Below are 122081 nucleotides of genomic sequence, written 5' to 3' on the forward strand. Positions count from 1 at the left end.
GTGGAACTTTTGGTAGCATTAAAAAAAAAAAAAAAAATCATTGTTATCTTGCAAAAAAAAAAAATAGTGCATATTTTTTGTAACTACATTAAAAATTAACTTTGGTGCTAAGGATATGCATAGATAGCATGTGATAGTTTTACAAAATTCTAAATGAAGAATGTATGCTACATTGGTAGTAAACTTTATAAATCTGTATTTAGCTAACACAGATGATTTATTGTTCTGGCAGTTGGGTAGCCATATTAATTGATCTTATGTGTTTTGTTTTGTTTTGTTTTTTAATCAATAGCATGTAACTGATATTCTCTGAGGACAAGCAGGCAGTTTGTTCTCACAATTGGGTCGTCGTCCACGGTGGCCCAGGAACCGGCAAAGGAATTTTGCAAACAAAAATAAAGTCTTTCGGAAAAGTTCTGTCACGCGAGCACCACGCATGCACGAACATCTTCCCGCCCACCGCACGAGTGTGTCTCCTTAGTCTTTTTTTTCTCCGTGGTTAGGTGCGGCAGTGTTTTTCGCTACTGCTCCATCAAGCCCAGGAACAAGACCTTTCTCGTCTTCCTTTTTTTGCCTTTTTTCTTTTCTTTTCTTTTCTTTTATAACCTGAATCTAAAAAATATATATATATAAAGACTTAACCTTAGGTTTCTTAATTTTCCCAAATCGCCGTTAATTTCTCCTTTGGAGATGGTTAAAAAATATTTGATGGACATCCTGGGAATAGACAAGGACTCACTCCCTCCCATCACACGGGCTTATTACATCGGGAGTACTGGAGTGGTGGTGGGAAACCCCCCCGTAATAGGGGAGGGAATGAATATACCTCATTCCTAGAAAGGTCATTAGAAATAGTTACTCAGAGGTTAGCTCTGCTTGCCACTTTCGCTTTGGAGCCTGATAGGAATGCCGTACTACGGCTTTCGTTGAGACACTTAGAAAATCTGTTTTTGGGCTCAAAGGTCCGTATCTTTCCCACGGCCTACACAGATGAGACGAAGGGCCTTTTTGGAACTTCACCCAGGGTGGTGGCATTGGGAGCAAATTTTGTTTTGCGATTTCCTTGTTTTTGTAATGTGATGCTTGAGGGTAAACATTTTCAGTTTGTAGATCCAAAGCAGTTGAAAGAGTTTATTGATGCAAGAGTTGATGTGAATATAGTAAACCTTCCCTAATTTAGCAGGCTGGGGTCTGAACCAGAGGAAGCATCTATTGATTATTAATTTTTGTATTTTTTTTCTTCTTTAATTTCCTTAATCTTGGAATCAAATTTCTTTAACTTGTGGACAAATGGGCTGTAAAGATATATACTTATCATTTTTGTTTCCTAATGTTAAATAATGCCGATTGCATATTCACTTTATGTGGTGATATATTGGAAAATTTAAATAAATAAATAAATTATATATATATATATCTACTATAATAAAACTCACCCTCAACGTTCTGAAGACAACGTTCTGAAGTCACTCAGTCACTCCCTGAAGGGTTCATGGATTCATGGTAGTGAAGCCACAACACTGACCATGTCTCTCTGCCCCGCCCTCGCATGACGGACCAATCAGAAAAAACACCCTCAACATTCTGAAACACAAAGGACCATCACAACACTGTTCCCAGGCAACACTAGGCAACGTAAGACGGACCAATCAGAGGAAACTACGTAACAATAAGGGAGCAGCGTTCCCCAGCAGAATGGCTCATTATCTGTGCAGCACGGAGAGCACAGAACCACCGCTGGAACGAGAGAAGAATATTCCTGCTGTGGGTATGTGCAAAAATAGACCGGGGGGGATTTTTAAATGCCTAATGCCAGTACTGAAGAGTGCCAGAGAGCCTATAGCACAGAATATATTTGGGATCGCTTGACATGGAGTCAGAGGAGCCGGAAAACAACGTGCCCGTCACCATCTGGGACGTGGGCGAACAGGACAAGCTGCGGCCCAGCTGGAAGGATTACCCGCGACCCAGCCAGCAGCAAACAGCGACCAAGGACAGCACAGCACATCCCCCAAGCTAAAAACAAAACAAAAAAAAAAGACACACATCAACAACCTGCACACACACCGCACCCTCACACACACACACACACACACAAAATAACTCTGTGACACATACACACACACACACAAAAAAAAGCCACATGCTAGCGCCTGTTTCAATGATTTCGGAAAAGGGCCTTTTTTACTAGTATATATCTACTATAATAAAACTCACCCTCAACGTTCTGAAGACAACGTTCTGAAGTCACTCAGTCACTCCCTGAAGGGTTCATGGATTCATGGTGGTGAAGCCACAACACTGACTATGTCTCTCTGCCCCGCCCTCGCATGACGGACCAATCAGAAAAAAACCCCTCAACATTCTGAACCACAAAGGACCATCACAACACCGTTCCCAGGCAACACTAGGCAACATAAGACGGACCAATCAGAGGAAACTACGTGACAATAAGGGAGGAGCATTCCCCAGCAGAATGGCTCATTATCTGTGCAGCACGGAGAGCACAGAACCACCGCTGGAAAAAACAAAACAAGACAAAAAAAGACACACATCAACAACCTGCACACACCGCACCCTCACACACTCACACACACAAAATAACTCTGTGACACATACACACATACACAAAAAAAGCCACATGCTAGCGCCCGTTTCATTGGTTTCGGAAACGGGCCTTTTTTACTAGTATGTGTGTATATGTATATATATATATATATATGTGTGTGTATGTAGATTCCTTATTTTTTGTCCATTTTAAAGTTTCCTTGTTTTTTGACCTGGCCGGCCTCTTCCCTTTTTGTGCCTTTTCCATTTTGGCACAATCGCGTCGTTTGATTTCACTGAGGCCATGTTTTCTTCCATGTAATCGAAGACACCCAGCGGCTTCAAACGTTGTACTCTGTGCAACCGGACCATCTCAGGTACCGATACCCACACTTGGTGTATTCAGTGCCTTGGGCCCCACCATAGCCCAGCCGCTTGTAGTCTGTGTCTTCGTAAGAAGAAACAGACCCAAGTGTCTCAAGAAGCCCAACGAGAAAAGCTTTTTGGGGCTCAGTCCGGACCATCGACATCGGTACCGAAGTCGGCGACAACATCAACAGGAGCATCGACGTCAGGGAGGAAGGTAATGGCTGCTGAGAGACCAACTTGCGCTGGGAGCAGTGAGGCGTCAAGTGGGTCTCCACCTGTCTCGAGGCCTCCTTCTATGCAGGCCCCCTGGGACCGACCTTTGTCCGTCCCGGCCCCGAGGAGACATGAGGATTCCATGTCTTCCTGTTCGGTACCGAGGAGTCTCGATGACGGACGTTAAGCGAAGGCTAAGAAGCATCGTCATCGTTCTCCTTCGACGCACGCTACCGGGAACTCTGGGGCGTCGAGAGATTCGGCACATGAGAAGCGTCGGCACCGAGAGGATCGCTCCCCCTCGATAACAGGAGGTGCTGATGCGTCGCTCTCCCAGCAGTCCGGTACCTGCTCCTGAGCCTCCACGGATTCTGACGCCGCCTGTTCCACAGACCCCGCAGCCTTCTCCGATGGCAGCTCTCGACGAGCGCATCTGGTCTTTGTTTCCAGAACTTCTGGAAGGCTTACTGCGCCAATCAGCTTCGATGTCGGAGGTGCTTGCGCCCTCAGTGCCATCTGCTGTAGCGGTGCCTGGCCCTGTGGTGAGGTCTCCGACTGTGGTGCTGCCTGCAGCATCTGCGTCAGCTGCCACCCAGGTCGACTCCCCTTCGACGTCGGTGGAGAGAGCTTCACCGCAGTCGGATCGGACATGCTGGAAGCCCTGGATTATTCTTCTCCACCTAAACAAGCTGTGACAGTCCCTCTCCATAAGGTACTGAAGGAAGTCCTTATGAGAAACTGGTCCGCCCCTCTGTCTGGCCCGGAGGTTCCCAAAAAAGCAGAGTCCCAATACCAGATCCACGGTGAACCTGGGTTGATGAGGTCCCAGTTACCCCACAATTCCATGGTGGTGGATTCCGCTCTCAAGAGAGCTAGGAGTACTAGAGACTATGCTTCGGCGCCCCCAGGCAGAGAAGCTAGGACTTGACTCTTGTCGGAGAAAGATGTATCAGGCCGCTATGCTCGCTGCCAAGATCCAGTCATACCAGCTCTTCACGAGCGTACACTTGCGGGACTCGATAAGTCAACTGCCCAGCTTGGTTGATGCACTCCCTGCGGAGTTGGCCAAGCCTTTTCACCAGGTGGTCAGGCAACAGAAGGCATGTCGCAAGTTCCTGGCCAGGGGTACATACGACACTTTTGACATGGCATCCAGGATCGCTGCCCAAGGTATAGTGATGTGCAGAGTCAGACTCTCATGGCTGCGTGTCTCTGACCTGGATCATTCGGTCCAGCAGCAGATGGCAGATGTTCCTTGCCGGGGGGACAATCTTTTTGGAGAAAAAGTAGAAGATCTTGTTAATCAGATTAAAAAGCATAATGATGCTATGGATTCTCTCTCCCACCAGGCGCCTTCTGCTACAGCCTCCTCATCTAGGAGGTTTTTTGGAGGGAAGAGAAGTGTTCCCTATTCCTACTTCTCGGCAGTCTGCCCAGGCTCAGCCCCAGCGTGCTCGTTCTCATCAACGGCGTGCATCTAAGGCCCATTCTGCTCCCCAGCAAAAGCAAGGGGCGGGCTTTTGACTGGCTCCAGTTCAGCATTGCCTCAGTAAAAGTGTCTGTACCGGATGACTTGCCGGTAGGGTGGAGGTTGATACTTTTCACCAAAGGTAGCCTTTCATAACCTTCGACTGGTGGGTTCTTCAAATAGTCCAGTTAGGATTATACCCTCAATCTGGAATCCAAACCTCCAAATTGCCCACCAGGAGCTCATTCTTACAGCTCCCAGCACAGGCAGGTACTTGCAGAGGAACTCTCTGCCCTTCTAAAGGCCAATGCGGTCGAACCCGTTCCACCAGGGGTGAAGGGCTGGGATTCTATTCCAGGTATTTTCTTGTGCAAAAGAAAATGAGGGGGGGATGCGTCCCATCCTAGACCTAAGGGCCCTGAACAAATTTCTAGTCCGAGAGAAGTTCAGGATGGTTTCCCTGGGCACCCTTCCCATGATTCAGGAAAACGATTGGCTATGCTCTCTGGACTTAAAGGATGCTTACACCCATATCTCGATACTCCCAGCTCACAGGAAGTATCTTCGGTTTCGGCTAGGAACACAGCACTTTCAGTACTGTGTGCTGCCCTTTGGTCTGGCGTCTGCACCCAGGGTGTTCACAAAGTGCCTTGCTGTAGTTGCAGCGTCGCTACGCAGACTGGGAGTGCATGTCTTCCCTTATCTCGACGATTGACTGGTGAAGAGCACGTCGGAAGCGGGTGCTCTACAGTCCATGCGAATGACTATTCAGGTGCTAGAGCTACTGGGGTTTGTGATCAATTATACCAAGTCCCATCTCACCCCAGTTCAAAAATTGGAGTTCATTGGAGCACTGTTGGACACAAAGACAGCTCGAGCTTTTCTCCCCGAAATGAGGGCAGATAACTTTCGGTCCCTAGTGTCTGTGGTTCGAGCATCTCAACAGGTTACGGCTCAGGAGATGTTGAGACTTCTGGGGCACATGTCCTCCACGGTTCACGTGACTCCCATGGCACGTCTCCGCATGAGATCAGCTCAATGGACCCTAGCTTCCCGGTGGTATCAAGCTGCGGGAAGTCTGGAAGATGTGATCCAACTGTCCACCGACTTTCGGAATTCCTTGCAGTGGTGGACAATTCGATCAAATTTGACTTTGGAACGTCCATTCCAAATCCCTCAGCCGCAAAAAGTGCTGACGACGGATGCATCCCTCCTGGGGTGGGGAGCTCATATAGATGGACTTCACACTCAAGGAGCTTGGTCCTTTCAGGAAAAAGGTCTTCAGATCAACCTGCTGGAATTACGAGCGATCTGGAACGCTCTAAAGGCTTTCAGAGACCGGCTGTCAAACCAAATCATATTGATTCAGACAGACAATCAGGTTGCCATGTATTGCAACTCAAGCAGGGGGGCACCGGATCTCGCCCCCTGTGTCAGGAAGCCGTCCAGATGTGTTGGGCTCGCCGTCATGGCATGTTTCTTCAAGCCACTTATCTGGCAGGCGTAAACAACAGTCTGGCCGACAGATTGAGCAGGATAATGCAACCTCACGAGTGGTCACTGAACATGGGCGTAGTCCGCGAGATCTTCCGAGCATGGGGCACTCCCTTGGTAGATCTTTTTGCCACTCAGATCAATCACAAGGTCCCTCAGTTCTGTTCCAGGCTTCAGGCCTACGACAGACTAGTGTCAGATGCCTTTCTCTTACATTGGGGAACAGTCCTTCTGTATGCGTATCCTCCCATACCTCTAGTAGGGAAGACTTTGCTGAAACTCAGGCAAGACGGCGGAACCATGATCCTGATTGCACCCTTCAGATTTGGTTCCCTCTTCTTCTAGAGTTGTCCTCTGAGGAACCGTGGAGATTGGAATGTTTTCCAACCCTCATCACTCAGAACAAGGGGTCGCTTCTACTTCCCAACCTCCAGTCTCTGGCTCTCACAGCCTGGATGTTGAGGGCTTAGAATTCGCCTCCTTTGGTCTTTCAGAGGGTGTCTCTCGAGTCTTGCTTGCTTCCAGGAAAGATTCCACCAAGAGGTGTTACTCTTTCAAATGGAGGAGGTTTGCCGTCTAGTGTAACAGCAAGGCCCTAGATCCTCTTTCTTGTCCTACACAGACCCTGCTTGAATACCTTCTACACTTATCAGAGTCTGGTCTTAAGACCAACTCCGTAAGAGTTCATCTTAGTGCGATTAGTGCTTATCATCGCCGTGTAGAGGGTAAGCGTATCTCTGGACAGCCTTTAGTTGTTCGATTCATGAGAGATTTGCTTTTGTCAAAGCCCCCTGTCAAACCTCCACCAGTGTCATGGGATCTCAATGTCGTTCTCACTCAGCTGATGAAGGTTCCTTTTGAGCCACTGAATTCCTGCCATATGAAGTACTTAATCTGGAAGGTCGTTTTCTTGGTAGCTGTTACTTCAGCTCATAGGGTCAGTGAGCTTCAGGCCTTGGTAGTGCATGCACCTTATATCAAGTTCCATCACAACAAAGTAGTCCTCCGCACACACACCCTAAGTTCCTGCCGCAGGTGGTGTCTGAGTTCCATCTGAACCAATCAATTGTCTTGCCAACATTCTTTCCCCGTCCTCATAACCCGCCCTGGTGAAAGCAGTTTGCATACCTTGGATTGCAAGAGAGCATTGGCCTTTTACGTGGAGCGGGCAAAGCCCTTCAGACAGTCTGCCCAGTTGTTTGTTTCTTTCAACCCCCAACAGGAGGGGAGTCGCCATTGGAAAACGCACAATCTCCAATTGCCTAGCAGATTGCATTTCCTCCACTTATGCCCAGGCTGGGCTGACTCTAGAGGGCCATGTCACGGCTCATAATGTTAGAGCCATGGCTGCGTCAGTGGCTCACTTGAAGTCAGCCTCCATTGAAGAGATTTGCAAGGCTGCAACGTGGTCATCAGTCCACACATTCATATCTCATTACTGCCTCCAGCAGGATACCCGGCGTGACAGTTGGTTCGGGCAGGTGGTGCTGCAGAATCTGTTCAAGGTTTAGAATCCAACTCCACCCCACTAGGCCCATTTTGATTCTGTTCCAGGCTGCACTCTCAGTTAGTTGATTTTGGTTTTTAGGTCAATCTATGTTATGTCCTCGCCGTTGCGAGGCCCAATTGACCAATGTTCATTGTTTTGGGTGAGCCTGGATGCTAGGGATACCCCAGTTGTGAGAACAAGCAGCCTGCTTGTCCTCGGAGAAAGCAAAGATACTTGCCTGTACCAGGTATTCTCCGAGGACAGCAGGCTGATTATCACACACCCGCCCTCCTCCCCTTTGGAGTTATTATTGTTGTTTCTTGTTTATATGCTTTTTGATTAAACTAAGGAGACACGCTCGTGCAGCGGACAGGAAGACGTATGCGCAGTGCGTGCTGCTCATGCAACGGAACTTTCCCGAAAGACTTTTTTTGCTTGTAAAATTCCTTTGCCGGTTCCTGGGCTGCTGTGGACGACAACCCAATTGTGAGAGCAATCAGCCTGCTGTCCTCGGAGAATACCTGCTACAGGTAAGTATCTTCGCTCTTCCTTAGTGTCTCACAGATCAGTCCAAAACTTGTAGGTTGTGTCCATCACCTAGCAGATAGAGATTGGAAAAATAAAATAGTTCTTCATGATTCACCCCTGAAGTGTACTACTAATAATAATCATTTCTATAGCAGCACTGTACATGTTATATGCAGGTACTTTCTCTGTCCCTAGAGGGCTTACAGTCTAAGTTTTTGTACCTGGGGCAATGGAGGGTTAAGTGACTCACAAGGAGCTGCAGTGAGAATCAAACCCAGGTTGTCAGGCTCAAAGCCCACTGCACTAACCATTAGGCTGCTCCTAATGGTTAGTGCAGCCATAGAATACTCAGTATTTCTCTTTTTCAAGCAAATAGATGACAGATTCACTATGTAACTTCTGAACTGGTTGAATACCCAGGCTTCAGTTGAGCTATATGTGCCTTTGTTGGCTTACTTTCCTCACTTGTGGTCAACTGGGGGGGGGGGGGGGTGCCTTCCTAGGTTTGTTGGTTTAATAACTGCACTTTAGTTGTATTTTGGGGGTGCCTTGCTTGGGTTAAGCTCCTTAAGGGAAGAATTTGGGAGCTGGAGTATATCTCCCCAAGTTCCCTACTTCTCCTCACCCCCGATACTACTTGCAGAAAACAGCCTACAAGTGGTGAGTCTGTTATAATTTTTATTCCCTTTCTTTTGAGATATTTATTACACAGGGCAGTAATTCAAAACCTGGTCCCGTAGGCACCCCAGCCTGTCAGGTTTTCAGGATATCCACAATAAATATTCATGAGATAGATTTACATGCAGTGGAGGCAGTGCATGCAAATCTGATGAACATTCATTGTGGGTATCCTGAAAACCTGACTGGCTGGAATGCCTCCAGGACCAGGTTTGGGAACCACTGACATAGGATATATGGATTTTAATTAATTTGTCACTGCTGCTGTCTATGCCTCAAATTATTTCTGTGCACATGAGTTAATTGCTTGAGTGCTGCAGGGGACACCCTATCTCTCAATTATCAACAGACCAAGTTCCAGGAGAGAAACAGGCCACACCAGCTCCTCAAGCAGCTGATATTTTCTCTGATGCCTGCTACTTCTATTTTCTATTTATGTCAAAGACTACACTGTTCTACACAGTGGCTGTCGCTCAGCTTCTTTGCTTTCTCTACTCATACTAGAGAGTTTCTCATTATTTCACAGTGGTGCTGTTCTCTTTCTCACCAGAATCTTGTGTGAGACTCCGCCATTTTATGTTTCATTGGTGACTCTTTTTTTTTTTTCTGGGTTTGGTCAGAGCATACATGCCTTAAGGATTTATATTATTTTCCACTGTTGACTATCTTGGGTAGTCTTTCAGCACCTGCTTCTAGAAGTTGCCTTTCAAACTTCTGTGTTTTTCTTCTATTTTCATAAATTCTAAAGAGAAACATGATTCAAACTCTACTTCTTTGATTCTGTGTCTTACTAAAGTCCATTGTCTTTTGCTGAGTCGCTTCTGGGTGTTTATTATTCCATACTTATTTGCTGCCCTCATCTTTGTCTACAGGAAGTACTCTTGTATTGTTTGGGGGTCAGTCTTGCATTTCGCATTTCCTTGTCAGTTTGTATGCTCTCCCAAGTTCTATTGTCTTTGTGAGTCAGATATCTAGACTTGCAATCCTTGCAGCCTGTTAGTTTTTTTCCTGTCAGCATCAACAGTATTGACAGAGTTCCTTTTTTCTTTTCAACTGGAGTTCTTTTGCATTAGCTGTATTTTGCTTTCTCTGCTTTGTCCTCAGCAGGGCTCGATTTTGGTCATCAGCAGCTGAATGCTTTCTTGTACTTTCAGCAGCATTCCTTTATCATTATTAGAAGTTTTCTTGTTTACAACATGATGTGTCTCAGTTGATTGCATTGTGCTGCAGTTCTGGTCACTAAGGTTCCTTTTGAAATTGTTCTAATGCTTTATATTTAATCCCTGCTTGAGTCTTGTTTCCTTGGAGCTTCTGCTGTTGTTGTTTCTATTTTAACTCTCCTCTGTGTATATCCACATAGAAGTAACTCTACAGAGTTAAATTTAAAGTGTTCTCGCAGATTTATCTATGCTTACTTTCACAGATTCAGACATTTTTCTATTTAGCCTCTTGAATTCAGCTGGACATCTTCTTTTAGAACCACCTGTGTTTGCTTTCATAGGATTCCTTGCACTTAATATTTCCTGCTCAGCTGTGCTTCCATCCACCTGTAATTATCCTCACAGGATCAATGAGGTTTGCCTCACAGATGCAACTGTGCCTGTTCTTTTAGAGTCAACTGAGATTTCCTCACACAGTGAGTTTAGATTAACCTTGCCAGTACCAAGTTATTCCCTCTCAGGTTTAGCCTGGCTCCGACTCGCAAAATCATACACTTTCCCTCAGAGGTGTAGGTGAGGTGCAAGGGGAGTGGCCACTTCCCCCAAACAGATTTTGTATAAATGGTGCCTATGCAGATCAGCCCTTCAGCTACACACTGACACCTATTTTACAAAAGGTCTGCTCTCCCTGACATCAAAACCTGGCTATGCTTCTTCTTACCCTCTCAGAATCACCTGCACTTAACTTTACAGTATTAGCTTAATCTTGCAGAATAAGCTGCACCTATCCTCTCACAGTTGCCTAGGAATTTTGGTTATGTTCAATTTCCCAGCATCAGTGGGTTTTGTCCTTATTGAATTAGAAACATGAAGGCAGATAAAGGCCAAATGGTCCATGCAGTCTGCCCATCCTCTGTAACCCCTAACTCTTCCTTTTCCTAAGCGATCCCACGGACGTGTTTATCCCATGCCTTTTTAAATTCTGACGCAGTCCTTGACTCCACAACCTCCACTAGGAGGCCATTCCACGCTTCCACCACCCTTTTCATGAAATAATACTTTCTTAGATTACTCCTAAGCCTATTCACTCTTAACTTCATCATATGGCCCCTCATTCCAGAGTTTTCATTCTGTTGAAAAAGGCTCACTTCCTATGCATTAATGCCCTTGAGATAGTTAAACATCTCTATCATATCTCCTCTCTTCCAGTGTATACATGTTGAGGTTCATAAGACTGTCCCTTTATTTTTTGTGTTCCAGACCACTTACTAATTTTGTAGGCACCCTCTGGACTGACTCCTTCCTGTTTTATATCTTTTCATAGGTGCGGTCTCCAGAACTGTGCACATTACTCCAAATGGGGCCTCACAAGAGACTTATACAATGGCACTATCACCTCCTTTTTCCTGCTGGTCATCTCTCTTTTTATCACCCAAGCACCCTTCTGGCTTTGACCATCGTTTTCTACCTGTTTGGAAGCTTTAAGGCCATCAGACACAATCGCCCCCAAGTCCCCCTCTTCCTTCGTACACTGAAGCACTTCACCCCCTGTACTGTACCATTCCCTCGGATTCTTGCGACCCAAGTGCATGATCCTGCATTTTTTTAGCATTAAATCTTAGTTGCCAAATATCGGTCCATTCAGGGATGGTGATCCCTTGGACTGCAGCAGACAAGTCCTCTGGGATGGCACAGGGCACAAAGCAGAGGCGAGCCAGATGCTGAATCCAGACAATACATTGCAGACCAAGAACTGGATCCAGCCACGAAAAAGAGCAACACAAGACAAGGCACAAGACACGGCAAACAAGCAGTGTAAACTAAAGACAAGGTAGGAACAGAGCCTGGCTGTAGCAGGAACCAGGAACGGAGCTTGACTATAGCAGGAACAAAAGGCAAAACACTCATACGAACCGCAAGGCTGAACTGGAACCCACACATAAGAGTCCAAGCGCCCGGGCTGCAAGGCTGAACTGGAACCCAAACAAACAGGAAGAAAGGGAGAAGGAACAAAACGAGATTTGCTAAGAAAATACTAACCAGGCAGCGCACATTGCGCCAAACACAGACTCAACAAAAGGTCAAAAGACCCTACACACAGGTACTAACATTAACAGAAGGATAAAAGGCAAACCCACACAAAGACACAATACACATTGTGCCCAGCACACAGTTAAACAAAAACAAACAGCACATGCACAAACTCAAACAACCATACAGAGAGATATCTCAGGGCTGTCCTACAAAGGGCAGATGTGGTCCTTTTGCGCAAGAGTGGTAGTAAGGAGGAGGTCAGGAATTACAGATCTGTTAGTCTGGCCTCGGTGGTGAGTAAGCTAATGGAAAAGTTTCTAAAGCAGAGAATTGTGAGGTTTCTAGAATCAAAAGGACTGCAAGACCCAAAACAGAGTGGTTTCACTAGAGGCAGGCCTTGTCAGACAAATCTGATTGATTTCTTTGACTGAGTGACCATAAAGTTGGATATAGGAGGGTTGCTAGATGTGGTGTACTTGGATTTTAGCAAAGCCTTTGGTACTGTTCTGCACAGGTGACTGATAAACTGAGTGCCCTCGGTATGGGACCAAAAGTGAATGACTGGGTTAAAAACTGGTTAAGTGGAAGGAGACAAAGGGTAGTGGTTAATGGAGTTTTCTCCGAGGAAAAGGGTGTTATTAGTGGTGTATCGCAGGGATTGGTCCTTGGGCCGACTCTTTAACATCTTTGTGAGTGATACTGTGGAAGGATTGTCTGGCAAGGTTTGTCTCTTTGTGGACAATACCAAACTTTGTAATAGGGTAGACACCCTGGAGGGCGTGGTTAGAATATTGAGGGATCTGGCGAAGCTTGAAGAATGGTCCAGCAATTGGCAACTCAGATTTAATGCTAATAAATGCAGAGTCATACAGTTAGGTTGCAAAACTCCAATGGAAAGGTATAGTATAGGGAGTGCGAAGAAGAGCAAGACTTGGGGGTGATTGTGTCTGATGATCTCAAGGTGGCCAAACAGATAGAAAAGGCAACTGTCAAAGCCAGAAGGATGCTCTGATGCATAGGGAGAGGAATGGCCAGCAGGAAAAAAAAAGCGGTGATAGTGCCCTTGTATAAGTCTGTGGTGAGGCCCCATTTACAATACTGTGCAATTCTGGAGATCGCACTTACAAAAAGATATAAACAGGATAAAGTTTGTCCAGAGGGCGGCTACAAAATTGGTCAGTGTTCTCTTTCATAAAGCATATGGGGACAGACTTAAGGCTGGAAGAAAGGCGGGCGTGAGGGGATATGATAGAGACATTTAAATACTTCTTTGGCATTAATGTAGAGGATGTGAGCCTCTTTCAAATGAAAGAAAACTCTGGAATGAGAGGGCATAGGATGAAGTTAAGTGGTTATAGGCTTAGGGCTAAGGCAGTAAATGCTTTTTCACAAAAAGGGTGGTGGACGCATAGAATCACCTTCTGGTGGAGGTGGTGGAGGCAAGGACTGTGTCTGAATTTAAGAAAGTGTGGAACATGCATGTAGGATCTCTTCGGGAAAGGAGGAGATAGTGGTTGCTGTGGATAAGCAGACTGATTGAGACATTTGGCTCTTATCTGCTGTCATGTTTCTGTTTCTAACTTTTCCAGCTAAAATGTGAAGTGTTTATATTGTATTTAATTTTAGTACTATATTTCCTGTGAATCACTGTGGCCCAATGTAGGTACAGCAATCCACAAATGTAAATATGAAATACATGTAGTTAATTTATAATGCTGAAACTTCTGGGTAAGAGGTGAACTTAAGTTTGATTAGAACAACTAACCACTGAAGTTTGAATTTAAGTCAGGAACTCTGGTTTGAGATCCCAAAGTATCATGTGACCTGTTCAGCTGAGGTCACATGATACTTTTCTATGTAATAAATATAACTGAACTGGCATCATTTTAAACCAGAGATCCTCTGACATTTAACTCCTGAGGTTAGAGGTATAAATTAAACTTAACTTCATTTGTAACTCTTAAGTTAAAAATTCAGCATCATGTTTTTTCATAGGTAGTAGCAGTGATGATTTTCTTCCAGGTAACTAAGCTGAAACCTATTTTGAACTTGCCTCCTTTCACCCATAGCAGCCGGAATGAGGCTACGTCTGGTTCTAACCTGATACTTTATTTTATTTTGTTAGAAAATTCTTGCTCTTTGTGTGTTATGTTTACCATGCTCATTTGGATATTAGCATACTATTTTAGTGCACTTATTGTGATCAGGGAATAATGAATTTATGTACTGATACTGGATATTCCAAACACAAGTTATTTTGGCACACCTAAACAGTGCATCAAAGCAGTGATAAAAGGTATCCTTTTGCTAGCAGACTGTGTAGAGGTTATCACTAATCCTGAATGATCTTTTCAACCTATTATTCATATAGTAATTCACTGAAGTTTGAAAATCAGGGAGAATTCTCATCCTTCCTACACTAATAGCATCTGCAGTCCTGATGTGTTTGCATTCTTAGACCTCACATTGCATCATTGTTACTCTCAGAAAGAAAGCCAGGGGAAGTAGCATTCTGAGTAAACTGCTGGCATTAGAGACAAAACTAAGTGCTCCAGACCTAACATCCTTAGAGAAAAACACTGCACCACAAAGAATGCCCAAACCCACATCTTAGAAAAACACCAGAGTCTTTAAGACTATTTCCAGAACATTGGATATGTATTAATAAATCCTTACGCCTAGTAAAATCTTTAGATAAGTCTAGTCTATGGAGATGTAATACTTTCACAGTTTTAAACAATAGTGACAGAGCAATCTGTATTCTCTACCATAATACCAATTTTCTTTATTAGACAGCTGTGCAAATAATGCCATTCTGTACTGAGTATTTCGACACACTAGAGGCCGACTGATTTTGGTTTCGGTTTCGACCCAAAATCCTTTCTGCCTGGTTTCAGTTTCGACTGAAAGGCCATTTTAATTTTTGGCCATGTTTTGGACAAAAATGATCATGTGTTTTTGGTGGAAGCCGAAAATTTATGCTTTGTTCCAATGTCTCCCTCCCTCCCCCCCCCTTCCTGAGCAAGAGTTGCCTCTGCTCTCTCCCGAACCCCCCCCCCCCCCCCCCCCGTCGTGTGCCTCCCCTCTTCCACCTGTAGGACCCCTTGGCCTTACAATCCCTGGTGGGCTAGGGATTTGGTTGGAATAGGAGTGGTGCCCAGTTACTCCTGCCCATTCAGGCTTTGCTCTCAAAATGGCTACTGCAGCTGGGGCATCACTCCTACCCTGACTACACCAGTAGACCACTAGGGATTGTAAGGTAGTCCTAGGGGGGAGGGGGATATTCTTTGTATGGGGATTTTTGTTTTTTGGTACTGCAGTTATCTATTCCACAGTAGTTTTTATATTTATTTATTTATTTATTTATTTATTTGTTACATTTGTATCCCACATTTTCCCACCTATTTGCAGGCTCAATGTGGCTTACATAATACCGTAAAGGCGATCGGCAAGTCCGGTATGGAAACAAATACAATTTGATATTAGGGTCGGGTAAGGTTAGTATATTCAGGTACTTAGGGATCGAAGATAGGAAGGAATATATAATGTCCAATACAATCTAAGGTTTTGCTGTGTTGCAGAGTTGAGGCATCTAGGTTAGGTCGGTGGGGAATACTTTTCTGAATAAGTAGGTCTTTAATGATCTCCTGAAGTTTAGATGGTCGTAGATTGATTTCACAGTCTTTGGCAGTGCATTCCACAATTGTGTGCCTATGTAGGAGAAGTTGGATGCATAGGTTAATTTGTATCTGAGTCCTTTGCAGCTTGGGTAATGGAGATTCAAGTAGGTACGTGATGCTCTGGTTCTGTTTCTGGTTGGGAGATCAATCAGGTCAACCATATATCCTGGGACTTCACCATAGATAATCTTGTGGACCAAGGTGCAGATTTTGAAGGTGATACGTTCCTTGATTGGGAGCCAGTGCAGTTTTTCTCAAAGGGGTTTGGCACTTTCAAAACGTGTTTTACCGAATATCAGCCTGGCTGCTATGTTTTGGGCGGTCTGGAGTTTCTTTATGAGTTGTTCTTTACATCTCGCATATATTCCATTGTAGTAATCTGCGTTGTCATTACCAGGTATCAGGTTGCGGAAAATTTCCCTCGGGGGAAAAAAGGTTTTATACATTTAAGTTTCCACATTGAATGAAACATTTTCTTTATAGTGTACTTCGCTCTGAAGTGTAAGGTTGCGATCAATTGTAACGCCTAGTATTTTGAGGCTATCTGAGATAGGGAGGGTGTGATCTGGGGTGTTTAAGGTTGTGGGTTTATAATTATTGTGTTGGGATGAGAGGACGAGGCAGTGTGTTTTTTCAGTGTTTAGTTTCAATTGAAATGAATTTGCCCATGATATCCAAACCGCGCTTGATTTCATCGGTGATTTCTGTTAGATCGTGTTTGAAAGGGATGTAAATTGTGACATCTTCTGCATATATGAACGGGTGAAGGTTTTGGTTGGATAGGGATTTGGCCAGGGGGATCATCATTATATTGAAAGAGTATTGGTGAGAGTGGTGATCCTTGAGGTACTCCGCAATCTACATTCCACGGTGGTGATATGTTAGTTTGTTTTTTATTTAACTTGGTATGTTCTGGTGATTAGGAAACCCTTGATCCAATTAAGTATATTTCCTCTAATCCCGAAATGGTCTAGGAGGCGTAGAAGTATGTTGTGGTTTACCATGTCGAATGCACTTTACATGTCGAATTGGAGGAGGAGTATGCTTTTACCTGTGGCAATTTCATGCTTGAATTTGGCCAGGAGAGTGACTAGTACAGTTTCTGCTCTATGAGAGAGGCGGAATCCTGATTATGATTCATGCAATAATGAGAACTTGTCCATATATTTCAAAAGCTGTTTTGTTACCATACTCTCCATCAATTTGACTACTAGTGGATGGATGTGACTGGGTGGTAATTGGTAAGGTTATTCGTTTTTTTCTTTGTGTCTTTCGGTAGTGGGGTGAGTAGTATGTTGCCATGTTCCTTGGGGAAGAGACCTTGTTGGAGCATGCAGTTTAGGTAGGATGTAAGGTCTTCAATGAAGCGATTAAATAGAGTGCTCCAAATATATGCTAGCAGGAATTTAAGCCTTTCTGTGGAGTCACTCATAGGGCCTGTCAAGGCATGGACCAGGTGAGGCACTGGTTCACTACTACTACTACTACTTAGCATTTCTATAGCGCTGCCAGGGTTACGCAGCGCTGTACAAGTTTAAACATGGGGAAGGACAGTCCCTGCTCAAGAGAGCTTACAATCAGGGCACCAAACCTCAAAGGTGCCAAAGGACTGCCTTACCTGCTTCCCTTCAGCAGCCAAAAACTCCGTCACTGGGTCTGGCAACCACCCCCCCAAGATCCTCTAACATGCCTCGTGCCTCACCCCACTTTCCCGTAACTTCCGCAGTGTATGACAGAGGGAAGACACTGGAGCTGGTGTGGGTAGCTTTAGGGGAAATGCTGCCGGTGCTCAGGAGGGGACAACCGCATTTAAAGAGGGGATGTGCATTGATGGGGTGTGTGTGGGGGCACTGAACCAAAAGTTGTGCCAAGGTGCCAGTCCCTTGAGCCGGTCCTGGTCACTCAAGTCAGTCAGTTAGTCCATTGTTTCCCAACTTCTTCAAGCTAAGTACTCCCTAAGTCAAACACGTTTCAACCAAGTATTCTTGAGTCTCGATCAGCTCTAGCAAGTGTACATTCCAGAAATAGACATAATTCTAATCAGAAAATAAAATTACTTTTTCTACATTTGTTGTTTACTCATTTTATTTTTTAAATCATGTTGGTCTCAGTATCTGGTTTGTGCTTTCCTCTGTCTTCTCTTAACTCTCTTGCCAGGGTATCTTGTCCATTTGACATCTCTTCTGTCTCCATGTCCATCATCTAGTTACCTTTTCTGTGTCCCTATCATTCCCCATGTCAACATCATCCTGCCCTTCTTTTACAGTATATCTCCTCTGTGTGTGTCTCTCTCTCCCCAGCTGTGCAGCATTTCTTTTGTGTGTGTGTCTCTCTCTCTTTCCCCAACCATGCAGCATCTCCTCTGTGTGTATATGTGTGTCTCTCTCAGCCCAGTTGTGCAGCATCTCTTCTATATGTGTGTATGTGTGTGTCGCTTTTCAGCCATGAGCATCTCCCTTGTGTGTGTGTCTCTGTCTCCCAAGCCGTACAGCATCTCCTCTGTGCATGTATATGTCTCTCTCTCTCCCCAGCCGTACAGTATCTCCTCTGTGCGTGTATGTGTGTCTCTTTCCCCAGTCGTACAGCATCTCCTCTGTGCGTGTATGTGTGTCTCTCTCCCCAGTCGTACAGCATCTCCTCTGTGCGTGTATGTGTCTTTCTCCCCACAATCGTACAGCATCTCCTCTGTGCGTGTATGTGTGTCTCTCTCTCCCCAATTGTACAGCACCTCCTCCCCAATCGTACAGCATCTCCTCTGTGCGTGTATGTGTTTCTCTGTCCCCAATCGTACAGCATCTCCTCTGTGCTTGTATGTGTGTCTCTCTCTCCCCAATCGTACAGCATCTCCTCTGTGCGTATATGTGTGTGTCTCTCTCTCTCCCCAATCGTACAGCATCTCCTCTGTGCGTATATGTGTGTCTCTCTCTCCCCAATCGTACAGCATCTCCTCTGTGCGTATATGTGTGTCTCTCTCTCCCCAATCGTACAGCATCTCCTCTGTGCGTATATGTGTGTCTCTCTCTCCCCAATCGTACAGCATCTCCTCTGTGCGTATATGTGTGTCTCTCTCTCCCCAATCGTACAGCATCTCCCTCTGTGCGTATATGTGTGTCTCTCTCTCCCCAATCGTACAGCATCTCCTCTGTGCGTATATGTGTGTCTCTCTCTCCCCAATCGTACAGCATCTCCTCTGTGCGTATATGTGTGTCTCTCTCTCCCCAATCGTACAGCATCTCCTCTGTGCGTATATGTGTGTCTCTCTCTCCCCAATCGTACAGCATCTCCTCTGTGCGTGTATATGTCTCTCTCTCTTCCCAGTCGTTCAGCATCTCCTCTGTGCGTGTATGTCTCTCTCTCTCTTCCCAGTCGTTCAGCATCTCCTCTGTGCGTGTATGTCTCTCTCTCTTCCCAGTCGTTCAGCATCTCCTCTGTGCGTGTATGTCTCTCTCTCTCTTCCCAGTCGTTCAGCATCTCTTCTGTGCGTGTATGTCTCTCTCCCCAGTCGTTCAGCATCTCCTCTGTGCGTGTATGTGTCTCTCTCTCCCCAGCCGTTCAGCATCTCCTCTGTGCGTGTATGTGTCTCTCTCTCCCCAGTCGTTCAGCATCTCCTGTGCGTGTATGTGTCTCTCTCTCCCCTCCCCCAGCCATGCAACATCTCCCTGCGTGCATGTCTTTGTGTGTCTCTCTCTTCTCTCCTACCCACCCAGCCATCCAGGATGTCATTTTTCTCTTTCCACCCCCTGCCATGCAGCACCTCCTCTCTCCCTGTCTGTCCATCTCCCCCCCCCCCTACACACACACCTTCCAACATCAGTCCTTTCTAACTCTCCCTGCCTTGGTCATCCAGGATCTCCCTCCACTCAGCATTTCTCCTTTTCTGAGAAGTTCTGAGAGAAGAGGGCATTTCTCTGGTAAATGAAATTTTCTCTAGAAGTAGACACCTTTTCCATAGTTTTAAACTGAAACTTTTTCTAGAGGTAGACACTTAACTGCCAAAGAACTTTAAAAGGATAGTAGGAAGGCTCAAATCTTGTTCTAAAAGACAGTTATTTTCTGTTCTTTGGTTGCTGGAGAGGTAGCACTGCTACTAACCTGACATAGGTGTTAATTAAGGTGTGAGGAAGTAGAATATTTGCAGAGGTTATTAAGGGCAATCTGTTTACTGAGTTCGCTTGAAAGGGTCTATTTGGAGTAGTCCCCTTAGATTCAAAACTATATAAAGAGGAAAGGTTAGTGATAGGAGCTTAAAGATTGGGGTTTAAAGGAGGAATTGTAGGTTAGCGATAGGCAGAATAAAAATATAAAAAAGCAAACTTTAAAATTAATCTCCATACTCTTTTCCCCCTAGTTTTAAAACTTGAACTTTGAACCACAGCATTAACAGCCTCTAGCAGGCATTGCAGGACCTAGTTTAGTCCACCCTCTCCAATATCCGTCCACCCTAGCACAGCTCTTCATTTGTAGTCAGTTATTGTAATTAGGATAACAAGCGAGGAGTGCTCTTACAGAGTTTTAATTACATTTCATTACTTCTAAGTAGAAAACACTAAATAAATCACACAATGTACCATATAAACTAAAGACATTTTTATATTAGGCTAGTATCCTTAATACCTTAACAAGTGTTAAATTATTGAAAAACTCAAAAATGCTAAATTGGAGTCAGTCCAGCAATGAGAGTTGTGCTATCAGTCTTATGAAAACCACTTGTCCCTGAAACATACTCAAAACAGAATAATCTATTTGTACAAAAGAGATGAGGGGAAGATATGATTCCATGTGCCCCAATGAAAGGAGAGTTTAATTTTACTTCTAATCTTTATAACACTAGGCAGATTACAACAAGAGTTAAGATGAACCCATCAGTAAACAGGATATCCTCACTAAAATTTGGCCATGTAGTAGTACAGTATTGTATAGAACAGTGTAGAAAAATTAGCACAAAATATAGCCTTTATTAGTTCTGTTTCCACCAGCTACAATAATTTTTGAAGCTTTTATTGATATTCAGTTTTTATTTCATGATTACATATGGGAATTACATATGGGGAGCCTTTCAAAAAAAAAAAAAACCTGTCAAATAAGTAAAAATAATAATAATCTTTTGTCTTCCACCTTTTAAGGCACTGCCTATCCAAGAGGAACAGCTTTTGACTTTTTACAGATGGACCACGCATAGGCAGTCCATTATTTCTAATAATCTTTTACTATTGTTTTCAATAGCATTTGCTATTGTTTTGGGTGTACTTGTGACTTTGCCTACTGCTACAACCTATGCCTACTGCTTTCAACCCATATAATGGGCTAGAGAGCCTCGTACCATCTCCTGTTTTCAATGTAACCTCCTTGGCACAGGCTGCCAGTTGGCTCTGCCCCGGAACAGGAACTGACAGCAGCAGGGTGGGACTGGCAGCCGTGCCAAGCTGCCAATGCAAAGAGCAAGGAGGTTGGATGAAAACAGGAGATGGGATGACATCAAAAAGTTGAAGCTTTTCCCTCCCCTGCACAGCCGTCATCCCCGTATATCAAAACAAAGCAAACAAGCATATGAGCGGAGCTGCTGCATCCATGTCTTTATTGCCAATAGCATTTTTATTTGATCCCACTTATATTTTCAAACTTGCTGGCTTGTGCAGCATATGGAGGTACACAGAGGAAGTTATAAATTGTAATCAGTGTGTCATTTGGAAGGGCTGGTTATAGAGGCACTCTAGCATGTGTTATATTTGTCTGGAATTTTCTTTTCTCCTGGTTATCAATAGAAATCAAACAAAATAAAACATGGAAAAGAAAATAAGATGATACCTTTTTTATTGGACATAACTTAATACATTTCTTGATAAAACAGATATCATGTTAATGAGAATCAGGTGCTTAACATTTAGAGTATTTATTTATTTATTTATTTATTCACTCACTTATTAATGACATTTATACCCCACATCAAACATAAATTAGGTTGAAACCTGGGAGCATTTAAAATCTTTTTCCCTGTGCCTAGATCAAAGGAGAAAGACGGTTTGTGGGAACTTGTTCCTTTTGTTTTTGTGGAATGCAATGGTATATTATAAAAATGTGCTTAATATTGTTACTACTATTTATGAGAGATATTGAATAATGTATATCGATGTGGAATAATGATGGCTAAGGGAAAGCAGCAGTAGAAGAGCTAGAGCCGAATGGCATTTGTGTTTTCCAAATGGTGATGCATAGCTTGATGGGATGTCCTTGTTGTAAGACCAGAGTAAATAATTTCTTAGCTTCTTGTTTTAAATCAAGGATAAACAAATCTGGTGGAGGGGAAATGAGTCTGCTTTGGGTCCTACTGATCTGTACACCTGTTGTGTTATTTCAGTGGGTGGAAACAGTCAGGTGGGCTTATAAGGAGGGAGGGGGAGTACGGGAGGGGAAGGGTTCTTGGGTTATATTCTCTGTAAAGGTTTTGGTTCTTGGTCTCCTCTGGCAATATGTTAGCTTTAGGATCAATGTTTTATAAAAAAACATATATTTGAATTTTATATCATGTTCTATTTATTCATGAAGGGCCCTTTTTTGTAGTTGTGGAGTGGTAGACATTTTAGAGAGGCTGATGCAGTTTAACCTGTCATCACAAATGCTTTCTTGAATGTTTGAAATGTTCAGTTGCTGCTACCTGTTTGTATTATTCTGTCTGTTATAATATTAGCATAGGTCTGAGACTGAGGGTCCCTATATTTCAGTTAAGCTGAATTAAATTGAAAAACCAGTTCATATGAGTGAATTGAATCGAAAAATGTTTGTGATTGGACAGCACTAGTCTAAACAACATGTGGAGAAGACTGCATCTGAGCAAGCAGTTCTACAAAGCCTATTTAGCTAATGGTCAATTTCTCCCATTTTAAATTTGGGGTTCTCTCTTTAAAACCTTAAATTAAATTGCATAACTCCACAGCTATGGCGTTCCCCATTAGTATGGCTGATTGATCCTTGTTGATGGAGAAAGCAAACATTTTTACCTGTATTGGGGATTTATTACCTTCCCACCTTTCTGAGAAGTTGACCCCTAAGATCTCTAATAGACTGAGAGAACAAAAAGAGGAGTAGCAGCTGAACAGGGGTGTCACTGCAGTCTTGGAAGGTCACAAGCCAGTCAAGTTTTCAGGATATCCCTAATAAATGCCTTAACAATCTCATGAATATTCATTTCATTTATTTCCCACATCCCAAGCAAGCTATGTGGCTTACATCCATTAATACAACAATATAATGATGAATAGGAATGGTCATTCATTGTGGTTTGCCAAAAACTCAGACTGGTGTTTGTGGTCCTCCAGGATTGCAGTTTGACACCGCTGTCCTAGAAGACTTTTCTCAGCTCTAGGAAAGCTAGACAAGTCAGCCATCAGATGATATCACTTGCCAGTATGGCTGACTTGTCTTGCTGTCTACAGAGAATCCTCATTACAAGTACAGCTTTGCTTTCTCTATAGATGACAGAATAAATTAGAAAAACCGAATCCTCCCATCCTCTTGGAAATTGACATATAAGCTCTATAAATGAACTGAGAGGTCTAACAAGGTGGTGTCTCTGCAGGAACTTTCATGCATGCTTAGGAAAAACTTTCTTGGCTTTTTAAGCTGTAAGAGAGCTGGTCTGTGCCAGTGCTGTAAATTGATATCACCTCTAGTGTTTTTATTTATTTTGTTAAATTTGTACCCCACGCTTTCCCACTCATGGCAGGCTCAATGCGGCTTACATATTGTATACAGGTAGTTATTTGTACCTGGTGCAATGGAGGGTTAAGTGACTTGCCCAGAGTCACAAGGAGCTGCCTGTGCCTGAAGTGAGAATCGAACTCAGTTCCCCAGGACCAAAGTCCACCACCTAACCACTAGGCCACTCCTCCACATATATTTGATTTATCTTTCTATGGACAATTCCCATTACAGATCAGCAACTGCACTTTACCTTGGTTCTACAGCAATTATTGTATTTGTGGAATAATAAACCGTGTCTTGCCTATAAATTTGCTATTAATTGCAGATGTTTCCCCCTCCATTTTAGGTGAGATGTTTACAAGACTATGGTGAATTTGAGATTGATGATGGTACCACAGTCCTTCTGAAGAAGAACAGTCAGGTAACCACAGCTGATAATAACATGGGAAAAGGTGTTATTTTAAGAGTGGAACACATAAGAAAAATTGTTATTTTCTTTCCACTGATCTTTGTAATTCGCAGCTTCAGTCTTCATAGTGTCATACCAGGCAATAGTAAATTTTATTATTTAAAATGAATGTATTAAATACAATTGTAAGGGCTTATACAAGTTATTTTATATAAAATTAAGGTAGACGGACCAACTCAGGGCCAATAGAAGAAGCATATTGGGTGCCCAGGTGAACCTTTAACTTTACGTCCCCCAATTAAATTCAGGTCCCTAATCTGTGCCCCCACCAAATACATCCCGGCTGATATTCAGCACTATTTAACCAGCCAGAAACTTTTGTCTCTGCTTGTTCTTAGTCTTCTCTTAAGTTTCTCTCAGCCTTTATTTCCTTCTATGTAATTTTTAAATCATTTTTCCATTTCATCAAGCAGATCAATCCATAGACTGGTGGGTTGTGTCCATCTACCAGCAGGTGGAGATAGAGAACAATCTTTTGCCTCCCTATATGTGGTCATGTGCTGCCGGAAACCCCCCCAATATGTTCTCTATCTCAGCAGGTGTGTGGTCGCACAGCAGCAACTCTGGCTAGGTCTCCAAGCTTAATTGTTTAGGTTTTGTTGAGTACCTGGGGTTGAGGGCTTTTCGTGAGCAAGTGCAAACCTGGTTGCTGCCAGGTCCCTCCTTTTCTCCCCCCCTCCCGCTGGCTCCGTAATTTTAAAAAAAAATGGCCTTGGATGGCAAGGGCGCGAAAAGACGCTCCCCGGAACGCGTTCACGCACCTAGCGGGGAAGTGGGGGGCTCGAAGGTAGAGTCACCTTTTTTGGGCGCCCTTTCGGAGCCGGGAGAGTTCACCGGTTTTTCCTCTGGCGCGGCAGCCTTTCCCGCCTTAGGCGCCCATCCCCTGCTGGCCGTCCTCCCGGTCGTGCCCAGCCACGCAGCTCGATCGGCTTCTTCTTGGGCCGCCCTCGAGATGGGAGACGTCAACAGCTTGGTCGCCCTTGAATCGGGCGACAGTAAGAAGTCGGCAAAATTAAAACGCCCTTCTTCCCGCGCGGCTCCTTCTCGGAGTTTCACGCCGGACGCCATTTGGACGCGCCTCTCCTCCAATCTTGGGATCACAGGTTGAGAGCGCCTCTAGGGCCGCTGCGCAAGCTGCAGAAATGCACAGGCTAGGGGGTTTCTCCCCTGAGTTCATTTTGCTGCTGCATCAGGCCTTTCTTATGCAGAACGCTGCCCCCGCTCCCTTGTCTGATAAGAGTGAGGAGGCCTCTGTGCTCAAACGCCGTCGGGTGGATTTTCAGCCACTAGGGGACTCGGTCTCCTCGGATGTGGATGACGGCAGCGTGTCTGAGTTCTCCCAGAGATCCTTTGCGGACTCTATGGAGGAGACTGACCCTCGCTCGGATGGAGCGGATGACCCCTCTGCAGCGCGCCTTTTTCGCTCGGAGGATTTGCCTAACCTGCTAGGGCAGGCTTTGAGCATTTTGAAGATTGCCTCTCCGGAGGAAGGCCCGCTCTCAGCCTCGGCTGGCTCCGCCATTATGCTGGGAACGAAATGCCCGCCTAGAACCTTCCACGTGCATGAAGCCATGCAGGCCTTAATTTCGGCGCAATGGGATGCCCCGGAAGCAAGCCTGAAAGTAGCCAGGGCTATATCCCGTCTGTACCCCCTGCCAGAGGGGGAACGGGAAGCCTTTATCTGGCCCACGGTAGATTCCTTAATCACTGCAGTGACTAAGAAAACGGCACTGCCGGTGGAAGGTGGCACTGCCCTGAAAGACGCTCAGGACAGGAGAATGGAGGCGGCCTTAAAGTCGTCCTTTGAGGCGGCCGCCCTGAGTCTGCAAGCCTCGGTTTGCGGCTCCTATGTGGCCAGGGCGTGCCTGACTGTTTTGCAGCGGGCTTCCCCCTCGGATCCTTCCTGGAGGGCGGAATGGCCGACCCTGGAGTCGGGCTTGGCCTCCTTGGCAGACTTTACTGTATGATGTTTTGAGAGCCTCGGTCAGAGGTATGGCCCAGACGGTCTCTGCGCAGCGGTGGCTCTGGCTTAAGCATTGGTCGGCTGACCATGCCTCTAAATCTCGCCTAGCCAAGTTGCCTTTTAAAGGCAAGCTGCTCTTTGGGGACAAGCTGGACAAGATCGTGACGGAGCTCGGCACGTCCAAGGGCAAGAGGTTGCCGGAGGTCAGGACTCGGGCCAGGAGTGCTCGCCCTGGTTCCTCCAAGGGTCGGTTCCAGGAAGCCCGTCGGTACCGCCCGGGCATGTCGGGCTCCTCTGCCTCCGTTTCCTTCAAACGGAACTTCTCCCCCAAGCAGCATTCCTTTCGCAGGGACCGCTGATCCGGAGGTTCGTCCTCCGGCCCTCCCCCAGGGTCGCGTACCCAATGACGGGGACCTGGTCCATGGCCCAGTGCAGATAGGAGGAAGGTTGTCCTCATTCCTGGGCGAGTGGACCAGGGTAACTTCAGACGCTTGGGTTCTGGAAGTCATCAGAGACGGCTACAAGCTGGAGTTCTGCCGGCCCTTGAGAGACGGGTTTGTAAACTCTCCCTGCAAGTCCCAGGTCAAAGCAGCTGCCGTACAGCAGACCTTGAACAACCTGGATCTGCCTGGGTGCGGTTGTCCCGGTGCCAGTAGATCAACTTGGCAAGGGGCGTTACTCCATTTACTTTGTGGTGCCAAAGAAAGAAGGCTCTGTTCGACCTATTCTCGACCTCAAGGGAGTCAATTGGCCCTTGAAGGTCCGGCACTTCCGAATGGAGACTATCCGCTCCGTAATAGCTGCGGTGAAGAAAGAGGAATTCCTGGCATCCTTGGACATCAAGGAAGTTTACTTACATATTCCCATCTGGCCTCCTCATCAGCGCTTCCTGCGCTTTGCAGTCCTGGGCCGACACTTCCAGTTCAGAGCCCTCCCTTTCGGGTTGGCCACTGCCCCGCGGACCTTCTCCAAAGTGATGGTGGTCATCGCGGCTTACCTCCGCAAGGAAGGAGTACAAGTCCATCCCTGTCTGGACGACTGGTTGATCCGGGCCCCCTCTTATGCAGAGTGTGGGAAGGCTACGGACAGGGTGATTGCCCTTCTGAGCTCCCTGGGATGGGTCATCAACTGGGAGAAAAGTCAGCTGCGCCCGACTCAGTCCCTGGAGTACTTGGGAGCCCGATTCAACACCCTAGCGGGCAGAGTGTTCCTGCCAGACAACCGGAGCGCCAAGCTTCGGGCCCAGGTGGACCAGTTCCTATCAGCCTCCACTCTTCGAGCGTGGGACTATGTGTAGCTCCTGGGCTCCATGACAGCCACGATGGAAGTAGTGCCCTGGGCCAGGGCCCATATGAGACCCCTACAGCACTCCCTGCTGCGGCGGTGGACTCCAGTCTCGGAGGATTACGCTGTACGCCTTCCTTTGGATCCAACGGTGCGCAAGGCGCTGGATTGGTGGCTGAGGCCAGACAAACTGTCCGCAGGAATGCCCCTCACAATCCCGGAATACGGACGCCTGCTTGACGGGCTGGGGAGCCCACTGCTGGGGGAGGACAGCGCAGGGCCTCTGGTCGCCTGCAGAGGCAAAACAGACTATCAACCTCCTGGAACTCCGAGCCATTCGGTTGTTGCTTCGGGAGTTTCTTCCGGTCCTGGTGCTGAGGCCAGTACGGGTCCTATCCGACAATGCCACGGCAGTGGCATATGTCAATCGCCAGGGAGGTACCAGGAGCGCTCCTCTAGCCAAGGAGGCCATGAAGCTATGCCTGTGGGCGGAAGCGAATCTGGAACAGCTGTCGGTGGCCCACATTGCGGGAGTCATGAATGTCAAGGCGGACTTTCTGAGTCGCCATACTCTGGATCCAGGAGAGTGGCAGCTGTCGGCTCGGGCGTTCTTGGACATCACGAGGCGCTGGGGCCTGCCGATCCTGGATCTGATGGCGTCCTCGGCCAACTGTCAAGTGCCGCGGTTCTTCAGCAGAGGACGGGACCCTCGATCTCTGGGAGTCAATGCTGTTCTCCAGCAGTGGCCAACACAGGAGCTCCTCTACGTGTTCCCACCGGGTGGCAAAGCATCCGGGCCGGGTAATCCTGGTGGGTCCGGATTGGCCCAGACGTCCCTGGTATGCGGACTTAATCAGGCTCGCAGTGGACAGCCCTCTGAGGCTGCCAGTGGAGCGGGCCTTCTTACGTCAGGGTCCCGTGGTGATGGAGGATCCCTCCCCCTTTGGTCTTACGGCCTGGCTCTTGAGCGGAAGCAGCTGAGGAAGAAGGGCTTCTCAGACAAGGTCATCGCCACTATGCTGAGAGCGAGGAAGCGCTCTACTTCTACTACTTATGCCAGGATTTGGCGTACCTTTACATCGTGGTGCAAGGCAGGCTCTCTATCGCCCTCAACTGCTCCAATATCGGCAGTGTTGGCATTCCTGCAAGAGGGACTGGAGAACGGCCTGTCACTCAGTTCCCTGAAAGTCCAAGTGGCGGCTTTAGCTTGCTTCAGGAGCCGCCTGAAGGGCGCTTCCCTGGCGTCACAGCCAGATGTGGTGCGCTTTCTCAAAGGAGTTAATCACCTGCGCCCCCTCTGCAGTCGATAGTGCCTATGTGGAATCTCAGTCTGGTGCTTCGGGCCTTGCAGAAGCCGCCCTTTGAGCCCTTGTCGAGGGCATCGCTGAAGGACCTGACGTTGAAAGCGTTTTTTTTTGTAGCCATCGCGTCAGCCAGAAGAGTCTCTGAGATCCAGGCACTCTCGTGTCGAGAGCCATTCCTGCGGTTCACTGAGGCAGGAGTGTTGATTCGCCCAGTGCCTTCCTTTCTGCCCAAGATTGTTTCTCGCTTCCATGTGAATCAGCAGCTCTGTCTACCCTCCTTTCGCAGGGAGGATTACCCAGAGGAGTACCCTGCTCTCAAATGTCTGGATGTGAGACGAGTCATCATCAGATACTTGGAAGTGACCAATGACTTCCGGAAGTCGGATCACCTGTTTGTGCTGTCTGCAGGCGTCTAAACCTACCGTGGCACGGTGGGTCAAGGAGATGATTGCAGCAGCTTATGTGACTGCGGGGAAGAGTCCGCCTATTCAGCTGAAGGCCCACTCTACTAGAGCACAAACGGCATCGATGGCGGAGACCAGATCCGTCTCCTTGGAAGAGATTTGTAAAGCGGCAACTTGGGCGTCGGCTCATACCTTCTCGCGGCATTACCGCTTGGATGTGGCTGCTCGAGCCGAGGCCTGGTTTGGAGCTTCCGTGTTGCGTTCAGGGATTTCCATGTCCCACCCTGGGTGAGTACTGCTTCGGTACATCCCACCAGTCTATGGATTGATCTGCTTGATGAAATGGAAGATAAATTATGTATCATACCTGATAATTTTCTTTCCATTAATCATAGCAGATCAATCCATAGTCCCCCCCCCCCCCCCCCCCCCCCCCCCAGATATCTATATTGTTTGTTGTTCTGGTTATATTTCAGGTTCCAGTGTATTCTTCAGTTCCTGTTCAGGAGAACTTTGTGTTCAAGTTCTTCCAATTGGATTTTCCTCGAGTTGAAACGATTCTGTGTTACAGTGAGCTGCTGCATTCCTCTCCCCCCGTTTTGGCGGTGGCTGCATTGGTAACTAAATTATGCTGGCGCTCCCTCCCGCTTCGTGCAGCAGTAGGGTAGCTTTGTATCCCTCCCGCTTCGGCGGTGTTTGGGGTAAGCCAGCTCCTCCCGCGGTTGCGGTAGCAGGATGAGCCAGATCCCCCGCATCAGCGGGTGTGGTGTCCCTCCCCCGCTCCGCGGGGATGAGCTGGACGGATTCCCCTCCCCCGCGGGGGTGAGCTGGGTAGAGTGTCCCTTTGTGAGTGTAATTCTCTAAGTGCTGAGTCCTGCGGATGGAGCTTTGATATCGACATACTGAGGAGTTTCCAGCAGCACATGACCACATATAGGGAGGCAAAAGATTGCTCTCTATCTCCACCTGCTGGTAGATGGACACAACCCACCAGTCTATGGATTGATCTGCTATGATTAATGGAAAGAAAATTATCAGGTATGATACATAATTTTACCTTATTGACAATCAACAGAGTACGAAACAGAATGAAACAAGATCAAACTAACATAACCACTAATTATGGATGGAAAACCTCCTGCTCCCCCCTCCCCCACCTAACCCTCCTCCCACCATACAGAACTAGCAATAAGTAACCAGAAGAGCATTCACATTTAATGTGAGCAAGTGCAAGGGGATGCATGTGGGAAAAAATAACCCGAATTATAGCTACGTCATGCAAGGTTCCACGTTAGAAGTTAAGGACCAAGAAAGGGATCTGGGTGTCGTCATCGATAATACACTGAAACCTTCTGCTCAGTGTGCTGCTGCGGCTAGGAAAGTGAATAGAATGTTGGGTATTATTAGGAAAGGTATGGAAAACAGGTGTGAGGATATTATAATGGAGTGGAGGAGTGGCCTAGTGGTTAGGGTGGTGGACTTTGGTCCTGAGGAACTGAGTTCAATTCCCACTTCAGGCACAGGCAGCTCCTTGTGACTCTGGGCAAGTCACTTAACCCTCCATTGCCCCATGTAAGCCGCATTGAGCCTGCCATGAGTGGGAAAGCGCGGGGTACAAATGTAACAAAAATAAATAATGCCATTGTATCGCTCCATGGTGCGACCGCATCTTTGTATTGTGTTCAATTCTGGTCGCCGCATCTCAAGAAAGATATAGTAGAATTGGAAAAGGTGCAGCGAAGGGCGACTAAAATGATAGCAGGGATGGGACGACTTCCCTATGAAGAAAGACTAAGGAGGCTAGGGCTTTTCAGCTTGGAGAAGAGACGGCTGAGGGGAGACATGATAGAGGTATATAAAATAATGAGTGGAGTGGAACAGGTGGATGTGAAGCGTCTGTTCACGCTTTCCAAAAATACTAGGACTAGGGGGCATGCGATGAAACTACAGTGTAGTAAATTTAAAACAAATCAGAGAAAATTTTTCTTCACCCAACGCATAATTAAACTCTGGAATTTGTTGCTGGAGAACGTGGTGAAGGCGGTTAGCTTAGCAGAGTTTAAAAAGGGGTTAGACGGTTTCCTAAAGGACAAGTCCATAAACCACTACTAAATGGACTTGGGAAAAACCCACAATTCTGGGAATAACATGTATAGAATGTTTGTACGTTTGGGAAGCTTGCCAGGTGCCCTTGGCCTGGATTGGCCGCTGTCGTGGACAGGATGCTGGTCTCGATGGACCCTTGGTCTTTTCCCAGTGTGGCATTATTTATGTACTTATAATAAAATATTTAGGAGGGTTTTTATGTTCAGCTGTGAATTTTAGTGTTCAGTGTGTCGCATATATAAATATTGTCTGTTAGTTGTGTCACAACAGAAGAAGGTTGAGAAACCACTGACTTAGATAAATCTCTACCCCCCACCCACACACACCCACCCTTACTGGTGCTTTTTCAATACCATAATGTTGGCAGAGGAAGTACCAGCAAGTAAGAGCACTGCTGTCTTATAACTTCTGCCAGTTCGAGGGGAAAACATTGCACTGTGAATGAACTCAACAGTTGTAGAATGGATATTTCTTACAGGGGGTAGTCTCCTCAATTTACAACCCCCCCCAAGAATGGCTCTGCATCTGAATATCATCTTTTTCTAGAGAAAAAAAGCACTGTATGTGAGTATTATCCCCACAATACTTAAAACTATTTAACCGACCAGGAGCCATTCATGGCTGGTTAAATAGCATTTAACTGCCTAACTGTGGGTATTTAGCAGGAAATAACCTGTTATCTCCTGCTGAATATCCCAGTTAGTGGCTAGCCACTAACTGGCTAGGGGCAGATATTTAACACCAAACCGGCTATGCTGAGGGGTCAAAATAGGCCACTTAAATAGCAGGCCTATCTTTGACTACTAAATTTTTTGCCTGTGTCAGTGATTGATGATGATGTAATATCTTGATTGCAATTGATTTTTGAAGCAGTGTTGGGTTGATTGAATAAAAACCGGATGCAAATGAATGTAACTAAGACCAAAATAACATGAATTGTTTCGGATCAGTCATTAATGCCAACACAATTGGTATTAATGGGTGTGCCTATTAGAATTGTCAAGCAAATCAGGAATTTGGGGATTGTGTTAGATTCAGCTTTTATATTTAGAACAGATGTCCAGGCTTTGATTAATTCTTTGTATTTTAAATTCAGGATGTTACTGCGATTAAAGTCCACCTTGTCTTGGTGTGATTTTAAAATTGTGACACAGTTTATGATATTTAGTTGCCTAGATTACTGTAACATTGTATATCTTGGGCTGCAAAGTATTCCCTTCAAGCGCTTCAAATAGTGATGAAATCAGCCATTCAATTGTTAATGGGATTTTCCCACTCAGAACATATCTCTCCTTGTTGAAGAGCTTGAAATGGTTGCCGATGCAATGAAGGATATTGTACAAGTTGTTGCTTATGGTTCATCAGGCTATTTATCATGACTCAGCTCAGTATTTGAAAACTGCATTACAGTGGTATATGCCATCTTGATCATTGTGGTCAGAACAAAACCACAATTGCTGGTGGTTCCTGCCTTACAACACATACATTTGTAGCTCACAAGGATGGGAACTTTTTCCATCCATGGACCAACTGAATGGAACAGTAATTTTTTATTTTGTCATTTTTTTTTTTGGCAGCTATCTGCTGTTCCCATTGTCTGTTGCTCCAGAGATGGGCTATAGATATTTGTTGGATAAACACTGGAAAATGCCACTTTGCTAGTACTCACTCCCTTCCCTGCATTGTCTTGTAGTGTCCACTCAGTTGTTGTACCTTTTCTGTTCTGACTCCTAAGAGAAACAAATGTACATATTTGATTCCTCCAGAAAAAGTACCCAACACTAGTACCTATAGCTTTGAAAGACTGAAACCCCCAATTTTTTGTATCCTTAAAAATTCCCTATTTAGATGGAAAATGAGCACCTAAGTGGTTGACATTCAGTGTCTTCTTAAATCACGCTGAGTTGTCTGGGAACCAATGTTTAGCGGCACTTAACCAGACAGTGCCACTGAATATTGGCTCTGACAAGAGCACTCCAGGTGGAATTGGGAAGGAGCCAAGAATTATGTGAGCACCAGCAATATTCAGTGGCCGGTGCCCACTTAGCTAACTGGTAGTCCTAACTTAGCCCATTTAGCTATGTGGCTATGGCACCGTATCTCTGCTGTACCCACATAACGTTCGGGCCTTGCCAATGACCTGGATGTTTAATGCCAGTGCCTGGATGTGGTCAAGCACTGAATTTCCTAGTCTAATTTAGCAGGCTGGCCCAGGAGTTCTCTTTTAGTTGGCACTGAGTGTTCTCGGTGAGTTTGAGCTATAATACAGAAACTCCCAAGCTGATCTCAAATCTTGTCTCTGGTCTCCTACAGAGTATCACAGAAGAGAAGCCAAGTTAATACATGTATCACTCAAAGGGCCCATCACAGTCTGAGATGGAAGGAAGATCCCACTGCATGCCGCTTCCCAAATACAAAGCCATATCACTTTGGTTTTGCAGACCCACAGAGAAATATTTCAGCATAGTTGAATATAAGGTGAAGGGTAAGAGTAGAGGATAACTGTAGTAGGCTACTTTGGGGGTTAGCTCTGGGAGTGGATGGAGAAAGTGTCGGAGTTGACTGAGAGATTGGGTGAGATCGTGGTCAGGGGAACTGAAAAAGAGAGAGACTGGTTATGAACAGGGTGTAGGACTTAGGAAAAGAAAAACTGATGTAAACTCAGATCACAGTGATAGCTGTGCTTGAGAAAACTACCCTCTTGCTTTCTTTTCTTACAGATACAAAATGGGAAAATATCCTTAGTAAGTCAGACCCTCAAAAAGCTAAGGCAGACCTTAATGGGAATTCTTTGACTCTGCTTTTCCACTTTGTGGGTACAGTAGTGAATGGAGGATTGAAAGGTCTCGGCCACTGTCTCCTAGATTTAAAGAAACTTTGTCAAGACTTGATTTTTTTATTTATGCTATAATATTGTTCCTTTATTCAATATTTTTGTTTTATTTTACAAGCTTATAACACTTCTTCTTTGTTTTTCAGCATTTCTTACCCAGGTGGAAATGTGAACAATTGATCAGACAAGGAGTTTTGGAGCATGTGATGTCGTGAAGCCCTGATATATATAAATCAGTAAACCTTTTGGATTCCTTCTTTAAGGGTGGACTTAAATGAAAACACTTATAATTACTGTGATTTTAAAAGTCACAATCTGTTTAGGGGTTTTTTTTTTTTCAATCATTGAATATATAAATATCTTCTGAGACCAGCTGTTTTGTAAGATTTTATTCTATGCAAAACGGACTTTCACATCTGCTCAATAAAAACCTTTCTTTTGCAATTATGACTGTGGTATAATATTTTGTTTTCCTTCCTAATGCAGCTATGTTTTTAGTTTCAGAGTAAAATTGCTAATAATACTGTAATGTACTTTATGTAACCAATGTTGCCATTCATTTTAGTTCATGATGAGAGGTGAGCAAGCTGGGAAGCTTGATAGGCATGCCAAATGAAAGGTCAAAATAAAAGCTGAGCTAGTTTAATTAAACAGAAAAAAAATATACAATTATAAAATATAAACTCTCTTCAAAACCTTTTTAAACTCCTGGCTGGATTTTGTTTTTTTCCATTTATTCCTTTTTTCTTGGTCTTTTCCATCTCAGCTCTGCCTTTGTTTCCTTATTCCTTCTCTTTTCAAAATTTTCTTATTTTCCTGGAGTAGTAATGTAGTGGTTTGGGGAAAGAGCTAATACTCCTTGGGGCTCATTTTCAAAGCACTTAGACTTACAAAATTCCATAGGTTACTATGGGGCTCCTTTTTGAAACAAAAACATTCAAAGAAATGGCACAAAAGGCAGATGAACGTTTTTCTCGTAGATAAACGGCCAAAGCTTATAACCAAAAGAAAGAAAGTGATCTAAAACACCAGTACGTATAGAACTAAACATTCAAGGGGGGGTGTTTCGGAGGCATGATGTGGGCGTGGCATGGGCAGTCTTTCACAATTAATATCTCCAGCCCATAACGGATAGCAAAAAGATTTCCTACTGGCGTGAACAAAAATGGATGGAATTAGACCTGCTTTAAAAGCGTTTAGGGTAAGAGCCAGCTTGTCTTTTGATCAATTTGCAATTTTGTGGAGTTGGAGAGTGGAGAGCTAGAAGCTGAATGCTGTGTTACATTTGTCTGTTTGCCCTAGTCACAACCTTGTTCCCTTTACATTTCCTGCTTTGCCTCCTCTGTCTCACCTCCCAGGTCCCTTCCCATATCTGCTAACCCCCCCAGCCATACACATCCCTTCCCCTGTATGATTCCCCCCCCCCCCCCCCCCCCCCAATTATACTCCCTCTGTTTGTCCTCTTTCTCTCATGCCCAGATGATGGAAAGCCCCGCACTGTTCCAAACAGTGCTCTAAAAATAGTGCTGGAACAGCACGGGGTTTTACAGCTCCTATGATCATAGATAATAGTATTCAAATTTATGCTCACTATTATCTATGATCATATAATCCTCCTGCACTTTTTTGACAGGTCTGCGCGGTCAAAAGCCCAAACCTGCCAAACATAGGACTCCAAACAGCATGGCCCTGGTTGCCTAGTGCCCCCACTGAACCCCCCACGCCAAGCCAACTACTGGTGGGCTGGAGGTCTGGCAGATCTCCAGTCCCCCCCCCCCCCCCCCCCCGATCCACCCGATAAAGGTTTACAGGGGGTTGGAGATCTGGTGGGTCTCCAGCCCCCCTTAACCTCCCGTAGCATCTCCCCCCTCCCCAAGAAAAGCCCTGGTGGCCCAGTGGGCTGCAAATCAACCCCCATCCCCCAACCTGGTGGTCTAGCGGCCCTCTTCCCTGCCCCTCCATACCTTTGTTTGAGGAAGAAGGTACACTCCCTGCTCTTCCAGCAGCGCCACCTTGAAAATGGCACCCAGCCCTGCCCAGTGCATCCCGGGATGCACTGGGCGGGGCTTCACACCCAGCCCAGGATGCACTGGGCAGGGGTGGGCATTGCTGGAAGAGGAGGGAGTGTACCTTCCTCCTCCAACAAAAGTACAGGGGGGTGGGGAAGAGGGCCGCTAGACCACCAGGTTGTGGGGGTTGATTTGAAGCCCACTGGGCCACCAGGGCTTTTTGAGGGGGGATGCTAGAGGGGCTGGAGACCCACCAGATCTCCAGCCCTCCCTGAACTTGTGTTAGGGGAGGGGTCGGGCGACTGGAGGTCCACGGACCTCCAGCCCCCCTGAACTTGTGTTGGGACTGGAGCCCCCGTGTCATTGGCTGGGGGTTGAGGTTCCTGAGAGGGGGGCTTCTGCGGGAGAGTTTGTGTTGGGGGGGGGATGGGAGGCCTGCTAGCATGCAAATGCATGCATTCCGCCCAAATGGTCTGCAAACCCTAATGCCAGTTCCGAGCTGGCATAGGGTTTGACACATTGCTCGCTGATCGTTGGGGAGGAATATGTTTAGCATGCATTTGCATGCTACTTGCACTAAGAGACCTGTTTAGCATGCATTTGCATGTTAGTTGCATTCAGAGCCTGCAAGCATGTTTCACTCGCACAGGGGCTCTGATCATAGGGCGGTAGCTAGTATGGTGCCTCTAGCACCTGCATTTGCTTCTGATCATCGGCCCATCAGTGTTCATCTGTTTATCCAGTCCGAGTTTGTTTCTGTACTGCTACTGTGTGTGAGAGGATTGTTTGTTGGTGGAAGGAGAGAGAGTGATTTTTGTTGCAGCTGTGTGTGTCAGGATGGAGTTCTGATGTTGGGAGAGTGAGTGATTGCTGCTCTGTCTATGGGTGGGGACTGTTTGCTGGTGGTGGGAGAATGGGTGATTGCTGCTGTATCTGTGTGTGAGGACCATTTGCTGGTGGTGGGAGAGCGAGTGTTGGGCGTTGTCTGTTGATAGAGGGACTCACTAGGTTCAGTAGATAGAGGTATTCACAGTCCTTATTTTGGGGTAAGTCGGTTACACCCATGGCTCATAGTTTCCTGGAGATGGAGATACCCCCATCCCCAAGTATTCAGGCCCCGCACCTGTTTCTTTTACCTCACTATTGCCCAATGCCTATAAGAACATAAGAGTAGCCATACTGGGTCAAACCAATGGTTCATTGAGCCCAGCCAGGTCACAAGTACCTGGCAGAAACTCAAATCATGGCAACATTCCATGCTACAAATCCCAGGGCAAGCAGCTGCTTCTCCATGTCTGTCTCAATAGCAGACTATGAACGTTTCCTCCAGGAACTTGTCCAAACTTTTTAAAAACCCAGATACGCTAACTGCTGTTACCACATCCTCTGGCAAAGAGTTCCAGAGCTTAACTATTTGTTGAATGAAAAAATATTACTTCCTATTTGTTTTAAAAGTATTTCCATTTAACTTCCTTGAGTGTCCCCTAGTCTTTGTACTTTGGAACAAGTAAAAAAATGCCTACTCGCTCCACAATACTCAGGATTTTGTAGACCTCAATCATATCTCCTCTCATCTATCTCTTTTCCAAACAGAAGAGCCCTAACCTCATTAGCTTTCTTTATATGAGAGGAGTTCCATCCCCTTTATTGGTCGCTCTTCTTTGAACCTTTTCTAATTCCGCTATATCTTTTTTTGAGATAGTGACCGGAACTGAACGCAATACTCAGGGTGCAATCGCACCATGGAGCAATGCAAAGGCATTATAGTATTTTCGGTCTTATTCACCATCCCTTTCCTAATAATTCCTAGCATCTTGTTTGCGTTTTTGGTCAACACCGCTGCACACTGAGCAGAAGATGTCAGTGTATTATCTACAATGACACCTAGATCTTTTTCTTGAGTTCTGACCTCCAAAATGGACCCTAGCATCAGGTAACTATGATTTGGATTGCCTTTGTGCGCTGGTAAAACCGGGGCTACAGCTTGGTGGAAAATGTGCTTATGGGGAAGGGTACAATGATGAGTTTTGAGGCTTTCATCAACAGATGGAAGTGCAGTTTGGGGACCAATTTGATTTTATCAACTCAAACACTACATTAAATCACTAGACCCCATTATTTTAAAATTGAAATTGGGAGACAAATTAAGGAGATTTTTTGAATTGGTGGTTACTGAAAGGCTCTCTATTTTGGGGCTTTTTAAATTAGTCCAGCCCCTGGCAGAAGGAAAAGATTTCAGAGTGATAAAAACTATATGGAAATCTGACCTAGGGAGATCACTGTTGGAGTGGAAAATGGTCAGTACTATTCACAGAATACACCATTTGATCCGAGGTCCTGATTTGAAAGTGTGTGTGTTCCTGGTGCTCCATCGGGCATATTTCACCCAGGTGCAGATATAGAGCAAGAAGATTGTCTTCTCCAACGTGTGTCAGGTGCAATGGAGGTGAAAATACCTTTTATCATTCCATATGGGACTGTACCCTCATACAATATTTTTGGTCTGAAATAGCTCTTTGAGTACCTTATTACACAATTTTATCCATTTTACAGCGGACCTGGTCTTATTTGATTTATCAGGGGATTGGGTACATTGGGCAAGACACAGAAGGCACTACTTAGAAAGTTTATAATAGTGGGGGAAATGCATCTTGTGTTTCTGGGTGAATCAAGAGCCTTCATCCTTTTGGACATGGCGTTCCAGTGTCCACAGTCTGACATTGTGGGAAGCAAGAGACACAAAATTATTTGCAAAAAGAGAAACGAATTACCTTTCTGTTTGTGATACTGAATCGCTTGCATTCTCCTAGTAGCTGTTAGGAGGTTTTTGTGTTGTTTTATTGTTTCCACTTAATCAGAATGTTACAGTGTTTGGGTATGGGGTGGGGAGGGGGTTAGTTGGGGGAATGGTTCTATTTTGTTTGTATTACTGGTAGAGGGCTATAAGAAACCAAGCTCTCTGTGATTTTTGTTTCTTTACTATTTGGTCACTTACTGTTGCTGTTTCGGTGTACCATGTTTCTCAATAAACAAATGTGAATATAAATACCTACATAGCATAAATGCATAGAAGGTGAGTCTCTTTCAATTGAAAGGAAGCTCTGGAATGAGGGGGCCTAGGATTACGTTGAAAGGTGACAGACTCATGAGTAACCCAAGGAAATACTTCACAGAAAGAATAGTGAATTCGTGGAATGGCCTCCTAGTGGAGGTGATGGAGACAAAAATTGTTTCTTAATTCAAGAAAGCTTGGGACAAGAACATAGGATCTCTAAAGGAGAGGAAGGGATAGTAGATGGCATGGATGGGTAGACTGGATAGGCCACATGGCCTTTATCTGCCTTCAATTCTCTGTTTCTGTAAGTGGTTTACAAGTATTTCAGTATGTATCAAAGGTATGGATAGGAGGAACACAAAAGGGGATGAGGGATAGATTAATTCTGAAAAGCACAAAAGGAGCGGGGAGATGAACAGTGAACAAGGAAAACTTTTGATAATACTCGGGGCCAGTCCTAGGCATAATCTCGATTTATGGGCCAAGTTTTACTTTATTTAGAGAAAAGCCGTAGTAAAAAAAAAAATGAGTTTTAAGAATTGCTTTGAATTTCTTGAATGAGGTTTCTGAACAAAAATCCAAAGGGAGTGAGTTCCATAGTGTCGGCGCTTCAGTACTAAAACATGAAAAACAAGCATAGAGTGAACAAATCTATAGAAAAGTGGGTATGACTAATCGGTGCTTATTAGCTTAATGGAGAGTGCGGGAAGGAACATAAGAGATTAAGGAACTATATAAAAAAAAAAGATGGAATGACAGAATGGAATATCAGGTAGGCCAGGATGAGAATTTTAAATATACTACGGTAAAAGCTTAGAAGCCTGTGTTCAGTAATGAGAGAAGTAGATGCATTATGGTATTTTTTAGCTCCATAAATCAGTTTAACTGGTATTTTGAACAACCTGCAATCTTCAAAGTTGATATTGAGGTAGGCCTTGGAGAAAGGAATTACAATAATCGAGATAAGATATAATAAGGAAATTAACTAGTAATCGGAGAGAATCAATGCAAACAATGATCAAGCAGCGCAAATCTGTCTTAATACATAAAAGGATTTTATCACAATAACTGATATACATGCAGAGAAGGCGATTATCCAAAATGACTCTCAAAATTTTAACCAAGTCTTTTAATGGGATCCAAACTTCATGTATCAAGGGCCACAGAAAGGAAGCAAGACAGCTGCTGTCTTTGAAGTATTCAGTTTCAGATTATTATCAGAGAGCCAATCAGCAATCAGGTTAAGCTTATTTGAAATTTTATTCATGGTACCAATTGATCATGAATGCAGTGTGAAAAGCAGCTTTATGTCATCAGCATAAATATAAAAAGTAATCCCAAATGATTGGATGAGCAGGACCAAAGGAGCAAGGAATATATTGAAGAGAACTGGCCTAAGCCCTGAAGAATGTCACGTTAGCCTATAGGGCTCATTTTCAAAAGAGAAAAACATCGAAAAACTGGCAGATGGATATTTTTCTCACAAAACCATCCAAATTGTTATTTTCAAAACCTCTTTTTTAGACATTTATTTGTGTTCATCTGCAGTGTGTCTAAATCTCACAAGGGGGTGTGTTAGGGGCAGAATTTAGGTGTTCTTAACACTTGGACATTTTTCTGCCATAATAGAACAAAACAAAAACATCCAGGGCTAAAAGTTGGACGTTTTGGTCTAGACCTGTTTTAATAACGACTAAGCCACAAAAACATTGCCCTAAATTATCACTGGAGGAATAAAGGAATAACATTCCCTTACTCTGACCGCCTCCCCCCCCCTCCCCCCCCCCAAAAGATGTAAATGAAACAGTACATACCAGCTTCTGTGACAGCTTCAGATGATATGGCCTGTCCTATTAGCGATACTTATCTTTCCAGCGTATCAGTCTATAAACTCCATGCACGGCCCAACTTCGGCCCGAGTTTCGATCTCTGCATCAGGGTCCATGGCACCATTCGACTGTTTATCTGCAAAAAAGAAGTCATATTACACCACTAAATTCTCCAAAGTAGACCTCCCTCATCATCCAGAATTCTCCCTCACATTCATTGCTGGTTCTTATTCATCAGTGTGAGTTGTGGAAAATGGCGGTGGTTTATATAGCTTGACATCAGACGCTATAGGCTAAGCCCCACCCCTTCCGACTATGTGATCGTCAATTTCAACGTCTCTACAAGATAGATAGATATGCTGGAAACATAAGTACACCCCACTACACTAACAGATAATTGATTCGTGTTTTTGTGGGGACTTTATCATCAAGGAGGTTTTTGAGCCTATGATGAATTGATGGTGCTCCTTTAAGTTGAATAAATGCTCAACAAAGGAGTACCCGATCGTCAATTGAGGCTTTTCCTCCATAGAGTGGAAGGAGATAAAGAGTACACAGCCGAGTAGAGTTACTGCAATCAAGAATTTCTCCAACATTATTCTTTACTAACTATAAATTCTGATAACTTCCCAGGTTCAAGGAAAATATATATAGAAGAATTTAAAGAAAAAATGCATCTACAAGGATATTTAAGGAGGAAAGTCCCTCCTAAACTAAGCAATCATGGTTTTAATGCCAAGAATTCTTTTCTTCTTTTTTTAATGTACCTCGATAAGTCCGGGAAAATCTGAATCTTAGATCTTAGGAATACATCATTAATGTGGCGGAAATATAATCTAAACACATTATTCCAATCTGGCTACAGTGCGAACGCTACTAGCATTGTTGTTCTTTCTGATATAACTTCCATTGAACTTTCTAGGAATTCTGTTAAGTTCAAATCATGTTGTGGATTTTGATTCATTTTCTTTATCCCAGTAATATACTGAGCCTTAATAATTGGCGGGAAACAATCAGAAGACATTCCCAAAATCTCTCTAAAGTATTTCTTCAGCGTTTCTACCAGTGGTATTAAAGAAGATACACTGAGCAGAAGGCTTCAACGTATCATCAACGACGACACCTAGATCCCTTTCTTGGTCCATGACTCCTAACATGGAACCTTGCATGACGTAGCTATAATTCGGGTTCCTCTTTCCAACATGCATCACTTTGTACTTGCTCACATTAAACGTCATCTGCCATTTAGACACCCAGTCTCCCAGTCTCGTAAGGTCCTCTTGTAATATTTCACAATCCTCTTGCGATTTAATTACTTTGAATAACTTTGTGTCATCAGCAAATTTAATTACCTCACTAGTTGCTCCCATCTCTAGGTCATTTATAAATATGTTAAAAAGCAGCGGTCCCAGCACAGACCCCTGGGGAACCCCACTAACTACCCTTCTCCATTGAGAATACTGACCATTTAACCCTACTCTCTTGTTTTCTATCTTTTAACCAGTTTTTAATCCACAATAGAACACTACCTCCTATCCCATGACTCTCCAATTTCCTCTGGAGTCTTTCATGAGGTACTTTGTCAAACGCCTTCTGAAAATCCAGATACACAATATCAACCGGCTCACCTTTATCCACATGTTTGTTCAGCCCTTCAAAGAAATGTAGTAGATTAGTGAGGCAAGATTTCCCTTCACTAAATCCATGTTGACTTTGTCTCAATCCATGCTTTTGAATAAATTGAATCTTAAATAAACTGAAAGATCAAATTCCTGATTCAAACCATGTGGATGAACTGTATTGTTGAAAAATATGTCATTTTTCTGACGTTAACAATATCTGATCCAGATTTCCTCCTTTCCAAGAACATCTATGTTATAGCAAAACACAAAATCTATAATTTTCAAAGGAGTGACTCATTTGGAGCAAATGTTCCAGCTATGTTTTACCTTGTGCCGTACTTTTCAGGACACTCATATTCAATAATTCTGTTATTAAAATGATGAGCAGTTTTCCCAATATATATTAATCTGAAGGGACATACAGCTGCATATACCATATCTAAACTCTTACAATTGCTGAACTGTCTGAACTTGAGACTATGGTCTGTCCTAGAGTCCTTGAAAGTTTGCGTCCTTGAAAGTTTGCATATTAACTGTACATATCAAACAGTTACATCTGTTATATATATTAACTGTACATATCGAACAATTACATCTGTAGTATCTCAGCGGACGCTTATCTTCTCTTTTAAGTTCTAGCAACAGGTCTTGAAGGTTCTTTCCTCTTTTATGTGCTATCATTAATTCTTTATTGGAAAGACAGGCAAGATTTTAGATGATATACCAATGTTTTTTAAAATGTTTGACAATCTCTTTAGATAGGGATTTGAATGTCAGTTTCTCTCTTGATGAGTGCTGCATATCTACAGTATATATCTCATTGATACACTTTTCTGGGTAATTTTTCTCTTTGAATCTTTCTTTCATTTCTACCAATCTTCTTCTGAAGGTCATAGGATAAGAACACAACCTTCTTATCCTCTAAAAATGGCTATAGGGTAAGTTACTTTTGAGTGATTGGCACCCTCTGGGTCTCATTTTCAAAGCACTTAGACTTACAAATTTCCATAGGTTACTATGGAACTTTGTAAGTCTAAGGGGTCTGTTTTTCCTGTGTGCCCGGGCCCTTTTTACTGCAGCGGGTAAAAAGCTGATGTGGCAGTAAGGGCTCCTGCGGTAACCTGGCAGTAACTCGGCAGCACATGGTGATGCCCGATTATTGCTGGGTTAGTGCTGTGCTATAAAAAAAAATTTTCTCCAGAGCGACGGAAATAGTGCACTGAAGCTGGAACTATTGCCTGTGGCTGTGTTGGGCCAGCGGTCGTTCCGGGATAGCATGAGAGAAGCCCACGTTGGGCTTTCCAATGCTTTGTAAAAGGGCTCCTAAGTGCTTTGAAAATATGCCTCTCTGATGTTTTAGATTTTGAAGAGAAATTCTTTCTTGATCATCCATACAAGGACTATATTTTCCTCTGGAAATGTTACATAGATGATGGATGCATGATTTGGCATGGTACAGTTGAAGATTTGAACAAGTTCCATCATGGTTAAATAGTTTAGGTCCTAATCTAAAAATTCAAATACAAGCAAACAATAGAAGTATCCCATTCCTGGACATTTTAATTACATATGATGATAGTAAATTCAGCACTGATTTGTATAGGAGACCAACAGGTGTCAACAAACTTTTAGATTACAGATGTCACAATAAATCATTCAAAGATAATGTACCATATAGTAAGTTTTTGAGGATAAGAAGGTTGTGTTCTGATCCTGTGACCTTCAAAAGAAGATCAGTAGAAATGAAAGATTCAAAGAAAGGGTACCCAGAACAGTGTGTATCAATGAGGGATATAGGCGCATGGCACTCATCAAAAGAGAAACTGCCCTCAATCCCACAAAAAAACAACAACTAAGAGAGAGAAAATCATATTTGCATTGACATTCAATGCCTTATCTAAAGAGATTGGCACATTATCCAAAATCTGGCCTGTCTTTTCAGTAATAATTAACAATGGTACATAAAAGGGAAAAGAACTTTTGAGACCATTATCTTTGCCAGAACTTAAAAGGGAGGATAAGTGCTCTTTGGAACATTACAGATGTGGTAATTGTTTGATATGTACAGTTAATATGCAGAAAAAATTTTTAAAGAACTCTAGGACAGGTCAGATTCTCAAGTTGAGACAGTTCAGCAATTGTAAGACTATAGGTCTGGTATATACAGCTGTGTGACCATGTAGATTAATATATATTGGGAAAACTGCACATCATTTTAATAAGAGAATTATTGAATATGAGTGCCCTGAAATGTAAGGCACAAGATAAACCATTGGTGGAAAATTTGCTCCAGATGAGTCACTCCTTTGAATATTATAGATCTTGGGCCTGATATTCAGACTGTGGGAGTTAGCCTGACTCTCTCCCACGGTCGGTGCTGAGTCTGGATATTCAATACTGGGCCATTTCCAATGACTTATTGAATATGTTTTATTTTTGGCCTGTTCAAACTTAATCAGTCAAGCCAATATTCAGCGCTGGCCGGTTAACTTTGAACCGGCCAAAAATAGGCCTGATATTCAGGTGACCAATTATGGCCGCCAAACTTGTGCTGAAAATCAGCAAATAGCTGGTTATATTGCACAATATAACCAGCTATCCACTAACCACAAATTTTCCTCGGGTCATGGCTGGCCATGTCTTGCTGAAAATTTGCAGATAGCCGGTTATGGGGCATTTAACCAGCCAGGTGCCAATCCTGGCTAGTTAAGTGCTTTTGAATCTCAGGAGGTTTGTGTTATACTACAACCTAGATGATCTTAGAGAGGAGGAAATCTGGATCAGATATTTGTTAAGGTCAGAACAAAACTTATTTTTCAGTTTAATACAGTTCATCCTCATGGTTTAAATCAGGAATGTGATCTTTCAGTTTATGTATGATTCATAAATTCATCTTAATATTTTAGTACATATATTTAATGGGGTTTTTTGTTACATTTGTACCCCGCGCTTTCCCACTCATGGCAGGCTCAATGTGGCTTACATGGGGCAATGGAGGGTTATGTATTTTGAGACCATTAGCTCCCCAGATTTTTATGTATTGTATTGTTTTTACCACTGCAGACATTTATTACTGTACCTCTAATGTTTTTATCGCTGGATCTCTTATGTTTATCCATTTTCTGTAGATGTCTGAAAGACAATTTCAATGTTTATATACTATTTATTGATTGATTTAGATTTACCATCATGTATCCTTTTACTATGCATATATTATTTATTTAAGGGTCCTTTTACTAAGGTGTGCTAATGGATTAGCACACCCTAACAATTAGCCTGAAACCATTCTTCTTCAATAAGGCCTACAATGAAAGCCTACTACCTCACTAAGTCACCTCACCAAGCCACTCAATTATGAACGCCCACCTTCTATAACTACCCCAGTCACTCTCTTCCTTCTCTCTTCCCTTCCTTGATCGCTACACATTACTAACTGTATCTGATATCCTTAAATGACAATATTAACACATCTATGTAAGCCACATTGAGCCTGCAAATAGGTGGGGGAATGTGGGATACAAATGCAATAAATAATAAATGCTAATAAGCCCATTTTATACCTATGGATTTCTTAGCATTTGGCACATGCTAATCCGTTAACACACCTTAGTAAAAGGACCCCTTATTTAATTTGATTTCCAATTAAGGTTAATTTTTGGTAACATATATGAATAAATACAAAGGCACCATGAATGTATTGTTCTTTACCCAAAATTATTATTTTTTAGTCTTGAATTTATGTTTTCATGAAGCCCTTCAGTTTCTGATGCTTATACATTGATTAAAATGGCATAGACCTGTCATACACTTCATTGCAATGTATAAACATCACTGCAATGCAGAGCAGGAGTACATGGCTTTTTGTTTCTGTTTTCCAGTGTTAGGAAGGTGAGAAAATTGTAAAAAAAAAAATAATAATAATAATAATGCGGTTCAGCTCCCCTGATGGTCCTCTGTCAATTGATATGACTTTTGTGTGGTTTAGTTAGGGTGGCCTAGTGGTTAGGGTGGTGGACTTTGGTCCTGAGGAACTGAGTTCAATTCCCACTTCAGGCACAGGCAGCTCCTTGTGATTCTGGGCAAGTCACTTAACCCTCCATTTCCCCATGTAAGCTGCATTGAGCCTGCCATGAGTGGGAAAACACAAGGTACAAATGTAACAAAAAAAAATTTTTTAGCATTTGAATAGTTCAAGATATTAGAACGGGATCAGGGATGTTCCTCTGTATAAATCTTATGTATTTTTGAATATTCATCATGCTTTTTGCTATAAATTTTCATACATACTCGTTTTCACTCTAAAGGAGTTTTGATGTTTTGGAATTGGGTCATGTGACACTGCTAGTGGTTAAAAACATGGCAGCATACTGAACTCTGTTTCAATTATAGCAGGACGGTGGACCTATATCTCTGAGGGAGAGAGATAGTAAGCACCCTTTACAGTCATATATTAGTTTTTCTTTGAGATAATTGGCTGTGGCAGAACTGCCATTCTCATGCCATGTTTTAAGACTAAAATTGACTTCTTTCTGTGTTTGCCTTTTGAGTTTTAATCAAGCTTAGTGTTTGCAGTTACCATAAATGAATTAGGGGTCCTTTTACTAAGGTGCACCGAAAAATGGCCTGTGCTGGTGTAGACACGTGTATTGGACACGCACGGATCCATTTTTCAGTGCATCTGCAAAAAAGGCCCTTTTTTGGGGCTGAAAATGGACGTGCAGCAAATTGAAAATTGGCACGTGTTCATTTTGGGCTTGAGACCTTACCGCCATCCATTGACTTAGCAGTAAGGTCTCATGCGTTAACCGGGCAGTAATCGTCAGCACACGTACAATGCCAATTACTGCCTAGTTAGCGCCGTGTGCTGGAAAATTTCCAGTGCACGTAGCAGGTGCATGTAAAAAATTCAATTACCACCTGGGCCACGTGGTGGCCGGGCGGTAGTTCAAAACTTACTCACATAGGACATAAGTACACGCCTACATGGCTTAGTAAAAGGGCCCCTAGATTACGTAAAGTATACTCTTGGTGCCATATATTCAGAGCTAGGGCAATGATGTTTAGTTTCTTGATGGATTCTTATTCAGCTTTTTTGTTCTTAAATACTCCTTAGAAAATTCCTTATGAGAGTACAACAACCTGCTCAGATAAAGTGTCTTAGAAAGTCAAAATGCTGTCTTACTGGTTTTTAAATGTTGCCCTTTCTAAATTCATATTTTGTCCATTTAATTTTAATTTTTCTTAGGACCTGACCTGTTTGCGTAGACAGCAGAGGGACAATGATGTCAGATGATGGCACATATTCCTTTAGAGGAAGAGTAGGTGAATGAGCCCTGTATGTCATAGTCCATGTTATTGCATTCTGCTATAGGGTTGCCCTAATACGTATGAGGACAGAATTTGTGGGTTTGTGGCAGCACCTGGGTCATGAGTGATGCCATTATAGTGAGGTTTGTATTTGCTGGTGGATATCCATTTGAGATTAGGGTCTGTCAGTGAGCCAGGACTGTGAGTGGGTAGTATTGTTGTCCATGATAGATGGTAGATTCTTGATCATATATTTTAGTGATTATAGTTGTGAGTGCTAGAAGGAACTACAACATACATTTCAGAAATAGTATCCACCTACTGAAAAGTGAAAGAAAATCAACAGAGCCAAATCCCCAGGAACAATCTACTACAGGACTATCCTTAAAAAAAGAGAGCAACAGCACACTTCTGGTTGTCACCCAGAGCTCCCAGCTAAAATTGCTAAACCATAATGGGTCCTTTAGTGTTATGAATGGATTTAGGACAGAGGAATAGCAAACAAGATAATCCAGGAATGGAGAACTCCCACTGTAGATCAGTCTGCTTCTCCTCTAGATACTTCTCTGTTCGAGGATAGCGATTTGCTACAAATTGGCTTTAAGGTGATTTCTACCTAGATTGGATAGAGGGTCTTCTATGTGTGTATGATCTAATCCTTCTAGTGACAATGACTGTGCTAAAACTCTGAAGAGACAGGGAGGAGTATGATCCTCTCAAAATATGTTGATCATAGATGTCCATATGGTTGACCATCTTTGTGCTCAAACATGGCATCCTTAACAGCATGCTTTGATTTTCTCATCAGAAAAGGCAGTATATCAATAAACAAAAACTGAGGGGTCCTTTTACAAAGGCACACTGAAAAATGGCCTGTGGGTAGTGTAGGTGCGGGTTTTGGGTGCACACAGAATAAAGGCCTTTATTTGGCCAAATATGGACATGTGGCAAAATCAAAATTGCTGTGCTCCCATTTTGGGTCTGAGACCTTATCGCCAGCCATAGACCTAGTGGTAAAGAATTTGGGTGGTAATGACCTATGTGCATCAGATGCCACTTGGTGTGCGTCTGCTACGTGCACCAGAAAATAAAAAATATTTTTCAGATTCGTGTATCGGACACGCGCCAAAATGAAATTACCGCAAGAGCCATGTGGTAGTCAGGCAGTAACTCCATTTTAGCGCATGTTGGGCGCACGTAGGCACCTATGTGGCTTAATGAAAGGGATCCTGAGAACATAAAAATCCTGAAATTTCAAAATGATGTTCTGCTTTGGTTGGTGTTGATATTGAGGTGCATAATCAAAAGGGACACCCAAGTTTTGCTGAGGACGTCCTCGCAAAACGTCCTGGTGGAGGGGCAGGGAAACCCATATTATCAAAACAAGATAGACATCCGTCTTTAGTTTCGATAATACGGTCGAGGATGCCCAAATCCTGAAATTTAGGTCGACTTTAGAAATGGTCGTCCCTAGACTTGGTCATTTCTGATTTTCGGCAACAATGGAAACCAAGGATGCCCATCTCAGAAACGAGCAAATGCAAGCCCTTTGGTCATGGGAGGAGCCAGCATTCGTAGTGCACTGGTCCCCCTGACATGCCAGGACACCAACCGGGCACCCTAGGGGGCACTGCAGTAGACTTCAGAAATTGCTCCCAGGTACATAGCTCCCTTACCTTGTGTGCTGAGCCCCCCCAAAACCCACTACCCACAACTGTACACCACTACCATAGCCCTTACGGGTGAAGGGGAGCACCTATATGTGGGTACAGTGGGTTTGTGGTGGGTTTTGGAGGGCTCACATTTACCACCACAAGTGTAGCATGTGTGTGGGGGGGGGTTGGTGGGCCTGGGTCTGCCTGCCTGCCTGCCTGCCTGCCTGAAGTGCACTGCACCCACTAAAACTGCTCCAGGGACCTGCATACTGCTGTGATGGACCTGAGTATGACATTTGAGGCTGGCAAAAAATATTTTTTAAAATGTTTTTTTTTAGGGTGGGAGGGGGTTAGTGACCACTGGGGGAGTAAGGGGAGGTCATCCCTGATTCTCTCCAGTGGTCATCTGGTCAGTTCGGGTACCTTTTTGTGCCTTGGTCGTAAAAAAAAACATCACCAGGTAAAGTCGTCCAAGTGCTCATCACGGATGCCCTTTTTTTTCCATTATGGGTCGAGGACGTCCATGTGTTAGGCACGCCCAAGTCCCGCCTTCACTAAGCCTGTGATATGCCCCCGTGAACCTTGGTCTTCCCCGTGACAGAAAGCAGTTGGGGATGCCCAAAATCGGCTTTCGATTATACCGATTTGGGCAACCCTGTGAGAAGGACGCCCATCTTCCAATTTGTGTCAAAAGATGGGTGTTCTTCTCTTTTGAAAATAAGCCTGATTGTATCATATGTGGTTGGTATTGATTCTGTTATATGGCTGGATGATGAAAAGTGTCTTCACATTATTTTGTGCTATAATCGTCATTTTTGTTCTTTTTCTTGTGTGTATAACAGATAAAAATGTTTTACTTTTTCAATAAAACAAAACATTTTGTCACATACTAAAGTATTCCTAATCAGTATGGCTTAAATCCAAGTTGTAAATATAGAGGTTCACTGTATCTTACAACAATATATTCATATCACTGGAATGTCTTTTATTTCATTGCCACACTGTATAAATATATACGTTCTAGATAACATTGTATAAAAACTGTACATTTGTATACATATTTTACAAAAAAAAACAGCCAAAAAGAAGAGAATTGCTTCTTGATTAGAATAAACTATCCTGCCCTTACAAATAAATACTGTACGGTCCTGAGAGAGAACACAATACTGTGGTACAATGTGCTTTTGCAGGCTGATCTGTTTTTTCCACACACTGAAGTCGTGCAGTCTCAAAAACCCAACAAAGCAAAAATAAGCTCTCTTTTATATATCACATTCTATATTTTCTTCTTTATTAATCCCCCACCTCATACAGGATGTGTAAGCCCTTCACTGGTCTCTTTAAAGCCAGGAGGGAACTGTGCCCCAACCCAAAGACTAGCCTTCACTGCTGCCTCTTGACCAGCAAGGTTCACCACAATTGTCTTCCCTCTCTCTTTTCTATAGCACGGGCACATCAGACCCATAACACACCCAATTTCTGCTGGTGCCGCTATGCCAGAGGCAGAAACTTGAATCTCCAGCGGTATGACTAGAGCCACAGAGCCAAATCTTTTTAAAGTTCATTGCCATTTTCTCCTACCCCATCCCCAAGCAAATTTACAAAGAAGGCATTGAAAAGCATAGAACCAGCGATAATGTCTCCAATGACCAGGTCTAAGCCAGCAGTTCAATTATCACTGGACAGGTCCAAACCATAGCATAAAAGCATATGCATGGTTGTTAATGATGGGTCTTAGCTGTTGATAAAGTGCTGCTCTTCTTCAGTGGATAGATGGTATCTGCATCCAAATGTTTCGCCATCCTGTAGCATTATGCTGTGAGAGATGCTGGAGCTATTTTTTGGATCAATTTATTAAGGGCTGCAATCTTCTCCTCCAAAATAAAGTTTTTTCTCTCAGCATTTTTCTGCTTCTGCTCTGTAACCTGCAGAGCTTTCATTAGCTGTGCATTTTCCACATATAAGTCTTTCAGCAACAGGTCTGATTTTGCATTCTTCTCCAACTAAAAAGAAAAAAAGCATTATTATAGCTACTTAGCTTATTATTCACCTCATTCTAAAAGACCTCTCGACCATGCCTAGCTATCCGCATGAATGATGAAGACAATCAAGAGAGAATTCAATAGCAAGGGAATTTAATCATGTTTGTATATTGGGTGTTGAGTTAACAAAACTTACACTCAAAATAAAAGACAGGCAACAGAAATAAGCAAAATGCATCTCTATAAAACAGTGGTTCTCAATTTTTTCTGTCTGGACACACCTGATGAATGATGCAGTATAACAATTCAGAGTCAAAAGTAAACATGTATTTTGCGTAAACAAAAACTCTCCCTCTCCCTATCAATAGGTGCAGAGCTGAACTAGGATATTTCCCTATAGAACTCATCATACAAAATAATCTCATTAACAGCAACATATCTCTCCACTATCAAACACGTTGGGGACTTTTTCAGGTTTTGTATAATTTCACAATTAGTACCCGTAACAACCCTGTCATACCATAGCAGCACTTATTTCCAAGACTGCACAACAAGAAACCTATGCATAACTAGGTAGCACTATAATATAACACATAAAATTTCTGCAGATCCATACTTACTAATGAAATGCTTCACTTAAGTCACTCACATGAAACACAACTGGACTTTCACAAAACACAGAATAGTTGACCACAAATTAGAAATTTGGAAACAAAAAAATTAAATGGAAACCCAATACTTTCTGTCTGCGTGAGAAACTACATTGGCTACCAGTTAAAGACCGGATCACTTTTAAAGTTTGTACCCTGGTGCATCAATAGAAATCAAACAAAATAAAACATGGAAAAGAAAATAAGATGATACCTTTTTTATTGGACATAACTTAATACATTTCTTGATTAGCTTTCGAAGGTTGCCCTTCTTCGTCAGATCGGAAATAAGCAAATGTGATAGCTGACAGTGTATATAAGTGAAAACATTCAAGCATTGACAGTCTGACAGGGTGGGAGGATGGGGGTGGGTAGGAGGTATGCATGGGGACATCAAAGCATATCATTGATATTCTAACAGGATGGGTGTGGATAGGTGAGGGGTGGGGTGATCAACAGAGACATACAGCTTTATGGTTTATAATGGGCTAGGAACCCCAGATTCTTGTTAAGTCCTTTCTGTTGGGTGTTAAAATATTCGAATCATTCTGACTTCAAAGGTCTTACGTTCTTGTATGGTTTTAAAGTTACCTTTCAGTATTCTTACTGTGAAATCACTGGTACAGTGTCCTGGTTCTGTGAAGTGCTGTCCCACCGGGGTGGGGGCCCTACTGGCTGTATTGTTCATGTGATGTCTATGTAAATTGAATCTTGTCTTAAGCATCTGGCCTGTTTCTCCAATATAGCATCCTTCGTTACATTTTTTACACTGAATGATATATACCACATTGGAAGTTAAGCAAGTGAAAGATCCCTTTATGTTGAATATCTTTCCTTTGTGGATAACTGTGGGGTCCTGTGAAATATTTTGGCATAGTTTGCAACTGGATAAATTACAGGGATGTGTGCCCTTCTGTTCCTTTTCAGTCTGTGATGGAAGTTTACTTCTGATTAGCTTGTGTTTTAAGTTGGGTGGCTGTCGGAAGGCCAGTACTGGTGGGGATGGGAATATCTCTTTCAGTAATTCATCCTCCTGGAGTATAGGTTGTAGATCTCTTATGATTTTCCTCAGTTTTTTCAGCTCTGGATTGTATGTCACTACAAGGGGGATTCTGTCTGTGGATTTTTTCTCCTTGTACTGTAGCAGATTTTCCCTGGGTGTTTTGAGGGAGGAGGCAATATTCTTGGAGATTATTTTGGGGTTGTAGCCTTTCTGTTTGAAGGATGCAGTCAGGCTTTTAAGGTGTCTGTCTCTGTCCCCTGGGTCAGAGCAGATACAGTGGTATCTTGTGGCTTGGCTGTAAATGATGGATCTTTTTGTATGTGAAAGATGGAAGCTGGAGTTGTGGAGGTAGCTGCATCTGTCTGTGGGTTTCTTGTATATAGATGTTTGTATACAGCCATCACTGATTGAGACCGTGGTGTCCAAAAAATTGACTTTTTCTGGGGAGTAGTCAATTTTGAATCTGATTGTAGGATGGTATGTATTGAAGGCAGAAAAAAATTGTTTCAGAGTTTCTTCACCCTCCGTCCAAATCATAAAAATGTCATCGATGTACCGGTAGTATTTTAGAGGTTTGGTCTGGTGTGTATTCGGAAATGTCTCTTCCAGCTCAGCCATAAAAAGGTTGGCATATTGGGGTGCTGTCCTGGTGCCCATCGCAGTGCCCATTATTTGCAGATAGATGATATTGTTAAAGCGGAAGTAGTTGTGAGTTAAAATGAATTTGATTAATTTTGTAATAGTTTCTGGTGAGTATTGATGGTCCAGTGTGGATTTTTTTAGGAGTCTTCCACATGCAGCTATGCCATCCGCATGTGGAATGTTGCTGTATAGTGATTCTACATCCATCGTGACCAGAAGGGTGTTAGGTGGTAGTTGCTTGATATTTTTCAATTTATTTAGAAAGTCTGTGGTGTCTTGTATGAAGCTGTTAGTTTTGTGTATGAGAGGTTTCAGAATTCCCTCTATGAATCCAGATATTTCTTCCGTGAGTGTGCCAATACCTGATATGATTGGTCTGCCAGGGTTTCTCGGTTTGTGGATCTTGGGTAGCATGTAGAATGTGCCCACAGCAGGCTAGTTTGGTATGAGTTTCTTCAGGTGATCAGTTACCCTGGTGCATAAAATCCTCTACGGAGAAGCTCCAGCTTATATGGATAACCTTATCAACTTACCACCTAGGAACTCTGAGAGATCATCTCGTTTGTACTTAACTCTCCATTACCCTACATGTTCTGGCCTCAAGTATAAAGCCACTTACGCATCCACCTTCCCCTATGTTGGTGCTCATTTGTGGAATGGATTACCTAAATCTGTAAAAACTACTCCCGATCATCTGACCTTCAGAAAAGCACTCAAGACCACCTTATTTGGAATAGCTTATGCTAAAGTCCCGCCGTTGCATCCCTAACTGTTGAACTGTACCTATCTTAATGACATCCTCCACTTTCTTACCCCTTCCCCTTCTCTGTAATTACTTACTGATCACTCCTACTTCCATGTACTTGATTGTAAATGTAAGCCTTTTCAGCCCTTTACTGTTGTAAGCCACATTGGGCCTGCCGCGGGTGGGGAAAATGTGGGATATAAATGCTATAAATAAATAAATAAAACAAGCAGACTGAATCAGGCACACAAGTGGGTGATGTCATCAGCACTTAACTGGCCAAGTGCTGACTCCGCCCCTGGAATACTCCCAAAACAGCTAGTTTTGCATTAGGCACTAACCAGACATTTTGAGCAGTACTAACTGGTTAAGTCCACTTAAAATGAGCTGTTAGCCCAGTACATGTGATTTAACCAGACAGGAACCATTTCACTTTTGAATATCAACCTCCTTGTTACAGTGCACACTCTTGGTACAGAATGCACACTGTTTCCTGATAGTACACACTGTTCCTGACATTTGCTGTGAATGGCACAGGAAACTAAAGAAATGAAAAATTTTGGGCTGCACACCCCTAGTCTCATTTTCATAGGCATGGTTTCCTTCACCCTACATGCTGTGCTTCATAGACTTCCAAGTGCATCAAGACTATACCTACTTACAAGAAGCAGGAGTCACAGGCACTTACCTGCTCCTTCAGCTGATTCACTTTCTCTTGAAGCATCACGCGCACATTCTTCAGATTCATTTCTACCTCTAACATTCTTTCCTCCATCCTCCTGAGAAGCTTCTCATGCTCTTCCTGCAATCGGACATGACACACTAGTGTACAACAAAATGAGAAGTCTAACACAGCAAGACTGTCACACAAACAAGTAACCTGAGGTACCCCAAAGTACGAAGGTAAGATAAAGGGGTGTATGCTGGTCAAATGTTTTTACCTAGATTACCTCAAAAGAACTCAGGCCCCAATGCTCAGAACTCCCGCGGTAAGCCAACAGCTCAGAAACTATACTGCCAGAACAGCGCACAAAATTATCTCGCCAATGCTCAAAGGAAATGGTATGCAAATCATATGCGTGCTGTTACAGCGAAAGCAAAGGAGGGGGGTGTACTTGGTGCATGTGCAGAAGAGTTTCGTGTTAAGTGTAGCTCCTGTGCACATGAACTGGGCAAACCTGAATGTGAAGTACACATTGGTATCTGTTTTCTGTGCCTTTAAATATAAATATAAAACTGAAAATCTGGTTTATTTTTGGCTGCTGAGAACATAGATGGCCAAATCGATGTTCAGCTCTGGACAGCTAAGTTCACAGTGGCCAAAGATAGACCTGCTATTGAAATGGCCAGATTTGGCCACCAAACTTAGCCAAAATGTGCTGAAAATCGGTAGATAGCCGGTTATATTGCGCGATATAACCAGCTATCCGTTAGGCGCTAACTGGGAATATTCAGCGGGAGACAGCTGACTATCTCCCGCTGAATATCAGCAGATAGCGGAATAAGTACCATTTAGCTGGCCAGGTGCCGTTCCTGGCCAGTTAAATGGTTTTGAATATTGGCAGGATAGGCACATGACTATATGAATTCTCAAAATATTAGAACAAATCCCGCAGAAATCAAATGAACATTTGCTTGAGCAGGTGTAAATGAATATGTGTATGTTATAAAGTAAGTGTGTAAATTGCAACACCATCCATGCTCTCTCCAAACTCCGCCCCAGAACATGCCTAGACTAAAGACACATACAAGTATACACACAGTAATTTTATGAGGCAATATACATCGGTATAGTGCCAAACATGCTTGCAAATCCTATATAATAATTTGCACCTCCAACGTTCCATCACTGTCTGGCTGCCTGGGTTCGTAACATCTCATGACGTCAGCCAGCCTCCAGCGTTCCATTCCCCCTCACTGCCCCGCCCTCATGTCAAAATGTAATGATGTCAGAGGGCGGAATAGTGAGAGGGAAGGGAACGCTGGAGGCGAGCTGACGTCAGGATGTTACCAACAGAAGGGAAGCCAGCCAGGCCAGCCAGAAAACGATTAGGTACAAAGGAAGAGAGAATTGCGGCACATCGAGGGGAGGGCAGGGCAGAGCAGAGTAGAATCGATGGACATGGATGGGATGGGAGGAGAGGACAGGAGAGAAGAGAATCGCGGGACACGGACGGGAGGGCAGGGATAGGGTTACCATATGTCCGGATTTACCCGGACATGTCCTCTTTTTGAGGACATGTCCGGGCAACCGTAGGACAGCCCGCCAGCCTGCCCATTTGTCCAGAAATCCGGACAAACGGGCAGATTGCTAGCCTCCCCTCCCCTTAGTTACTACTGCCCTGGTGGTCTAGTGACCTCTTCCGCCTTCGGGGCAGGAAAGAGCCCCCTCTTTCCTGCCCGGAGTGCTGCCCTGCATGCATCTTTCCTGTTGGTGATCTCAGCGCTGATTCAAAATGGCCACCGAGAGTTGAAGTGACCTCACGAGACTTCAACTCTCGGCGGCCATTTTGAATCGGCGCCGAGATCAGCAACAGGAAGGATGCATGCAGGGCAGCGCTCCAGGCAGGAAAGAGGGGGCTCTTTCCTGCCCCGAAGAGGTCACTAAACCATCAGGCCAGTAGTAAGGTAAGGGGAGGGGGGTGACGGGGTGTGTGACAGGGGGGAGGGGAAAATGTGACAGGGGGTGGAGTGAGGGTGTGAAAGGGGGTGTGATGTGGTATGAAAGGGGTGGGGTGGGTATGTGGTGGGGTGGGGCGTGTGTCCTCCTTTTTGGGGGACAAAATATGGTAACCCTAGGCAGGGAAGAGGAGAATCACTGGACATGGAGGGGAGGGAAGGGAAGAATCACTGGACATGGAGGGGAGGGCAGGGGAGAGACAAAAAAATTGCTTACAAGAGAGCCTTTCTAGGGCCTGTTTCATTGTTGAGGAAATGGGCTGGGTTCCACTAGTGTCTTCATAAGATTACCCTCCACAAGTAATGGCGTTTAGAAAAGCCATCTCTTACATTGTTATATCCAGGGCTTTTTTTGAGGGGGTACATAGGGGTACTGAGTACCGGCACCTTTTCCACTGTCTGCTAAACTTGACCCATGGTTCTCATATTTTAATGAAAGAGCTCAGGTTCTACATACAAATTCTGCCTTGTCATAGATTCTATAACTGGTTGTAGGGGTCCTGGCTATTGTGGGGTGAGTCCCTCAATGATCACTCCACCCCTGAAGGGTGGCCTGGCATTTGAGTACCGGCACCTTTTTTGCTAGACAAAATGCACTGGTTATATCCGTAGAACAGAGTTTTGAAGGGGGCATGTTGCAGACATGTTTTAGGCAGGAACAAAAACAATGCATATATTTCCAACTTTCCAATGGCGAGACATGTATACTTACAAAATACAAGACATCTGCATTCTCACTTGCTCCAAGGCAAGTTTAAGTATCAGCTAGCTGACCATTTGGACCTGGGATTTGTACAAGTGACTGACAGGGCAGTTGTGCTTACCACTCTAGTGTTTAAAGCCACCTCGAATACCCAATAGAGAGAACCTGATCTTCTTCCTGGTCTATCACCATATAAAGGTAAGTGCTGACCCTGTATATTTAGCAGCACTATCCATATAAACAGTCACAATGAATGTACATGTAAGTGGTGGCTGCACCATAGAATATCAGTTTCCTTTAGGTCCGGTGAACATTCAGCAGGCCTAGTGGAGGAGTGGCCTAGTGGCTAGGGTGGTGGACTTTGGTCCTGAGGAACTGAGTTCAATTTAGAGAGTTGCACGGGGACAGAAATCTTACCCATCCCCGCCCGTCCCCGCTGGAATCTTACCCGTCCCCACCCATCCCCACTGGAATCATACCCATCCCCACCCATCCCCGCAAAAATTTAAACTATCCCAACCCGTCCCCACCCGTCCCCGCAAGAATTTAAACCATCCCCACCCATCCCCGTAAGAATTTAATAGTACATAAAAGAAAGTTCCAGTCAGCTCCCTCAGTCTCTCTCTGGATTTGAGCCACAGCACTGTAGGCAAGAAAGGAACGGAAGTTGGAACTTGGAACACTCTGGTGCGCACATGTAAAATTTGTCTCTGATTCACTGGCAGTGTGTGCTGAGAGGTCGCCACATGCACGCGCCAGTAGGTCAGGTGACATCTGATTCTCGTGCCTGTGTCAGAGCTGAGGTCTGTGCACCAGCCTGGGAGCAAAGAGGATTAATAGTAACATAGTAAGTGACAGCAAATAGACCTGAACGGTCCATCCACTCTGCCCAATAGTCACACTCATGATCAATTCATCATTAAATCAACGAGTGTGATATTATATACTTGATTATGGTCTTTCTTTCGTGTTTCTGGAACAAAGACCACAGAAGTCTATCTGGCCCCATCCTTATGTTCCAACTGCTGGAGTTGCCATCGAAGCCCACTCCAGCCTATTCATGTTCTCATTTGTGGGACACAGACCATAAAAGTCTGTCCAGCACTGTCCTCATGTTCCAGCCACTGAAGTTGCTGTCTAAGCCCTTTCCAGCCCATCCTACACCAGATTGCCATGTATGAGACACAGACCATACAAGTCTGCCAGGTATCAGCTCTAGTTCATCACAGCCAGAGTCCCCATCTAAGCATCACTTGACACATCCAAACACATGCAGCCATTTAAGGTTAGGTTTTATATAACTTCCATTTTCTAATTAGAGATCCTCTGTGTTCATCCCATGCCTTTTTGAATTCCGTCATCATTTGTGACTCTACCACCTCCTTAATGGAAGACTTTCCACATTTATGCTGTTAAAGCAAAGAGGAGGAGGAGGAGGAGGAGGAGGAGGAGGAGGAGGAGACAGTACTCAAAGAAATTAGTATTCGGTAGATGAGAGGCTGGTGCAGGTGGAGCTTACAATTCCACGGGAAGCCCACAGAACTGGTTCCATCCCCGCGGGAACCCCGCAGGAACTGACTCCGTCCCCGCGGGAACCCCGCAGAACAGCTTCCATCCCCGCGGGAACCCCGCAGGAACTGCCTCCATCCCTGCGGGAATCCCGCGGGTTCCGCGGGATTCCCGCGGGGACGGAAGCCGTGCAGCTCTCTAGTTCAATTCCCACTTCAGGCACAGGCAGCTCCTTGTGACTCTGGGCAAGTCACTTAACCCTCCATTGCCCCAGGTACAAATAAGTACCTGTATACAATATGTAAGCCGCATTGAGCCTGCCATGAGTGGGAAAGTGCGGGGTACAAATGTAACAAAAATAAAATCCATTCAGTAAAAGTGGAGGTGGCCAGGAGGATAATGATGTCACTGGAGCCACACTCAGGTTATTAATTTTATTGTTGATAAGATTAATAACCTGTGTGGTTCCAGTGACATCATTTTCTCCCTGGCCATCTCCGCTTGTTGTTGTTTCTGTTTTCTGTGGAACATTTTTTTAATTTATAATTTTTTATTAGTTTTATAAACTTAATACAGACATAAACTGTTCAAGTGAAATACAGCCAGGTATAACAATAAAGTTATTACAGAAGAATTATCTTTTCATAACATAATTTAGACATTGGCTTCATTAGACCTCAATTGTTAAGGAGAAAAAAGGGGGGCAGGAATTAAGTGAAGATTATTTTAATGCAAACAAAAATAAAGAAACTATGGCGTCGTTTTCTCATATTTATGTCTCTAGTGTTGTCTAGCTTCTAGGAAGGTCTTAAGCTGATCAGGTGTATAGTAAACATATTTTATCTGATTTAACCTTATGACACATTTACACGGATATGCAAGAAGGAAAGAACCTCCTAATTCCAAAATTTTAGACCTCATAGAAAGAAACTTTTTCCTCTTTTCTTGAGTAGTCTTGGTCACATCAGGGTATAGCCAAATTTTTTGGCCCCCAAACATATGGTTAGCTGATCTAAAATAAAGTCTCATTATTGAGTTCAAGTCTTGTTGGAAAACAAAAGAAACTATCAGCGTCCCCCTTTCTGACACATCTTCAAGTGATTGTTCCAATATGGCTGTAACATTTTGCAAATCAATGGATTTTTCTCCCTCTATTTTTTTCATAGTAGTTGGAACATAATAAATTTTGTTCAATGGGGGAATAACTTCTTGAGGAAAGTTCAAATTTTCTTTCAAAAATCTAGTAAACATGTCCTGTGGAGAAACACCTAATAGTCTGGGAAAATTAAGCACCCGAAGGTTCAGTCTCCTATTAAAGTTTTCCATTTGTTCAATTTTCCTTCTTATTTCTGAATTTTCTTTTATTACAGCCACCTTAAATTCATCTGTTTGGGGAGGAAGTGACGTCACCGATGCTGATGGCTGCCTAGCGTTCTAGCTCCCGTTCCTCGATAATTACAGAAGCTATAAAAAGCAATCACCAGCCTCTTGGGAACCGCCTGTAGTGTTCCCCGCTGCTCCCCATCGAAAGCAGGATGAGTAAAGCGTCTTCGGCGCGAGCTAAAGAGCAGGAGAAGTCAGCTGGCGGCGGATCGACCAAAACCGCGAAGCGCCACAAGGTAATGGCGCCGGTCTCCCCCTCTGACTCTGACTCAGCGCTGTCGTTGGCGGAATCGCGGAAACCGCATATTAAAAAAGGAATCTCAGGCGAACTTCGCCAGATACTGTCGGGAATACAAACAGATATAAATAAATCGAGGGATGAGATTCTGGATAAAATGGAGACGCTGATCTCCGCGAGCTGGGGAACAGAGTAGAAGAGGTAGAAACTAAGCTGGAAGAGCACTCTGAGCATGCTTTCATACGAGACCCATCTCCAAGCCTTAGATCAAAAGCATTTAGATCTAACTTACAAGCTTGATGATCTTGAAAACAGGGGAAGGAGAAACAACCTCAGATTCCGCGGAGTCCCTGAGGGTGGAGAGACCGAGGATGTCATACAGATTGTAAAGACAATGTGTGCCAGCTTGCTGGGGGCCGAGGCTGCAGGGGCAAAGATTGAGATCGATAGAGCGCATAGATCCCTGGGTCAGCGGCAGGAAAACAGAGCACGGGATATTATCACCCGGTTCCACCGATATGAAATAAAGGAACAATTGCTCAACTGCGCCAGGAAAAAGCCCAACCTGGAATATGACGGGGCCAAAATATCTGTGTTTCAAGATTTATCACAGTTCACCCTGCAGCAAAGATGTCTCATGAAACCAGTTCTGGACATTCTAACCAAAGAGCAGATATCATACAGATGGGGCTTTCCTTTCTCCCTGATCTATGCGCTACAGGGTGTTAAATTGAAAGTTACATCGATGGCAGAAGCGTGGAAATCCCTGCATGGGGCGGGCCTGGTGCAGACGAGCAAACCTCCAGGCGCATTAGCGCCAGCCACGAAAACAAAGCTCCAAAAGTGGCAAAGGATCCCTGCCACACCTAAAAGGAATATCCCAAAAAGAAAAGTGGCTGTGGAAGAAACCTGAACTGAAGCGGCAACCTGGTAGAATCACTCTACCAAAGGACTTAGCCAAAGATTTGGCCAGAGGGACACTGGCTGATACTGATCTCCTGGTTGGTAATGATGTAGAGAGTAACAAACGTTACGCTCTGTTTCAAGTTTTGATATGTTTTGTTCTTTGTTTATTATTGCCATCTCTTGCATAAGTGAACTTTAAGTCACTAATTAATAGAGGAAATGGTAATTAAGGTTGTGGGAAACACTGAGTATGATGTTGTACAGTTATAAGAGACTATGAAGAGGGAAAGTTTAAGGTGATGGATGGCGGGTAGGGACTAAACATGTGGATGTGTGATTACGGATGCCTAAGTTGGGTTCTTGACCCTGGTGATGACATAGGGCAATTCGGGGGGGGGGGGGGGGGGCAGGGGGGCTGGGTCGCCTGGATGCTGGTGTGTTACTTCCTCATTTCCCACTATTGGGACTTCAGCCCTCTAGTTGGTGTCAGAAAGGGGGGGATGAGGTGGGTAAGGGAGGGGGGGGGGTTATCAAAGGGGGGAGGGAGGACTGGGAAGGGTTGTGGGCACCACTGGTACTGGATAGCACAAAGACATGAAGTGGATGGATCCCACTTAGTGGGAATCATAGCTGATGTAACATCCCAGGAATGAGTACAGATTTAAAAATTTTATCATACAATGTTAAGGGGCTGAACATGCCTCAGAAAAGGAAGAAATTTTTCAAAGAGCTGCAGCTGATAAAACCACACATTGTATTATTGCAGGAGACTCATCTCCGCAGGGCCCATGAGCGACTGCTAACCCACCCAGAATACCCAAGCGCCTTCTTTGCTTCCTCTGCCGATGACTCTAGAAAACGTGGGGTGGCAGTTTTGTTCCATAAATCAATATCAGCCCAAATAATGAGAGTTAGGCGAGACCCGGGAGGGCGTTTTTTGCTCTTGCAAATTGTTTTGGATCATGTAGACCTCACGCTCGCATCGCTATACGCCCCAAATGAGCATCAGGGGACCTTTTACACCAAAATGAAAAACATACTAACTACATTTACCCGGGGTTCTTTGATTATGGGGGGTGACTTTAACGAAGTTATGGATTCTGTGTTGGACAGATCCGGGAGACCTCAGCACCTGATATCTAAGGACTCATTGGCGCTGGGCTCCATGGTCCACACACTGGGGACCCTGGACATTTGGAGACTAAGTCATATGACAACTAGGGACTATACATTTTTCTCTCCCGTACATAAGTCGTACTCCCGGATCGACTATCTCTTCCTTGACGTCACATTAGCAGAGAGGGGCCCGAAAGCAGAAATCGGCAGCATAACAATCTCAGACCATGCTCCAGTTTGGGTCACCCTGCCGACCATTAGAGCAGAGGTCAAAGACCAAAGATGGACACTTAACACAGATCTATTATTGGAGGGGGAGGTGGTGGAAGGCTGTAGGAAGGTCTTGAGAGAGTACTTGGAGCTCAACATGGAATCAGGCCCTCCCCTCAGTGTAGTGTGGGATGCCATGAAGGCAGTCTCAAGAGGCTACTTTGTACAGATAGCTAGTAGGCGAGCGAGGGTTCGTAGGGCCCAGCTGGCGCAGTGCCTAGAAAGGATTAGGATCCTGGAGGCACAGCATAAACAAAGTGGTTCCTCTGAGGTTTTGGAGGAGCTGCGTGGACAGAGACTCCAGCTGGACTCTATTTACTCCGAACAGCTAAGTTGGCTACAATCCAGAAATAAAGTCCGATCATACGAATTTACTAATAAGGCAGGTCGCCTCCTGGCTATAAAGATGCGCAGGCAAAGAGTAGACCGAACGGTCACTCACATTAGGGACTCGAAAGGCGATTTGCTGAATACTTCTGAGGCCATACGGAGGCGCTTTAGTGAATTTTACCAGGAACTATATGCACAGGAGACGAACCCACCCGAAGATACTATCTTGGACTACCTGGCTGAGAGTGATCTGGCTTCCATAACCAGTCAGCAAAGGGATGCCCTAGATGCGCCGGTCACCCCGGTTGAAGTACAAAAAGCCATTCAACACCTACCCTCGTGTAAATCACCAGGGTTAGACGGTTTCCCTAATGAATTCTATAAGAAATTTACCACCGAGCTAGCCCCACTGTTGGCTGACTTATTTAACTTAATCGGGAGGGGGGAGTCTCTGCCTACCTCCATGTTGGAAGCGTGGATTGCGGTACTGCCCAAGCCGAATAAAGACCACAAGGAATGCGGGTCCTTCCGTCCTATATCCGTCTTAAACGCTGATGTCAAAATTCTAGCTAAAGTACTGGCTAACCGACTGGCACCCATGCTCCCAGCTATTATCCATCCCGATCAGGTGGGATTTGTCTCCTATAGAAAAGCTACTGATAACACTAGGCGAGTGGTCGATTTAATGTACCTGGCTAGAAGAATGAAGAGGCCTCTATGCCTCCTTAGCTTGGACGCTGAAAAGGCCTTTGATCGGGTGCATTGGCCATTCATGTACAAGGTGATGGAGAACTTTGGGATAGGACCGCAATTTCGTGGATGGATCCAAGCATTCTATAGTTCTCCTAAAGCCTGTATTCGTGTAAACGGGGGTAACTCAGGGATGATACCTTTACATAGAGGCACTAGACAGGGCTGCCCTTTGTCCCCCCTATTATTTGCAATGGTAATGGAGCCATTTGCAACCCGGCTTAGAGCTAATCCAAACATATCAGGACTTTCCATGGGGGGGAGAACACATAAATTAGCCCTTTTCGCAGACGACGTCTTGTTATTTGTTACTCACCCCCTGACCACTTTCCCTGGGCTTCTGCGGGAGATAGAGGAATACTCGAATGTGTCGGGATTTAAAGTTAATATGTCCAAATCTGAAGTTTTGAATGTCACCCTTCCGACGGAGCTCATGGAGTCGCTTAGGACTTCCTATGCCTTCAGATGGGCTGGCAGGAGCATTCGCTACCTGGGGGTTAATCTGACGGCAGACCTCTCGGATCTTTTTTCGGTTAATTATAAAGGTTTGGCAGAGGCTCTAATTGAGGACTTGGGTAGATGGGGGGATCTCGCACTCTCATGGTTTGGCCGAATAGCAGCAGTAAAGATGAATGTCCTGCCGCGCCTGCTCTATCTGTTTCAGGCTCTCCCAATCAAAATGCCACGTAAATTTTTATCAATGCTACAGGACCGTATTATGCGCTTTATCTGGGCGGGTAAGCGTCCGCGCTTGGCACACACGGTCCTGTACCAGGATAGGGCGAGAGGAGGGCTAGGAGTACCCAACCTGGCTTGGTATTATAGAGCAGTTCAGGCACGCGCAGCAGTGGAATGGTTTCAGGATTACCCTGATAGGCAGTGGGTGCAGCTTGAACAATACACTTTGGGTGAAAGGTCGTTAGGGGCTCTTATGTGGATCCCGGGCTCGTTCAGGTCTCTGGAGACAGGACTCTGCCCTTCAGTATATGTCACCCTTTCAAATTGGGATAGCATGTTCTTACACCGACGTACAACACTGTCTCGTCTGTCCCCCATAGCTTACAATCCACTGTTTTACCCCGGAACGACAAAAGGAGTGTTCACAAGATGGTACACTGGGGGTTTACAAATGTGGGGTCAATTATTCGAGGGTGAGAACCTGTTGTCTTATCCTGCAGCCCTTGAGAAATTCCCGATAGTGGGGTCAGACCGGTACGCCTACCTTCAATTGGCCTCTTTTCTTAAGACAAGGGCAGTTCGGGAGGTTATGGCCAGGGAGCAAACAGCACTAGAGATTATTTGTGAGGGTCCACCTAAGACTACCGGGCTGGTTTCTCGCCTTTATCACATTATTAACAGGCAATCCCCGAATTACACACTTCATAGGAAGAGTTGGCAGAGGGAGCTGGGCATGGACTTGGAGGAGGCAACATGGGAGAGGATGGAGCGGGCTGTGGTGGGAGTGTCGTCTCATGTGCCCTTCAAGGAAAATGCGGTGAAGGTGCTGTATCGATGGTACATGACGCCTGAGCGTCTCCAGCGCATATACCCTACACTGACGGGGTTGTGCTGGAGGGGTTGTGGGGTGCGGGGCACAGCTGGGCACATGTGGTGGACTTGTAAGAAGGTCAGGGCTTACTGGAGATCGATCCACAGCAGACTACAGAGGTGGATGGGCAGCCCAATACCTTGGAGCCCAACCCTCTTCTTATTCTCTGGGGGAGCTGCGGGTCTTTCTAGCACTCAGCGCATATTTGTGGGACATGCTATAACCGCTGCAAGAGTTATAATTGCTGCCCATTGGAAACAGCCCATGACCCCGCCCATTACCAGATGGGTCCAAAAATTGAGGCATGTCTGTGAAATGGAAAAACTTCTAGCGGAAAGGCGTAATCAAATATGTAGATGGCACCAGATCTGGGACTCTTTTCTCCTTCATGTATAATGTGATTGAAGTCTTCTATTAAGGTGGTGCTCGGAAGGGCGGGTGGGTGGGGGAGGGAGGGTGGGACGGGGCTATGGGTGATCAGAGAGTGTATGAAGCGGGGACCAGTATATATAAATTAAAACTCTGAAAAAGTGAAGTTTTGGAATTGTAAATCTGATTAATTTACTTGACATTTCAATGTAGTAAGAACTGTTCTTTTGGCATACAAAGATACCATCACTCTGCTTTGTCTTGCATATACGACACATCCTAAGAGACTTTTGGCTTACATAAGTGACATGTAACACGATTTGCATGATGTATTATGTTTCAGATGTTTTGTATTACTTATTAATAAAGACTTCTTAAAAATTAAAAAAAAAAAAATTCATCTGTTTAGTCTCTCTCTGCAAGGCCTCTATTTCCAAAGAAACATCTTGTTTAACCGTAGCTATAGAGCTCTTTACTTCCTGCATGTTCAAGTTCAAAGTTTTTACCCCTTCAGATGACTGCCGTAAGGTTTTCTCCATTTCAAGCAATTTCATCCAGATCTTACCCAGATTCACCTCCGTTTCATCCGCAACTGATGTTATCGCTGCAAATTCAGGTTCCCTACGGGGCTCACCAGATTCACCCCTTCCGGGTTCCACTGGAAACCCCACCCGACTCGCTGCAGTTGCTGGGTTAGGAGGGATCTTGGAGCTCGGCGGAGGAGAAAGAGATGTTTCAACTTCCAGCGTGGAAACCGCTTCACCGGGATCACACGCTAAGGAATCCAACCCGCTTGTGCGAGAAATTGCGGGGAAGAAGTGTTCTAAGCCACGTTTCGCCGGAGTGGACGTCTCGGTAGGTAGGGGAACCCCCCGAATTGTCGCTTTGCGCTTTGTATGAGGCATATTTAAAATTGACGTTTGTATTCGGCGAAAACGAAGCTAGAGCTCACTTGCTACACCTCCGCTCATGGCGCCATCTTGACACGCCCCCCTTTCCAGCCCCTTCTGTGGAACATTTTTGTTGTTCTCCTGTTTCTCTTATCCACTCAGCAACTGACTTTTGCCATGAAATAGATAAATGTACTGCCATCTTTGCTCCCCCCAACAAATAGACCCACTATTAAAATGGTTAATTATTTTGGTTATTGGCTGCAGTCCCCAGTGGGTAAAGTGTATGTGCCCCTGAATTTTGCCCCCATATTTGGATCTTTCAGATTTCATGGCCTATCCAATGATGTCTCTCCCTTGCTGTTCATCATGGGGAATGCGGCATTTCCCGCTGTTAGAACTTCCCTTTTGTTTCTGCGGTGGGCGGGTCAGGGGATTAAGTATCTATACCATGTGCTTACAGAGGATGGATGACTTAAGTCATTCGAAGACTTAAGCACAGAATATGGGCTAGTCATAAATGATCAATTTGCATAGATCCAATTGCAGTATCACATAAGGGGGTTGGAGATGAGACTTGATATACCGTCTTTTTGCGATTACAATCAAAGCGGTTTACATATTATATACAGGTACTTATTATTTTGTACCTGGGGCAATGGAGGGTTAAGTGACTTGCCTAGAATCACAAGGAGCTGCAGCAGGAATTGAACCTAGTTCCCCAGGTTCTCAGGCGACTAGGGTACTCCTCCACTTTGCCACAATTAACATCTATAATCTGGGACCACTTTAACACTATATATGGTTTACACGCTCAACTTTTGATTCCTTTGAAATATTACCATGGCTATTTGAGGGGAAAACTCCTGGAACATGATTATGCGCTAGAGTAATCCCCCATTATAATGAGAATTACTAGTACTGATGGGAGCCTTCCCTAGAATCACTGGGGGAGGGAACTGGTCAGTAATGGCAATAATACAGGCCCAGCCCCAAGGGGAATGTTTGTGGGAAAGTGCTGAGGGAAATGTTCCTGGTTGTTGAATGACAGTAGGGGAGGAGTTGTTGGTTGTTCCCGCTATAAGTACTTCCTCATCTCTTTAGATGTATTCTATAAACGGCTCTATATGCAGCCAGCCATTTTTAAAATACCCAGGAAACTATGCACATTCTGACTTGGAAGTCCCTTTTCCCTCCCAGACGACCAATATAAAATTGGCTTTTTAGTATATTACTTGTAGATATGCATACAGTTCTTTCTGGGGTCCAAAGAGCTGGGTTACCTCAGATTCAGAAATCCCATTATCTTCCTACTTCCTGAACACTAAAATCTGTGCTAACCCAGCGTAGGAGAAATACTGAATCTTTGCTGTCCTGCTGAAATTTCAAGCACCTCCTCAAAGGTGACAGCAAATGGGCAAAGTTTCTAGGAAATAACACAGCATACTTAGACACTGTAGCACTGTTTTGGAGGACTGTGAAAGTGGTCATCATGGGGAGATAATTTTATTTACGACCAGAAGGACAAGAGTTGGATAAAATATTTCTTAAATTGGAAAAACAAGTAAGGACAGGTAGCTTCTGGAAAGCAATCCTCTGCAGAGATAAAACAGGGCTATATTGGTTTCATAGCCAGCACGCAACATGTTACACTATCAGAGAACTACTATACTAGAAGTTAATCCAAAATGGAAACAAGCTTGGAAAGCGGCAGCCCTTAAAACTGAGAGGGACATAAATATGTTGAAGCAATAAGGGATAGTGAGTTTTCTCATGTGGGCTGACTACTTAAGCGCCTATTCCAAAAAGAAGGGAGCTGTAAATGCAGGTAAAAACATCCTTGGACATGGGGATCCTCCTACAGATTAGTGGAGAACAATTAGAACTATTTAATGCCCCCTATCTTTACTGAGGAGATTCAAATGACAATGAGAGAGGCCACAAATTGCAAGGCCCTTGAACCCAGCGGGTTATGGGGGGAATGGATTTTTGCAGTACCACATGCCTGCAGGGTGACTGGAGCACAGCATCACTCTACATTACTAAGATCAGGAATGACTAAATAGGAGTTGACAGAAAATTAAAACCCATGGGGCTGATATTAAGCTTGTGAGGTGGTGGTGGGGGGAATAGTAAGGGAATGCTTAATATAGGTAATTAGGGGTTGAGAAATTGTCATGGTAGGTGGATGTAAAATATTCAAATGTTTGCTGTAACTGGTATTTTTGTATGGTTTGGTTAATAAAAGTATTTGAAAGTTCAAATGCTGGCCGCTGCAGTTAAGAAAAACACCAGATATTCATCACTGGTATCTGGATATGGACCAACGTTGAATATGTGGGAATCAGTGCTGACCAACGGTATTGTCCAATTAGTGGTGATTCTCAAATTGCTAACCAGATATTTAGACCTCTAACTGGATAGCTATCATCGTTGACTGGATAACCTCCAGCTCCTTCTAAGCTCTGCTCATAGACTGACCGGACACTGTCCGGATTAGTACTGAGGTGATTAGAGGGAATATTCAATGGCACTATCTGGTCAGTGCCACTAAATATTCCACTGTCCGGCACATATCCAGTTAGCAGTACCAGGTATTTGGATAAGTGCCTTTAAATATCGGCCAGTGTATTTCTTCATCAGGAACAAAATAAAAGGAGAAAATATGTTTAATATTTCTGTCATAGTTTTGTGGGGTATCAGTTATAGAGTTGTTGTTGTTGTTTTTTTGTTTGTTTTTTTGCCATACTAAAAATGTATGAGGTTTCTGTTGTGCTTGGGGATTCTTCCTCTGACTTTGTATTTTGTTGTTTGGTGTTATGTACGAGTTCATCTTGTAGGATTGGTTGTTGTTCATTTTGAATGTGTTTAATAAAACCTAATTTAAATAAAAAAAAAAAAGAGAGAGAGAGTAAGGACATGGTTTTCTCCCCCTTTCCCCCCTCACCAAGGACACAAATAAATAACAGAATCCTTTCTCACCTGCTGGCAGGCTAGCTGCGCCTTGGCTTGGTCTGCAAGAGCCTGGAGACTCTCCTGCAACTGTTGGACTTTCTGCTGTTCTTCTGACAGTTTAGACTGCAGCTGGGCCAACTGACTTTTAGACACAGCGCCAGTCAGCTGCTCCTTCATATGCTGCAGCTCCCGCATGTGCTGAGACTGGGCGAGAGTCAGTCTGCTGTTGGCTTCTAATAACTGCATTTCACGGACGGGGGGTTGGGGGGGAAAGCAAAGAAAAGCAATAGGTCATAACAGATGAACCGCAACCGAGAACGTGTTTTGAATGCATCATATTGGTGGCCCCATTTATACAATAAGGAGAAGGCAAAAATTTACAAATCGTCAAAATACTTTAAGTTATAGTGGTCCCCACAGGTGCCTCTACCCTATCTGATTTTCAGGATATCCACAATGACACTAGCTTCAATGGTTGAATTACTTAGCATGGAAACTGAGAAGAGTGCTCCCTGGCTGTAAGAGCACAGCAAATGATTCAAGTCGGTGGACACAAGTTTCTCACATGATCACTGAAGGCCCTAAAGACGTTTGGATACATTGATGGACGTACATGCTGTAAGTATTGACTAAGTTGGTTATCTTGAAAGTGCATTATATGATGGACATATACGTCATACTAATGATGATATTTTGATATATATTGCTGTAATGTCACAATTGTTAATGTATGAAAAATACAAAATGACAGTAATGAAGCTGCAAGAAAAATATTGTTTAAGTAGTATGCAGCTGGTATGGGTATTTTCTTTCGTCCTTCAGAAGAATGAGTGTGAGGTTATTTTAATAGTGGATGAGTGTGAATGATTTGGGTTGAATGAATATGAATGTGTTTTGATGTAAGCAGCAAGGGGTTGATGTAAGCAGGTTAAAGCTGTGGAAGATTTTTCAATGATAATTTTTCTAATAAATTTGAATAAGATAACAGTAGTTGTAGTTACTTTTGTGGGAGGCAATGAATATGCTTGAAATATTTTTGTGTACAATAGAGGTGATACATGCAAATCTATTAAATGAAAAAAAAAACTCAGGTCAATATTCAGAAATATGTATCCAGATATCATCTGCTTTCCACATATGTGCTGCTGACTGAGATATTTAGAGACACTATCTGTTAGCCAGATAACCAAAAATAGATACCGCCCAATATATATCTGCAGCAGTCAATGTTTAGGCCAGTGGTTTCCAAACCTGGTCCTGGAGGCACCCCAGCCAGTCAGGTTTTCAGGATATCCACAATATATATTCATGAGAGAGATTTCCATGCTGTGGAGGCAGTACATGCAACTCTCTCATGAATATTCATTGTGGATATCCTGAAAACCTGACTGGCTGGGGTGCCTCCAGGACCAGGTTTGGGAATCACTGGTTTAGGCAAAACACCAGCTGCCATGGTGAACGGAAACTAGATACTCATCAAAGGTACTCAGACACCAGCTAGCACTGAATTCAAACTGCTAACCGAATAAAGTAGACAACAGAACAAAGAAGAGCTCAGTTTTTGTCTAGGTGCACCTAATGAGTGGTCTCTTATTCTGTATTCAGTGAGGGTCTGTCCATGTTCGCATATGACTGAGGTGCAATCAGATAATTAATAATATTGCTTGTTCTTTTAACCGCTCATGGAATATCATGAGCGTGTTCTTACTGATCCTGCCGTGGTACCTGGTCCTGGCACTCCTCAAGCTCCTCTTTCAGTCGTGTTTGCTTTTGTCTCAGTATCTGGCATTCCTGGTTCATGTGTTCCAGTTGCATCTCAAGCTGTTCAACCTGTTTCAGTCATCAAAAGATACACAGAAACATTAGTACATAGGCAAGACAAGATGGGTTTAACTGAAATGAAAGCTAAACAGTCCAAATGTCATATAATACTGCTGGTAGGGTTACTAGCTGGCTCCAGATTTGTCTAATACTGTTGATTCTCTCCTGGATCTACCTCATTGATTGCAAAGGCTTCTGGTTTACATTTGCTAATTCATTCCCTAAGAAAAGCAACATTCAAGTCCTTCCATGAAGTGATAAACCCATGAATAAATCAACCCCATTGGGCAAAGCTGGAGCCAGTTGATGACCCTAATTCATGCACAGCAAATAATGCCCACTCCTTCCCCCCAGGTTAAATACAAATCTTACTATTAAGCTATCATTTTTGAAAATGTTTGTCATTCTTGACCGTCCCTTGGGAACAGTCATGTTTGCAGAGTGTTACAAATACCATGATAATAGGATGGAGTGTGTGATGTGATGTGTCATTTCTGACTCCAAACCCAGTATGGGGACCTTGCTTCCCCCTTCTCCCCTCCCCCCCCCCACACCACCACCACTTGCAGAACCTCATTACCCTTCTCTTGTACTTGCCCAACATGGACTGAGCCCTCAATGTGGTCCCTACTCACAAAGGTTTGCCCATCCCTATAGTATGGTCAGTTCAAATACAAAGCATGCGAGTTCATTTAAGATTTCTGCCTATTGGCCTATTGCCAGTGGAACTATGAGGAGCTGCTGAAAAGCTTTTTAATAGTAACATAATACTATAAATATAAATACAATAGGACAATAATAAAGAAATTTCTGTGAGCAAAAGAATGTTTTACCAAAGGAAATGGGGGCTTTGATTATTTTCTACCTCCCATAAGGAGTAAAAATCTGTGCATTATTTTGCAATATGCATCTATTTCCCTGCACTGTGTGGAGATATTTCCAGGAGTGAGGAGAGTGCAGAGACTTAGACAACACATGTAGTTTTGACCAGACATATCAGAGGGGACAAGTAAAATGAGAATATGGCTAATAATGGTTTCTAGACTTTTTCTCCAGAAACATGTCTAAATCCTTGTGGCCTGGCTTGGTCACTGTTTGGAAAACAGGATATTGGGCTAGATGGACCACTGGTCTGACCCAGTATGGCTACTCTTATGCTCTTATGTTCCTTGTTAACCCAGCTATATTAGCTGCCTTGACCACATCTTACAGCTAAAAATGTACTGCTTAATTGTAAGTTGAATGAAAATATTGTTTGGATTTGTTTTAACTGTGCTACCTATTAATTTCATGGAGGGCCCGCTTCTCTTACTACTGTTAAAAAGAATAAACAGCTACTCCCTATGTACCCATTCCACCACACTCATGGTTTTACAGACTTTTATAATATCACTTCATAGTCGCCTCTTCTCCAAGTTAACAAACCCTAAACTGTTAAAACTTTCATCAAAGGGGAGCTATTCTTGTTTACAGAGCAAAAGTCCAGAAACTATTCTTAGCCACTCATTTATTTCACCTGTTTCCTTTGATACATTTTCTAGCCCCACTATAGGGGCAATTCTATAGTACAGGCATTGACATTTAAGTACCCTGCATGTATAAATGCCAAGACCTAAATGTGTAGGTAGCAGGGGCGTAGCCAGACTTTGAGATGGGAGGGGGCCAGAACCCAAGGTGAGGGGAGCACATTTTGGTGCCTCTCCCTACCACTCCCCACCACCGCCTTGCTGCCTCCCACCCACCGTCGCTGCACATACCTTGGCTGGTCGGGATCCCCAACCCCTGCCAGCTGAAGCACCGCCACACATGCCTTGGTTGGCGGGGGGTCCCCAACCCCCGCCAGCTGAAACGCGTTTTCCAGCACTGGTCTCTGGCACCGCCGCATTTCCTGCCCTGCTATCTCTTCCCCTTATGTCATGTCCAGCATGCTCGTTTTAATGAGTTTCACTAAAATGCGCATGCTGGATGTGAGGGAAAGAGAGAGCAGGGCAGGAAATGTGGCGGCGCCGGAGACCAGTGCTGGAAAAAACGCTTCAGCTGGCGAGGGTTGGGGACCCTTGCCAGCCAAACCATGGCCCCCCCGTAGCTATGCCACTGGGTAGCATACTTTACAACTTACACAAGTGTCAGATTTCATAAAACTAGATGTCCATATGGAGTCAATTAAGGAGCCAAGCTATCAAATTTAAATTTTTCACTTTGTTGGATGGTTTTAAACACCAGAGAGGTAAGCACATTTTCACCCTCCTCTAAAGAAGAGCTGGTGTAAGTGCCAACAGACAAAAGCTTTGAAATATACATGTACTGGCTGTTGAAAAATAGAAAATACATACACAATTTTCAGGCCTGCCCTTCAATGCTCATGTACACAGCAACTATTCTAAAACTTACATACATAAAGTGATTTATTTATTTTTTATGATGTTTTTTTTTTTGTTACATTTCTACCCCACACTTTCCCACTCATGGCAGGCTCAATGTGGCTTACATATTATATACAGGTACTTATTTGTACCTGGGGCAATAGAGGGTTAAGTGACTTGCCCAGAGTCACAAGGAGCTGCCTGTTCCTGAAGTGGAAATTGAACTCAGTTCCTCAGGACCAGAGTCCACCACCCTAACCACTAGGCCACTCCTCCATTATTAATGATAAAAATACAATAAATAGAACATCTTCAAAATATACCGTGACTCTTTGGTACATGGCTTCCAATAAGAGCAAAGCAGCCTAGAACTCAAATTCCCACCCCTCATATCCATACCTTCCCCATATCCTCCACAGAACCTTAATAAGTCCTTAGCTTAACCTACTATGGAGGTGTGAAGACTGCTCAGGAAAGTCCCTTTCCTTTACAATAGGATGAGTCTTCATTTCATTATTTGGGCATACAGCTCCTGTTTAAGACCTTTCTGCTAAAAAATATCTCCGGGCCTCTTTCCTATACTAGTGAGTGCCTACTTCAGTGGTGGACTTTTCCTTTAACTTTGCATGGTAGAATTCAGCTTTTTAATATGATATTATTCCCAAAATGGCTTTATACATTTCAAATTTTGCCCTTTGGCTCTTGAAAAAGAATATATTTACCCTCCAAAAGCTTTTGACCAAGTTCTGTTGGGGAGCAGGAAACCGAAATTGGCTTTTAAACATCATGTATGGTGGAATGAGTCTCCCTGATCTCCCCAAATATAATCAGGTGCGCCTTATGAGACAACTAGGTGATTGGTTTTTAAATCAGCAAACGTTTACTAGTTTGGATTATGAACGAGCCTTTTATTACTCCTGGCATTTTAACTTATTACTTCATAGTCCGCTATCATCTATTCCACATTCCCTGCAGCTCAGTGTCTTGCCCTACCCACTTCAGAATATGTGGTGTACTTTTGTATGGTTATTGGGAGGTAATCCTGGATCATCGGATCAGCTACCCATCCAGGGCAACCTCCATTTTTCTCCAGGGATGACATGCACTGGTTTTGCCCGCTGTGCTCAGTAGGTAGTGACACTTTTACAACATGTGATGAATGGGGGGGGGGGGGGGGAGCTGATCTGATTTTTTGGGGGGGCTTTGTCAGTTGCGTCACTATATACAGTCTCTGGATCCTGCTGGAGTGGAGTTTTCGCTGGGTGATCGCTTACAGAATTTTTTTGACAAGTTTCTAGAGGGGAACTTTTCATTTTGTGTGTTCATCATGAACTCTGGTCTCTTTTCCCTGCTCAACCTCATGATGGGTTGAGTTCTCACTGGGGCGTGGACTTGGGCATCCCTTTGGAGGCACTGGATTTCCCAAAACTGATTGGGCGTATCCCTGAAATTTCAGTTAGTGCTGAGTTACAAAAGTGCCAATTTCATGTGCTTCACTGTGTATATTTTACGCAAGACCAAGTTTTTAGATCAGGTAGGATAGAGACTCCCATATGTCAGAAATGTCATGGAGATGTTAATAATTTTATGCATGCTTCTGGAGCTGCTCGAAGGTAAAACATTTTTGGCAGGCAGTTTGGAGGTATCTGGAAGGTCTAGTGGGTCAGTGTTTGCCATTTTCCCCAGTAAGGATCTTGTTGGATAAATATGAGGCTTTCTGTGTTGCTAATAGATATCATCATTCCTTACTCCAGAAGGCAGGAGTACTCGTAAGAAGGTTATCTTAGGGGTCTGGATCAGTCATGTAGTTCCCTCCTGTTGGGCATGGCATAAACATTTTCATGTCCTTATGCTGCTAGAGCTATGCCAAGCTAAGTTTTTGCTGAAGAGGAAGAAGGCCTTTTTAGCAGTGTAGGAGGTATATCTACAATCACTGTTTCCTCATGCCCGTAGTTTGATTCTTAATTGGTTTTGACCCACCTGGTCTCATTGTGTTGGGAGTCCTTCACCACACACATCACTGGATGTATGGGTGTGTGTGTAGTTGGTTTGTTTTTGTTTTTTTGTAGGGTGGGGGTTGGGGGGTTTGAGAACCCTGGGAGATCAGAGTTCACTCCTTGGGTCCTTCTTGGGGGGGCGTTGATTTTGCTCCTGTTCTTTTTTGGTGTAAAAATATACCTGCCCTGTGCCTAGCACATGTTGTCACTGTGGTTTGGTGGGATAGGGAGGGATTTGGGGCCTGGCTTGTATTTGTAAAGCATTTATATCTTTTGTTGCTTGCTTGATGTCATATCTTTCTTTGCTCTATATAAATGTTGTTTCGGACAGTATGGGTGGAGAGGTGGGGGACTGGGGTTAGGACTGATTTGGTACAACTGTTGAACAAATTTGTTGTTTGCTGTTGGAGTGACTCTCGTTTCATTTTTGTTCAATAAAAATTGCTTTAAACTAAAACTATTTGAAGAAAGTATTTCTACACTCAACACACAATTAAGCTAAGGAATTTATTGCTGGAAGATGTGTCCAAGGCAGTTATTACAGCCAGATTTAAAAAGGGGTTAAGAGGTTCCTGGAGGATAAATCAATATACTATTGTTCGCCATGTAGACTTGGGAAAGCCACTATACTATTTTCAGTCCACTAATCAGGTAGCTAACTGGATAAAGTTAGGACAGACTTTTTAGTATCCTAACTCTATTCGGTTAGTTATCCAGGTGCCAGGCGGCTGAATCTTACCGGGACCTGAATAAATGCCGGCGCTTGTATATCCCCAGATATTCAGTGCTAGTATCCAGGTATGCCAACCTGGCATTGAATATCTGGGTATAAAACAGCCTATGGCAGCCACCATTTAAGGATCTTAAACAAAAATACTCCAGACCATCTTTTAAGCTATGTCAAAATATTTATTATGTAAAAATACTATCACTCCTCTCTCATTCATACCACTCACACACAATACTAACAGCCTGACATAGTAGTCACTCTGTAACGCGCTATGTTGTCAAACGCAGTAAACAGTTCACAAACTGATGTTGCAATAAAATTCAGTAATAAGGGAGAAAATAGGTTCAACACCCCTCTTTCTTCTGTAACCAAGAGCATATAATACTTGTAAAAGACTCCTAGATATAGTATCTTCACATAATCAAAATGTGGCCGCTCTCATAAAGTCAAGACAAATCGCAACAAGTAGTTAAGTCCCAACATGTTTTCTGACCCAGCGAGAGTCTTAATAACCCATTTCAGCGGGTCAATCATTGAGAACAACAGAAGCAATCACTAGTCAGCTGTCAGACATAAAGTTCAAATGCCCCTCTGCTTCTCAATGCGAGATCACATTTTGTAGTTCTTCAGGATCGACCCGCTGAAATGGTGCTTCTCCTGAAGAAGAGCCACCATTTAAGAACATGCTGACTGCTCCATGCTGAATGTTGCCCCTGAATTATTGCTTTTAGGGTATCATAATCCTCACCTAGAAACCTATGGTAGGCCTGCCAGAGAACAGGGCAGCAACAATTTTCTCCATGCTAAGTATCACTTTCCACTTCTTCTCTGACAGAGAGAGATGTGGTAGCCGTGTTAGTCCACTTTTAAAGGTAATCAATGGAATAAAACAATGGAAAAGAAAATAAGATGATACCTTTTTTTATTGGACATAACTTAATACATTTTTGATTAGCTTTCAAAGGTAGCTCCTTCGTCAGATCGGAAATAAGCAAATGTTGGTAGATGAAAGAATATATAAGTGAAACTCAAAGCATTTCAGTGACAGTCTAACAGGATGAGGGTGGGTTAGGTGAGAGCCGGTGGATGAGAGACAGGTAGATATGCATGGAGATAAGAGGATAAAGCAGTACAATTTGGTTATAATGGGCTAGAAAACCCAGATCTTTGTTAAGTCCTGTCTGGTGGGTGTCAAAATATTTAATCATTCTGACTTCAAAGGTCTTACGTTCCTGTATTGTTTTAAAGTTCCCTTTTAGGATTCTTACCATAAAATCACTGGTACAGTGTTCTGGTTTTGTAAAGTGCTACCCCACAGAGGTGACATCCTGGTTGGTACTAGCATTTTTCATATGGTGTCTATGTAAATTAAATCTTTTCTTTAGTATCTGACGAGAGAAACTAGAAACTGTTCCATATATGTTCCATTAGAACCCTGGAGCCAACCACTAGGGATCTCTCCACAGGAATCTACTGAGGCATACTAGTAACTAAGCAGGAACTACTTGTGCTACAGAGAAAATGAAAGAATTTACTTTACCCCTTCTCACCTTTCCTTGCTTTCCTCTGCTTCCTGGAGAATACCTTCTCTCTCCTGCTGTAGACTCTGGTGTTCGAAAGTCAAAGCTGCGACCTGTGTGTGCATCAAACACAAATCATCAATCACTGCTTTACACTCAAGCATTCATTCCGTAGGAAGGCTGGAGAGCCCAAGCTAAGCAAAGCAAACTTGCTGGGGAAGTGATTGACCTCCTTCCCTTCTTGACATAGTGACAAAGCATGAGTGGCATACAAAAACACATTTGCAGTATATAGATTTATAAATATAGCCACCAATATTTCTGTCTAGAAGTCTTTCTGTAGGCCCAAATAATCACTCGAGCTGGTCAGCGTATAATATTAAGCCCAGGGCCGCCACCACCCACCCACCCACCTCCCTCCATCCAGCCCTGCCCTCGTTTGAAGTAACTTGTGCGAGGGGCGAGACACAGGGAGGGAAGGCCCGAAGGGAGGCCGATCTGCAGACTACCGCTGCTGCGCTTCTTTCACACGGAGCGAGGTCAAGGTGAGGCACTATGATTTGAATTCAGGGGGCCCAGCCTGGTGGTGGACGGAGGTGGGCGGGTGGTGATGGGACTGAAGCGCTGGGCCCCCCTTGGAGGCCCGGGCAACTTTTGTCCCCCCCCCCCCACCCCACCCCCTCTCAGCGGCCCTGATTAAGCCCTGGCACTTAACTTTGTTCATACATTCATCATCACTATGGTGCAATTCTACTAGTGGGTGCCTTCTTTTAGGAGTGCTGATGCCAAAGCAGGGAGCACATATTCTAATCTGGGCACCGATCGATAAATAGCATATGTTGGATTGGCGTGCCTTACATGTACACGCCTGCAGTAATTCCTGCCATAGATCTGGTGTAAATGCACCCAGAGTGCACATAATTTACAATTATTCTGTAAGTTATGCACATAAGTGAGAGACACGCCTATGTGCAACCCATGTTCCTCCCCTGCAATTATGACCAACAGCACTTACACGTGCCCTATAGAGTAGCATTTAACGCAGTTACATGCTCACGTGCTAATTTCCCTACAGTTACACATATACAGAGTATATAAATGCAGGTGCGAATTTACAGAATTACATTTTATCTATGTAAATAGTGTTACTTCATGTACAGCGCTGAGAAGTTTTGCATCACCTAAGCAAAACTTCACATTTACATGTTTATGTTGGCTCACAGTCAAAGTACGTCATAGAAACGTAGAAAACATCATTTTATTCAGAATACTACATTCACTTTGAGTGGGTTATGTTATGCTCTAAGTATTGGTGGCATTTGTAGAATGCATGGATTCTGCACCAAGCTAGGATTGAAATGGACCAACCAAATAATAGGGCTGTCTTCCAATAGAATGCAGATCATTTAGTCAATCACACTGCGGCTAGATGCACAGCTTGCAGTATAAATTTTGGCAGGAGTTACCAAAACACTTAATGCTGAAAAGTGGTTCAAAGACGAAAAATCAAAGCGCAGGCTGCATTTGTCAGGAAAGCTGGGTTTGTGTGGTAGTTTGCATGAGGAGGGGTATTCCGGTCAGGAGCCTGCTGCAAAGGATGGATGGAATCAAAGTACAGTATAAGATGACTGGCAGCATGAAGGATGAGGTATTGATGGTGGTCAGCCTAAGAAGTCGAGATAAAGAAAGGATTGTTTGTTGCTCAAGATATCCTTGAGCAACAGGAAGCTCACCTCTCATCATGCTCAGAGAATGGAAGAGAAATGCTCCGCTGGTGTTTGCACTTCAGCTTTAAGGAGAAGATGCTTGGAATTTGGAATGAGATTTCAGAACAAGGACAAAGCCAACTGCTGACAGATGACCAGAGAAAGAGGCGTATAGCATGGGTAAAGAAATACTCCAGTTTAAAGCAAAAAAGAATAGGAGAAAGTGTTACTTAGTATGAAAGCACTTTCTACATCCTTGGAAATCATGGAAAAAAACATTTATGAGAAGGTTCCCAGTAGAAGAATATTAAACCTGAGTGCCTGAATCTCTCCAGTTAAGCATCTAACAATAATAATGATCTGGGGATGTATGACAGCCAGTGGAGTTGGCAGGACTTCACATCGCTGATATGATGGTCAATGCACACAAATACATTGAAATATTCTCTTATATGGCAGCAGGCCCTGTGCCATGCATACCCAGGATCCACTGCGCAGGACAAAGTGTCACCATTTTCAAGATGGTGGCACCAGAGAAAAGGCGCAAATGGGCATTGCTCCTGCCTCTCCTATTAGGTATGTTGGGTGGATTTGGATGGGTTGAGAGATGGGGGTGGGGGGAGTAGGTACCTCTAGACATCAAAGATTTAAATTTTTTCCTTGAGGAAAAAGGGTTTGGGTCCAGAGGGAGGAAGGGGCTTGGGGCTGGAAGAAGAAAGGGGGAGAGGGCCACTAGACCACCAGGGAAATATTTAGAACTGTGTGGGGGGGGGAGGGGTCAGGTTGGGTTGCTGAGGGGGCCGCCAGACCACCAAGGGGGTCAATGCAGGCATCAAGAGCAGATTGGGGGGGCGGAGAGAGAGGGTGCTGGTAGACACTCACTGCTCTCAACCAACTCTATGCTGCCTTGGACCCTAGCATAAATTTTCCTCTGGTAATCATGTGGCCAAAGCTTTGGGGGGGGGGGGGGGAGGGTTGCATGCTGCGGGATAGCAAAAGCAACTACATTTGCATTAATTTCAATAAAATTGAGGTCAGGGTTCCACATGACTTTACACCTTGTGCTGAAATCCTTTCCTGCATAGCTATCCCACCATAAAACTGTGTTAATCCTGTGGTAACCACATAGGAAGCTTTCTGCATTAGCTTCTGGTGTATTGTCTCTGTATTAATTGCATGGACAGATACTGGAAACACTGCCAACAATTAACCAGAAGCTCTGCAGTTATTGTCTGCTAATTTTGGCAACTACCACAGGGTAACTGCAAATTTGTACAGCACACACTCAAAAACAGTCTACATTAGCAAAGCTAATTCATTTGTAACATGGAGAGGATGTTTTTTGGCTTCTTCACCTTTCTCTCGAGGATTCCAGTTCTTGCACCATAAGCTCTTTCTCTCTCTGCCACAATGCTTGCTGCTGCAGCTGCTCCTCCTCAGCTCTAGCAGTTGCCTCCTGCAATTCCCTGGCAAAAGCAGCTGCCTCCTCCTTCTGATGTGTCACCTCTGTCAGCTCTTCCTGCAGCAGCTGGATAGTACTCTGGCTGCTCTGCCATCTGGCTTCTAAAGCTGAAATCGTGCCCTGTAGCTCAAGGGTCCTGGCATTTAACTGACATAATTCATCCTGGTACTTCTTGGACTAGAAAGAGAAATTGACAATCTCAATGCATGTTAAGAAGAAAATGAGGACTAACTTTTATGGGGGTGGGGGTGGGGGGTTGCCTTCAATTACATAGTCATATACAAGAGAAAAGGGAGAAAAAAGATCACTTGTTCCTGCAATGGCTGTTCATCCCCAGATCCAGGCAAGGTTCTTGACAAGGCTCTTGTCTCTAAGAAATGCTTTTACAAGTTGCGTATGATACGCTCAGTATGGTCACTGTTTTCTATTGAAGAAGCCCTGTGATCAATAATTCTTACTATGGTTATTGTCAACATAAATTATTGTAACTCACTTCTCTCTGGGATTTGGCATATTGAACTTTGAAGTCTGCAATTATTATAAAACACTGCAATAAAACTCATAAAAGGTGCAAAGAAAATGGGACCATGTAACCTCTCTATTCATAGAAGAGCATTGGCTTCCTGTCAAATACAGAATTCAGTTCAAAATACTAATCATTGTATTAAAATTAACCAACATGGAATTCCTAACTCCTTTTTAAATATCTTATACCATACACACCCTCTAGACGTTTACGTTCATCAAATCAGAATTTACCTTCCTTTGTCATATTCACCTGCATCCATTGCTGATTCTGTTTTCAGCATTATTGGCCCTACACACAGGAACCACCTATCCCAAAACCTAGAATCAGAATCAAGTTATCCAGGGGTCCTTTTACTAAACCACACAGGCGCCTACGCAGGCTGAACATGTGCCAAATTGGAGTTACCGCCGGGTTACTGCATGGCCCTTGCGGTAATTTCAATTTTTGCATGCGTCCGCTACGTGCATCTGAAAAATATTTTTTCTGGTGCGCTTAGAGGACATGCGCCAAGTGGCATCTGGCACGAGTAGGTCATTAGCGCCCAAATTCTTTACGCTAGGTCTATGGCTGTCGGTAAGGTCTCAGACCCAAAATGGACACGTGGCAATTTTGATTTTGCTGCACGTCCATTGTTGGCAAAAAAAAAAAAAGAGGCATTTTTTTGCAGGCGTGCTGAAAAATGGATCTGTGTGCGCCCAAAGCCCGCACCTACACTACCGCAAGCCATTTTTCAGTGCGCCTTTGTAAAAGGATCCCCCAGTGTTTAAAACTAAATTGAAGACCTACTTTTTTCAGCTGGCCTTCAACCTGGATCCTGATGACAGGCCTGCTCTCGTTCACATTACTACATGTGCACTCTTTCAGAAGAGTGCACATTATTAACAACAAATGAAAAAAAACATGACATTTGGAGTTTTTTTCCTGCCATATTTGTTTGATGACAACATAAAATGACAGGGGAAACATTGCTGACCTTTCCCATGTTGTCCCAAACAAATGCACATCCCAAGAGCAGATTTCATTGATTTAAGTTCATTATACTTTGGCCATCGTTATTTCATTTGTCTGTAATTAACTCCTTACCTGCTTGTTCAGCTCTTCTTTTTCATTTAAGGTTATTTCCTTCTCTGTTTTCAGCAGCTCAATTTGTTTTCTAAGGCAAAAAATAATTGCAACATTTTTTGAACAGAAGCAAAACAGGGTTAGTTCTATGAAGAGACTATGGAAAGCACATTACCACAGCCCTGTATACATGAAGACCAGGCATTAGTTTGCATTCAACACACTGAGGCTGATTTTCAAAGGGTTTAGGCTCTTAACTTTCAGAGTTAGTCTCTCAAATTGGCCTCTTTGAAATGAATCCTAAATTTATGATCCTATAAAGTAGGTGGCAGCAAGAACCTATTTAAGGCGAAGGAATAAAGAGGCCAATGCAGAAAGCTTTGCAGTAGAGCTCCCACTCGAACATAAAAAAAATACTACAGCATGCTTTCATCAATGAGCATGCAAATTATTGCCATGTTATAATTGGGGCAGTAATCCGCAGCTCATTGATAAAAGTCACCTTTCCTGTCAGTGCCTAAGTGGTGACTGATTCAGGCACTGATAGGAAGGGTGAAATTTGTAAAAAAAAAAAAAAGTGGCACCCATCCCCTTGACATGACCAGCTCCCCTCCCATCCTGAGCCACAGATAAAATCCCTGGTGTCTACTGGCATCCCTTCCTCCCTTCCACTCCCCTTCCCCCTCCAATTCAACTAACTTTAAGAAAAGGCCCTGGTGGCTAGTGGTGCTCCTCCTCACTAAGCCCCTCCCCATGCCCTCTACCTTACATAAGGCAGGAGCAGAGTCTACTCGCTCCTGCCTAGGGTTACCATATGTCCGGATTTACCCGGACATGTCCTCTTTTTGAGGACATGTCTGGGCAACCGGGCGGGTTTTGCCAATTTGCTCATTTGTCCGGACAAATGGGCAGATTGCTAGCCTCCCCCCCTTACTACTGCCCTGGGGGTCTACTGACCTCTTCTGCCTTCGGGGCAGGAAAGAGCCCCCTCTTTCCTGCCCGGAGCGCTGCCCTGCATGCATCCTTCCTGTTGTTGATCTTGGCGCCGATTCAAAATGGCTGCAGAGAGTTGAAGTGACCTTGCGAGACTTAAACTCTCAGCGGCCATTTTGAATCGGCGCCGAGATCAGCAACAGGAAGGATGCATGCAGGGCAGCGCTCCGGGCAAGAAAATAGGGGCTCTTTCCTGCCCAGAAGACATCACTAGACCACCAGGGCAGTAGTAAGGTAAGGGGAGGGGGTGATGGGAAGGGGGGTGATGGGGTGTGTGACGGGGAGGAGGAGAAAATGTGATAGGGGCGGAGCGAGGGCGTGAAAGGGGTGGGGTGGGGTGTGAAAGGGGTGGGGCATATGTCCTCCTTTTTGGGGGACAAAATATGTAACCCTACTCCTGCCTCAAGGCATTCTCATCTGCCCACACAGCTTAGATGAATTTCCTTCCACAACATCCCTGTACAGCTCATGAAGTGCAACAGATAAAGTCCTGCTTAACACATACATTTCACATTATCACTAAGACTGCTTTGCCTTATCTGTATGGATATTAACCTTTCAGTGGTTGTGAAGGCAGATTACAGCACTGGTTTCTAAGACTCCACTGCATGCAAATCTCTCTCATGAATATTTATTGTGGATATCCTGAAAAGCTGACAGGCTTGGGAACTACTGGATTAAGGCCTTGCATTGGAAAATATCTGCTAGCAGCACTGATTTGCTAACTAACTCAGATCTGCCTGCATGCAGTTGTACTCTTTAATTGTTTAGGAAATGCCAGAGGGAAAACAGAGCTACAAATCCCTGAATGCAATTGGGTAAATCATGGAATCAAGCAGTCCTTAAATAATTTAGGCTGTAGGAAAAGCAACCAAATGCAGAGCAGCTGCTCCAGCTGGTATTACTGCAGGCCACCAGTACTCTGCTTATAAGGCACAGCCATAGGTCAGGACTTTGCCTGAGAGAACACTTCTGCTCTGATAGATTTATTCTGTATACACAGAACATACCACAGATTAATTCAGGAGCAAATGTAAAAGACATAAAGGAAAACCCTACAGAGGCAGCATATATATATACTAGTAAAAATGGCCCGTTTCTGTTTTAAAGGAAACGGGCACTAGCAAGGTTTTATATGATTTTTTTTTTGTAACCAAGCAGTTGTTATAAAAGTGTTATAGTCCGAAGGAATATCTATGGGTTTTTTTTGTGTTTTTTCTTTCCCTAAATTTGTAATTTTGCCAACATTGCCCATTCTCCCCCACCTCATCTACCCACCAATTGCTCACTTACCCTTGCTCATACTTGTTCTACTTCCCTCATCCCGGCATTTCTACATTCTTTTTTTTTTATTAGTCTGATAATACTCAACTTATTTTTGTCCACCAAGACTTTGTAATCCCAATTACTATGTAAGCTGCTTTGAGTGGGAAAGCGCGGGGTACAAATGTAATAAATAAATAAACATATTTGTCTTGTGTTTGTGCATTAACTCATGTGTTGTGGTGCTGGTTTTTTTTTTTTTTTTTTTCATCTTCACAGAGAGTGCAAGACTGGTTTTGTGTGAGAAAGAGAGCGTGTGTGTCTGACACAGAGATAGTGTGTCACAGAGTATGTGTGTGTGTCTCTCTCCATATCCTCCTTCTTGCAGCAGCACTGGGGTGGCACTGTCTCAGAGTGTATGTGTGTGTGAGAGTGCGTGTGTGACAGACACAAAGAGTGTGTGTGTTTGTGTGTTTTTGAGAGTGTGTGTGACAGTGACACACAGAGTATGTGTGTGTGTCTCTCTCCATATCCTCCTCCTTGCAGCATGCCCTTGCATTAGCACTGAGACAGCCATGGGCAGAGAAATCATATTAATTATTAATTTGGTGTTTAAAAGTTTGGTTCAGTCCTGCAAGTAGTGGAGGAAGGCCATCTGTTTTTAATTATTCAGATGTCTAGCTTTTGGTAGGCTACAGGTTAGAAAGGTCAGGGAGAAATGGAACTTTCACTGTCCCTTTTCGGGGTTAATGTTAGTTCAAAGGTATTAGTTTACCACATCTGTATACCATTAGGCATACTGGACGGCTTTGTAGGCAGACTGTAGTTTTAAAAGGATTAGTTTAAAATGCTGGTTAGAAGAAAATAGTTAGATTTAAGAAGTTCTTGATAGATGTAGATTATGTCTTATAAGGAATTTGATTTCTGCTTATTTTAGAATATGTTTTATTCTGTGTAATTAATAATTCTATGTAGAATATCTTTTCAATCCAGTGTTATATCTTTGTCTGACTTTCAATAAGACTGCAGTTGAAAAGGTCATCATCTGGTTTGAATTATCTACAGTCCTAGCTAGTTCAATGTATGAAGCTAATAGGTGAAAAAGGTCAGAAAAAGTCAACTTACTTCCTTGATGGATTATAGTAAATGTAGGACTGTATGCCATTAAGCAAGACTGGCCTCTTAGCCCCTAAATGAACCCCGTTTAAGCTATGACTTTATGTGAATAATAATAAAATGTAAGAGTTCTGGTGCCCAATTGTCTAGTGTGAGAGGCCCCAGGTCATAGGTCAGTTAGGAAATATCAAACCTATGTAACTGATATTTTGGAAATATATGTATAGAGATGATTGGTTCAGACAGGGTAATTAATCTATTCTTTACCATCTGGAAAGTAAGGGGGGCTAGGAGGGGGTTAGAATGTATATAACTGGGAGCAGAGGCAGCTTACGTGGGAACAGACAGAAGAAGGAGAGGAGGACAGACAAGAGATGCAGGATCCAGAGAGAGCTGAAGAAGAGACTTAATGCTGATGTCCTACTTTGTTTGCTGGCAAATAAAGAAGATTTCTCCCTCATTCTGGTGTGTGCTGTTTGACTCCTGAAGTACCACAGATTCTGCTAACACTAGTGGTAATTCCTGCAACAATTTTGGTGGCAGCAGTGGGATCCTGAACCCTGCAGCAATTTCTGGCATCCAACTGACTGAGGAACATTAGCCGGGTATGTATTTTGTATTCTGTATTGTAATCCTAGCTAGGAAACTGTAAACCAGCCCCTCAAAAATTGAGGGAAGGGGAGTCTGATCAACTCTCAGCGAAGGCCTTAGTACCTCTAGTCTAGTGGAGATTAGTAGGGAAACCGCTAGAGCTTATCTGTATCTGAGAAATCTGAAATTGTTGGGTGGGATTTTCTGTACTGAATGTGTGTGATGCATGAATGATTAAATGAGTGCGGACTTCTTATAGCTGCGTTTTCAGTTAACGCGAGTTCAATTGGCCAGCGACGGAAGGAAGCGATTGTTGTTTGTCTACCTTTTGTCTCTGGATTTGTGGACCCCTAACCACAATTCCAAAATTCCCTCCCTTTTGTGTGTTGTAACTGTAAGCATTATGGGGGGACATCGTCTAGAAAAATTGATACTCCCCTAGATTGTATGCTTAAGAATTTCAAGAAAGGATTTTTAATTAATGATGGACAGACTTTAAGCTTAAGTACTCTAAGAACCTTGTGTGAAGTTGAGTGGCCATCTATGGGAGTGGGGTGGCCCCCTAGTGGCAGCTTAGATAGTGAAGTAATCCGGAAGGTCTATAGCATAGTTGTAGGAGAACCAGATATTCTGAACAACTCCCTTATATAGATTCCTGGGACAGCCTTGTGACTGACCTCCCTCTTGGTTGAAAACTTATATGGGATCCCCAGTAAGTTCATGTTGGGCCGCGTTCAAAGAAAGATTAGAAAATCTAAACTGAAGAGGGAAAGAGCCCAGGAAGCCTACCACCCAATCGGTGGCTTCCGCCCCTACCCTGTCTGAGAAACCCATACTCTCTGATGACCCTCAGATCTTGAGCCACCACCTTATGGCCCATTGTTGGGGTTCCGTGCCACCCCTAGAGATCCACGGCGTCCAGCCCAAGCCTCTCCAGCACAGGCTTCTCCGGATAGTTCCTCCCTTCTGTGCAAACCCCGCCACATCCTAGGATGGACTTTTCACCCAGCCTCTATCCTTCTGTGCCACATCCTCCCCTGTTAACCTCCAAAGACCCGCTTTGGGCTGCACTCCCTGACTCCTCAACTCCCGATAGCCCAGCCTCTCCCTTTAGTACCCCTCCCACTCATCAGGGGCCCAGCATCCCTTTCAATGGACTGAATCTCCTGTGATCACCTCTCAGTCTATGAGTACCCCTCCTCATTCCTCAGGGGTTCAACACACCTCCCCTGAATGGGTTAGACCCGCAATCACTTTGAGCATGATAGGGGGTAGCTCCTAGCTCTACCTCAGGTTCCATTCCCACCTCCTCGAGAGTTCTGCCCCTGCGTCAGGTAACCACCACTCGACCGGATCCTAATAATGAGGGTCAGGTTATGCAGGCACAGGCCTACCAGTATGTACCCTTCACAACCACCGATCTCCTGAATTGGAAGACGCATTACCCCTCTTATACCGAAAAGCCTCAGGCAGTGGTGGACCTAGTGGCTAGCATTATGGCCACCCATAACCCAACCTGGACTGATTGTCAACAACTTCTCCTGACCCTCTTCACAACTGAGGAGAGGCGGAAGATTTTACAAAATGCTGAGGCCATCACGCGAGCGCGTGTCCCGAGGGGATACAGGACCCAGAGGAATGGGTTAGAACTCGGTTCCCTCGCGCAGCTCCAGCTTGGGATCCAAATAGGCAGCACTATGAACTGTTGTCTGGCTATTGCCGGGACTTGCTGGAAGGTATGAGGAAAGGCATAAAGAGGCCCATTAATCTGGCAAAGGTCTCTGAATTCTCCAAGGGGCAACTGAATCCCCTGGGCCTTTTTAGAGCGACTAATTGAAGCCTACAGAACATACACCCCATTTGACCCTGGCACTAGAAAACCAGAGAATGGTGAATAGTGCATTGGTGGCCCAGAGTATGCCAGATATCCGGAAGAAGCTGCAGCGTCAGGAGGGATTCGCAGGGATGAATACAACTCAGTTAATTGAGATCGCAACAAAGGTTTTCGTAAATAGGGATCAGAGATGCGCCGAGAGGCTGACCGGAAGATGCAGAAGAAGGCCGACCTTTGGCGGCAGCCATTACTAACTCCACCCTTAACCGAGGTCGACCTCTAGCTAATGGGAAGCCAAAGTGGGACCCCAGACCGCCAGCCAGGCCCCGAGATTTCTTCAATCAATCCCGGCCACGAGGGAGAATCCCAGACCACGATTGGGAGGGATCAGTGCGCCTACTGTAAGGAAAGAGGGCACTGGAAAGATGAATGCCCCAGAGGCGCCAGGGACTGAGAAGGGGACCAGGAGATCGAGGAAGCCGAGGCCGAGTTCGAGAGGGAAGGTATGAGCCTCCTGAATCTGACATCATTGGGATAGCCGAGATGGCAGAATGGGATGAATAGGACAGACCGGGTTCCTACAAACTGGGCTCCCAGGAACCCATGGTCAAGCTAACCATAGGGAGCCGCTCAATTCCATTCATGATTGATACAGGAGCTGAACATTCTGTTGTGACGGAGCGATTAGCGCCTGTGTCTGGAAAAACTGTCCGAGTGGTGGGAGCCACGGGGGTGCAGAACCGGAGGCCCTTTCTGACGACCCGTAGATGCCAATTAGGCTCACACACAGTCACTCATGAATTCTTGTATATGCCAGACTGTCCATCCCTTTGTTAGGCCGGGACCTGCTGTCCAAGCTTAGGGCCCAAATTTCCTTTGACTCTGATGGCCAGACTTCAGTCTCCTTTCGGCCCCCGATATCCAGCCCTAAGGGCATATTGAGTTTCTGCTGCCCCTTGAAGAAGAATGGCGGCTGCATCAGTCGCAGGGCCAAGTTGACCTATCCTGGCCGACAGCTTCCAGGTCAATGGGGTATGGGCAGAGATAATCCCCCAGGGTTGGCCCGAAATATTCCTCCTGTCCATGTAGACTTACTTCCAAGTGCCCGGCCAATCCATCTTCGTCAATACCAATCCGAAAGGCTCTGGAAGGGATTCAAGCACATCTGAATCGTCTGTATCCCATGGAATTATTCGACCTTGCCAGTCTCCATGGAATACGCCACTGTTGCCAGTCCAGAAGCCAGGGATGAGGACTACCGGCCAGTCCAAGACTTACGAGTGGTCAACAAATCCACTATTTCATTACACCCTGTAGTGCCTAATCCATATGTCCTGTTGGGATTGATACCTTCTGGAGCTACCCATTTCACAACACTGGACCTAAAAGATGCCTTCTTTTGTATTCGGGTGGCCCCCGCCAGTCAACTGCTTTTCGCCTTTCAATGGGAAAACCCAGTAACAGGACGGAAGCTTCAGTATACATGGACCCGCCTGCCACAGGGGTTCAAGAACTCCACACCATTTTTGGGACTGCCCTAGGACAAGACCTTAAGACTTTTAAATCTGAGCCTTCCAAGCGAGTTTACTCCAGTATGTAGATGACCTCCTGATTGCAGCAGTGACCCAGGAAGAGGTTTCGAGGCTACCAGAGAATTGCTGGAGTTACTCTTGGATGCAGGTTATAAGGTCTCACGCTCAAAGGCCCAACTTTGTCGTCAGAAGTGAAGTATCTGGGCTTCTGCATCTCCCAGGGAAGTCGGAGACTGGATGTCAGTAGGAAGCAAGCAGTTGCTGCAATTCCCCAACCCAAGTCCAGAAGGGAAGTTAGGGAATTTCTGGGAGCAGCCGGATTCTGCAGAATTTGGATTCCGAATTTTGCACTGATGGCGAAACCCCTTTACCAGGCCACAAAGGGGGGTGAAAAGGAACCATTTGAATGGGGACCTACTGCTCAACAATCCTTCATTGCCATAAAGAAAGTCCTACTCCAAGCCCCTGCGTTAGGCCTTCCTGATGTGGAGAAACCTTTCTCACTGTATGTCCACGAGCGACAGGGGGTTGCTCTGGGTGTGCTGACCCAGATGATGGGATCCTGGCAGAGGCCTGTTGCATACCTGTCTAAACAGCTGGATGGAGTGGCTAAAGGATGGCCAGCCTGCATGAGGGCTATTGCAGCAACAGCCTTACTGGTCCAGGAAGCTGATAAGTTGACCTTGGGGCAAGAACTGGTTGTCAAAGTCCCCCACGCAGTTCTTACCCTCATGGAGTACAAGGGCAACCACTGGTTTACAAATAGCCGCATGGTTAAGTACCAAGCCAGTTTATGTGAGAATCCACGGATACACTTGGAAACAGTGGCTACATTCAATCCCGCCACTCTTTTGCCAGCATCTGAGGGACCACTGGATCATGACTGTATCCAAACCATGGATGAAGTGTACTCCAGTCGACCAGATCTTAAAGATGTTCCTTGGAGGGACCCAGATGTAATTTATTTCACAGATGGAAGCAGTTACGTGGAGAACTCCAAGCGATTGGCAGGCTATGCTGTGGTACAGAGGACAAGGTGATAGAAGCAAGAGCCCTGCCCCAAGGAACTTCAGCCAGAAAGCAGAACTTGTGGCCCTCATACGAGCTTGGAGCTAGCAGCAGGACTGGTGACCAACATTTATACTGATTCCAAGTATGCCTTCACAACTCTACACGCTCATGGATCTTTGTATAAGGAAAAGGGACTCATAAATGCTGCAGGCCAACCTGTTAAGTATGGACCTGAAATACTGCAGTTGCTAGAGGCCGTTTGGGCACCTAAGAAGGTAGCTGTCATTCACTGCAGGGGACACCAAAGGATAGATACTCCAGTGGCCCGAGGGAATCGCCATGCTGATCGGGTGGCCAAGGAAGCTGCTCGAGGACCCCCAGCAAGTACTGTGACCCCCTGTTCCAAATTCGACTGCAAGAATGGACGCCTATGTACACCAAACGGAAGAGAAATGGGCTCAAGAGGAAGAGAGCAGTAAGGAGACCTGATGGCTGGTTACATCTCCCTGATACCAGAGTTCTGGTGCCACGCCACCTAGCTTGGCCTGTAGTGTCTCAAGCTCATGACTTGTCACACTTAGGGAAAACAGCACTAGCCCGCCTACTCAGTCGAGTAGTGGTGCTGGAAGGATTGGATAGTCTGGTTGCCACTGCCTCTGCCCGATGTACTCTCTGTGCCCAGAATAATGCTCGTCAGGGACCCCGTATTCCACCAGGAGTTCAGTCTAGAGGATAACACCCTTTGAGTCCCTAGTCATAGACTTCACAGAAATGCCCAGGAGCGGTAGGCTCCGATACCTCTTGGTCATAGTCTGTATTTCTCTGGGTGGGTGGAAGCATATCCTACAGTCACTGAGAAAGCCACAGAAGTAGCTCGAGCCCTCCTTAGGGATGTTATCCCCAGGTATGGACTGCCCCTTGCTATAGGTTCAGATAATGGTCCCGCCTTGTTGAAGCCACACTTCAGGCCCTGTCCCGCGCATTGCGCATTACTTGGAAATTGCATTGTGCCTACCGTCCCCAGAGTTCAGGGCAGGTTGAGCGGGCAAACAGAACCTTGAAAAATAGCCTAGCAAAGATTTGTCAGGAAACCCAACTGAAATGGCCACAGGCAGTGCCACTAGCCCTCTTCCGCCTCCGATGCACCCCAACTAAAGGAACAGCCCTCTCTCCCTTTGAAATTGTGTATGGGAAGCCCCCAGCCATTTTGCAGGGAATTAAGGGAGACATAGGGACTTTAGGGTCTGCCCAGGTGCAGGAGCAGGTAGCCCTCTTGGGCAGGATAATTTCTGAGCTTCAGTCTTATGTGAGAGAAATAAACCCTGTCCCCTTCCAGGCTCAGGTACATTCCTTCCTGCCAGGGGATAGAGTTTGGGTGAAAGCCTTTGGGGCCCCGGTGGAAAGGACCTTTTACTGTTTTGCTTTCTACCCCTACAGCTGTGAAGGTCGCAGGGATAACTCCATGGGTCCATTGGTCTCGAATCAAGTCTGCTGACCAGACTGAGCCCAGCACAGATCAGACGGAGCCTGAACAGTGGAGAGCAGAAAGTGATCCAGCGGAGCCATTGAAGCTGCGCTTGACCCGAACCAAAGAATCTGCTAGCTGAAAAGAAGGGTCAACTGCATACAGGAGCTGCTGGACTTTGGCTCCATACTGAGACTCTTTCTTGCCTGATTCTGGCTTTCCTGGAATTTGAGAGCTTGATCCTTGTCAGTTGAGGGTCTATCCCAACTGGTATAAGAACTCAAAGACTGAGAACATTATATTAGAGTAATCTGTGACTAGCACAGACTGTTGGAATATATTGCTTAATTAGTTTGCTGTATTTGTTTTAGATTAGGAAGAAAGAAAATGTTAGTAATTTGGGTGTTTTTGTTGTTTCTACTCCTGCCTCCTTTTTTCCTAATACCCCAACTCGCTCCAACCTTTGGTACATTCTGTCCAGGAACTAATTAGCCAGGCAAAGATTACTTCCCCTTGTATTGTGTGTTCCCGATTTTCTCCTTATACCACAGATGTCCCAGCTGTTCCTGTCCCTGTGCCGCTTACAGCTCTTATACCTCCCTACTTTTCGAGTTCAGGCCCTTGGAGCCAGGATTATACTTGGTGGTCCTTTTATAATGACTTCCCCCTCTGAATCTTCTCTAAGGCCAGTCTTTACATCTCCCTATCCAGCTTCTGGAGTGTTTTGTTTAACAAGAAAATCTCAACTGTTCTTCCCATTCCTGTACTCTATAATGTTCTCCCAGAGAAGGGGGAATCTGTGTGGGTAGTCTCTCCAGGTACTCCTATGTGCCCTACTACCGTACCTGTAGATTATGACCCAGGTGATTATCTGGCTCCTAAGCGTACCACTGAGAATATAGTGTCCAAGCTTATTTTCTACTTTCATAAGTCCCGGGGTATGAAGAGTTAATAACAAATGAGCAGCTGTCATAATTGGGGATTGGCACCTATGGTGTGCAAAGTCTCCATTTCATCTTCGTTCTCCCTGGGATAGGGGCTCGCACTATGGGCATCCTAAGTACCTTGTCCAGCCTGAGCCAACATTTATTGGGAACTTCCCTCACCCTCTCCTTGGTCATTACTGGCTTTGTGATAATGTCCTCCACATGATTCTTCCCCCCACGTATGAGTTTTGTGTATTGGTAACCTTGAATTATTTTCCTAAAGTTATTCCTCTCCTCAAGCCACCATCCCCGCACCGCTAAGCGAGAGGCCTTGTCCTTACCCTCTTCCGTTGCCACAGAGGATGAGGCGATTGAATTAGCCCTCCAGTACATCAACTCTACTTATCCTCTGACTAAAAAGAGACTTGTGGCCCTTTCTGCTACGGCCTGGATTCCAATTGGGGGCCCGGTAGCGGGTATTACTGAACTAGGCATGGCTACCCGGCGACTTCAGTCCCTACTCCATGTTTTAGTTCATGAGCTAAACGTGGTAGTCAATGCATTGCAGGATCAAATTAATGAATTAAGTATAGTTTCTCGGTATAACCGTATGGGTCTTGACTACCTCTTTGCAGCCCAGGGTGGCCTCTGCACAGTGCTAAATTCTTCAGAGTGCTGTACCATTGTCACAAATAGGACGCATGTAGTTAGGCATGCCATGGATAAAGTCCTACAGTTGGCTAGCCTTAATGTGGAGGATTACCGAGGAGGATTAGACCTTACCTCCTGGTGGTGGTCATTGACCTCATGGATACGTCCCTTGTTCATTTCCCTAATAGTTTTAGTTTTAGCAGGATTGTTGTTTTGTTTCCTGGCCTCATGTGCTTCGGCAGTATGCCGTAGGACTTTAACGAGTAGGGTAATGGTGATTCATAAGCCTATTCCTAGACGTTATGCCCCAGGAGGAGGTATGGAGTTGGCATCACTATAATCTCCAGAGTTTGAGTTGTGAGACTTATCTCTGCATAAGCTGATTTTAGTCTCAAAGGGGGGAATGAGACAGCCATGGGCAGAGAAATCATATTAATTATTAATTTGGTGTTTAAAAGTTTGGTTCAGTCCTGCAAGTAGTGGAGGAAGGCCATCTGTTTTTAATTATTCAGATGTCTAGCTTTTGGTAGGCTACAGGTTAGAAAGGTCAGGGAGAAATGGAACTTTCACTGTTAATGTTAGTTCAAAAGTATTAGTTTACCACATCTGTATACCATTAGGCATACTGGACGGCTTTGTAGGCAGACTGTAGTTTTAAAAGGATTAGTTTAAAATGCTGGTTAGAAGAAAATAGTTAGATTTAAGAAGTTCTTGATAGATGTAGATTATGTCTTATAAGAATTTGATTTCTGCTTATTTTAGAATATGTTTTATTCTGTGTAATTAATAATTCTATGTAGAATATCTTTTCAATCCAGTGTTATATTTGTCTGACTTTCAAGTAAGACTGCAGTTGAAAAGGTCATCATCTGGTTTGAATTATCTACAGTCCTAGCTAGTTCAATGTATGAAGCTAATAGGTGAAAAAGGTCAGAAAAAGTCAACTTACTTCCTTGATGGATTATAGTAAAATGTAGGACTGTATGCCATTAAGCAAGACTGGCCTCTTAGCCCCTAAATGAACCCCGTTTAAGCTATGACTGGGATTATGTGAATAATAATAAAATGTAAGAGTTCTGGTGCCCAATTGTCTAGTGTGAGAGGCCCCAGGTCATAGGTCAGTTAGGAAATATCAAACCTATGTAACTGATATTTTGGAAATATATGTATAGAGATGATTGGTTCAGACAGGGTAATTAATCTATTCTTTACCATCTGGAAAGTAAGGGGGGCTAGGAGGGGGTTAGAACTGTATATAACTGGGAGCAGAGGCAGCTTACGTGGGAACAGACAGAAGAAGGAGAGAGAGGACAGACAAGAGATGCAGGATCCAGAGAGAGCTGAAGAAGAGACTTAATGCTGATGTCCTACTTTGTTTGCTGGCAAATAAAGAAGATTTCTCCCTCATCTTCTGGTGTGTGCTGTTTGACTCCTGAAGTACCACAGATTCTGCTAACACTAGTGGTAATTCCTGCAACAGCACAAGGGTAAGCACTGTCTCAGAGTGTATGCCTGTGTGAGAATGTGCGTGTGACAGACACACAGAGTGTGTGTTTGTGTGTGCGTTTTTTCGAGAGTGTGACCGTGGCACACAGAGTATGTGTGTGTCTTCTCCGTATCCTCCTCCTTGCAGCATGCCCTTGTAGGAGCACAGGGGTAGGCACTGTCTCAGAGTGTATGTGTGTGTGAGAATGTGTGTGTGACAGACACATAGAGTGTGTGTTTGTGTGTGTGTGTGTTTTCGATAGTGTGTGACAGTGACACACAGAGATGGAAAGACTGTGTGTGTCTGTGTGAGAGAGATAGAGCAAGTGTCTGTCTGTGTGTGTTGTGTTGGTGCAGTTTTTCCTTCCCCCTCCCCCTTCCCCTCCTCTCCTTGGTTTGTGCTTACCCCGAGTAGTTTCATTTTCATTTGTCTGCTGCCTGTCAGTTGCCTCTGTCATCCTAGTAGGAGTTCCCTGTTCTAGTAATGTTGTTTCTGCAGGGAGTTCTGTGAGGGTGGGCGGCACTTTCGTGATGGTGATTCGGGAGGCCGCGGTAGTGTTATCTGTTGAGCTGTCAGTTTCCAGAGTGTGGCAGGCTCGCAATGTTCGTTGTTTGTTAGGGCGGGCGGCACTTTCTCTGAGTTGCTTCTGTAGACCGACACTGTTATCAGCTGAGCTGTCAGTTTCCAGAGTGCAGCAGGCTCGCAATGTTCTTTTTTTTTATGAGGGTGGGCAGCACTTTCGTGAAGGTGCTTCAGGATGCTGGCAGTGTTGTTGGATGACCGCTGGCTCGCAGGCTGGGTGTTTTTGTCAGGGCGGGGGGCACTTGCTGGACATTGCTTCTGTAGACCGGCAGTGTTATCAGCTGAGCTGTCAGTTTCCAGAGTGCGGTTCGACATTGTGTACTTGCGGTTACCTAGCGCGGGACGTTCGGGCGGGTCTTTTTTTTTGTTTGTTTGCGCGTGGCACTTGTTTGTTTTAGTAGCTGGTGACGTCACGTTTTCTACACAGCCTACTTGTCCATCTTAGAATGCGGCACGGTACCAGGCACAGAACATTGGTGGGATAGTTCCTTATGTGTCTCTGTGTTCCGCCCTCGACGTCATTATGTTTGACGCGAGGGCGGGGCCCAGAACGATTCCCCCTCCCCGCCTCCCTGCCTCCTCCCTGCCAACCCCTTCATTGTTCTGCTATTGCTCCGCCCTCGAGGGCAGGGCCCGGAGCGATTTTGGTGACTTCACCACCACGAACCTTCGAACCTTTTTGAAGGAAGTCAGGGCTTGGCTTCACTGATGTCAGTGTCCTCAGAACGTTGAGGGTGAGTTTTATTATAGTAGATATGGAAAAAAGTAACTAACTTGCTAATCGAACACACACAAGGACTAACACTGGTTGCATTATCCACTCCTACATTAGCTAAGATTATATTCATGCATTTATCCATCGCTTACAATTGGTTCAAAATGCTGCTGTTCGATTGATTTTTGGATTATCTCGATTCGAGTTATTTCAATTTTATTACACCAAACTTCATCGGTTACTTGTTGCTGAGAGGATTCAGTTTAAATTAGGTATTACCACCTTCAAAATTCTTACTAGGGAAATTCCTGATTATATGTTGAATCTAGTATCCTTGTTACAAGAGTCCTCTACTAGATACAATATTCGAAATCTTTTTCAACTAAGATTTCCATGTAAAAGAATTTAAAATCAATTAAACATCTCACATTGTCTATTCAATATTAGTGAGCTAACTTATGGAACCAGCTTCCATTGTTTTGAGGTTTTGTTCTCATTTTCAACTTAGAAAACATTTAAAAGCTTTTATTCTGCAAGGAGTGTTTATCTACTGCTTAGTATATGTTACTAGTTTGTTTTAACTATTTGTAGCTCCTGCATAGACTGGTCCAGCTCTTGATTACTGTAATCTATCCTTGGAGTGAATAGGTATAGGCAGAATAGAGAAACTGGCATAACATAACATAACATAACATAACATAACATAACATAACATAACATAACGTATAACCTTACCTATGTGGATGGTAATGTTCTATACATTTAAGAGTGCAAATGGCACTAATTTTGGCTTTGTCTAGCATTAGAAAAGAGCATATTTATGAAATGGTAAAAGACAACCTGCCAAGCAATAGCTAAAAGGAAAGTCATGTTCAATTACTCAGTGTGTGAAGCCAGCCTCCATAAACCATGCATAGGCCATGGAAGCCAGATATCTAGTGAAAGCAAACAGAACTGCAGCACGGTCTTCGGGAAAATGATGGACAGAACAAGTCATAGTTGTTACCAGGATTTATAACAAAGGCTGTTTAAGCTATAATTGCTGTAGGAGAGACTTAACACTTGGAATAATAATTTTTCTTTATATAATTCAAGAACAGCAAATGGATCCTCTAGATATTGCTTCTGTTATGTTTCCAAATTTCCTCACCTGTGTTGGCTGACTTCTCCTTCAGCATCATTCACCACTTGCTGAAATCTTCCCAGTTCATCCTTCAGCATGCTGTTATCTTCAGTGAGTCGATTTAATTCAATTCTGCATAAAGGAATAACCAAGCACTTAAGACTTCAAATAATTTTGCTTATTCTAGTATTCACTGATGGTCCTCAAGGGCTGCAAACAGTTTGGGTTTTCAAACCGTCCCTAAACAATATGCATGAGATAGATTTGCATAACGAAGGCTCCAGCAACTGACAATGGAACCCATGTGGGAGGAAGTGATACTGGACCCAGTGCTTACAAATGGGGAGAGTGTTTCTGATGTTATAGTAGGTGATCATCTGGAATCTACTGATCACCAAATGAAGTGGTTCACTATTAGGATATGGGTGGAGATGGTTCATTCAAAAGGTTAGGGTCGTAGACTTAAAGAAAACTAATTCTTCTAGATGGGGGGATTACCTCAAGGAGCCATTAGCTGAATGGGAACATAATTGTGAAGTAGAAAACTAGTGGGCAAAATTTAAAGGACATATTTTAAGGGCTATGAACCTTTTTGTTAGAAAAAATAAATAAAAAGAATAGGGGAAAATGGCAGCCTTTATTTTGAAAGAAGTAGAAGAGGTAAAGAAAAAAAAAAGTTAGCCTTCATAAATTACAAGAGAGCATAGAAAGAGGAAGGCAAACAACAATATCTAGATAAGCTGGTAAAGTAGCCAGAAAAGCAAGGATGCAATATGATAAATGGGGGAACAAGACATTTTTTAGATATGATAGTGATAGGAAAAAGTGCATAAGTAGCATTATGAGACTCAAGGGTGAAGGGGAGGATTATGTACATGCTGGTAAAGATAATGTGGAATTGCTTAGCATATATTTCTCTTCTGAGTTCATAGATGAAGGGACAGGAGTAAGACCCCAGAAGGCAAACATAAATAGGAATGGAAGTATGATAGACCGTGAATGATTTCTGAAGACTGTGTTCAAGAGGAGTTAGATAAACTAAATGTGGACAAAGCAATGGAACCAGATGGCATACATCCAAAGGTACTGAAAAAACTTAGGGAATTTCTGGCCTTTTCAAAGCTTCATTAGAGTTGGGAGTGGTCTCAAAGGACTAGAGAGAGGCAGATGTGGTTTCTCCCCACAAAAGTGGAAGTGAGGAAGAGGTTGGGAACTACTGGTTGGTTAGCCTGACCTCTTTAGTGAATTAATTAATGGAAATGCTGCCAAAATAGAGGATAGTGTAGTTGCTGGAATCCAGTGATTAATGGATCAGAGGCAGCCTGGCTTTACTAGAAGTAGGTCCTATCTGATAAATCTTCTCTATTACTTTAAGTGATCACAGATTGGATCAAGGAGAGCACTAGATATGGTACTTAAGATTTCAGAGCGGCTTTTGACATGTTTCCACATTAGCAATTTATAAATAAACTGAAAACTGCAGCTTTATTCAGAGCAGCTGCTGACACGGTTCCACATTGGCAACATATAAATAAACTGAAAACTGTTGGTATGGGCTCTGATATGACTGACTAGGTTAGAAATTGGTTGGTGGAAGCTGATAGCGAGTAACAATAAATGGAGTTCACTCTGAGGATAGGTCCATTGTCAATGGTTTGCCACAGGGATCAGTCCTTGGTCCTATTGTAGGGTCTTGGTTTTTTTTTTACATTTTCATAAGAAATATTACATAAGAGCTGCTGGGAAAGGTTTGCCTCTTTACAAATCATACCAAGACCTGTAGCAGAGTGGATACCCTGGATGGTGTAGATATAGAGTTGCCAACTTTTTGCCACAGAAAACCTCAACACCTGCCCTGCTCCATCCAAGCCCCTCCCTTGTCCCACCTCATGCCATGTCCCAAGTCCCTCGCCACGCCTACTGTTGTACCCTTCTCTCACTCCTCTACAATCAACTGTCCACACTAGAGTTGCCATCTCAAAAAAAAACAAAACCTGCCACATATACATTCGTTCTATGATTATTTCACAATCTTTATACAACAGAAACAGAGCTCCAGTAACCAAACTCTGCAAAAAACAAACATATATTGAATAAAACCTGCCATAATAAAACAGCACTATCAGGGTCTGCCATCAACCATCACACTTGCAGTGGCCCCATAAGCATTTCACAGCTTGCTCCTTGGGGGCAGCAGAGACTTGAAAGAGAGAATGTCCAGGACTCAAATAGTAAAACCCTACCTATAAAGAGGCAGTACCCTAGAATACCAATATACTTCCTACTGGAAATATAGAACAAGTCAGATTGCTACAAATCCCTACACAGAAATAAACACTAGCAGAATACCTCACCTTGGTCACACGCACAAACACACAGATAGACCCTCGACAAATATGAAACAAGGGACCACACATTAGTAATAGAGATATGAAGACAAAAGACTGAACTGGAAGCCTCAAAATGTCAGGTGCTGCATGTACAGCAATACTAGAGAAATGGAAACTGAAATGTAAGATATCAGAGAAGTAAACTTGACAAAATTGACAAATTACAATTAATAAATTCAGATAAGTACTGTTTTTCTCCTCTATTGTCTGAGCATTTTATTTTCCATTTGCTTTGGTCCTAGTGTCTCTTTTCTGGTTTTCTCTTGTCAGAATCTCCTGTCCATTTCTCATTTCATCTCTCTATGTGACTACCATCCATCTTTCCTCTATGTTCCTAATATGTCCTGTTCAGCATCTCTCCTTTATGTCCCTCCCTCCATCCTCCCCCAAAGTTCACCATCTTTCCTCTCAGTGTCTCTATCCTTCCTGATGCTAGAGTCCACCTTAAGGGGTCAACACCCAAGAAAAAGAACTAGGTGTTGTTGTAGACAATATGCTGAAATCTTCTGTCCAGCATGCAGTAGCAGATCAAAAACCAAACAGGTGCTAGGAATTAGGGAAGATATGGAAAATAAAACCAAGAATACTACAATGCCTCTGCATTGCTCAATGGTGCAACCTCACCTTGAATATTACGTTCAGTTCTGGTTGCCATATCTCAAAAACATATAGCAGAATTAGAAAAGATTCAAAGAAGAGTGACCAAAATGATAAAGCAGATGGAACTCCTCTCATATAAGGAAAGGCTAAAGAGGTTAGGGATCTTCAGCTTGGAAAACAGATGGCTGAGGTGAGATATGATTGAGATCTATAAAAAATGAATGGTGTAGAACGAGTAAAGGTGAATCAATTTTTTACTCTTTCAAAAAGTAAGACTAGGGGACACTGAAGTTACATGGAAATACTTCCAAAACAAATAGGAGGAAATATTTTTCACTCAATAGTTATGAATAGTTAAGCTCTGGAACACTTTGCTAGAGGATGTAGTAACAGCGGTTAGTGTATCTGGGTTTAAAAAAGGGTTTGGACAAGTTCCTGGAGGAAAAGTCTGCTATTGAGACAAAGGGATGCCACTGCTTGCCCTGGGATTGGTAGCATGGAATTTTGCTGCTATTTGGGTTTCTGCAGGTACTTGTGACCTGGATTGGCCACTGCTGGAAACAGGATACTGAGCTAGATGGACCATTGGTCTGAACCAGCATGCTATTCTTAGTTCTTATGGTCCCTCTGCATCCAGCATTGTCCCTCTGTATACCTGTCCCTATGCTCCCTCCACGCCTAACATCTTTTTTCTCTGTTTCTGTCCCATCTCTTATCCAGTTTCTCTCTCTTTCCTTCCTTCTCCTACATCCCAACATGAGGCCAGCATCTCTCTCTCTCCGCTGCCTTGCCCTCCCCAGTTTGGCATCTCTCTTCCTGATTCCGTGGTCCTCTCTCTCTCTCTTCCTCCTCCCTCTACCCCTTTCCCCCTCCTGGAGTTCAGCATTCTCCTCCTTTCTTCTTCCTCCCCGCTGTGGTTCAGTATCTCTACCCTTACTCTTACACTACACCCCCTCCCAAGACTGGCATGTGTTTCTCTATCCCCTCTCCTGCAGGTCTAACATTTCTTCCTCTGCCCCCCCCAATGCGCCTGGGTTCTCCCCCTCTTTCCCTTTCCATATGTCTAGTTTCTTCCCCATGTGGCATCTCTCCCTTCCCCCACCCAGATTGCCATCTCTCTCCCCCTCATGTGCGGCACCCTCCCTTTCCTGCTTCTGCTCACAGTCCTCCAAAAGAAGTCAGTCACTGGCATCCAAAAAGACACACTACTCCCTGCTGCTCGGGGCTTCTCTCTGCTGCTGTCCCACCTCCTCTAATATAACTTCCTGTGGGCGAGGCAACAACAAGCCCCGGGCAGCAGGAAATAGTGTGTTTTCCTGGATGCCAGTGACTCACTGCTTTTGGAGGACCATGGGGTTGAAGAGAGGAAGAAGAGATGCTGCTGAACCCGCGGGGGTAGAAAATGAGGAGACAGGTACACTGAGAGCTGCTGGGTTCAAGGGAAGGGAGAGACAGTTGCTGAGCATGGGGGCAGGGAGACTGAAGGCAGGAAAAAAATGGCTTTTCTGATGCTTTTAATTCTAAGCTGGCTGAAAACCGGCTAGTTGACAACTCTATGTGGATAATATGAGGAGGGATTTAGCAAAGCTTGAAGAATAGTTTAGAATCTAGCAGCTAAGATTTAATGCGAAAAAATGCAGGATCATGCATTGAGCTGCAAAAACCCAAGGGCAGCAGTACAGTAGAACGAGCAAAATACTTCTGCATACATCAGAGGAACGGGACCTGGTGTGATCATATCTGATGATCTTACAGTGACCGACATGTAGAAAACATGACGGCAAAATCCAGAAGTATTCGTGGGTAGCTAGGAATTGACCATGAAGAAAAGGAGGTGATAGTGCTTCTTTATCTGGTATGATCTCATATGCAGTACAGGTACAATCTTAGAGACATACCATCAAAAGGATGTAAATAGGATGGAGTCAGTCTAGAGGGCGGTTACTAAAATGGTCAGTAGTCTTAATCATAAAGAATATGGGAACAGATTTAAAGATATCAATATGTAAACTTTAGAAGAAATGTGGGATAGGGGAGATATGGTATTAAATGTGCAAGGAGTGATCTCTCAGCTCAATATGTCCAAAACTGAGCTCCTTATCTTCCCACCTAAACCAACCTCTCCTTCCCCCATTCTCTATTTCTGTCGACAACACGCTCATTCCTGTCTCATCTGCTCGTAACCTTGGGGTCATCTTCCTCTCCTCCCTCTCCTTCTCTGCACATATTCAACAAATTGCTAAAACCTGTCGCCAAAATTCGCCCTTTCCTTTCTGAACACGCTATCAGAACCCTCATCCACACTCTCATCACCTCTCGCTTAGATTACTGCAACTTGCTTCTCGCAGGTCTTCCACTCAGCACCTCTCTCCTCTTCAATCTGTTCAAAATTCTGCTGCACGACAATATTTGCCAAAGTTGTTATGCCCATATCAGCCCTCTCCTGAAGTCACTTCACTGGCTCCCTATCCATTTCCTTATAAAATTCAAGCTCCTCTTATTGACTTATAAGTGCATTCATTCTGCAGCCCCTCACTATCTCCCACCCTCATCTCTCCCTACACTCCTTCCCAGGAACTGTTCACTAGGCAAATCTCTCCTAATCTCGCACCTTATGCCTGAATGGGCTTCTGAGCCGTTACGTCTAGCTCCATCCCTGGCTGCCTTCAAATCCGGGCTAAAGGCCTACCTATTTGATGCTGTTTTTGACTCCTAACTTGTCACTTGCGTAACCTTTATCTTGTCTTCCTCTCTTCAGTAGTCCCTTTCCCTGTGTGTCCTTCTTTCTGTCCTACCCTTATTTATTATTCCTGTCTGTCTGTCCTGATTTAGATTGTAAGCTCTTTTGAGCAGGGACTGTCTTTTCTTCATGTTCAATTGTAAAGCGCTGCGTACGACTGGTAGCGCTATAGAAATGATTTATAGAAGTAGTAGTAGCTGAAAGGAAGCTCTGGAATGAGCAGTTGAAGGATGAAGATTCAGAACTAATCTATGGAAAATAATTCATTACAGAAATGGTGATGGATATATGGAAGATCCTCCCAGAAGACGTAGTAGAGATGAGAATTGTATCTGAATTCCAGAAAGCATAGGACAAGCACAGAGAATCTCTGAGGTAGAGGAAGAGCTTGTAGAACTTAGCAGTTGGTGTGGATAGGCAGACTGGATAGACTACATGGCCTTTATCTGTTGTCATTTTCTGTTTCAGATCAACGGCTACCACTGGTCTTTTTTGCTATCCTAAATTAAACCATAAACTATGCGGATAGCAGTTGAATCTTGCTGGATATCCACAGAATTAGGCTGAACACCCACTCTCTGCTCTTGCTCTGCCCCAGCACTCTCCAGGGGGGGGGGATAATTCTATAAAGGGCCTACTTTCCTTTATAAAATATTAGCGTAATAGGGAAAATACATGCATAAATTTTAGGAGCAACCATCTACACTAGCCATAGAGCTAGTGTAAATGTTAGTATCTAGATTGCTAAAAAAAACCCTACACAACGTATTGCATAATTTAACCTACCTGTGTGCCCACCCATACTCCACTCAAGTGCATGCTCACTTCCAACTACATACCATTGCATTTAGGCACCTTTTGTAGCATAGCATGTAGCTGAATGTTGGCCATACACTGTATTATGCCAGCATTCTGGCTATTTACAGGTATTTTTGGTGCCTATATGTTTTGCCTTCCTTAAGCCAGACGTAGAGCTGGTGTAAATGCTCACACGGGATCATTAAATAAATGTGCATTAATTATACATTAAACAAAACAAGACAAAAGATCTGCTGTCAAAAGATCTGCTTGTCTTGTTTTGTTTAATAGTAAGTCGATCTGCAATCGGGCATATTTATATAATAGTTAATTATACATTATTCATAGAATAGCCAGACTTTGATGGGAGGGGGATCAGAGGCCAAAGTGTGTGTGGGGGGCACATTTTGCCCTGCTTCTCTGGTGCCGCACCTCCCCCGCCGCCACTGCACAAAGGTACCTTGGCTGTCGGGGGTCCCCAACCCCCGCCAGCTGAAGCATTTGTCCCGCATGGTCTCACATTGCCTGTGTTCTCAGTTGTGCTGTGCACACTCCTTTTAATGAAACTGAGCATGTGCGAACAAGTGCGCATGGCATGACTGAGAAGAGCAGGGTAGGCAATGCAGCGGGACCAGCACGGGACAAACGCTTCAGCTGGCAGGGGTTGGGGATCCTGCCAGCCAAACTGGGGGCCGCAGAGCCAATTTGGGGGGCCCAGACCCCGTGTCCCCCCATAGCTACACTATTGATTACCGTGGGAGTAGCATGGGATCTTACCGCCTCCTAGATAGGTGGCAGTAAGGGCTCCCATTGTAATGGCCACTCACTAATAGGGAAATTAGTGCGTGGCCATTACAATAAAATATAGCACGGCAGCCATTTTACCACCACACTAAAAGTAGCCGCAGCATGCAGAAAACCCACGTGCTGACACCAGTGCCGGCCACTTTTTAGTGTGGCTCGGTAAAAGGGCTCCTTAGGCACCAATACCCACTACGTTTAATAAGATATGGCGTTTACCTGCGTATGTGCACCTACACATGTAAATACTGAGTAAGCAGCTTATGCCCTATTTTATAACTACAAATATATCTCCCATAGCACATAAATGGAAAGTGGGCATTTACATCAGCAGAATCTGGGCAGGGCATGGGCAGAACACACATTTACATACGTAACTTATAGAACACAATAAGTGATGCATGTATCTTCTGCATTTAGACATCAGCATTCACACTAGCTGGTGTAAGTGCTCACTCCTAAAATATAGGCAAGTATGTGGCCTCCTAGGGTATTGTTGTATATAGGAAAGAAGATGCTATGTTCGTTTACAGATTAGCCTCCTACTAGGCACCCTCTAGCTGTCTATCTCTAGACGTCATTTTATAGAATTTCTACTAAGGGGACAATTCTATAAGAAGCCACCTGGCTTTAGGCAGCAAGAATATATCTGTGTAAATGACAATATTCTAGCTATACCCTATTCCATAAATAGGCACCAATCTTCAATGGCGCGTACTTTGCAGTAGGCGTTCACATGGGTGGAGTCTGGGTGAGACACACTACTGTCCTCTGATTCGGCATGCTTTTGCGAAGACGTCCTCTGATGCTGATTTTGGTGATTTTGTTGAAAAGCTTTGATCGTTACTGCAGCAGAGGACGTCTTCAAAAAGCATCCCAAATCGCAGTGATATATTCTGCGACAACTGCATTTGGCAAGCTTATTGACAGCACTACTGAATAGCGGCTTTGGCGACAGATATTCGTTCTTTGTTCTAAAGGAACTAACTGGATACATCTATTGGGCAAAAACTTAAGACTCCTGAGGAAGGCTTATTGAGCTGAAACATGGCCTGTGTCGAGTTATTGTATTTCCTTGAAGATATGATTAAAGATTTTTAGTGCATCATTGACTTCTTGTTGCTTCCACTGAGTGTTCTGCATTGCAAAGTGTGGAGTTTTGTTATGTTTTTTTCTCACCACTTCAGTTATACCACAGAAAGACACTGTATGCAATGCATGACCCATACCCATGTACTTTGCAACTATATGGGAATTTAAATATTGTTCCCATTTTAAAAAATCATTGAATATAATAAGTGACTAAGAAGCTATCATTTGGACATATAATGGCTTTTATAATATATTGTGAACACACCGAAACCCTAACTTGCTTGGTGTATTCTAAAAAACATTTAAATGTAAAATAATACCTCGGGAATTTGCACACTAAAATAAAATTGACTTAAAACTGAATTCCATCTGCCTGCACTTTTGTTTGCTGGTTAATATTCAGTCCACAGCAGTCAGCATTTTTTTAGAATGGTAACTGTCGGCTGAATTAGATCCTGCTGATATTCAGTTCTGGGCCATATCTGGCTTTTGGCACTAAATAATCGGTCATCATGGTAACCAGATATTATCTGGGTATCGCCAATATTCAGGACTGGTATCCAGAAAACTTGACTACAAAACTGAATCTTTCTTTCCCAGATCAAAGTACATACTCTTGTTCTGTTAGTACAAATTTACTGGTCTGCAGTTTAAAATGTTACATTCTCTGCATTATGGTTAGTGAGTAAAGGTATTGGAAGTCAAACCTGTCACTCTCTCTTGCTCCTGTTTCTTTTCTACTTTACACATTAAATCTTCCAACTCAAGCAGCTTATCTTTCAGCTCCTCTTCTCCCTCTCAAGCTCTGTTCTTGCATTCTGCACCGCCTGGGCTGCCATCTCTTCTTGCTGTTGTAACCGAGTGAGCAATTCTTCCTCCTTCCTTTGCAGTGTCGACAGCTCTTCTTCCTTCGTTCCCAACTGGTCCAGTAGCTGGCGATTTGCACTCATATAGTCTTCAAGTAGCTTTGTCTTCTTTGCAAGAGTCTCCTCACATTCCTTAAGTTGATGTCCACACGCAGCCTTTTGCCTACATGCTTCATTTTTAGCAGTCTTAAGTGCATCAACAGACCTTGCTCCTTCTTTTGCATCGTTTGTAGCTGCTCTTGGAAATGCCTTATCTCTTCTACAAAGAACATGTTCTCATTTACCAGCTCCTCCTTCTCTGTTGCGATCAGCTGAAGTTTGGATTCTTGCACCTGAATCCAGTCTGACCTTTGCTGCAGTTGAGAAAGCAGGTAATCTTCATTTAGTTTGAGTAATAGCAGTGCTTCATCTTTGGCCTTGAGTTGTCTAGAAAGGGTTACTCTGTTTTGTTCTTCTGTAAAGTCCACTTGTTTCTCAATTGCCCCCTCATTTTCTTCATCACTTTCTCTGCTTTGGCGTCATCATTTGTGCCAAGCTATTCTTCTGCTCTAATTGGGTAAGTGCATCTTGCCCTGTCTCTTTTAACAAAGACAACTGTACCTCTTTGACCATTAAACAAGTTAATAGCTGTTTATTTTGCTGAGTTTGGCCTTGGATTTCCGCTCTTTGCTTCTCAATGAGGTTGTCCCATTTTTCGACTCTGACTGAACGCAATCTCTATTTCCTTTTCACATCCTTCTGCTTTATCCCAGCTGCCACCAGCTGCTGCATCCTATCAAGTGAGGGGTGATACTCCTTCTTTGGATAATAGCTGATCAGGCAGCTGCTGATGCTGGTTAACTTGCTCATCCCCTGAGTCTATTTGTGTCTCAAGACGGTCTTGTCTGTTTAACTTAGATTTAAATTTGACTTCTACTACATCGGATGCACTACTTTTCGAATGCCTCTCGCTTCAGTCAAAAGAATTTTTAGGTTAGCAATCTCATAATTAAGTTTGTCTATTTGCTTTCTTGAACTGGTTTCTATCATTTCTTTCTCAAGGGCAAATGTTTTACAGACATTAGCTTGTTCTTCATTCTTTTCTTCAAGCTTTAGCTGTTCTTTCCTCCATTCCATCGCTAGTTCTGCTGCCTTTTCCTCCCATGTTTTTTCTCTCTGGTTATATTGTTCTTTCATTTGTTTTACTTCATTTCATGCATCTGTAGTATCTCTTCCTTTTCATGCTGATATGCTGCCATAAGCTCTTACATTGACAGCGTACTCTGCTTCAGTCTGAGATAGCTTTTGATTCAGTTCTTCGGCCTCTTTCCTACAGATAAACAATGTGATGATTGACCATGTTAGATATGATTGTTATCTTAAACATATTAATCTTACTGGCTATAAGTGAATAATGATTTATAGCAATGCATAAAAGATACATTCAACTTGGCTAACTCAAACCATTCAGATATCCAGACCCAACTTGGTAATAATGAGACTGTCTGCAGCTTTATTCAGATTGCACAAGATAACAAAAGAGAAGCAGACCTTATAAAAAATAGTCTTTGTTAACTCTTTAAGGGCTCCTTTTACTAAGTGGCTGTAAGCCTGCTTGCTATTTATTTTATTATTTAGATTTTGCTCACACCTTTTTCAGTAGTAGCTCAAGGTGAGTTACATTCAGGCATACTGGATATGTCTCTGTCCCAGGAGAGCTCATAATCTAAGTTTGTACCTGAGGCAATGGAGGGTTAAGTGACTTGACAAGATCACAAGGAGCAGCAGTGGGATTTGAACCGGCCACCTCTGGATTGCAAGACCGGTGCTCTAACCACTAGGCCACTCCTCCATAGGAAGCTGCCAGGCTATCGCAGCAGCCTGGTGGTACTTTCCACCCTACTGCACCATCATGTCTGGCACTACGCAAATTTGTAGCACTGATACTACCCGGCGGTAATCGGACAGTGCACGCGCTGTCCGGTTACCACCGGGGTTAGCGCAGGAGCCTTTACCACCACCTCAATGGGTGGTGGTAAGGGATTCCTCCCCCCCCCCCCCCCCCGAAATGATCATGTGGCAAGTGCTTTACTTGCTGACCGGCCATTCCTGAGGGAAAGCGAGACCGGCCCTTTTACCAGCTGCGGTAAAAGGGGACCTTGGCACGCATGCAAAACATGCGCCAACGCCAACGTAGGCCCCTTTTGCCGCAGCTTGGTAATAGGGGGCCTAAAACTCCTAGGTGTCAAAGAGTGTTGTCTGACATATCCATGTTTCGCCAGAAGCTGCGTCAGGTGCAAAAAAACCCAGCTGGTGTAACTCTTAGGTGTCAAAGAGTGTTGCCTGACAAGGCCATGATTCACCAGAAGGCTGCGTCAGGGGCAAGAAAAACCAGCTGGTGTAAAATCTCAGGTTCCACCAATACTTATAAAAATACTCAGCCTGGGTTTGTTTGAAAAAGAGTCAGCAGTGTCTGAGGAACTATTTTCTTATAACATCTGTCTCTTTGTTTCCATCTTGGATACTGTGGACTGTTTGCCTTGTTTTCTGAGACAAGTTAGCTAGTACCAAATGGGCTGGATTTACTAAAATGTGCTACTACATTAGTGCACGCTAAAACCATTAATCAGGGGCGTAGCCAGCCTTCCGTGGGGGAGGGGTCCAGAGCCCGGGGGGAGGGGGCACATTTTAACCCTCCCCCCGGCGCCGCCCCCCCACCGCCGACATTGCCGCCCCCCCTCCGCCACGAACCCACCGCCGCTGCAGCCTACCTTTACTTTGCTGGCGGGGATCCCACTCCCCGCCAGCCGACGTCTTCTTCTCAGCTTCCTGCTCTTCAATTTGTTTGCTGACGTCCTGCACGTTGAACTGTTCTCTGAGTCTGATGTCCTGCACGTACAATTACGTGCAGGACGTCAGCAAACAAACTGAAGAACAGGAAGACTGAGAAGACGTCGGCTGGCGGGAGTGGGATCCCCCGCCAGCAAAAGTAAAGGTAGGCGGCGGCGGGGCGGGTTCACGGGAGGGGGGTTCTGGGGTGATCTGCGGGGGCCCCGGCCCCCTCAGGCCCCACATAGCTACGCCACTGCCATTAATGTGTGTTTTTAGTAAATAGGTCCCTACATAAAATGGAACCTGTGGCAAATAACGTGTTAATGCATGAGGTAACACAGCAGTACCATTTAGTAAATGTAGCTATGAGTTGAGAAAAAAAGCTCTGAACTAAAAATACTCCCAAAAGTATGCAGGCAGAACTAAAACAAATTTCAAAATAACTTTGGGTCTAAAAAAGTCCAGAGTAAGTTGTATGAATAGAGAGTTTTCTGTGGGTAGACTTGATTGCCAACATTGAACCTGTTTGATCTGTTCAAGAAAATGTATTGACTTTATACATAATGACACAACAACAACAGACTACAACTATCAGAGTACGTGGCTGCTCAAAAAAATATTAATAGCAGACCAAACATCAATAAATTTATCTAAAGAGTCGCCTCTCTCAGCTATCACCTTCTCATACTCACAAATTTGGCAAACTAAACCTCACCACAACCGCACTGTTAATGCAGCATTATTCTTCTAGTTATAAAACTGAAAGGGGGAGGGAGAGGGGGAGCCCAGAACAAAACAATAGTATCTCCATTATCAGATCAGATACACAATATGTCATTTATAAGTAAATTTTATTTTGACTCCTATTCACTGCTCACGTGCCTGTACCTTTTATCCCCACCTCTTTAATTCCCTTACCTCTTAATTGTTCTGTCTGTTTGTCTGTCCTATTTAGATTGTGAGCTCTTTGAGCAGGGACTGTCTTTACGTGTATGGTGTACAGCGCTGCGTATGCCTTGTAGCATAGAAGTATAGAAGTGTAAGTAGTAGTAGTAGTAAATATGAAGATTTTCTAGTTTACTGTAAAGCCTACATCGCTACAATAGATAAATGTGTCATAGCAGGGGCGTATCTGCATGGGGCCACAGGGGCCTGGGACCCGCAGATTTTGCCCTGGACCCCCCTACCGCCGTCAACCCTCCCCGCCTACCGCTGTCACCTACCCCTGCCGAGGTCCGCTTCCTCCGGTCCGGTGCCTTTAAAAGTATTACTTCAGCTGGCGGGGGACCCCCAACCCCCGCCAGCCCAGCCGAGGTCTTGTTTTAAGAAGTTCTTCCATCCTTGTGCTATTGAAAACTGCCTGCCTGCATCCCTTCCAGTTTCGGACTGAGTCTGACGTTGCAGCACGTTGACGTCCTGCACGTACAACGTGCTGCGACGTCAGACTCAGTCCGAAACTGGAAGGGATGCAGGCAGGCAGTTTTCAATAGCACGAGGATGCAAGAACTTCTTAAAACAAGACCTCAGCTGGGCTGGCGGGGGTTGGGGGTCCCCCACCAGCTGAAGTAATACTTTTAAAGGCACGGACCGGAGGAAGCGGACCTCGGCGGGGGTAGGTGACGGTGGTAGGCGGGGAGGGTTGACGGCAGTAGGGGAGGGTTGACGGCGGTAGGGGGGCAGCGGCCGCGGGGGCTATAATGTGCCCCCTCACTCTAGCCCCTGCCCCCCCTACCGCCGAACCTCAGATGCGCCCCTGTCATCATAGTAGTCATTCTGGTCTCTGAAGCACTGGTTTTCCTATGACAACCAGAACAAGCCAGGACAGCACCTGGGCAGTTAAATAGTACTTAGCCAGTTTTCCGGCAATATTCAGCAGGCGATAGCAGCTGTCTCTGATGAAACCGAAGGTTAGCGCTTAGGGATAACCAGCTATCCACTGATTTTTGGTGCATTGCCAGCTATATTTGATGACTAAATCTGGCCGTGTCAATAGGGGGAATATCGTTGGCCGGTTCAAACTTAACTGGCCGCATGAATATCGGCTTCACCAATTAAATTCGAACCAGCCAAAAATAAACCAGATTCAATGCTGGTCACTAGAAATGGCTGGCACTGAATATGAAGGCTCAGCACTGACTGCGGGAGGGCCAGCTAGCTCCCGTGGTCTGAATATTTACCTAATATAGGTGCCCAGCGGATGCCTGATTGGCTCTATTCAATAAAGGAAAGTAGGTGCCTACTTTCCTTTACAGAATACTAACTTAACACATGTATGCACTTTGGCATGGGCACTTACTCTAACCATAGAACTGATGTAAATGCTCAAACCTAAGTTCCAGTGATACACGTGTATCTCATTATGTGTTACCATATTCTGTAACATATGCATGTAATGGTGTACTCTACTGTTCCCTCTATGCTGAGTGAGAGTCTTCCAACTGCATTGCTACCAGTAGGGGGTGGTGTTTCAATATTGTGTTGTCAATGGCTAGAGACAATAAACAGAAAAAAAGGGGGCAAGAAAAGCACCAAAATAATGCAATCTTCTCCACAAGAACTGCTATATACCCAAGGGAGCAAAGAACACTAAGACTGGGAGACTGGGCGTCTAAATGGCAGATGACGTTTAATGTGAGCAAGTGCAAAGTGATGCATGTGGGAAAGAGGAACCCGAATTATAGCTACGTCATGCAAGGTTCCACGTTAGGAGTCACGGACCAAGAAAGGGATCTAGGTGTTGTTGTTGATGATCCATTGAAACACCTGCTCAGTGTGCTGCTGCAGTTAAGAAAGCAAATAGAATGTTAGGTATTATTAGGAAAGGAATGGAAAACAAAAATGAGGATATTATAATGCCTTTGTATCGCTCCATGGTGCAACCGCACCTCGAATATTGTGTTCAATTCTGCTCATCGCATCTCAAAAAAGATATAGGGGAATTAGAAAAGGTGCCGAGAAGGGCGACGAAAATGATAAAGGGGATGGGAGGACTTCTCTAGGAGGAAAGGCTAAAGTGGCTAGGGCTCTTCAGCTTGGAGAAAAGGCGGCTGAGGGGAGATATGATAGAGGTCTATAAAATAATGAGTGGAGCTGAACGGGTAGATGTGAAGCATCTGTTTACGCTTTCCAAAAATACTAGGGGGCATGCGATGAAGCTACAATGTAGTAAATTTAAAATGAATCAGAGAAATTTTTCTTCACTCAACAGTAATTAAACTCTGGAATTCGTTGCCAGAGAATGTGGTAAAGGCAGTTAGCTTAGCGGAGTTTAAAAAAGGTTGGACGGCTTCCTAAAGGAAAAGTCCATAGACCATTATTAAATGGACTTGGGGAAAATCCACTATTTCTGGGATAAGGTATAAAATGTTTTGTACTTTTTTGGGATCTTGCCAGGTATTTGTGACCTGGATTGGCCACTGTTGGAAACAGGATGCCGGGCTTGATGGACCTTTTGTGTTTCCCAGTATGGCATATTATGTACATATCACTAAAAAAGAGGAAAAAGGACCTGGAGGTATCAGACGTCCATCAGTGGCAAGGCTATTAGGTCTTCTATAGCACAAAGCTATTCCAAGCCCTTGAGCTACGGCATTTGATCAATCATTTGCCTCCAGTGACCAAAACCTCTAAATTCATTAACTTTTTATTAAATCCTTGATTGTAAATATATTTCAAATTCAATAAACGTTTTTGAAATGAAAAATCAGTGTACACAAGTACCTTCTAAATTATTTCATATGAGGCATTAAGCAAAAAACCTCATTGGAGTCCCAAACAACAAAAGAATAGAGAAGCAAGTAGTTTATTTTCCCTATTCTCTTTATTATTTTGTTGTGTTTATTTATGATCAGTTGTGTTTGGGACTCCAGTGAGTTTTTTTGCTTAATGCCTCATATGAAGTAATTTTAGAAGTTACTTGTGTACTCAGAATTTTCGTTTCAAGAACATTTATTGAATTTGACATATGTTTACAATAAAGGATTTAAATAAAAGGTTAATGAATAATGTTTTGGTCACTGGAAGCAAATGATTGATCACATGCCGTAGGCTCAGGGTTTGGAATAGCTTTGTGCTATAGGAGACCTAATAGCCTTGCCACTGATGGACGTCTGATGCCTCCAGGTCCTTTTTCCTCTTTTTTAGTGATGTCATAATGGCTAGAAAGAGGCAGGTTCTCTGGAGTCCTGCAGAGCTTGCCTGTCCCCCACTACTGAAAATGTTGAAAGTGAAACAGCACCACCCACTGGCAGGACTATAAGTGGAGGACTCCTGCTCAGCATAGAGGGAACAGTGATATACAATCAGTGGTGTGCTGGAGCAGGCTCTCACAGGCTCTCGAGAGAGTTTGTAAGTTTTTAAGAATTTTGGGAGCCGGTTCTCCATGGCTACTTTAACAAATGGATCCCAAAATGTGGGGCTTGGGCCCCTCCTGAATTCTCTTTTACTTTGCTGGCGAGAGAGAGCCCCCTGTTAACCAATTTACCAGCACACCTGGATATACTCCTCACCAACGTGTATGCCCACCTGCAAACTACACCCATCAAGATATGCATGTAGCTACAGAATGATACTTAGGTGGTGTATTGGCACACAAGTGCATATGTGTACTTGTGTGGAGGAGTGCCCTAGTGGTTGGGTGGTGGACTTTGGTCCTGAGAAACTGAGTTTGATTCCCACTTCAGGCACAGGCAGCTCCTTGTGACTCTGGGCAAGTCACTTAACCCTCCATTGCCCCAGGTACAAATAAGTACCTGTATCAATATGTAAGCCGCATTGAGCCTGCCATGAGTGGGAAAGCGCAGGGTACAAATGTAACAAAATATGTGAGTATATGCTAGTATTCCAAACATTTATGTGCATAACTGGCAGGTAAAAATAGCATAAGAACAAAAAAGAAGAAGGTCCCCTACGAAAGGAATGCTAAAAGAAAGAAGTAGGTCTCAAAAACAAATCTCCAAAAGATGGTGGAAATTCAGAAGATAGATTCAGATTTGACATGCTGACACTGTATTTTTCGGTGCTTGAAGCAGAGAAGAATTTATACTAATTATTTCCCTTCAAAGATGACCTAACTCCCAATCACAGTTACTTGTTTTTAAATCATTCAGATTCTTGTTGACGCCTGATGCAGGTGATTAGCACCAAAACACGGCACTGTGTCGGGTCCAAATCTATCTTCTGAATTTCCACCATCTTTTTGGAGATTTGTTTTATGTAGACCTACAGACTTTTTTTTATCATAATAAACTTTATGTTTATCAGTTCTTACTCTAAGGTTTAATATTTTTTTTTATTGGTCCACCCTGCTGCCTTGACTTTAAGTAATATTAGCACCTGCTTTATAAAATGACCCTAGATGGCGACGAGGATTGGCACTTTTGTCTTGGGCACCAGTTCAAATTCTGTGCAGGTGAACATTATCCACCTGACAGTGGTTGGCATCCTATATGAAATGAGTTACTGGTCTCAGTCAAGTTTCCAGTTAATAGGTGTCTATCCACATCATATGAACTAGAGTCACAGTGTGTGCTGTCTAGACGCACTTGTTTGTAGCAACAGCAGAGGGCCCGAGACAACCTAGACTAGAATTATGACTTACTCTTCCACAGGCATGTTGGCAGGACAACACTGCCCGCTGCTTATGCAGTAACCCATTCTGATGGATGACTTTTGTTTTCAGCGCAAGCCTCACATTCACTATAAAAAGTTTGAAAATTACTTGAAAAAAATGTGTATGACCAGAAGCATTGCCAGAATTTGAATGTCAGAGCAAGCTTTACCCTTTTCACGTTTGCCAACATTTGGAAAGAATTATATACAAAGGATCTGTGCCTGTCTGTCTATAGGCACAATAACGCAAAAAAAAAAAGAGAGAGAGATGGAAATTCAAATACAGCATGCAGGAAGAAACATTAGAAATATTGGGTCAATATCTTTATAGAACTAAGCCTCCAAAAATCCTGACTGCTTCCTAGGGAAAGTTACAGATTGAAAAATGTTGATAAGTGCTGCATTCCAAAAGCCCTCTCTTGCCCTTCTAGCACTATGCAGAACACACAGGAAGAGAGAGAAGGAAAAATAACTGAAGCAGTGGGCAAAGATGGTACTGTACTTTTTTTCTAAGCCACGTCGCCATACTTCCAGTCACACACAAAGCAATTCATCACAAATATCCACACACATATAGGCCCCACCATCAATATACACCCCTGCAAACAAGCTTAGATATACACACATGCACGACCCTATTCAAACAAACCCTCCAACAATATAATGTAATGTAATATAACTCTTGTATCCCGCTAACTCCCACACCACCTACCAAACATACAAATATATCTCCCTACATATATATCCACACCATCCTGCCCCCCACACTACATTCCCACATATATACCCCTATACATACAACCCATAACATTCCGCATACCCCAGTCAGAATCTCTCACATCACAACCTTTCTCCCCATACACAAACCATTCCCACCAAATACCTCTAGACACAACCTACCAATACTCACATGCTTCTCCTACACGTTAACTATCCTTCATTCCGCACCATACACCTAATACACCATGTCCCACATTCAAATTGTTTCAGAAAGGGTGGTGGATGTGTGGCATGCCCTTACTGAACATATAGATAGTCATGGCTGGGGGGGGGGGGGGGTAGTGTTATTATGGTGCATTACAGCTATAATGCATGTTAAAGAGCACTAACATGCATCATATCAGGTACTGCTCATTACTTTGTAAACCAAATAATGAGGCTTGTGGTGAACACCCTAAACCAGGTTATTCCTGGTAAATAATGCCAACAAAAAACTGGTGGTTTTTCATCCTGGGAGCAGTAGGCCGCAAAGCTGAACAGGCTTTTCTTAAAGTGGACAGTCCTCGCAATCGGGTTGCTCCATTCCCCCCAAATGAGTCCCCTTTCCTCAGAAGACCCTGAGTACATGCCACCACCACAAATGATATCCCTCCACTCTCTTCCCCCTCACGTACACCCAAAGCACCCCCTACCTTAGGCCCCCTGGGCTTACCTTTATTAATGCAATACAAAGTGAAAGCTACAGCCTGAAATTAGTGTTTATTGGTATAACAGAGAAAAAGCCCTCAGAAACCGCTGGCAAAAAGTGTCTGCGGTTTAGTGCAAGGTTATATATGGTTCAATTTATAACTCATGCAGCGTTTCTATCATTGGGCAAAAAAACTCTGTAACCTCAGGGCTATAAATTTACAAGCCTCAACTTTAACTGACAGCAAAAATTAATCAGGCCCCACTCATGACCCGAAACAAATCAGCAAAAAAAGACTTAGCTTTTAAACTGAATTTAAGCATCTTCTTTGTCCGTTAAAGTTGAGGCTTGAAATTTATAGCCCTGAGGTTACAGAGTTTTTTTGCCAATGATAGAAACGCTGCATGAGTTATAAATTGAACCATATATAACCTTGCACTAAACCGCAGACACTTTTTGCCAGCGGTTTCTGAGGGCTTTTTCTCTGTTATACCATATAACACTATAATTCAGGCTGTAGCTTTCACTTTGTATTGCATTATACGCTTTTGCTACAGCACACTGCATTTGTTTGGCTGTTACTTACCTTTATTAATCCCGGTGTCTAGTGGGGCAGCCATTTGAGGGGTCTTTAGGGTGGGAGGGATGTCATTGAGAGGAGGGCTCTTTGAAGAGTAATGTACTTGGGGAGGCTTCTGAATGGGGGGAGGGGGTGTGTCATCTAGGGGAAAGGGGTTCCAGGATGTCAACGTGGGGAGAAGGGGAAGAAAGGCAGCTCTGACTGCAAGTGCCATGCCCTTTAAGAAGCTTCTGGGTGCATTGGGCCACAAAGTACTCCTGAGGTGGTAAAATAACGCTGCTTGCAAAGCTGATCATAAGCAGTGTTATTCTTGTACTGCTGAAGTGACTTACTTGTGGTACTTAAGATTAAGAACATAAGCGTTGCCATACTGGGACACAGGGCCGGTCTCAAGTATGAGCAGCTCCAGCATATATGGATGCCCTGTCAACTTACCACCAAGGAATTCGCTTAGAACTGCTCATTCTTACTTAAACCTCCATTACCCTGTGTGGTTCTGGTCTCAAGTATAAAATCACATATGCTTCCACCTTTTCCTATATCAGTACTCATTGTGGAATGCACTACCTACATCTGTAAAAACGGTTGCAGATCATCTGAATTTTAGGAAGTCTCTCAAGACCTACTTATTTGGGCAAGCTTACTCTAAAGATCCCATCTTGCCTCTATGATTCCTGGCCTCCGACCCTCCATAGATCTTGTGGACTTACCTACTTTCTCCTATCCCGTACTTTTCTGCCCCACGTATCCCTTTCCAATATTGTACTTGCCTGTTTGTTGTAAGCCACATTGAACCTGCCAGCGGTGGGAAATTGTGGGGTAAAATGATAAAATAAATAAATTGTGAAAAATTGCGGAGGAATGGGAAAGGGCCATCATATGGCAGATGAAATTTCACATGGACAAGTGTAAGGTGATGAGCAGAGGGAAGAATAACCCAAACTATAGCTACAAGATACTACGTTCCTCATTGGTCACCACCAGAAATGGATTTAGTCTAATGTTGACATTATGTTGAAATCTCTGCTCAGTGTGCAGTAGAAGCCAAAAAGAAACAAAAATAGCAATTTTTAGGAAGGAACAGAGGATAAAATAGAGAGGGGGGTGGTTTGAGTAATATTCAGCTGGCGGGGTGTGCATTTTGCTGATCACCACAACGTGGGTGATCAGTGTCTGGGCTTTCACATTGAATATCTGGATTTTGCAGAGCGGCTAATGCATAGTCAGTTAAGTCGATATTCAGTACTTAATCGGCCATAGGTTACCACATAACGATAGGACTGTGATTTATGTTGTCATATTTATGCAGTATCTTGTCCAGTTACATCTGTACCAAATCGACACTTAACCGGTCAAGTGCTGACGCCGCACCCAGAATGACCCAAAATAGCTGGTTTTCACTTACGCGCTAACCGTTCATTTTCAGCAGTACTAAACAGTTAAGTGCCACTGAAAATGAGCAGGCTGGCCCTGAACAAAGATGACCAGTCAGCGGCCACTTCTGACCATTTCAATCACTTTGAACATCGCCCGGAGAATATCATAAACGCCTCTGCATCACTCCATGGTGTGACTGTACCTTTATTGTCTGCAGTTCCGGGTGCCACATCTCAAAAAAAAGTATAGCGGAATTAGAAAAGGTATAGCGAAGGACGACCAAAAGGGCTGCTGAGAGACAGAGCGGGCCCGGGGAAGGGCTGCCATGAAAGGCCCCGCAAACTCAGGACGCAGTCGCCGGGCTCCTCCACCCACATTTGGGATGCAGCTGCAGGTCCAACCCGGAATGCAGCAGCCGCCGCCCGCTGCCCCTCACGCACTCTGGGCTGCCACCAGATCCCGGCGCCAGGCCCCTCTTGGAGGCCATGGAGGAGCAGACGCACTAATGCACTGAAGCGGGGGGCCCCTGCCCCCTGCGTCAGTGTGTGCTCATCCCTGGCCTCCAAGGGGGCTCGGCACCCGTCTGTCTCATCCTGCTCAGTGCCAGGACCAGTTCCTATAGGAGAAGGAGAGAGACAGACACCGAAGGTCTGGTGGGCCCCCCTTGGAGGCCAGGCCCAGGGTATTTTGCCCCTGTGCCTCCCCTCTCAGAAGCTCTGCATATAGTAATACTGGGCAGTAGAGAGGTTGTTACAGGCCTTGGTCAAGGAGAAGTCAGTAGGTATGCGACACTATCCATATCAGTGCTTGTGGCAGCAAACAAACAGGACTACACAAAAAAACTGTCCTATCTTTGGGGCTTACTATGTGGGTGGTGGTACTGAATATCAGCCAACACTCGCAGAGCTTCCAGGTCATGGCTGGGATATTACACTGTTTCCCCTCCCTCCCGCCGAGCAAGAGCCAAACCCCTAGTCCGGGACCCCCCCCACCAAACCTCTCCATCCCCCTCCATAACAGCACCTTCTCTAGAAACAACCCTCTACCATCCTCTGTAGGCCAGGAAAGATTAGAACAGTCTTATATCAAGGGAACGCATAAGTATGAGGTTGTTGCTTTTGCTGTAGAGAAAACTGTCTGAGGTTGAGAAGAAATATCTGCTCACAGCTGGAATTCCTTACTAAATGGGACATGGTACTAGATTGAAGGGAGGCAGTTAGGGAATTCTTATACGTTTACCTTAATAGATGGTTGGATTCATAAGGTACTGACAACAGGCCATTTTACTTCTCAAAGGGTAAGGGTTATGGATTGGGTGGTAGTGAGATGTATACAAAATTGGGATCATTCTTCTGTTTTATACTATACTAGTAAAAAAGGCCCATTTCTGACACAAATGAAACGGGCGCTAGCAAGGTTTCCTCGGAGGTGTGTGTTTTGGGAGAGTGTATGTGAGAGTGAGTGTTTGAGAGTCAGAGTGAAAGTGTGAGTCCAATCCATGCTCCTCTGTCACTGGCCCCTCCATTCATCCCTATCCAGCAATTCGCTGTCTCCCTGAGGCCTGCCCTGCAATCCATATGCACCATGGCCATCTGTCCCCTCCATTCATCCCTATCCAGCAATTCCCCTCTCCATGAGTCCTGCCCTTCCAATCCATGCCCATATCCATGCTCCTTTGTCCACCTGGCCCTGCATTTTTCCCTATCCAGCATTTCCCCTCTCTGCCTGAGGCTCCTGCAATCCATATCCATCCATGGCCATCTGTCCCCCCCATTCATCCCTATCCAGCAATTCCCCTCTCCCTGAGTCTGCCCTTCCAATCCATTCCTCTTTCACTGGCCCCTCCATTCATCCTATCCAGCAATTCCCCTCTCTGCCTGAGGCCTGCCTGCAATCCATATGCATCCATGCCCATCTGTGCCCTCCATTCATCCTATCAGCAATTCCCTCTCCCTGAGTCCTGCCTTCCAATCCATGCCCATCCATGCTCATCTGCACCTGGCCCCTCCATTTTTCCCTATCCAGCATTTCCCCTCTCTGCTGAGGCATGTCTGCAATCAATATCCATCCAGGCCATCTGTCCCTCCATTCATCCCTATTCAGCAATTCCCGTCTCCTGAGTCCTGCCTTCAAATCCATGCCATCCATGCTCATCTGTCATGGCCCTCCATTTTCCCTATCCAGCAATTGCTGTCTCCCTGAGGCCTGCCCTGCAATCCATATCCATCATGCTCCTCTGTCCCCTGCCGCCTCCATTCATCCCTTTCCAGCAAGTCCCCTGGTCCCTTCCATGACCCCCCCTTGCATCCATGCTCCTCTCCATGTCCCAGCCTGGGCCGCCCTCTTCTTCCCCCTTCGCATCCATGGTGTCGTTTCTCCCGTGCCCTGCTCCCATTGTTTTTCTTTTGTGGCCCCTCTTCGCTCCCAACATGGTTTTTATTTTTTTTCTGTTTTTAAATGTACCTCGTGGCGTTTCGGCAGCAAGCGTCAGGGAAGGAGGCGGTGCTCCCGACGTCTAGGTTTCCCTTCGCTGTGTTCCGCCTTCTTTGACGTCATCCTTGACGTCAGAAGAAGGCGGACACAGAGAAGGGAAGGCTAGACGTTGAGAGCTCCGTCCTTCCCTGACGCTTCGCTGCCGAGCGTTGCGATTGGATGAGTGTCAT

General features: G+C 44.3%; 2 protein-coding genes across 2 annotated transcripts; both read right to left on the reverse strand.

The window, feature by feature from the left end:
• Positions 1 to 51004: 51004 nt before the first annotated feature.
• LOC115459176 (ninein-like protein) lies at positions 51005 to 80041 on the reverse strand. Its single transcript, XM_030189040.1, has 6 exons — positions 80032 to 80041; positions 78329 to 78411; positions 71593 to 71697; positions 69895 to 70107; positions 54909 to 55022; positions 51005 to 51201 (listed from the first exon to the last, which is right to left on the reverse strand). The coding sequence occupies exons 1-6, from the start codon at positions 80039 to 80041 to the stop codon at positions 51010 to 51012; spliced, it is 717 nt and encodes a 238-aa protein (XP_030044900.1). The 3' UTR covers positions 51005 to 51009.
• A 1314-nt stretch (positions 80042 to 81355) lies between these two features.
• LOC115459177 (ninein-like protein) lies at positions 81356 to 107497 on the reverse strand. The gene is made up of 4 exons (XM_030189041.1): positions 107474 to 107497; positions 98373 to 98477; positions 83079 to 83148; positions 81356 to 81643 (listed from the first exon to the last, which is right to left on the reverse strand). The coding sequence occupies exons 2-4, from the start codon at positions 98441 to 98443 to the stop codon at positions 81356 to 81358; spliced, it is 429 nt and encodes a 142-aa protein (XP_030044901.1). The 5' UTR covers positions 98444 to 98477; positions 107474 to 107497.
• Positions 107498 to 122081: the final 14584 nt, after the last annotated feature.

The sequence above is a fragment of the Microcaecilia unicolor genome, unplaced genomic scaffold (assembly GCF_901765095.1).
Source record: "Microcaecilia unicolor unplaced genomic scaffold, aMicUni1.1, whole genome shotgun sequence".
Taxonomy (NCBI): domain Eukaryota; kingdom Metazoa; phylum Chordata; class Amphibia; order Gymnophiona; family Siphonopidae; genus Microcaecilia; species Microcaecilia unicolor.

Bases quoted from the DNA above. Each gene is read 5' to 3' on its own strand.
- LOC115459176 (XM_030189040.1), bottom strand. The intron at 70,108-71,592 runs GTACCACGGCAG...CGTGAAATGCAG, and splicing joins TTGAGGAGTGCCAGGACCAG to TTATTAGAAGCCAACAGCAG. The intron at 55,023-69,894 runs GTGAGAAAGGAT...GTCCGATTGCAG, and splicing joins CGCAGCTAGCCTGCCAGCAG to GAAGAGCATGAGAAGCTTCT.
- LOC115459177 (XM_030189041.1), bottom strand. From the start codon at position 98,443: ATGCTGAAGGATGAACTGGGAAGATTTCAGCAAGTGGTGAATGATGCT. The intron at 83,149-98,372 runs GTGAGGAAATTT...TTTTTGCCTTAG, and splicing joins GGAGAAGTCAGCCAACACAG to AAAACAAATTGAGCTGCTGA. The intron at 81,644-83,078 runs GTAAGGAGTTAA...TTCTCTTTCTAG, and splicing joins AAGAAGAGCTGAACAAGCAG to TCCAAGAAGTACCAGGATGA.